The 131,388-nt window shown below is 42.9% G+C and overlaps 3 protein-coding genes and 1 long non-coding RNA gene across 7 annotated transcripts in view; all 4 read right to left on the reverse strand.

The window, feature by feature from the left end:
• The window catches only part of LOC117497581 (nucleoside diphosphate-linked moiety X motif 17-like), a 9,543-nt gene extending 5,357 nt beyond the window's left edge, over window positions 1-4,186 (reverse strand). For 2 of the 4 annotated variants that reach the window (XM_034149552.1, XM_034149549.1), the window contains exons 1-5: window positions 4,112-4,186; window positions 3,245-3,333; window positions 814-930; window positions 507-690; window positions 277-302 (exon numbers count right to left, since the gene is read on the reverse strand). In XM_034149552.1, the coding sequence (XP_034005443.1) occupies window positions 277-302; window positions 507-690; window positions 814-930; window positions 3,245-3,316 (399 nt within the window). In that variant the 5' untranslated portion in view covers window positions 3,317-3,333; window positions 4,112-4,186. The remainder of the gene's footprint in view (window positions 1-276; window positions 303-506; window positions 691-813; window positions 931-3,244; window positions 3,334-4,111) is intronic. The other 2 variants (XM_034149553.1, XM_034149551.1) reach the window with 1 other exon arrangement.
• Window positions 4,187-16,158: 11,972 nt separating this feature from the next.
• On the reverse strand, window positions 16,159-75,036 carry LOC117497557. Its single transcript, XM_034149527.1, has 22 exons — window positions 74,892-75,036; window positions 63,828-65,673; window positions 59,051-59,224; window positions 54,469-54,642; window positions 41,731-41,904; window positions 40,647-40,815; window positions 37,693-37,708; window positions 37,310-37,572; window positions 36,788-37,246; window positions 36,410-36,667; window positions 35,632-36,344; window positions 35,394-35,538; window positions 28,025-28,177; window positions 27,761-27,925; window positions 27,511-27,561; window positions 25,086-25,132; window positions 19,502-19,719; window positions 18,339-18,598; window positions 17,690-17,806; window positions 17,429-17,570; window positions 16,830-16,934; window positions 16,159-16,298 (listed from the first exon to the last, which is right to left on the reverse strand). The coding sequence occupies exons 1-22, from the start codon at window positions 75,034-75,036 to the stop codon at window positions 16,159-16,161; spliced, it is 5,934 nt and encodes a 1,977-aa protein (XP_034005418.1).
• Window positions 75,037-125,876: 50,840 nt separating this feature from the next.
• Window positions 125,877-126,541, reverse strand: LOC117497549. Its single transcript, XR_004557430.1, has 3 exons — window positions 126,477-126,541; window positions 126,280-126,357; window positions 125,877-125,931 (listed from the first exon to the last, which is right to left on the reverse strand). It is a non-coding gene; the product is annotated as an uncharacterized LOC117497549 (long non-coding RNA).
• Window positions 126,542-126,659: 118 nt separating this feature from the next.
• LOC117497558 lies at window positions 126,660-129,682 on the reverse strand. Its single transcript, XM_034149528.1, has 11 exons — window positions 129,652-129,682; window positions 129,519-129,546; window positions 129,058-129,300; window positions 128,806-128,905; window positions 128,263-128,369; window positions 127,905-128,177; window positions 127,660-127,753; window positions 127,456-127,523; window positions 127,109-127,330; window positions 126,925-126,993; window positions 126,660-126,818 (listed from the first exon to the last, which is right to left on the reverse strand). Exons 4-11 carry the CDS (start codon window positions 128,903-128,905, stop codon window positions 126,660-126,662), a joined length of 1,092 nt encoding a protein of 363 aa, XP_034005419.1. The 5' UTR covers window positions 129,058-129,300; window positions 129,519-129,546; window positions 129,652-129,682.
• Between the last annotated feature and the right edge of the window lie 1,706 nt (window positions 129,683-131,388).

The raw sequence follows: 131,388 nt of genomic DNA on the forward strand, positions 1-131,388 counted from the left end.
GAAGAAGAAGGAGAGAAGAAAGAAGAAGAAGAAGAAGATGAAGAAGAAGAAGAAGAAGAAGAAGAAGAAGAAGAAGAAGAAGAAGAAGAAGAAGAAGAAGAAGAAGAAGAAGAAGAAGAAGAAGAAGAAGAAGAAGAAGAAGAAGAAGAAGAAGAAGAAGAAGAAGAAGAAGAAGAAGAAGAAGAAGAAGAAGAAGAAGAAGAAGAAGAAGAAGAAGAAGAAGAAGAAGAAGAAGAAGAAGTCATATCAAATCATGTTCATAAAGAGATGACTCACCGTCTCATCCAGCTCGAGATGGCCTCCTATAAAAATAAAACACACGTTAAAATAAACAAAAAAACACATAAATATAAATGTGTGTGAGAAAGTGCTAACTTTGAAGTACTGCACTATAGAGCTGAAGAGAAATTAAAAGCAGAATTTAAATGTTGAGATTTTAATCCAAAAACCCTGCTTCACTACATTTCCCATGATGCACCTGGCCCTGTAACAGATGAGTGTGAGACCTGGAGGAACCCAGATGTTGGGAAATATCCGGAGCTCCTTCGCACGCCGTGTCAACAACACCTTCTGATTGGCTGTCTGCAGGATGATGGCCACGCCCACGTCCACTCCTCGCTGCTGAACGTCCAATGGGAGCGCAGCATTCTCCGTGACGGACAGGTGCTTGATGGGGCAGAAGGCGTGCCTCTGGGAGGGAAAGGACAACAGGGTGGTTAGAGATGGAGGGGGAAAAGGACAATATTAGGTCATATTAAAGATAAAGGTCAAATGAATTGTCATGATTTGTATTTAACATGTGGCGTGTCTGACCTTCAGAGTGACCCCCCGCCCTGCGTCTGCTCGGTGAAGAATGAGCCGGTTTCTCTCCAGAGAGCAGCCGACCTCCACCTCGTCCTCTCCGCCCTCACTGAAGTGACCCGTTATACTCTGCAAACACATGAAGAAGAAATCTAAAGTGTAACCCTTCGTGTAGCCTTACCTGGTGGTGGGCGGTCTATAATGCACACGCTGGGTTTAGCATCTACGGTGTCTATATCTACATTTCTAAAACAGGTATCCCTAAACCCATAATGCACAATAAAAGGTATTGGTTTGAGCAAAGTCTCTAAGCAGAGTTCAGACCTCCAGCCAGCACAATACGACACAGGACAACGAGTTAGAACAAATATGGAATAGTTGTCAGGGTTTTGTTTAAACCGGGTAACAGGAGCCTCAAACCAGAATGCAGGTTTCCCGTAGAATATAAAAGTGATGCCAGAAAACTATATTTCTGTTCTCCAGAGATATGAGTATCACACAGAGCGTCAGGCGGCAGAGACAGCTTTGTTTTTACAGAGAATAATTATGGGATGGATGTCCGGTGGGTCTCTGACACTGAAACTGAGACTTCTTTTTCCGTAGAGGAAGTAAAGAAACCTCTGGATTTGTTTGTTGTTTGAGATGCAATATATGACTCAGCAGCTTTAAGACATGAAGACACATTATTTCCAGCTTCGCTCTGATGCAGTATTTTCACAGGAAAGTGGGCGGGGCTGTAACTTTGGCCAGAAGTGACGTCAGCACCCTCATACTATATCTTTCTACAAAAACCCTGATTTTATTGATATTTGAAACATATAGATCAGAGAATATCAAATACATAAATACAAATGAAATAAGATATATCCGATAAGAGACTAAAAACGTCTTCAAAAACAAATCAGTTCTGTTAAAGTCTCAGTTTACAACATCCCAGAACAGTTGCAGTCTGATTTATGAATCTAAACTATTACACAATAATCAAACAATTAGTATTTAGTTATAAGTTTTAATAGTATAATATCCTCAGAATTACTAAATTAAGTAAGGTTTTGTTGAGGCTGAACTGGGATTTCCTACATCAAAAAGTCACTTGAACGCCTCACAGTTATTTTAGTTGGCGGGGGCACAACAGATACTGCTAGCCTTTTGTTCAAAGACAACACATCTGATTGGTAATAAGCATTAGTGACAGATTCATCAGCCAATCAGATGCTGATGTTCAATGACAGTGTCCTGAGCTAAACCTTCGTAGCATCGACTTATTTACAAGTGACGGGTGAGCACGTTACTATTCACGTCATTTTAGAGCGAAGTGAGAGTGCACGATGACACAAGTTTAATAATAGATTACTTAATTGATCAATGTTGGGACATGTCGTCTGCATTTAACCATTATCTAGCTTACTGTCGTATTGTTGAGAGACTGTTGTGATTGTTGACCAGCTGTTGTGATTGTTGACCAGCTGTTGTGATTGTTGATCAGCTGTTGTGATTGTTGACCAGCTGTTGTGATTGTTGACCAGCTGTTGTGATTGTTGATCAGCTGTTGTGATTGTTGATCAGCTGTTGTGATTGTTGACCAGCTGTTGTGATTGTTGATCAGCTGTTGTGATTGTTGATCAGCTGTTGTGATTGTTGACCAGCTGTTGTGATTGTTGACCAGCTGTTGTGATTGTTGATCAGCTGTTGTGATTGTTGACCAGCTGTTGTGATTGTTGACCAGCTGTTGTGATTGTTGATCAGCTGTTGAGATTGTTGACCAGCTGTTGTGATTGTTGACCAGCTGTTGTGATTGTTGACCAGGTGTTGTGATTGTTGATCAGCTGTTGAGATTGTTGACCAGCTGTTGTGATTGTTGACCAGCTGTTGTGATTGTTGATCAGCTGTTGTGATTGTTGATCAGCTGTTGAGATTGTTGACCAGCTGTTGTGATTGTTGACCAGCTGTTGTGATTGTTGACCAGCTGTTGTGATTGTTGATCAGCTGTTGTGATTGTTGATCAGCTGTTGTGATTGTTGATCAGCTGTTGTGATTGTTGACCAGCTGTTGTGATTGTTGATCAGCTGTTGTGATTGTTGATCAGCTGTTGTGATTGTTGACCAGCTGTAGTGATTGTTGATCAGCTGTCATATTGTTGGGAGACTGTTTGGCATAATGTGCGCATCATTAGATCATGGCTGCGTTGGCTGGAACAGAGACGTGTTAAATGTGTGTGTGCTTCTCAATTGTTTACTGGCGGCCCTGTCTAAAGCCCCACGGTGCGCCACTGATGAACACACACACACTACATCTTTGTCGTTTTGCACAATGTACATTGACATGTAACTGTATTGCATTGCCACATTGCATTGTCTTTGCTGCTACCTCTGCTTTTATGTGTGTGACTATGTTTATTACTGCAGTGATGACGGTCAAGCTGTATTCTGTGAGCGTTGCTGACCTGCACAAAGTGGGCTGGTTGAGCCGCTCCGTCCTTACAGAAGTGAACCAGGACCCTCCTCACTCGCTCCATGCTGCACCAGCTGAGACCTGCATTCATATTACATTTCATGGCGTTTCAGATTCACTCATTTCACTGACAAATATTTGTATTTGAAATACACAAGGAGAAACACAAATACAATCATTTTTTAGGGACATGGAAATTGTGTAAAAAGTTTGGAAGTTTAATTAAAGCCATTAATAAATAACTATGACAAGAAACAAGTTAATTTAGTGTGTTTAACTATTTCAGGATTATTTCATATATTAATTTACTATCGGCTTAAATGGCATTTTGACTAAAGAGTGAATCAATAATGAACATTTTTGAAACTAATATAAATATATGTGAAACTTTTTAGATCTCAAAAGGTCCACTTAGTACAAGATCTGTGTACTTCTACTTTTACTCAAGTACCAGATCTGAGTACTTCTGCTTTTACTCAAGTACAAGATCTGAGTACTTCTACTTTTACTCAAGTACAAGATCTGAGTACTTCTACTTTTACTCAAGTACAAGATCTGAGTACTTCTCCCTTCTCTAACTGAACAGTAAACATCAACTGCTAACTTTAGCTAACCCTAAACAGAGCTAACTTTAGCTAACCCTAAACAGAGCTAACTTTAGCTAACCCTAAACAGAGCTAACTTTAGCTAACCCTAAACAGAGCTAACTTTAGCTAACCCTAAACCCCGTTTTAAATCTACATTCCGCAGGGTTATAACTCCACAAAGAGCGGGTATCTTTAATAAACATTTAAAGAACACATTCCAGCTAAAAAGATAGGAATAAACTCTTCAGAAACACATGAGAAAGAGAACAAACCTGCTGACAGAGGAGACACAGCTAGCTGCTTAGCTCACAGCATGCTACATCCGGGTCACACCATGGATGTATAATAAGAACACCTACAAAATAAGAGCACTCAAGCAAACCAGGTGGAGGAAGTAGTCCGCTTTCCTTAAAGAGACAGTCAGCTCCTGACCTGAGAACGAGTCTGGAATTATAACAACACAAATATTCTACTGAGTGTTTTTAATTATATAATCACAGATATAAAAACACCTTTCTACTTCAAAGATCCTCAAACCTGCATCTTTTTTAAATAATTTGATGGTGAAATAAAGTGTACAAGAAAGAGGAGAAAAACACGTCAACGTTTAAAAACTGTAGATGTTTCAGATATCAGTAAAACACACAAAGGACGCACAGCTAGAATAACACAAGTGGCGGGACAAAGAGGAACAATGAAAACAAAACAGTGAGGGGGGGGGGGGAGTGGTTGTAAAGACAATTAACTGAAACAATAAGATCTTCTTATTAAATTATGAAAAATTATAAAAATGTTCACGTCTTTCTTCCATCCATAGCAGGGTTCATTCTGTTTAAATCTACACTCATATATTCACTGTGTTCAGAACATTAAAACATGAGAGACAGGATTTAATATTCAGCTCGACCCCTGATCCAATACACAGAACATCAACAGGTATATTAACACAAAACATCCCCAATAAAGACAGTGGAGGGATTCAAGATGCATCTAAACATCAGTATTAACATTTCTACTTGAAAACACACTAAATATATGACGTCTCTTCACCTAAAGATGTCTTCTTTCCAGATGTTCCTCTATTTATCTGGCTCATCCAGCCCCTTAACTTTCCCCTTTATTCATGCATTTAACTTAAGAAAATGAAACCTAGAACATTTAAGGTAAATATCCAGTTTTTGTTCACATTGCAAAATAAATCAAAGAGATTGCAATGTCAGTTTTTCCCACGATATTTAAAGATCAGAGTTAAAACTACGGTATTTCAAAGATATTGACATCCAGCGATTTTAAATGATGGGTTATACAGTGTTATTGAAATATTGGTTTTATAAATATTTAAATATCGGTATGACAGTGAGATATATTTGATCTGTATCACATGGATATGTACGTGTTGGTATATTTTAATAATAATATAATTACTCAGCGATATTTGTGGATATATTAGTAATATAAAATAATAAAAAGGGAGGGATATTGACTTTGTCTCCACATTATAAGAGCCATCTTTCCACCTTTAAGCTCTTTTCTGCTCTTTGGTTTTAGCGCCTGGCCGACGCGCTCACACATCACTCAGAGATATATTGTTCGTTTTTGGTACATTTATTTCCATGTTCGTTCTCTTCTTCAAACACAAATGAAGGTATCTTACCAGACGATATTGAAACAGTTTTCTTCACTTAAATAAACAAATCATATCTTCTCTGCAGTGCAATGCAGCGGTCAAAAAACCGTGTGGCTTCACAACCAAAATAGCACCCAGAGTGTAATCAGCAGGACTCTTTTAACCAGCTGAGGCAATCGCAGCACCAATCAGCCGCTCCGCTCCACCGTGGCTGCGGATCCCAATCAAATGACACCAAACAATTATACTCCATTACATACATTAAATGATTAAATAATAGAAATAATAAATCAACGTTTTTGGCTCCTACACTCCGGCCCCTAATTGTTATGGAATCACACATGACAATTACTAATAAACATAAAATGGAGAGCCAATACAAAACATTTGTTTGTTAACAACTATAATTCATATGAAGTCCACTGCAATATAGTGTCCATCTTCGGGGCTTCTGACCCTTAGTGGGGTGAATGTGTATTAACACATGAATCCGTGTGTGTGTAAATGTGCTTGTGTGGTGCAAGAGGGGAAGGGGGCTAGAGCTCGTTTTGGGACTCGACCAGCAGTACCAGCTTCGTGATGGGTCGACGGAGTGTGCTGGTTTTTGACTGTACTTCCACTTGTCGTACAAAACCTCTCGAGTCTGGCAAGACTTGCGTTATTCGTCCCATGAGCCAGGAATTTCTTGGAGCATTTTCGTCGACGATAAGGACAATGTCCCCGGTTGCAAAATTCCTCCTTTTCCTGTTCCACTTTTGCCTTATTTGGAGTTCCGGTAGGTATTCTTTGGTCCATCGCTTCCAAAATAAGTTGGCCATGTACTGAATTTGGCGCCATCTTCTCTTCCCGTGGCAGTCGCTCGGATTGAAGACACCAGGCGGAAGAAATGGTTTTGATTTGAGCAGCAAAAGGTGATTTGGAGTGAGGGGCTCTAAATCTCCAGGGTCGTTGGAAACAGTCGTTATGGGTCGATCATTTATGATCGCCTCTACTTCGCAGAAAAGTGTGGCAAGTCCTTCCTCGTCAAGCTTTTGTTCTTGCGTGAGGGCACTGAGAATGCGTCTGACGGTTCTGATTTGTCTTTCCCAGATTCCTCCGTGGTGGGAGCCTGCTGGTGGGTTAAATATCCAGTTTATTTCCTCTTTAAGAAGCTTGTTCTGAATTTGTGTGTGGTTTAACTCTTGTATTGCTTCTTTTAGTTCACGTTCAGCTCTAACCAAGTTGGTTCCGTTGTCTGACCTCATGACCTTGACAGGGCCTCTTCTTGCAATGAATCTCCTGATGGCATTAATGCAAGAGTCAGAGTTGAGACTGTGCGCAAGTTCGAGGTGAACTGCTCTGATGTTTAGACAGGTAAAAATTACACCGTATCTTTTAACTGTGGCTCTTCTCTGTTTCAACTCAAATGGGCCAAAGAAATCCACACCCACATTTGTGAAGGGCGGATCATCAGGGGTAACTCTTTCTTCCGGCAAGTCTGCCATGAATTGCTGACTTTTTACACCACTGAGTTTCCTGCAGGTTACACATTTAGAGAGGATTTTTCGGATGGCAGAATTTCCTCCAGGAATCCAATATTTCTGCCTTAAACGTGACAGAGTATGAGTCCTTCCACTGTGCCCTATGTTCTCATGGACATGTCTGATGAGGAGTTGAGTCACATGATTGTTTGCAGGTAAGATAATTGGGCTTTTGGCTTCGGCTGGCATTGCGGATTTCGCTAACCTTCCGCCAACTTTTACCAAGTTGTTCTGAAGAAAGGGTGCTAGTTTGTGAAGATGACTGCTCCTTTTTACTGCAAGTCCTTTCTTTAGCGCAGTTATCTCATCCTTAAATGAAGCGGACTGACAAAACTGAATTATGGCAGCTTCCGCTTCCTCCAAGTTTTCAACAGTGAGAGGTCCTTTTTCATGTTTTGCTCTCTTTTCCTTCAAATCCATTTTTGGCCTCGCCATCAGAGCGGATTTTATGCGTAGCATCCAGGCCACAGCTTTTTTCAGGCGATGCCAGTGGGAATAGTAAGTGAGCAACTTGTTCACTGTAACAGAGCTTTCTTCCATGGGGGTGACACTTACTGCAAAAACTTTCACTTCAGGATCGCTGGCTGTTAGAGTCAAATCTGGAGATTTAGGCCATTGATGCTCAGGGAGACTGAGGAACTCTGGTCCCCTTAACCAGGTTTCATCTCTCAGAAAGCGACTTACAGAGATTCCCCTTGAAACACAGTCAGCTGGATTCAGGCAACCATTAACATACCTCCATTGGGAAGTCTCTGAAGCAGATCGAATGACTGTGACTCTGTTGGCAACGAAGGTGTGGAATCTTGTTGTTTCATTTTGTATGTACTTCAGCACAGACGTGCTGTCAGTCCAAAACACGGATGGCTGGAGTTTAAGCTCTAACTCTTCCTGCAACATTCGGTCCATCCGGACGGCTACAGTGGCAGCGGTAAGCTCCAACCTTGGGATGGTCACAGGTTTGAGTGGAACTACTCTGGCCTTACCCATGATAAAGGAACAATGAACTGCGTTTGCTTTGTTCATTAGGCGAAGGTAAGACACCGTTCCGTAACCACTTTCACTAGCATCTCCAAAGTGGTGAAGCTGAGCTGAGACTGGATCTCCAAAGTTGAGTGGTGTGATGCATCTTTTGACTTTGAAGTCTCTCAGTAATTGCAAGTGGTGTAGCCAGCTCAACCACTGTTCCTTACATTCTTCAGGAATATTTTCATCCCATCCTAGCCTTATTCCTGTTAATTTTTGCAAGATTTGCTTTGCAGGGAGGATCACAGGGGACAACATACCCAGCGGATCAAATATAGAGCTCACGACTGACAGAATACCTCTCCTGGTAAGTGGTTTATCCTGAGGATTGAATTTGAAATGGAATGAGTCCGTTTCAGTGCACCACTGAACTCCGAGAGCTCTTTCAACAGGCAGGGTACTTTTATCCAGATCCAGATCCTTGATTTCCTTTGATCTACTTTCGTCAGGTATTGTTTGTAGTAGAGCTCTGCTGTTGCTTACCCATTTGTTTAACTTAAAACCACCCTTACTGCACAGGGTTTTAAGTTCGTGAGCGATTATCACTGCCTTCCTCTCGTCTTCCATTGATTTTAGGCAATCGTCCACATAAAAATTTCTTAGCATCGAAGAGACTGCCTCTGGGCTAAAGTCATCCACATTGTCTCTTGCACACTGTTGTAGGGCAAAGTTGGCGCAACTAGGCGAGGAGGTTGCTCCAAAGATGTGTACAACCATTTGGTACTCTTCTAGCTCACTACTGAGATCTCCATCGGGCCACCACAAGAATGTGAGAAGATCCGAGTCTTCCTCTGGCACCTTGACCTGATGGAACATGGCTTCAATATCTGCCATGAATGCAATGTTCTTCTGCCGGAATCTTGTAAGGACACCAATAAGACTGTTGGTTAAATCTGGGCCTTGGAGAAGACGTGCATTCAGAGATGTGCCCTGGTAAGTTGCACCGCAATCAAAAACCACCCTCAATTTACGCTTTTTTGGATGATACACGCCATGGTGTGGAATATACCAGCTCCTTTTGCTTTGAATTGCCTTGTCTTTTTGTTCAGGTGTCATTCTTATGGCAAAACCTTTATCAACAACATCCGCCATGAACTCTTTGTACTCCTTGTAGAATTTGTTGTTTTGTTGGAATTTTCTTTTTAGGTTCAAAGCTCTTTGTTCAGCAACACGTCTATTATTGGGAAAATCAAGTCCTTTTTCCTTTAATGGCAACCCAATACTGTAGTGTCCGTCTACCAACTTGACAGAATTAGAGACACTTTCCATGAACTTGTGATCCTCTCTTGACATTTCCAGACGCTCCTTGTGTTGATGTTCTGGAAAGTCAAGCTTCACTTGCTGCTTCAACAATTCCTCGATTTCCACAACAGAAATTCTGTTTGCTGTAACGACTGGTTTAATCCAACGAGTCGTATCTGACCTTCCTAGAGGTCCATTTATTGTCCAACCTAAAATGGTCTTAACAGCGTACGGGCCATTCCCTTGGCTGTTTATGACTTTGCATGGCTCTAGAGCCTTTGGCACGTTGCACCCGATCAGCAAGCCAACCTCTGCATCAATTTGTGGTAGATTGACCTCTTTCAGGTATTCCCATTGTTCCACGTCCTCCTGAGAAGGAATATTTGCCTTTCGTACTGGTATTTTGTTTTGGGAATAAACAGGTGGAAGTGCTACATACTGGTTACTTTCAAGACCACATATTTCAAGGTCACATGCAACAGATGTTTTAGCTGACTCCTCTCTATTCATTGTTCGTAGGAGTATCTCTGTGTTGCGTCCAGTCACTTGAAGCTGCTGTAGAATGGACTCTGTGCAAAAGGTAGCCGTACTACCTGGGTCCAGAAAGGCGTATGTTGTTATGATGGTATTACCCTTTTTTGTTTTCACCTTCACAGGAACGATAGCCAGGGTGCCTTCAGGCTCACCGGCCCCAATATCCTCCTCCCGTGAATCATCTTTATCCATATCCACTAAAGCATTTGCAACAGTCTTTACCTTTCCTTTGCTCGACTCTATATTACTGAAATGCAAAAGAGTGGGGTGTGTGAGATTGCACTCTTTGCAGGTATGTCTTTGTTTGCATCCTTTACTCATGTGGCCCTTTTCCAAACATCCAAAGCAAAGTCCTTTGCCTCTGAGGAATTCCAACTTCTCTTTGTGGGTGTTTTTGAGAATCTGATTGCAAGCAGAAAGATGATGTTCTCCTTTACAGTAGATGCATCGGTTTGATTGGGATGTGTCACTGTGTCGGTTACTGTTTTCTTTCTGAGGTATTGGGGATACACTAGTGGCGAAACCACTTTTATATAACTCTGGAGATCTCGGTTTGAACTTTGTGTTGGGAGTAGCAGGAACAAATGTGTAGCTTGTTTTAGCTGATGTATTTGGAATTTCCTTTAAGTTTCCAAACACTGGATGAGAAAGGATTCTAGCATGATGGTCGACAAACTTCACTAGATCTTTAAACTGAACTCTTCTGTTGTTTCTATCTTGTATATCGCAAGCTTTAGCCCTCCAGTTTTCTCTCAGCTTATATGGGAGTTTAGAAAGAACAGCTCGCATGTTGATTGGGTGATCCATTTCCTCCATGTATTCCACACTATCCATTGTATTGAGACATCCATTAAGAAACACGGCAAAGGTTTTTAAAGATTGTGGATCCTCAGGTTTAATAGATGGCCAATTGAGAGCCTTGTCGATGTAGGCTGTCGCGATAAGATATTCATCTCCATAATGATGCTTCAACAACCTTTTCGCTTCCATGTATCCTTTGTCAGATTGCATATATTGGCAACTGCGCACAAGCTCTCTTGGTTGGCCAATAGTGCATTGCTCCAAAAAGTAAAGCCTGTCCTTACTGATTTCTGTTTTCTCTTCAATACCATGCTCAAATGCTCTTATGAAGGACCGATAATCCAAAGGGTTTCCGTTGAAGGTAGGAATGTTGAGTGGGGGTAATGAAGAAAGTTTCTGTTGCTTTACCATTGTTTCTGTTATTATGGTCTGTTTTTCCATGATGCTTATTAAGTTATTCATATTGCCCTCTCCCGTGCTAGAAGACGTGCTGGATGAAGTTGAACTTTCGGGACGTTGTGGTATGAATTGTGTTTCACTATTAACGGCATTTGCAGTTTTATTGATGTTTGGTTTCTGCTTGTTGGCATTCAAATGAGCATTTTCTTGCTCTGAGTTATCCCAATATTCATTCATTCTGTCTCCTGCTTGGTACATGCCTGCATGAGAATCCTCCATTCCTTTGATTACACTTAATTTCGCAGTGTTTGCTGCAATATCTGTTTCAAGTTCCAGCTGTTCCTTTCTTGCCTTCAAACCAGCTTCCTCCCTTTCCAGTGCTTGCTTCTGAGTCAGCCGAGCAGCTCGTGCTAACAATTCTGCATTTCGACTTTCCAATTTTATTTTAGCAGATGTGATAGAAGACCGAGAAGATCTCCTTGAACTTTGTGAATGAACACTCGTTATGTTTGAAATACTGTCCTGAGGTGCAACACTCATATGTCCTTTTATTTTGGTCTTGACCACATTGGACACAGGAGCATCAGCGATCCAGTTTAAGACCTCCTGAGTAAACTCTTCCAAGGCAGCTGCTTTGGGGTTGTACCATTCATCCTGATCCTTTTCCACCTCTTTCTCCTCCTCTGTGGACATTAAAGCTTGAACAGAATCATTTAACTGTTCCATTTCCTTGTGTAGTTGTGTAAACTCATTTTCCATTTTCGACTTAACCAGTTCCACATTGCAGACATTTTCCATTAATTGTCTGATTTCATTTCTTTTCCTTGTCAATGCACCCAATTTTGCACTCCTTGATAATTTCAGTCGTTTGAGCCTTTCCATATACACACAGTCAATGTCACTTTCCAAGCTTTCCAAGTCTGCCATTTTTGTTCAAGACGACACATTTATTCCTTTTGAATTTTACTTCATTGTTTATGGACTTTCATTGTCTTGCCTTGATTTCCATTGCGTTTTGTACCGTTTGCCGCGAGTTGAGACGTTTCCAACAGTCCTTGAACGCTCCACAGCAGTGACGCGTTACATACGTAGTTGGAGGAGGAGTGATTGTTGCCTTCAGTCATTCACATTTCACACACCGTCGATCCAGGAAGTAGAAGCCGTAGTAAAACGAAGGCGAGTGTTTCACACACTGTTATGAGTTCTGAGTTCTTGTTTTCAAAACAAATATTTCCACGGACCAGCGCTCATCAAGCTGGGTTTTTTGACGAATATAAGAGCCATCTTTCCACCTTTAAGCTCTTTTCTGCTCTTTGGTTTTAGCGCCTGGCCGACGCGCTCACACATCACTCAGAGATATATTGTTCGTTTTTGGTACATTTATTTCCATGTTCGTTCTCTTCTTCAAACACAAATGAAGGTATCTTACCAGACGATATTGAAACAGTTTTCTTCACTTAAATAAACAAATCATATCTTCTCTGCAGTGCAATGCAGCGGTCAAAAAACCGTGTGGCTTCACAACCAAAATAGCACCCAGAGTGTAATCAGCAGGACTCTTTTAACCAGCTGAGGCAATCGCAGCACCAATCAGCCGCTCCGCTCCACCGTGGCTGCGGATCCCAATCAAATGACACCAAACAATTATACTCCATTACATACATTAAATGATTAAATAATAGAAATAATAAATCAACGTTTTTGGCTCCTACACCACGCAATATAAATACCATCATTACACACTCTCTGCTATATAACATATATGATTATTATTAATAATGTTCTATAATCACGTGCAATTACGCATCGTTTTGCTCTACTAAATACTGCTGGTCACTTACAGTATTTTACATTGTGTGCCCGTCTATGTTTCCCGTAGTTAAGGACTATAATGACCGTTGCTAAGGAGGATCAAGAGAGAGAAAAAGCCGTTTTTTTTCTTCTTAGTGGAATAAATATGATCATTTTTGAGTTAATAAAATAGCACGGCACCCAGACCCCACGCAGCATTCTCATCTGTTTGTCATTACTGGTGTCATTTTCTAGTTGCTAACAAACGCCATAACATAAACACTGATGTTCTGCTATAACGGTGGTTGACTAATCAGAGTGGGCGAGCTGACCAATCACAGTGGGCTCACAGGGAGGGGGGGGGGGGGGCAGGAGCTCCAACAAGGCGTGTAGGACAGAGAGAATACACATATACAGAGATGCTGTATGAGAAACCAATGTGAGTGTGGAACATTGAACAATGTAAATCTATTCTAGTAGACCTCAACAATGGAATTATGATCAGTAGAAATGGCCAAAACATGGGACCTTTAAAGTGAATATCTGTGGACTTTTAAAAGCACCTCGTTGGACTCGGAGAAACTGGGATGCACGTTTCAAAATGTTCTGATATTTTAAATATGAATGTAGAAAAAGATCGATGATGAAAACAGTTGTTAGAGGCAGCATTAATCTGCTTATATTCCATATTAAAGGACTGAAGGGAGGATCTAGAACACCTGATGGACTGCTGGTGGATTTCACTCTGATGATTGGAGTTAATCAAATGTGCTGCCGTCGACTGAACGTCTGTTTGATGTCTGCTTCCTGTTTCAGCCTGCAGACTTCCTGGAGGAGCTGTGAGCTTCTGACGAAGCACGGTGGGCATGATGGTGCATCACTTCCTCCGCCTCTCTTCTCACCCTGATGCCCCCATCACTCTGGAACAGGGTCAATCTGGATCCATGATGCCCCCATCACTCTGGAACAGGGTCAATCTGGATCCCTGATGCCCCCATCACTCTGGAACAGGGTCAATCTGGATCCCTGATGCCCCCATCACTCTGGAACAGGGTCAATCTGGATCCCTGATGCCCCCATCACTCTGGAACAGGGTCAATCTGGATCCCTGATGCCCCCATCACTCTGGAACAGGGTCAATCTGGATCCCTGATGCCCCCATCACTCTGGAACAGGGTCAATCTGGATCCCTGATGCCCCCATCACTCTGGAACAGGGTCAATCTGGATCCATGATGCCCCCATCACTCTGGAACAGGGTCACTCTGGAACAGGGTCAATCTGGATCCCTGATGCCCCCATCACTCTGGAACAGGGTCAATCTGGATCCCTGATGCCCCCATCACTCTGGAACAGGGTCAATCTGGATCCCTGATGCCCCCATCACTCTGGAACAGGGTCAATATGGATCCATGATGCCCCCATCACTCTGGAACAGGGTCAATCTGGATCCCTGATGCCCCCATCACTCTGGAACAGGGTCAATCTGGATCCCTGATGCCCCCATCACTCTGGAACAGGGTCAATCTGGATCCATTGATGTGGTTTGAATGCGTTGGACAGTTCTTAACCTTTAGTCGTTTCAGCAGCTTAGTGGTGTTCTTTGCTTGATGCAGGCCGATCATTTGACCCTTCTGAAACAGATCCTTTCCACGACCACAGGATATGTCTTCAGACCTGGTGGAGAAATGAGAAGCTACTCACCACATCAGCTAGGGTTAAATAACTGAGACATATCACTGCAGTAAGTATCCAATGGGAGGCTCTCACTGATTGGTTAAATCCAGGTGGATATCCAGTGTTTATCCAGGCTGTGTGTGAGAGCAGCTGCTGTCTCTATACTTCACTGTCAACTCTAAATGCTTTTCCTGCTTCAGTTATTAGCTTCAGTTCTTTACCATGTTTGATGAGTCTTAGGTTTTAATGATAAATATGAAGAGCTTAGAGGATTTAAATATACATCTTGTTCTGTGTGGGCATCCTTTGTAAGACATACACAGTAATATCTACAAGAACATGGATGTTAAATCTCTGATTCAGCAGCAGTAACTGTGGTAGGACTTGCTTGAAGTGAATATATCTGCTCCTTGTTGTTCGGAGTTTGATTCTTTATGGTGAAACAGATGAATACTCACTGGTCGGTTTAGTAAAGGATGGTTTGGTTCGTTGGATTAGCCGCCCTTCTTTCACACAGTGGATGAAACAGCTGTTGTTTAGTGTGACTTCTGTGAATCAGATCAACTGAAGCGGGGCTCGTTAACATTTCAATCATCCATCACCACCTCGCTAAAGTGGATCAATGACGCCCAGCTTTGCAGAACATCAGTGAACAGGATTACATCTCAGTGCCCGTTCTCTGTAAGGGTTTCCTTTTTAGTTTTTCAATAAAATAATACAATTACATGGAGTTTGTTGATTTATTATTATATTGGAAGAAGCAGTGCAGACTGTAGGGGACCTGGGACGTTTATAGGACAAAGATTTATTGGACCAATTCATGGATTCATGAGCTGAGAAAGATGTTTTACGTCAACGTTGGAGCAGGGAGATGCTGCCTTCAGGGACCAACACAGAAATACGACATTCCTGCACCCCTCACTGTTAGCACTAAAATATCCAATGCTGCTTCTCGAGTTAAATTTCAAGAAGATTAAATGTTAACAGAAAAGTTCACTTATATTTGTACATTTCCTTTATGCCGTCTACGTGTATGCAATACCAAGAGTAGACCAGCAGATGTCCCCATTCAGACTCAATGCAATCATTCAAGATTCAAGGGTTATATTATCATGTGCACAGCAGCTACAGTGTAGTTATGGTAATGAACATCTTAGGTCCCGAGCTCCTCCAACAGTGCAACATATTATATAAAGGACATGAGAGAAAAAATACAGTAATAACACAAAAATAAAAACAGTGCAATGAAACAGAGCACGATAGATTTGAATAGAAATAGTGCAGGTGAAAGAACAGTCAGGTTAAAAGACATCCAAAGCATGGACTTGGTTTCGTTGTACTTTGGGAAAAAAGGTTGTTCACTATTGCCACGTAGGTTTAATTCACCATCTAAGAATATTATACTTACAGTCCCCAACAGGTACAGGTCTTTGCAGTTTGATCACACAAAACAAACAGAACTCCCAATCGCACGCCGAGGTACCAAATGCCCCAAAATCCCAAATCTGACCCAGAAGTCAGTACAAATGGTAAAATAAGAACAAGCCCGGGTAGCTGCTCTCAGGAGGAAGTCCAGGAGAAAGGGGAGAAGGAAAGTAGCCTTTGCTCAGAATCTGTGTTACCTTCAAGGACAAGGGGAAATAGTTAGAGGTAACAAAACACAGGACTAGACTTCAACTGTCACACACACTCCACGAGGTTTTGCTTCAGATCGAGTGGAGCTCTTCGTAAAGATACGGGTCCAGCTCACGGAGAGCATTGATCAGAACCCTGCTGGCTGCAGCTCCTTTATTTCGCACCGCATCCACCACCTCTCGGGCTCCGTCCACTTTGAGTTTGTTTCTGGCTGAATCCATTTCAGATTCACTGATCACTTCAGACTGAAAGAGTTTATCCAGAAGGACATTCAGCACAGTTTGAGTCACTCTTTGAACGAACTCTGCCCGAACTGAGAACAGCCACTGGACTCTGCTCTCTGCTGGGACTCTGTTCTCTGCTGGGACTCTGCTCTCTGCTGGGACTCTGCTCTCTGCTGGGACTCTGCTCTCTGCTGGGACTCTGCTCTCTGCTGGGACTCTGCTCTCTGCTGGGACTCTGCTCTCTGCTGGGTCTCTGCTCTCTGCTGGGTCTCTGCTCTCTGCTGGGACTCTGCTCTCTGCTGGGACTCTGCTCTCTGCTGGGTCTCTGCTCTCTGCTGGGTCTCTGCTCTCTGCTGGGACTCTGCTCTCTGCTGGGTCTCTGCTCTCTGCTGGGTCTCTGCTCTCTGCTGGGTCTCTGCTCTCTGCTGGGACTCTGCTCTCTGCTGGGACTCTGCTCTCTGCTGGGACTCTGCTCTCTGCTGGGACTCTGCTCTCTGCTGGGACTCTGCTCTCTGCTGGGACTCTGCTCTCTGCTGGGTCTCTGCTCTCTGCTGGGTCTCTGCTCTCTGCTGCGACTCTGCTCTCTGCTGGTACATTTCTTTGGGACAATGCATGTCTTGGAACTGGTAGACAAACAGGGAAAATACTTTTGTTAACCAACAATCACATTAAACAGATCTCTTAAACATTAAAGTAACTCAGCATTCCCAGAGGTGGATTTCTGTTCACTTAAAGTTATAATATGTAACATTTCCTCATTAAAATGTATAAAAACTCCTACACCGATGTTATTCATGTTTTGTTGAGTTGTGTACAAACATTATCCCAAATGGTTCAAAGAGACGTGTAATTTTAATCAAGGTAACAGTACGTTCATCACGGTCTCCTGTAATGACGGTGTATCCACTTAACCATGAGAAGCTGAAGACTACAACTCCCATGATGCCACACTGTTTCACCACCACACTAGTTTTTACTATGGTTTTAGAATATAACAGGTTGTGTGTTTAATGTCGTAATGATGCGCTGCCATGGAGCCTTAATAGAGGATGCTATGAGATGGATCTTTAGAGTTATCCAGTCTATCACTGGGTCTGAGCTCAGGTGGAGTCTTTACCTTCCAGTGGCACGCGATATTTCCAGACTACGTTTCCATCTTGGTCCTTGACCTTCAAAAACACTCTCTCTGTGCTCGTCGTCAGGGACACTTGAAATGTCGGATGGTAATTTGGTCCAAAACTTGATTCAAATCTTTTACTCTGAAAACCAGAAGCAGAAGTTAAATGTTTATCTGTTTCTTTCCTGATTGTGGATCCACATGCAGATACATGTGTGTTAATGATCATTGTGTTTCTCTAGAGGAGTATCAGTGACTCACCTCAGGCTGAATGAAGAAGCCCTCAGGTTCACAGTGCACACTGTAACTGTGATGAATGTCCAGCTTACAGTCGGAGGCGATTGGGATGTTCACAGCACAGCTGTGTTGATCAGCAACCTTCAGTAACAGAGTAACTTTAGTTATGCTCAGATAGTCAACTTTATTTAAAGATCACATTAAACAACAACAAACGTTGACAGACCTGCTCCACAAAGTGATGAGATATACAATCAATCACAACATAATTATAAGTATATATTGCCTTTGTAAAGGAATATTCTAAATAGATTATTTTAATTCTTTGAGATGAGCTATTGAAGAAGCTATTCCAATAATAACCAAAACACAAACCGTCTGTGTCAGTTACACAACACAAAAGGCGGCTGCCCAAGCTGTAAAATGTGGCTGGTAGGGATGAGATCACGTTGTCTTGGCAGTGATTCATCTCAGCAGGTCTTTCAGTTCTGTGTGATGTGTTTACCATTCATGCCATCAGTTTCCGCAGACAGAAAGACATGCTGAGAGAGAATCATACAAAACCACAAAGAGAGATCTGAAGATTTACAGTTCAGATAGATCTTACTCTTCTCCCAGCACAAGAAGGTTTGAGAAGAGGAGCAGTTGTTTAGTCTGATGGTGAGCACATTACCTTCTCCACAAGGACGTTTTTCTGCAGCAGATGTACATCCAGTGTTTGCTCCTCTCTGCCCGGGGGTCGTAGGAACACCAGAATTTGACCCTTTATCCGCTTCTTTAAAAGCCTTTTCAATCGATCGATGGTAAGGCCAAATTTAGAGAGGTGAGGGACCTTCACCACCACGTGAGTGCGTGTGACCTCCAGCGGCTCCAAGATGCTCAGGCCTTCATCAGTGATGTGGACGACAGACAACAGGCCGTCCAGGAGCAGCGCTGTGGAGCAAAGAGCTGGTCATCTGTTGCTTTGCTGCTGAAACAGCTTCATCATATTCAATGTCTCACCACTTTAGTTCAGAGCTAATGTTCATCTAATGTCATTCACTTTGGAGCCTCACTAGGATGCTCCAGTTTATATCCTCCACCTTTTATTCTAATGTTTCATTATTGATCTGCCCCCTGTGATCTTTCTGGATGTGAGCATTTACTGTTATGCATAAACTTTATTCATTATTTTCTAATCTTCAAGACTGCTGAGATGTTTGTAATCTGCTGTCAGAACAGCTTGACTGAGTCCGCTCTCATGTCTGAGTGACTCTCTAGATGTGTGAAGAGTTCTCTAAAGCTTTCAGGGCGTAGAAAGTCTAACGTATAAATGTTGTTGTCTGTTGTTTTGTTTTGTTCATGGTTCAGCCAGACTGACAATGTAAAGAGCAGAAAGAGCAACAGATGGATAACAAAGTAAGAATGATTCAAACTGCTAGCTTAGCATCACAACAGTAACAGAGAGTTAGCGTTGAGTTAGCACTGTTAGCAGCTGAGCATGCTGTGGACTGACCAATCACAGTATACATCTCTTTAATATTACAGTGAGGAGACTGCAGAGGGCCCAAAGACAATCCAACTCAGTATTTAGAGCTGCATTGCATCGTCTGCTTCAATAATGATCAATGATGTCATGAAACACATCGACTAAATGGATGTTTTATAATCTCATTTTCTTCTTTTGGGGACACAACTATTTGAATGTAAAGAATACATTTGGTGTCTGAATTATACTGTTGTTATCTTTGTTAAACTAGTTTAATAAAGCTGCTTCATAACCTTTGAACAGTAGTGGATGGTATAAGGTGCTAATCATTATATAAGTGTGTATTTGTTAACACTAGATGTCTTTACCTTCCTCTGTCTCACTGTGTGGCAGGTGGAGCTGGACGACGGCAGCTTCAACAGAACTCTTCACGTCGAACAGCGGCCCTGCTGCCATCTTGCCAGCTGATTGGATGAGGCTCTCCTCCCAAGGGACCGTCCTGTACAGAAGCTCCGCCTCCTGAGCCATAACGAACACCAGGCCAGTCGAAGCACACTGGAACCCACCTGGACCAGGACACCTGAACCTGTAGACACACGGGGGACAAGTTACTACAACAAGCCTTCACTGGCCTGTGTTCTGACTGACAGGTGTTCATCCAGCTGGAGTCTGACCTGGAGGAGGGTTTGTTGAAAGATCTGAAACACCTGATGATTACAGGAACATCACTGAAGATGTGTCCACATGCATCAGAATGTGTGTGCATGTGTGCAAAAACAAAAACAATCCTATATACAGAGGCATTATTTTATGTATGTCTGTTAGAAAGAGATTGGATGCAATACGTCATGGTGAAAGACATGAAATTAAACACAATAAAATAAATATATATTTTGAATGTGTTTAAATAATGTTTGGTCATGTTATAGCATTACCTGTATTTAGATCCAGTTGTGTTTTCAGGTGAGAAGGATTCAGGAGCCTGGAACAAACAAAGTTATTTATTTATTATTTGAAAAATGCAAATTTGTCTGGATCATTGAGTTCATTGTCAATTTCAAATGGTCAAAACACAGTATTACCAGCCAATCACAGCACAGTATTACCAGCCAATCATAGCATAGTATTACCAGCCAATCATAGAACACAAGTATCAGCCAATCACAGAACAGAAGTACTAGCCAGTAGGAATATTTCCCATTTCGTCGGGGATCCAGATATTTTAAATTGCATCGTCATATACATTTATTGAATCAACTTGGTGATATGTAATCCTCTAAGGCACACCTCCCATTAAAAAAAAGAAACAAATCTAATTAAATAAAAATATTCTTAACTCATAATCGAATACCTGAATCATTTTGATCAATTGTGAGCGTTATAGCGTTTAACTTGACAGCCCTAACAATTATATTTTAATTCAGTGGTGAAATAAATACACTTCTCTCTGTTCGACTGCTCCTCTCTCACCTTTCTGTCTGTCTTCACTTCCTGTTCCACATCGGAGTCACCTGATGGAGAGAAGAGGTGACAGAAATATTAATTAAACTTGAACAAAGAGAAACATTAGCAGCCAAAATGATTGAATAGAGCTGTAACAAAATATATTGTTGTGTACTATAAAGACCTTTTAAGATCAGATGTAATTTACAATATCTTGATGAATGGAGGATATGGTTTCAGTACTCACAGGTCTTGGCTCTGATCGTCTCACCATTGATCCTGTAGGGATGAACACAATCCAACAGTTATAGATCCAGTTTAAAATAAGTGTTTGTTCTTTGAGTCAGCTTCAGAGTCCTGACTGATCTCATGCTTTACATCCCATCATATCTTCTCTGCAAACACTACGACTGACTGCCACAGCTCTCAGCTGCATTACAGGAAGTAACCAGTCATTAGAAACTAAAAACATCACATACAGACCTTTTCCACTCTTCTGTAAAATCCCATATGTCTGTTAGAAAGTTGATTATTAAAGTTCGGCTTTGCATTTTCAGCTGGCCTTCTATAGTTTGTGGAAGAATGAAAGAGCCTGCAGTCAGTGGGTAACATCACTGATCTGTTGTGATTCCCCAGTGAGAGAAACACCTCCTTGTGTTTAATACAATACTGCTGAACCAGCAGAGACCCCTTACTGACCAGAGAGTCTCCAGTCTGCAGTCTGGCTTCTCCAGAAGATCTCTCAGCAGCTTCACTCCTGAATCCTTCAGATCGTTGAGACTCAGGTCCAGATCTCTCAGATGGGAGGGGTTGGACTTCAGAGCTGAGGCCAGAGCAGAACAGCTGATCTCTGACAACCTGCAGCTCTCCAGTCTGAATAAAGAAAACATAATGAGGATAAAAATCAGTTTATAATCCAATCAGATGGTCAGGTCTGAAATGTGTAGCTCAACATTACTGCGTCCTAATCAATGATCTTTTCCCTGAATTACAGTGACTGTCATTCTGTTATTGTGGATCATCATTATATCAGCCTTCTGTTTATTATCTGTGAAAATACGTCTAAATGATGGGAACATAAACATTTCTATGTCAGAAAGTAAACTTTACGTAAAACTAATATTGGTTCCGAGGGCCTTTTTTATTCAGACCATTTACTAAAGAAAACATACATTTACTTTAACAAATAACAGTTGAAGAATAATAGTTTCTTTAGGAAACAATCAACTGTTACGACAACATTTACAAAAGTATGGATGAAATATATGTATGATGAAGAATTAGGTTGAATAACTAATGAAACATGAGATCTCCAGCAGTAACAGAGAGTCAGTGAACTGACCTGAGAGTCTCCAGTCTGCAGTCTGGACTCTCCAGAAGATCTCTCAGCAGCTTCACTCCTGAATCCTGCATATTGTTGTAACTTAGGTCCAGATCTCTCAGATGGGAGGGGTTGGACTTCAGAGCTGAGATCAGAGCTGAGCAGCTGATCTCTGACAACCAGCAGTACATCAGTCTGAATAAGGAAAACATGATGTAAGTTTCGAAAACAATGTTCCTGTTTTAAATAACTCCACGTTTAATAATGTGATCAGAGCTGAAGAAGTTTAGAAAGTGGAAACTACAAACAGGTTAAAAACTGTAAGACAGAATAAGTGAAATCGAGCTGATAGTCCGTGTTTTTTTGTTTCAATAGTTTTATTTGTTAAACCAGTGAACAGAGAGGAGACTGCAGGCTCTTTAGTTTCTGCTCTTAGTCTTACTAAATGATCAAATTATCTTTGGGGAGAGGGAAGGGACTCTCAGAAGATAATGAAGAACTAAAGCCCTCGCTCAATAACGTGTGGGGGAGGCTTTATAAAGAATGACATCATCAAGGCATGTATATTAATATTTCATTGAGAAATGTCAGCCTACATAACCATGAGGCGCTGTCTGTAGTGAGGTCTGTGCTGAAGCGTTCCTTTGAATCTGCTGTGGCTCGTTTGAAAGGAAATCCAACCACTGTTAATAACCTATGGCCAGTCAGATTCAGCAGGAGAGTCAGTAAACGTCCGGTCAGCAGAGCGCTGTAGTGCTGTCTCTGCTGTGTAACTACTCTATGTGACAGTGGAAGAGAGACGATGAACACTTCATATTCATAAAGTACTGCCAGTTACATATATTCAAACGTTCCCACCAAACCAACCAGACTTGAATGGACAGTAAGTTCCTGAAGTTAAATCATGCTCCATCTGTTTTATTATTTTTACTCTGAGCGCAGCCGTGTTGCATTCTGGGAGCTTGTTCATCACAGCAGTGGATTTAAGCAGCAGAAAGCCGGCACGTGTACAGCCTCTAACGCGAGCTGCAAACATCGCTCCGGTGCTCGAGCTGCACTTTGATATATACATATTGATCTCAGCACAGAAGTTAATGATGGAGAACTGACCTGAGAGTCTCCAGTCTGCAGTCTGGGCTCTCCAGAAGATCTCTCAGCAGCTCCACTCCTGAATCCTGCAGCCTGTTGTAACTCAGGTCCAGAACTCTCAGATGGGAGGGGTTGGACTTCAGAGCTGAGATCAGAGCAGAACATCTGTTCTCTGACAAACTGCAGCACTCCAGACTGAATAATGAAAACATGATGTAACTTTAGAAAACAATGTTCCCGTTTGAAATAACTCCAGGTTTAATAATCTGTTCAGAGCTGAACAGGGTTTTAATGTCAGTGATGATGTAGAAACATTCCATTGATAATCATGAACTTTAACTTTTATCAGATCTTTAACAACTCTTCATCTCCCTCACAGCTCATCAGTACTGACAGCATACTCACTGACTCATGGAGCACAGAGTGAGTCTGTGGAAGCTCAAACACTCTCCCTCACACATTCACCTTCTCTTTGATATTCTGCTGAATATTCAGTCATTAGCAAAAGTGAGAACAATTATTAAAATGTATTTGTTCTCAGGTAAATTCAGAAAATCATAAACACAAACAGATCTGTATGGACTGCAGTCAGTGAACTGACCTGAGAGTCTCCAGTCTGCAGTTTGGACTCTTTAGTCCAGAACTCAGCAGCTCCACTCCTGAATCCTGCAGAGCGTTGTAACTCAGGTCCAGATCTCTCAGATGGGAGGGGTCAGACTTCAGAGCTGAGGCCACGACTTCACATTCAGTCTCTGAGAGTCCACAGCAAACAAGTCTATAATAACACATATATTACAACATGTGTTAAAAAAGAAGAAACATATTAACCTCAAGAATTTGATGAAAAAGGATTTGACATATGTTCTCATAGACATTTTTTGTTATTCCATGTAATATTATATATAATCATTTATTATAATAGAGTGTAATGTGTTGTCAGTGTGATCTGATCACATGTCTGTGCTCCTGCTGTCACTGACTGTTACCAAAGAAACATAAATTAAATAAATCACTTGACAATATTAGAGATGTACATATTTAAATGTTAATAAATATTTGGATGTGATGGATGAAGGATGTTTTGGGTTCTCTGAGCATCTGGAAATGTATTGCAAACACAAACACAATTAACAAACCAATAAAGTTTCAATATTTTCAACTGAATACCATCAGATGTTCCCAGTATATCAAGTATTTTGCTTGAAATACCAAACAGATCATTTCAGCATTACCCATAATCCCCTCTGTTTCAGCCCTGTCTCCAAAGTGCTGATTCTCTGTCTGTTGCTTTAGATGAAAATAAGGAGCCTCTCCCCACGCCCCTCTGAGAGATATTTGGTTAAAAAGAACTCAATGGTGCTCTAGGAGGAGATTCAGGTGATAAGGTGGGGGAAGGTGGGGTTACCTTGGTTGCTGATTGGATAATGGTTACACAAGCCAAAAAAAAATCGTTATGACATCATAAAGTGCATCCAAAATCTGATCAGCTCATTTTCAGACAGGTTTTTATATAAATGGATCAGGACAAAAAGTGAGAGAATCTTTTTTCCTGAAACTTTCAGAGTCTCTTTACAAAGAGGGGACACATGTTGATGTATAAAAGACACGGAAAAGTGGATTTTGCATAATAGGTCCCCTTTAAGACATAACCCTGTTATCGGTGGGAAATTATATAGATCTTACTTTAAACTCTAATACATTGTGATAAAAACGTGTCTGTTTAATGATAAATAAACTATCAGAAAGTAATAATAACAGCTTTCTCTGATAACTGTAAGTCCTGCTGTGTGGTGTGATCACATGCCGAGTAACCTCTAAAGTCCTTCAAGTGTTTGACATGTCGCCTCCATCACTCAATATGAAGAGAGAAACAGTTCAATCTAACCATTAATACTAGTATTCAAACAGCAGAAATGTTAGTGTTTATTTGAATAATTAAACTTCTGATCCAGTTTAGTTTATAAAGTTAATCACATCTGGACTTACACAGCCTTCCTGCAGTTCCTCACAGCTGGAATCAGTCTCTGTCGTCCCTCATCTCTAAATAAATATATATTTTGAATGTGTTTAAATAATGTTGGGTCATGTTATAGCATTACCTGTATGAAGATCCAGTTGTGTGTTCAGGTGAAAAGGATTCAGGAGCCTGGAACAAACAAAGTTATTTATTTATTATTTGAAAAATGCAAATTAGTCTGGATCATCTGAGTTCATTGTCAATTTCATTGTCAAACAGTATTACCAGCCAATCACAGAACAGTATTACCAGCCAATCACAGCACAATATTACCAGCCAATCACAGAACAATATTACCAGCCAATCACAGAACAGAAGTACCAGCCAATCACAGATAAGAAGTACAAGCCAATCACGGAACAGTATTACCAGCCAATCACAGAACGGAAGTAGGAATATTTCCCATTTCGTCGGGGATCCAGATATTTTAAATGGCATCGTCATACACATTTATTGCATCAACTTGGTGATATGTAATCCTCTAAGGCACACCTCCCATTAAAAAAAAGAAACAAAAGCAAATTAAATAAAAATATTCATAACTCATAATCGAATACCTGAATCATTTTGATCAATTGCGAGCGTTATAGCGTTTAACTTGACAGCCCTAACAATTATATTTTAATTCAGTGGTGAAATAAATACACTTCTCTCTGTTCGACTGCTCCTCTCTCACCTTTCTGTCTGTCTTCACTTCCTGTTCCACATCGGAGTCACCTGATGGAGAGAAGAGGTGACAGAAATAATAATTAAACTTGAACAAAGAGAAACATTAGCAGCCAAAATGATTGAATAGAGCTGTAACAAAATATATTGTTGTGTACTATAAAGACCTTTTAAGATCAGATGTAATTTACAATATCTTGATGAATGGAGGATATGGTTTCAAACTTTCAGTACTCACAGGTCTTCTGGATCTCGGCTCTGATCGTCTCACCATCTCTGATCCTGTAGGGATGAACACAATCCAACAGTTATAGATTCAGTTTAAAATAAGTGTTTGTTCTTTGAGTCAGCTTCAGAGTCCTGACTGATCTCATGCTTTACATCCCATCATATCTTCTCTGCAAACACTACGACTGACTGCCACAGCTCTCAGCTGCATTACAGGAAGTAACCAGTCATTAGAAACTAAAAACATCCCATACAAAAAAGACTACTGTAGAAAAGGCCCCAAAGTTATAGTTACTGATATATATATATATTATTTTATTATACAGAGTTGATACCTGTTAAGTTGTGCCTTCATAGTGGGGAGGGGCTAACCCACCTGTTTTGGGTGACGTCATACATCAGAGGGTAATGTGCGTCAGTAGTTGTAGGAAAGTTATGCCGTCTTAAGTTTCGTATTGTGTGCATAAATGAACACATGAATGTGTTTGTCCACAGTGCTGCTTGTTATGTTGTTCTACACTTTATTATTATTGTGATAACTTCTGTGCCGATGTGGCTTAATGCAGAGTCTCCGTGCTCATGTGATCTGTGCATGCTGCGTGCATATTTATGATGGCTGCTCATTAAGTCACTCGTCAAGTGAGTCAGCACTCCTGTCTCAAAGTTAGGGGTATATACCGTGTTGAGTGGCACAGACCTATTATTAATGTAATAGGATGTAGTTTATGTGGATAAATGTTTATGTGCCGTTAAAGGTGAGATATTATGTGTTTACAGTTCATTTATTGCTCCGCTACTCGGCTACCGGAAGTAGCATGTCTGTAGCGTTTCACAATAAGAGCATCGGCTGCCGCTTTCCGCCAACCGGAAATGGAACGTTATTCATTAGCGGTAGCTTAACTTTGAATCTCTGCGTGTCCCTGGTAAAGAGTGTTTGACATTATATGTTAATGTGTTTATGATTATAAGAGAAGGGAGACATGTTGTATTATAGCTTGTCTAGATTATTATTTCTATAGGGTTTGGCAATATTATTTATGTATGCATAAGTTATCTTATATTGATTGTATTTTGTTTATTTCCCTTATAGGAAAAACCACACACACAAATATCTGTATGTCTGCCTAAATCAGTAAAGAAGTCAAGCCTCATCTTAGCTCCTCATTTCCTCTATTCTGGACCTTTGGCCTTAAGTGGTGTTCTGGCCGACACACCTGGGTGAACCTAGTGATAGACACAAAACTAGTGCCAACACTGAGTTATCACACACTGGTCCTTCGAGCCGGAGATCACAAGGTTTACGTCAGAGATGAAACCATTACCAGGGTATGAGGCTTATGGTGCACGCCCTAGAAGGCAAACCCGCCTTCCAACGCGATATGCAGACTATGATGTGGATCATCTAGGATACATTAGTCAGAGATACCGAGAGGAAGAAGAGACTTCTCATCTGGAGGGTAAGGCCAGGATGACCCCCCTCACCTCCCCCAATGACTCTCCCCCACCAAGGCACCTCAACAGGCGTGATGCTAATTTCCAGGAGATGGACTTTAGCTATGGGGCTGTTCCCAGAGAGAGAGCCGAGGGATCGGTTTCGAGAATACTCTACTCACCTGCCTACATCGCTGCACCACAGACCTCCGCGTGAGGATGACAGAGTAGAGCTAGAGAATATTCGTCAAGAAAGGTTTCTACTTCAGCAGACACAGCGACGTATGTCATCAGATATAGATGAGCTCAAAGCACTGCGAGCAGACATGAGACAGTTGGTGGATACTGTCCGTAACCTTCAGACCCCATCACTACATAGCAACAAGCCAGAGTTAACGGTGATGCAGCCACCGGCACCGTTTGTAGGTGAACCTGATAGTGAGGATGAGGATGATTGGCCTGCACCACCACCATGGCCTGACCCAGTAAGTGGAGAGTTACGGCCTGGCGACTATATAACGCCTCATCACCCCAACGGGAGACCAGATGAGCTTCCACCGAAGGAAGAAGTAGTTCCAGCTCCAGTGACTCAGCCGTCTGTGGGTCAGCAACATGTACAGCACTCAGCACATGGTGCCCTTCCTGCTACGCGGTCAAGGGAGAACTACGCTGATTATTCAACTCCCTGGTACCAGCCTGCTCAGCCGTCACCGCGACCACCCAGTTTGGCTCCAACTGAGCCCAAGTACCAAGTTTATGGCAGTCACAGGAGTGAGCATAGCAGTAACCCAGTTCCCTCACCGCAGCCTCATCCACATAGGTCATGGACACAGCCACTGCCCTCCAGACCTGCCCTCATATCAGAGCCAGGTTACCATGGACCACGCCCAACAATCCGCAACTTCTCAAGTCGAGACCCAAGTGAGTTTGCACGGCTCAAGATCTCCTTGGAGAACCTCCTACCGCCCAGTGCAACAGAGCTGTTCAAGTATCAGGGAGAAGTGGAGCTACAGTGTGGTTCACATGTTGTTCGTCTGCTGAGTAAGCTTGCCGCCTGAACAGAGAGCAGATTTCCGCCGCTGCATGTTCCGTCAGGGCTCAAGAACTCACAACCTTATAGATCTCGCAGAGTGGCTGAAATATGAGTCCTGGTGCCAGGACTCCGAAGGACAGCTAGCTGTGAAGGGATCGTGGGAGTCATCATCCAGACCTGAGGGACGACAGGGCAAGCACCACACCACTGTGCTCCATGGTGCCAAGGACACTTGGAAGAAACCAGACTCTCAAGTTCCAGGTAACTCCTTCAAAGGCAACAAGAGTAAGCCATACTTCAAGGTTCAAGGTTCAAGGTTCTTTATTGTCAATCTGACATAGCTACAGAGTAATTATGCAGTTGAAAATCTTATGTCACAGGCTTCTCCAACAATGCAACATAATAACATAACATAATAACAATAAGAGCATGAGCAATACAAAAATAATAATAGTTATAAAAATGAAATAAAGTTATGATGTGGAATAGTGCAGTATGAGTCTATATACAAGTTATTGGAATGATATATATATATTAGGTATTAGATACATACTACTGAGTAGCAGTTGAATGTTTGATGTTGTTTCAACAGTTCAATTTTTTAACAGTCTCACTGCCCGCGGGAAGAAACTGTCTCCGAATCTTCTTGTCCTTGCCAGGATGCTGCGGTAACGTCTGCCAGACGGCAACAGAAAGAACAGTTTGTGGCTGGGGTGATGGGGGTCTTTGATAATCCGTAGTGATTTCTTCCTGAGCCGCTGGGAGTAAAGGTCCTCCATGGATGGCAGCTCCGTCCTGGTGATGTGCTGTGCAGTTTTCACCACCCTCTGTAAAGCCTTACGATCGAGGTCGGTGCAGCTGCCGTACCAGGCCGTCATGCTGCCAGTGAGGATACTCTCTATCGTGCACCTGTAGAAGTTGCAGAGTATCCTGGAATCCATTTTGAACCTCCTCAAGCTGCGGAGGAAGAAGAGACGCTGTCGAGCTTTCTTGGTGATGGTGGTGGTGTGAAGAGACCATGTCAGGTCCTCAGTGATGTGGACCCCAAGGAACCTGAAGCTTTTGACTCTCTCCACCGTAGTCCCATTGATGGCGATGGGGGCGTGTCCCTCTCCCTGCTGCTTCCTGTAGTCCACAATCAGCTCCTTTGTTTGCTGATGTTGAGATGGAGGTTGTTCTCCTGGCACCAAGATGTCAGGTTTTCGACCTCCTCTCTGTACGCCGTCTCGTCATCGTCTGTGATCTGGCCGATGACGGTCGTGTCATCAGCAAACTTCACGATGGTGTTGGAGCTGTGTGTGGCCACGCAGTCGTGGGTGAACAGGGAGTAGAGGAGAGGGCTGAGCACGCAGCCTTGAGGGGCACCGGTGTTGAGAATCAGGGTGGAGGATGTGATATTTCCCACCCGCACTGCCTGGGGTCTGCCCGTCAGGAAGTTCAGGATCCAGTCACAGAGGGCGCTGTTGAGCCCGAGGTCTCTGAGCTTGATGGCCAGCTTGGAGGGCACAATGGTGTTGAATGCTGAACTGTAGTCAATGAACAGCATTCTCACATATGTGTTCCTGTTCTTCGGGTCCAGGTGTGAGAGGGCAGTGTGGAGGGTGAGGGCTATGGCGTCGTCTGTGGACCTGTTTGCTCTGTAGGCAAACTGCAGGGGGTCCAGAGATTCAGGGAGGGAGGAGGTGATGAATAATTTGACTAACCGCTCAAAGCACTTCATTATGATGGAGGTGAGTGCTACTGGGCGGTAGTCGTTGGGGCAGGTGATGATTTTCTTTTTGGGGACAGGAATGATGGTGGAGTGTTTAAAACATGTGGGGACTACAGACTGCAGCAGGGACCTGTTGAAGATGTCTGTGAACACCTCTGCCAGCTGAACTGCACACACCCCTGAGAACACGGCCAGGGATGCCATCAGGTCCAGGAGCCTTGTGTGGGTTAACCCTTTTAAAGGATTTACACACATCTGCCCTATTTAAAACAAAAGGGCAGTGTAGCTCCTGGTCCCTCTGTACCTCCACAGCCTGGCTGCTCTCAAAGCGTGCAAAAAAACTGTTTAGCTCATCTGGGAGAGATGCGCACGCAGACACTCCCGCAGCACCCCCCGCTGCTCCTTTGTAGTCAGTCATTGTCCTTAGTCCCGCCCACATATTCCTAGTGTTACAGCCTTTGAAGTCAGATTCCACCTTGTCTTTGTACTGTCTCTTTGCATTTTTAATTGCTCTCCGGAGATCATACCTAGACTTCCTGTACTCCTCCAAATCTCCCGCTGTGTGCGCGAGAGTGCGCGCTTTCAGTTTGCCGCGCACCTCACCGTTTACCCAGGGCTTTTGATTTGGGAATGTCCGTACAGAAACCTTCGGTACCACGTCATCGATGCATTTCCCAATGTAGCAGATGACAGTGTCCGTGTGTGTGTTGATGTTATTGTCCTCAAACACACTCCAATCCGTAGATGCAAAGCAATCCTGCAGTGCTGAATCTGACTCCTCGCTCCATCGTTGTACTGTCCTTGTTATCGGTCTGTCCCTTTTAAGTTTCTGCTTGTACGCAGGCAACAACAGTAGTGAGATATGGTCTGATTTGCCGAAGGGAGGGCGAGGGAGAGCCTTATATCCATTCCGGAAAGGGGAATAAACATGGTCCAGTATGTTTCCCCCGCGCGTCGGGAAGTTGATGTGTTGGTAATATTTTGGCAAAACCTTCTTCATGTTGGCGGTGTTGAAATCTCCGGCCACAACGAACGCCGCATCTGGCCGTGAAGTCTCGGTTTTATCAATAAACCCAAACAGCTGATCGAGTGCCGTGTTGTTGTCGGCGAGTGGCTGCGGCGGGATATACACTGCTGTTATCACAACAGATGTGAATTCCCTCGGCAGATGGAAGGCCCGACATGAGATCATGAGGTGCTCTAGCTGTGCGGAACAGTCCGATGAAATAATCTTCACATCTGAGCACCAGTTGTTGTTAGTCATTACACACACACCGCCTCCCTTACTTTTCCCCGAGTTAGCAGTCCGGTCCTGACGAAAAATAGAGAATCCGTCAGGGACAATAGCGGAGTCCGGGATAGCGGGGTTGAGCCAAGTCTCAGTGAGAATTGACACGTTACAGTTCTTAATGTCCCGTTGAAAAGCAATCCGGCTTCTGAGTTCATCTAGCTTATTTTCAATGGATTGAACATTAGCCAGAAGAATACTCGGAAGAGGGGGCCGATTCTCTCGTTTTCTCAGTCTGACCAGCAACCCGGCCCGGCATCCCCGCTTTGTCTTCTTCTTACGTCTCTCAGGTAGAACAGCAACAGGTAGCCATGGTCAATCTCCATTGTTTGTCGGAGGGTTATTATTGTCCACGAAGTTTCGCAATTGGAAAAGTTCCTCTCTGCTATATTGTATGGCAGAGTAGGTGCGGTCGGCTAGCATGTTGCGAACCATGTTAAAAGTAAAACGGCAAAAGTAAAAGAAATATGTACAAAATACGAAAATGGGCAAAGTTGGAGAGGAGCACATAGACGATGCGGCCATCTTCACCGGCGCATCACGCATTATCACCGGCGCATCACGCATTATGTAGAGTGGAAGCTTACCTAAGCTTACCTAATACTGTCCGTACTGTAAAAATGAGGACCACTATCTCAGTCAGTGTACAGCAGTAACCAAGCTGAACAAAGAACAGCTGACAGCATGGATAAGAACCAATAAGAGGTGTTGGCGCTGTGCACAGCCGCACCAGGCAGCGCAGTGCAACTTAAGGAGAAAGACTCAGCACCAACCTCGCAGAATCATGGCATGAGGGCCACGACTGAGGTACTGTACCTGGACAGACCCGCTGAAGGCAGTCAAGTCCTTCTGAAAGTCGTCAAAGTTCGCATCCATTATAAGGATCGATTCATCAACACCTATGCCATACTAGATGACGGTTCGGAGAGAACTATGCTGCTGCCAGAGGCTGTAGAGAAGTTAGGTGTGCAAGGGACCCCAGAGGACTTGCCACTACGCACAGTCAGACAGGATGTGCAGACCCTTCGCGGTGCATCAGTCTCCTTCTCCATTTCCTCTCCTGCTAAGCCGAAGACCAGGTTCAAGATTACAGGTGCTTTCACTACTGCTCACATTGGACTAGCAGATCATACCTACCCTATGGAGCAACTCCGGGAGAAGTATGTGTAGGATGCAGCATTGGTTTTTATTAATGTATAAAGCCATTTTAGGTAAGCTTCCACTCTACATATGTGCCAGATTTGCTCCAGTTTGTGACTCTTACAACCTCAGATCCAGTGCCTGGATACGGTTCCAGGTACCTGCTGTGCGGACTGAGGCTGGAAAAAGGAGTCTTTTTTATTATGGTCTTGGAATGACCTTCAATCACGCCTAAAACTGAGGGCACTTGTCTCAATAGCATGTTTTAAATTGAAGTTGTCTGAAGTCCTTACCACCAGCTGCTCTTGCAGTAATAAGTAGTGTACCTTTCTTACTGTCCTAATGTGCACAATTTAGTGACTGCTTTTTCGTCTTTTGTTTTCTTAGTTATGTTCTCTGTATTTTATATGTTTGTGTAAATGTGTTATGTGTAACGTTGCTGCCTTCTTGGCCAGGTCAGCATTGAAAATTAGATTTTATCTCAATGCTTTTATCTGGTTAAATAAAGGTTAAATAAAATAAATAAACAAATAAGCACCTCATTGGCCTTCCCATGCGGACCCTCACAAATGCGAAGCCTCTGCTTCTCCTTGGAAGTGACCACCCACATCTCGTCACCCCCATTGAACCAGTCAGGTTAGGCCCAAAAGGAGGACCGGCTGCCATTCACACGAGGCTAGGCTGGACGCTGCAAGGCCCAGCCAGTGTTGTCTATCATCTCGCACAACCACAGCAGTGCCTTTTCACATCAGTATCACCACAAGTGAGCGAGCTGATGAAGCATGTCGAGATGTTGTGGCAGGTCGACACTCTTCCTTTCAGAAGCGAAAAACTAGTCACACGTTCGAGGGAGGACCAAGAGGCCATCGGTATCCTGGAGACCAAAACCATCAGAGTACAGGTTAACGACATACTCCGTTATGCCACCCCGCTGCTACACCGGAAAGACATCCCACTCCTTCAAGCTATTAAAGAAGCCGTGATGCACCATCTACGGAGTATAGAAAGGAGATTGGCCAAGAACCCTATGCAGGCTGAAGCCGACAAAGTGGAGATGGAAAAGCTGATCAAGGCAGGCTCTGTCATCAAGTGTGACCCTGAAGTACCAGTAGAGGAAGGTCGTGAGTCGTGGTACATTCCTCACTACATGGTAAGCCATAATGGCAAGAACAGACTGGTGTTCAACTGCTCATTTCAGTATCGAGGGCAAAATCTCAATGACTATCTGTTGCCTCGGCCGACCTTAGGAGCATCTCTCCTGGGAGTCCTGCTACGCTTCCGAGAGCATGCAGTAGCAATCAGTGGAGATATCAAGGGCATGTTCCACCAGGTTCGACTCCTCCCAGAAGATCGAGACCTGCTCAGATTTGTTTGGCGAGACAGCAGTCAAGATCCTCCTGCGGTGTACGAGTGGCAAGTGTTACCTTTTGGAACGACGTGTAGCCCCTGCTGTGCTACGTTTGCCCTTCAGCGCCACGTCATTGACCATAGTCAGCCAGATGAAGAGGTGAGGAGCTCAGTCGAGAAGTGCTTTTATGTAGACAACTGCCGACAGAGCATCCCCACCATTGCTGAGGCGAGGCACCTGGTCGACAAGTTACAAGCCACCCTAGCATCTGGAGGCTACGAGCTGCGTCAATGGGCCAGCAATCAACCAGAGGTCATCAGTCACCTACCAGAAGAGAGTCGCTCTACCAGTGTCGAGCTATGGCTGGCTCAGAACAAGACAGATGTCCCAGAATCCACTCTAGGACTGAGCTGGCTCTTCCAAAAGGATATCCTGGGCTACAAGCATCGTCCCGTGGATTATGGTGAAATCACGATGCGCAACATCTACAAAGTGCTGGCAAGTCAGTACGACCCCCTAGGGTTCATCTTACCCTACACAACCAGGGCAAAAACACTCGTCAGGCACCTATGGGATAAACATCGTGGATGGGATGACCCGCTGCTACCTCAAGAGCTTCTACCGCAGTGGAAAATCTGGGAGGAAGAACTACAAGTCCTGCCTCATGTCAACCTGCCCCGGCCATACCTACCAAAGGAAGTAGACATCTCCGCTCTACAGAGAGAGGTGCACATATTCTGTGACGCCTCGGAAGTTGGCGGTTCGGGTGAGGATATTCGCTTTTCTGGTGAATGCTGGTTGAGCTCCAGATCGCTCTCGTTTGAGCTCACCAAGCATCTAATAATAATAATAATAATAGCTTGGATTTATATAGCGCCTTTCATGAGACCCAAGGTTTACAAAGAAGAACAGGGTCTTGAGGGCCCTTTTGAAGGCGTCAAGCGTGGGGATGTTGCGGATCTCCACAGGGAGAGCGTTCCAGAGGGTGGGGGCTGCCACACTGAAGGCTCTGTCTCCGAAGGTTCGCAGTTTGGTGCGGGGGGTGGTAAGCAGGCCAGAGTCTGAAGACCGCAGGTTCCGGGGTGGGGCATGTGGGTGAAGGATGTCCGATAGGTACTGGGGGGCACGGGCATGGAGGGACTTGTAGGAGGACTTTGTATGTTATGCAGGACTTGACCGGCAACCAGTGGAGGTGGATGAGGGTGGGAGTGATGTGCTGCCATGGCTTTGTATGTGTGATACCCTAGCAGCACAGTTTTGAACATACTGGAGCCTGACCAGGGTTTTGTTGGGAACCCCAAACAGGACACCATTGCAGTAGTCCAAGCGGGAGGTGACAAACGCATGGACTAGGGTTTCGGCAACCGACTCCGAGAGTGACGGTCGGAGTCTGGCAATGTTCCTTAGATGGAAAAAGGCCGATTTGGTCACAGACTTGATGTGGGAGTGGAAGGAAAGGGTGGAGTCGAGGATGACACCCAGGTTGCGGGCTTCAGGAGATGGGGAGATGGAGAAGCTCTCAACCTCGAGGATGAAGTCACCAACCTTCCGGAGCAGCGCCTTAGGTGCCACAACCATGAGCTCTTTTTTCCTGCTGTTTAGTTTGAGATATTTGGACGACATCCATGCTCTGATGTGATGCAGGCAGTTGATGAGAGACTGAGGGGGGAGCTGGGAGGATGGAGTAGTGCTGAGATATAGTTGGGTATCATCAGCGTAACAGTGGAAATTGAGTCCATGATGTCGGATGATCTGGCCGAGGGGGAGCATGTAAATGGTGAACAGGAGGGGGCCAAGCACAGAGCCCTGGGGTACACCGTGGTGGACTGGGGCCGGGGGTGAATTTGAGCCATTGATGGAGACAAACTGTTTCCTGTTATGGAGGTAGGATGTGAACCAGGACAGCGCTGTGCCAGTGACACCTAGGAGGTCTGAGAGGCGGGTGAGGAGGTTGTTGTGAGAGATGGTGTCAAACGCTGCAGAGAGGTCCAGGAGGATGAGAATGCTGAGGCGGCCAGAGTCAGCAGCAATGAGGAGATCATTGGTAATCTTGATGAGGGCGGTCTCAGTACTGTGTTGCTGTCTGAAGCCGGATTGGAAGGGCTCATAGAGCTCATGGTTGGACATGTACAGATGGAGTTGGCCAGCGACCACTCTTTCCAGAGTTTTGCTTAGGAAGGGAAGATTGGAGATCGGCCGGTGGTTCTGGAGGTCGTCGGGGTCCAGGCCAGGTTTTTTGAGTATGGGGGTGACTGAGGCCATTTTGAAGCTGGTGGGGACTATAACAGGAGCCAGAGAAGCGTTGATGATGACCACCATGTAGGGACAGAGGGTGGGTAGGCAGTCCCTGACCAGGGCTGTGGGCATGGGGTCCAGGGAGCAGGTGGAGGTCTTGGCCGAGCAGACCAGTTTGGCCACTTGGAGAGCATCCAGAGAGGAGAAGTAGGAGAGGTTGGAGTGGGAGAGGCGCGGCCCTGGGGCTGCGTTACCAGGTGGCTGAGGTGCAGGTAGGGGGGAGGGCCAGGCGCCAGGAGCTGCTGATGGATGGCCTCGACTTTTGCCTGGAAGAAGTCGAGGAATTTGGAGCACAGATCGGGAGCCCCTGAGGGCTGGGGGGCGTCAGGGGGGCGGAGAAGGCGGTTGATGGTGGAGAACAGTGTTCTGGGGTTGCTTTGCTGGGCACCGATGAGACGGGAGTAGTAGTGAGTCTTGGCGTGGGAGGGAGCTTCCTTATAAGTTTTGACATGGTCACGAAAGGCCAGGAGGTGGACCGTGAAGCCAGTTTTTTTGGAGAGCCTCTCCAGCTGGCGACCAGAGGCCTTCAAGCGGCGGAGTTAGGAGGTGAACCAGGGGGCAGGGCGGGTGAAGGAAACAGTCCGGGTTTTGATGGGGGCGAGAGAGTTAAGACTGAGGGATAGGGCAGTGTTGTAGTGGGCTACCAGGCCATCCACGGTGGAGTCGGAGGGAGCCAAGGCCATGTGGGTAGCTATCAGGTCGGATAAAGCCGGTGCACTCACAGTCTTGATGTTCCTAAACATAATGTTGCGTTTAGGATGCTGCCTGGGCAGGGAGACCGGAACAGTGAAGAGGATGGCGTAATGGTCAGATACAGTCAGGTCGGGGCGCTGTAGGTTGGGGGGCGGAGAGCCGGTAGAGCACACCAGGTCCAGCGTGTGGCCTTTGGTGTGGGTGGAGCCCTGGACATGTTGCTTGATGCCGAAGCAGTCCAGAAGTGAGAGGAATTTAGCAGCAAATGTGCAGTTACTGGAGTCCACGTGAATGTTAAAATCACCGAGCAGGAGAGTTGATGGAGACATGGAGCAGAGAGAGGTGAGTAACTCAGACAGCTTAGACAGGAAGGTAGTGGAAGCTTTAGGTGGGCGGTAAATGAGGGCAACCTGGAGTGGAGCAGACCCAGCCAGTTTGAAGACAACACACTAAAATGAGGTGGTAGTAGGTACTGGGAGTTCTTTAACCAGGATGCCAGCTCGGTGGATAATAGCCAATCCACCACCATGACCCAGGGAGCGGGGCTTCTGGATGTACAGATAGCCTGGGGGTGTGGCTTGATTGAGTGTCACAAAGTCCTGCTGATTTTGCCATGTCTCTGTTAAGCATAGGATGTCAATGCTTCTGTCAGTGATAATGTCGTGGATGAGTAGTGCTTTATTGTTGAGGGAGCGGGTATTCAGCAGCATAAACGTCACATGGTTGTTCATAGATGCTGGGGGGAACAAGGAGGGAGAAACCAGCACACTGTCAGCACCTCAGGTAGATAGAGCGAACGGAAGGTTTGGTCGGATGACGTCGTTTCTTGTGATGACGACATCGCTGTGCGACAGACCGTCTGTCGGAAACACCTGCGGGGATAGGAGTTTCGGAGTAGAACAACTTGCATCTGGATTCCCGGTGTATGTAGCGTGGACGACGCAGAAGCCCAAGGGTTTTTATAACTGCGAGGCAGTCAGGGATAGTGTGGCAGAAAAGGTTTAGAAGTTCCAGCGGGGAGTATTGGAGGAGCATCATGAGAAGAACGGCGAGCCAGCTAGCAGCTAGCACCATTAGCCTGGTAGAAACCGGACCTCGAACCTCAGCAGTGGTGATGGAAAACAGCCCAGTTGGGATGGCAGGACTGAGGGAGGGTTCGTGGATAGTCCTGTGAGTGTGGCAGAGAGGAGCCCAGTCGGAGAATTCCGGAACGGGGATTCCACGGGTAGCAGAGCACGACGGTGAGCTCGTTTTGCTAATGGCAGGACGGCAGAGGCTAGGAGCTAAACAGCAGCCAAACATAATCGGCTGAGCAACAGAGATGGCAGAAACACAAAACCAGGGCAGAACAATCTTTTCGCTTTGTCTGGGAATTAAATAGATTGACGGCAGGGAGTGGTAGACATGAGAAGTAAGCATCGGCATGAAGAGCGGCGAAAAACACGCCAGCGTCCTCTCGGTAGCGTCGGCCTCTTCTGCCAATTTGGCACTGGACTCTGGCTTCTCTTTATCACCACCCATTCTGTTCCAGTTCAACGCCTATTGCTACTAGCTTCTTCTTTGAGCTTCCTGAAGCTGTGATGGTTCTTCTTCCTTCAAGCTTCAGTTTGAGCCAGGGCTAGCCAACCACTTCATCAGTGTGTAAGCTTATTCTGGTTAGGCTTAAGGCCCTGACACACCAGGCCGAAATCGGCCATTTTCGTTAGTCGGACGACGAAGCGTGCCCTGTCGCCCAAACTCAACACGCCTTATTTGGCCTTTCATGGCCGATTCAACATCGGCCACAGGCAGTCGGACAAAGACATCACTCTGATTGGCTGTTCAGCTAGCGAAACAGTACATGAGAAGCGAAACGGTTGCTTGAGAATGTCTTCCACAAGCAACACTCCAATGGCTGATAGCTCCAGTACCGCACAAAACACGTTTTCGATGGACGAGAGTGAAATTGGAACGCACACACTATTTGTTGTTTGTTTAGATCACGCAGTCTGTTCTTCTTCTCGGTCTTCCGGTTGTTGCCTCTTTTGAATGACGAATACACACTACCGCCGCCTGCTGGTAAGGAGAGTTATTGCCACTCACGCATGCGCAGTTCGTACGTGCTCGGCTGAAGTCTTTGCGGTGTGTTCCAGTGTGACACATGGCCAAGACGCAGGAGAACACGACGACGCAACAGTCGGCGTCAGCGAGTTCTCTGGTGACTGCTTGGTGTGTCAGGGACTTTAGGCTTCAGCTCAGTTGCTTCAGTCAGATAGTCTAGCTAGCCTAGCTTCAGGAGGATAGCTCAGTTGCTTCAGTCTGGTAGCCTAGCTTAGCCTGCCCAGCTAGCCTAGCTTGCTAGCTTCAGGAAGCTAGCTTGGTAGCTTCAGGTAGCCTAGCTAGCACTTGTTAGCACTCTGCTGCTAGCTAGCATGCATCAGGCACCTGGAGCATTCCCAATATTTTTCTTGCTGGTTGTTTTGTCATTTGTTTTCTTATCCCACGCCACAGGGCTTCTTTTCTTCCAGGTGCGCAACGGTTGATAACTGTTCAGTTTTACTCCCACCGAAAGGGTTGGACAACACGGGGCATGACTACTGGCTTAGTGTAGAATTGATGTTTTATTCAATGTGCTTTTCTCCATTCAAAGTAGCACATGGTATCACAAAGTTAGGTTATCAACCTAAAAAAAAACACATGATACACAAATTACTTAAAGCATACACAACAAAAGTCTGTCACCATAAACACATATTTAAACAAAAACACTCACCGGCTGCCCGTGTGCCCTGTGGCTGATCAAAACATGAGTGACAAACATTTCGCTGGCCTTTTCAAGATGGCTGGCTGTCCCTCATCAAATGAGTCCTAAGGGAAACAAAATACTGGAAACAAGGTTCCCTCCCAACTGAGACCTATTTAACATGACAACTTGCACAACTGAACAAGTAGCATAATGCTTATTGATTAAATAAATAGAAAATAAATGAATAAACAACCAAAATAAAAAAAAATAATAAACACACAGACACACCCAATTCATAGAAGGCCATTTTCAGCTTGAAGAATGAAAGAGCCTGCAGTCAGTGGGTAACATCACTGATCTGTTGTGATTCCCCAGTGAGAGAAACACCTCCCTGTGTTTAATACAGAACTGCTGAACCAGCAGACTCCTTACTGACCTGAGGGTCTCCAGTCTGCAGTCTGAACTCTCCAGAAGATCTCTCAGCAGAACCACATCTGAATCCTGCAGATCGTTGTGACTCAGGTTCAGCTCTCTCAGATGGGAGGGGTTGGACTTCAGAGCTGAGACCAGAGCAGAACAGCTGATCTCTGACAACCTGCAGTTCCACAGACTGAATAAAGAAAACATGATGAGGATAAAAATCAGTTTATAATCCAGTCAGATGTTCAGGTTTGAAATGTGTAGCTCAACATTACTGCGTCCTAATCAATGATCTTTTCCCTGAATTAGAGTGACTGTCATTCTGTTATTGTGGATCATCATTATATCAGCCTTCTGTTTATTATCTGTGAAAACACGTCTAAATGATGGGAACATAAACATTTCTCTGTCAAAAACTAAACTTTATGTAAAACTAATATTAGTTCAGAGGACCTTCTTTATGCAGACCATTTACTAAAAAAAACATGCATTTACTTTAACAAATAACAGTTGAAGAATAATAGTTTCTTTAGGAAACAATCAACTGTTACGACAACATTTACAAACGTATGGATGTAATATATGTATGATGAAGAATTAGGTTGAATAACTAATGAAACAATGAGATCTCCAGCAGTAACAGAGAGTCAGTGAACTGACCTGAGAGTCTCCAGTCTGCAGTCTGGACTCTCCAGAAGATCTCTCAGCAGCTTCACTCCTGAATCCTTCAGATCGTTGTTACTCAGGTCAAGCTTTCTCAGATGGGAGGGGTTGGACTTCAGAGCTGAGATCAGAGCAGCACAGCTGATCTTTGACAAACTGCAGCCACTCAGTCTGAATAAAGAAAACATGATGTAACTTTAGAAAACAATGTTTCTGTTTGAAATAACTCCAGGTTTAATTATCTGTTCAGAGCTGAAGAAGTTTAGAAAGTGGAAACTCCAAACAGGTTAAAAACTGTAAGACAGAACAAGTGAAATTGAGCTGATAGTCCGTGTTTTTTTTTTTCAATAGTTTTACTTGTTGAACCAGTAAACAGAGAGGAGACTGCAGGCTCTTTAGTTTCTGCTCTTAGTCTTACTAAATGATCAAATTATCTTTAGGGAGAGGGAAGGGACTCTCAGAAGATAATGAAGAACTAAAGCCCTCGCTCAATAACGTGTGGGGGAGGCTTTATAAAGAATGACATCATCAAGGCATGTATATTAATATTTCAGTGAGAAATGTCAGCCTACATAACCATGAGGCGCTGTCTGTAGTGAAGTCTGTGCTGAAGCGTTCCTCTGAATCTGCTGTGGCTCGTTTGAAAGGAAATCCAACCACTGTTAATAACCTATGGCCAGCCAGATTCAGCAGGAGAGTCAGTAAACGTCCGGTCAGAAGAGCGCTGTAGTGCTGTCTCTGCTGTATAACTACTCTATGTGACAGTGTAAGACAGACGATAAACACTTCATATTCATAAAGTACTGCCAGTTACATATATTCAAACGTTCACACCAAACCAACCAGACTTGTATGGACAGTTAGTTCCTGAAGTTAAATCATGCTCCATCTGTTTTATTATTTTTACTCTGAGCGCAGCCGTGTTGCATTCTGGGAGCTTGTTCATCACAGCAGTGGATTTAAGCAGCAGAAAGCCGGCACGTGTACAGCCTCTAACGCGATCTGCAAACATCGCACCGGTGCTCGAGCGGCACTTTGATAAATACATATTGATCTCAGCACAGAAGTTAAAGATGTAGAACTGACCTGAGAGCCTCCAGTCTGCAGTCTGGACTCTCCAGAAGATCTCTCAGCAGCTTCATTCCTGAATCCAGCAGCTTGTTCTCACTCAGGTCCAGAACTCTCAGATGGGAGGGGTTGGACTTCAGAGCTGAGGCCAGAGCAGAGCAGCTGATCTCTGACAAACTGCAGTACCTCAGTCTGAATAATGAAAACATGATGTAACTTTAGAAAACAATGTTCCTGTTTGAAATAACTCCAGGTTTAATAATCTGTTCAGAGTTAAACAGGCTTTTAATGTCAGCGATGATGTAGAAACAATCCATTGACAATCTGGAACTTTTACTTTGATCAGATCTTTAACAACTCCTTCATCTCCCTCACAACTCATCAGTACTGACAGCATCTCCACTGACTCATGGAGCACAGTGTGAGTCTGTGGAAGCTCAAACTCTCTCCCTCACACATTCACCTTCTCTTTGATATTCTGATAAATATTCAGTCATTAGCAAAAGTGAGAAGAATTATTAAAATGTATTTGTTCTCAGGTAAATTCAGAAAATGATAAATATAAACAGATCTGTATGAACTGCAGTCAGTGAACTGACCTGAGAGTCTCCAGTCTGCAGTTTGGACTCTTTAGTCCAGAACTCAGCAGCTTCACTCGTGAATCCTTCAGCTTGTTCTCACTCAGGTTCAGATCTCTCAGATGGGAGGGGTCAGACTTCAGAGCTGAGGCCACAACTTCACATTCAGTCTCTGAGAGTCCACAGTCTGTAAGTCTATAATAACACATATATTACAACATATGTTAAAAAAAGAGGAAACATATTAACCTCAAGCATTTGATGAACAAATATTTGACATATGTTCTGATAGACATTTGCTGTTAGTCCATTTAATATTATATATAATAATATATAATAATAGAGTTGACTGTGTTGTCAGTGTGATCTGATCACATGTCTGTGCTCCTGCTGTCAGTGACTGTTACCAAAGAAACATCAATTAAATAAATCACTTGGCAATATTACAGATGTACATATTTAAATGTTCATTCATATTTGGATGTGATGGATGAAGGATGTTTTGGCTTCTCTGAGCATCTGGAAATGTATTGCAAACAGAAACACAATTAACAAACCAATAAAGTTTAAATACTTTCAACTTAAAACCATCAGATGTTCCCAGTATATCAGCATTAAGACATAACTCTGTTATTGTTGGGAAATGATATAGACCTTATTTTAAACTCTAATACATTGGTCTCCAACCTTTTTTAGGATGAGAGCTACTTTCAAAAAATAAGTCGTGAGCTACTTTTGCTCCTCTTTTTTTTTTGTTGCAGTGTATATATTTAGCACATTTTAACACAGTGGTTCTCAACTGGTTAGGCCTCGGGACTCACTTTTTACTTGGTCAATACATCGCGACCCAACATTTTGAAGCACTCAAATCTATTCAACAAAAAATCGTGCTGTAATATCTACGCTTTTGAGCATACAATATTAATTAAAGTGAAGTAGAGTGCATATATCCCTTAAATCCCTTCACAGAACTAAAGTATGCTTTTAAAAAAGGTTTAATGAGATGATGGAATCAAAGCTGAACTATATAAAAAGGCACACATGCTGAAAACCCAACCCCAGCAGGGGGGTCTGTGGGGATTCTCCCCCAGGAGATTTTTAGAAATACTAACATAAACTACGCATTCTGGTACACTCTGAGAAGAAAATAAATAAATCTATACCCGACATATTAATAATATTTTATGCCATTGTTTGTTTTTCACTTTGTTCTGACTGCGAGAAGAGTAAAGAGGAGAGAGTCTGTGTGACTTACTTTAAATTGTGGGTAAGGGTAGATAGCTCCCGTTGTTCTGTGACCTGTCAATCATCAAACCGGGGGTCATATTTCATTATGTGTTCATTTTTATCTGAAGTTGTACCCATGGATGTATAAAGAAGAGTTCTACCGCAAAGTTATTCTCCGTGGGGACTTCCGGCAACAATCTTGATTCTGATTGGCCAGAAGACTCGAAAAAACATCAGCAAAGATATTTTATTGAGAAGATGATCGTGACAGAAGTTTTCAAAACCGTTTATGGTCTCCGGTACTTCCAGTCCAACGCCGACTGCATGCACAGCGTTAGAAAATCGGGCCTTCAAAATAAAAGTTTGACTTTTTTCCCAAAAAAAAAAAAAAAAAATCCAATTTTTTTTTTTCAACTTTTTTTTCTTCACTCACACATCCGCGACCCACTCGAAACGGGTCCGCGACCCACTTTTGGGTCGCGACCCACCAGTTGAGAACCACTGTTTTAACATATATGTTATATGCTGACCTTTAACCTTTGTGTGCTGTTTGGGTCTGTGGGACCCGTTTTTAGTGTGTACTAAAATATTTTTTTTGCAATTTCATTATTTTAACGTGCTTTATTTGGGGGTGGACCTCACCTCCTCTAGGGGGGGACCTCACCTCCTCTAGGGGGGTCCGGGGGCATGCACCCCCGGGAAACTTTTTCTTTTAAAAGTCCACTGGGGACATTTCCCCCCTGTCCCCAGTGGAAATTACGCCATGCGTGTGTGTGCGTCAAGTGCAATACATATATATGCAAGTTGCAACACACACACAGTAAAACTCTGCCCCTCATGTGCTGTATAAGCTGGCATGAATAGGCTGTGCTCAATGGGGCTGATGTGTTGTAGATTCTGCCAGAAGGAAAGGTCAAACTCCTAAGCGGTGAGCTCCACATTGCTTTTCTTCCCGACTGCAAGAACGTGATTGGTCGATATTCATTGTGGGGGGTGGAGGGAGGAGGGGTGTTAGATAGATATAGAGTTGTAGTAGAGTTCGCTATGATTGAGGTTTCGTTTATGCATAGGGTAGATTCTTTTAATTATATTTCCTTTTTTTTGTGTGTATTTTTTACATTTTGGATTTGCTTGGAGAGCTACTTATTGAGGGCTTGCGAGCAACGTGTTGGAGACCCCTGCTCTAATACATTGTGATAAAAACGTGTGTGTGTGTTTAATGATAAAGAAACTACTAGAAAGTAATAATAACATATTTCTCTGATAACTGTAAGTCCTGCTGTGTGGTGTGATCACATGCTGAGAAACCTCTAAAGTCTGTCATGTGTTTGACATGTCGCCTCCATCACTCAATATGAAGAGAGAAATGGTACCATTTAACCGTTTTTATAAATAAATAGAAAACAGTGTTGGTTTTATTTTGCTCTCACAATATTTGAAAGCAGAAATGTTAAATTGTTTATTTGAATAATTAAATTTCTGATCCACATTAGTTTATAAAGTTAATCACTTCTGGACTTACACAGCCTTCCTGCAGTTCCTCACAGCTGGAATCAGTCTCCATCGTCCCTCATCCCAAAATAAATATATTTTGAATGCGTTTAACCTGTTAAGCCCGAGAGACCCCGGTACCGGGGCACTGCCGCAACATCTTGCAGGAAACAGTGTCTGAGGGCATGTTCATTTAAAAAACTATGAATGTTTTATATCCATGTAACGGGAAGAAACTCATCTAACTGATCTTTTTTTTTTTTTTTCAAAAGAAAACCCACAATGCTAACACTGAGCCTCTGAATTAGCAACGAGCGAAAGATGCTAACACCTTACTGCACCGAATATCACTCACAAAACCTTATTATGTATCTCTTCTCTACATCCATGACATCGTTTCACATTGTGAGGTGACACAGAATCGATGGACACCCACATTATCACTGAATTATACGAAATTGCGACGTTATAAGCAAAAACGGACATCAAAACAGGTGACGCTAGGTAGCTAAAAATGCTAACATTTTTACCTTGGCTCTGTAGTCTCTCCAAAGTGGTCTTCAATGGCATTAAAACAATAAAAACGCTGCTGAAGTTAATCCATAGGTTAATCCAATGTGTCTGTGTCCCTTTGAAATGATTTCTGATAATCCATAAGCATTAAAACTGCTTTTCCGTTTCCAGATGTCAAAGCTAGAGATAGGTTCACTCTGATGCTAAATTACATGCGCGAAGCCCCCACCTCTTCTCTTCACAATGAGTGTGTGTGGGGGACTCCCCCTTCGATTCTATTGGCTCTAACGGTCAGAAAGAGGTGTCAACCATCAACATCGAGCAAGGGAAGCCAGAGATATGGAAAATCCACCCAAATGACCCCAGAAGTGGTTTATTTTGGCTAAATCTCTCTAAAAAGGTCAAATGTCACTTGTTTTGCATCAATCTTGATACAGGGTACTTATTATATGTTGTACCTTGGATTCCTAAAGCGTTTAGTCTACCTTACCATCATCCAAGGGTAGTTTTCACTATAAGTAAAAAATCATTTTTGGACAGACACTATAATTTACAGTTCTTTACTATGTAAAATCTGAATTTTCTTTAAAATAAAAAACATCTATATTGATTCTGATTTTTCTACATCCAACTCACAGGTTTATCATTACTTTGAGAAAAAAGATTATTAATTTAACCCTTTTAGAAGGGAAGATATGGTCATTTGTTCTGGGAATATCATTTTCGAGCCTGAGACCTGAAAAACAGGCTAAGGGCTTAACAGGTTAAATAATGTTTGGTCATGTTATAGCATTACCTGTATGCAGATCCAATGTTGTGTTCAGGTGAGAAGGATTCAGGAGCCTGGAACAAACAAAGTTATTTATTTATTATTTGAAAAATGCAAATTAGTCTGGATCACCTGAGTTCATTGTCAATTTCAAAACGGTCAAAACACAGTATTACCAGCCAATCACAGCACAGTATTACCAGCCAATCACAGCACAGTATTTCCATCCAATCACAGCACAGTATACCAGCCAATCACAGCACAGTATTACCAGCCAATCACAGCGCAGTATTACCAGCCAATCACAGTACAGTATTACCAGCCAATCAAAGAACAGAAGTAGGAATATTTCCCATTTCGTCGGGGATCCAGATATTTTAAATGGCATCGTCATATACATTTATTGAATCAACTTGGTGATATGTAATCCTCTAAGGCACACCTCCCATTAAAAAAAAGAAACAAATTAAATAGAAATATTCATAACTCATAATCGAATACCTGAATCATTTTGATCAATTGCGAGCGTTATAGCGTTTAATTTGACAGCCCTAATAATTATATTTGAATTCAGTGGTGAAATAAATACACATCACTCTGTGCAACTGCTCCTCTCTCACCTTTCTATCTGTCTTCACTTCCTGTTCCACATCGGAGTCACCTGATGGAGGGAGGAAGTGACAGAAATAATAATTAAACTTCAACAAAGAGAAACATTAGCAGCCAAAATGATTGAATAGAGCTGTAACAAAATGGAATTACAATATATTGTTGTTGTACTATAAAGACCTTTTAAGATCAGATTTAATGTACAATATCTTGATGAATGGAGGATATGGTTTCAGTACTCACAGGTCTTCTGGATCTTGGCTCTGATTATCTTGCCTTTTATCCTGTAGGGATGAACACAACCCAACCGTTTTAGATCCAGTTTAAAATAAGTGTTTGTTCTTTGAGTCAGCTTCAGAGTCCTGACTGATCTCATGCTTTACATCCCATCATATCTTCTCTGCAAACACTACGACTGACTGCCACAGCTCTCAGCTGCATTACAGGAAGTAACCAGTCATTAGAAACTAAACACATCCCATAAAAAACACACTACCTTTCCCACTCTTCTGTAAAATCCCATATTTCTGTTAGAGAGTTGATTATTAAAGTTTGGCTTCACATTTTCAGCTGGCCTTCTATAGTTGATGGAAGAATGAAAGAGCTTGCAGTCAGTGGGTAACATCACTGATCTGTTGTGATTCCCCAGTGAGAGAAACACCTCCCTGTGTTTAATACAATACCGCTGAACCAGCAGAGACCCCTTACTGACCAGAGAGTCTCCAGTCTGCAGTCTGGACTCTCCAGAAGATATCTCAGCAGCTTTACTTCTGAATCCTGCAGATTGTTGAATCTCAGGTCCAGATCTCTCAGATGGGAGGGGTTTGACATCAGAGCTGAGGCCAGAGTAGAACAGCTGATCTCTGACAAACTGCAGTCCCTCAGTCTGAATAAAGAAAACATGATGTCACTTTAAAAAACAATGTTCCTGTTTGAAATGACTCCAGGTTTAATAATCTGATCAGAGCTGAAGAAGTTTAGAAAGTGGAAACTCCAGTTGAACATTTTTCCAAATTCAAAATGGCCGACTTCCTGTACGTCTTTTTATACACCTCCAAAGGCTTTTTGGTTCGTCTCCGCAATTTTGATATGCGCATTAAAATAATAATAATAATAATAATAATAATGGGTTCGATTTATAAAGCACTTCATATTCAAATTCAAATCCCGAAGTGCTACAGGCAGTGAGCAGGAACAGTATAAATAGACATGACACAACACGGTAGAATTAATAAAAAGCAATAAAAAATAAATAAATAAAGATAAAGATAAAAGGATGGTAAAAGGGTCTAGGCAAAGGCTCTTTTGAAAAGATGGGTTTTGAGGCCTTTTTTAAAAGCCTCCACGCTCTGTGGTGCTCTCATGTGGTCGGGGAGAGCGTTCCACAGACTGGGGGCAGCCGAGCAGAAGGCCCGGTCTCCCATGGTACGGAGCTTAGTCCTGGGGGGTTTGAGCAGGTAGGAGTTGCTGGAGCGGGTGGTCCGCAAGGAGGTATGGGTGGTGAGGAGTTCCTTGAGGTAGGGAGGGGCAGTTCCATGGACACACTGGTGGGTGAGGACGGAGACCTTGAATTCTATCCTCAGTTCTACGGGTAGCCAGTGTAGTGCTTTGAGGATGGGGGTGATGTGGTCATATTTGCGCACCCTCATCAGGATCCTAGCAGCGCTGTTCTGTATGTACTGGAGCTTCTGGATGCTTTTGTTAGGGATCCCGATGAGGGGTGCATTGCAATAGTCCAGCCTGGAGGAGACAAAGGCGTGGACCAGTTTTTCGGCGTCGGACAGATTGAGTGTGGGGCGGAGTTTGGCGATGTTCCTGAGGTGATAGAAGGAGTTCTTGCACAGCTGTTTAATGTGGGCCTCAAAGGTGAGATGGGCGTCCATTTTAACACCCAGGTTGGTGACTATTGAGGAGAGGGTAATGTCCTGGCCGGAGAAGGTGATGGTGGTGATGGTGGATGACTGAACCTGGTGTGGGGTGCCAACTATAATGGCTTCGGTCTTGGAGCTGTTGAGTTTCAGGAAGTTTTGCTTCATCCACGCCTGTATCTCCTCCAGGCAGGCAGTGAGTGTGGGTGAAGGCAGGGCTGCAGAGGAGGTGGGGTTGATCCTGAGGTACAGTTGGGTATCATCAGCGTAACAGTGGAATGATACTCCATGTCGGCTGATGATAGAGCCAAGGGGGAGCATGTAGAGTGTGAAGAGGGTGGGGCCGAGAACTGATCCTTGAGGGACACCACAGGTGACGTTGTGGGTACCCGACTCTGCCTCGCCCAAGGAGACGTACTCTGTTCTCCCGGTGAGGTAAGATCTGAACCAGTCAAGGGGAGAGTCAGAGAGTCCGATGGTGGAGTGCAGACGATGGAGGAGGATGCCGTGATCGACGGTGTCGAAAGCTGCAGTGAGATCGAGCAGGATGAGGAGAGAGGGAAGAGCCAGCATCAGCCGTCATCAGCAGGTCGTTGGTGACCCTGACCAGGGCAGTTTCGTGCTGTGGCCTGAGCGGAAACCAGACTGGAACTTCTCAAAGAGGCTTGTTGGAGTTTAGGTGGTCCTGGAGCTGAGCAGCAACTAGGTTTTCCAGCACCTTCGATAGAAAAGGAAGGTTGGAAATGGGTCTGTAGTTGGCCAGGACTCCCGGGTCAAGGGAGGGTTTTTTGAGACGAGGTTTGATGACAGCGGTCTTTTAGGGCAGAGGGGACATGGCCAGCCTGGAGAGAGAGGTTTGACGATCTTAGTGATCATGGGGCTCATGGTACAGATGTAAGATTTCACAATAGCTGACGGAAGGGGGTCCAGGACACAGGTGGAGGGCTTCATCCTCCTAACGATGCCCTCAACCTCTCGCTGAGAGACTGTACGGTGAAACAGCGAAGAGGCTGGGTTGTCCCAAGCTGTGGGTCAGCAGTTGGAACTGGAGGTGTAGAGGGGCTAGAGAGGAGGGAGCGGATGGTGTCAACTTTGTTGGTGAAGAAGGCGGCGAAGTTGCTACACTGCTTCTCAGTGGAGTCGGAGTGTAAAGGACTTTGGGGTTTGAGGAGGTGGTTAATGGTGGAGAAGAGTTGCTTGGAGTTTCCAGAACTGTTGTTGATGAGGGAGGAGTAGTACTGGGACCGTGCATCTCTGAGGGACTGTGCGTAGGCCTTCTGGTGTTTCACGATAGGCTAACTGGTAAACAGTGAGTCCTGAGGCCTTGAGCCGCCGCTCAAGGACACGCCCAGCTGTCTTCATTCTCCGCAGCTCGCCGGTGTACCAAGGGGCTGAGCGCGAGAAGGTGACCATCCTGGTTTTGAGGGGGGCGTGCAGATCAAGGAGACGGTTCAGGGAGTGGTTGTAATAAGCAACTGACTCATTCACTGATGAGAAGGTGGCAGATGAGAGATGCTGGAGATCCAGGGTCATGGTGTCCGGGTTGATGTTCCTCAGGTTCCTGAAGCGGATTTGGCGTTTGGGCATGCTGAGTGGGGACTGGAAAAAGAGCTCCATAGAGATGGTCTTGTGGTCAGTCACCCCCAGGTCATACACCAGCAGATTGCTGATGGGGGCGGAGTTTGTGATGACCAGGTCGAGCGTGTGGCCCTTGGCGTGTGTGGGGACATTAACATGCTGTGTCAGATTGAGGCAGTCCAGAAGTAGCAGAAACTCAGTGGCAAAGTGGCAGGAGGGGGAGTCGACGTGAATATTAAGATCTCCAAGTATGATGATATTGGCAGAGGTTGTGCATAGCGTAGTGAGAAGGTCTTGTATCTCTGGGATGAAAGCTGAGTTGGGTTTGGGTGGCCAGTAGATCAGAAGTATTGTCAGGGCGAAGGGGGGTTTACATTTAAATGCAAGGCATTCAAAAGAGGACAATACAGGCAGGGGCAGGAGTGACAGTTCCAAATCCTGTCGGTAGATGACAGCTAAGCCTCCACCACGACCAGTGCTGCGGGCTTTCTCCAAGTAGCTGTAGCCAGGAGGGCATGCTTCATTGAGGGCGGAATAAACCTCTGGCTGATGCCAGGTTTCCGTGAGGCACATGAAGTCCATTTTCTCATCAGTGATGTGGTCATGAATGAAGGATGCTTTATTACTGAGGGATTGTGTATTCAGAAGTTCTATTTTGGCTTTGGAAGATGTGGTGAATCTCTGTAGGGGCCGGAGTAGGCTGTAATCCACTCCACGTTTTCCAGACTCCTTCGTGTGTGGCGATCTCGCGATGCTCTCCGTGTATTCATGCAGCGGTCTCGCAATGTTTCTGGCGCGATTTGACCCCGCCATGACCGGGCTCTGATGACGCGTCAGATGTGCGACACGACGGCAAACGGAGTGGATGGATGGAATTTCTGCATCTCCGTGCTGGGAATATACAGTTTGTCTTCTTCTTTGGCTTCGGTGGATATAGCGAGGCCGACGAAGAAGTCCAAGTTGTTTAATGACTGAGGTGCAGGTTGGAGCGTTGGAGTGGTTGAAACTCAGGAGTTGGGGAATAGAAAACCTCAACATGTCAACAGGTTGGGCGCCGAAGAAGTTTGGTAGCGGTGCTTAGCAGTGAGGGCTAACAGCAACGAGACAGCCGGGAAGGCTATCCCGTTAGTAGACCTCACGTCAGGGAATGAAACAGAGGATTGGGAGTCCGCCTGCTATCACAGTAGTAGCGGGAGAGAGGCAAGCAGTCAGCCGGAGATAGTCGGCGAATTTGGGTGATACAGCAGGTGAGTCCCGACAGCCGTCGGGTCCAAAACCGTCAATAATCACGAGGTTTAAGATATAAAAGCAGTTGTTAAACAGACTCAAAGTTTAGCCATATAACTATAGCTTAAAAGCAGATAAAATAGCTTAAAAGCAGATAAAAAACCCTGAGGCGTAGGAGAAGCGGCGAACAAACAAGCGCCAGCGTCCTCTCCCTACCATTCATATTTCGTCCATTGAAATGATATGAGAGCAGCGCTACAAACTACAATTCCCATTAGATACGCGCCCAAACAAAATAAGTATAATATATATAATAATAATAATAATAATCCTATCGATATCAATAATGTAGCGAGCTATCTGCCGTCATGATTTTGGACTCTTTTTGTGTGCTTTTTGTGTGTGTTTGGCAGGGTCAATAGGGTCTTCGCCGACCTCTGCTATCAGACCCTAGTAAGTAATCTCCGGAGTTCAAAAGACGATCTTATTCTGGGTTAATAAATCATTCATTCACGATCAGAATATCCCTGAGTACAGACGCAGGTAATTAATAGGTAGGCTAAGATGAACTCTTTCTGCCAGTTTAGATGCATCCTGTGCCGCTAAGCAGGACACAGAACAAAGATGAGATGCAGGTGGTTGATGGTGAGCAGGTGTGTGTTAAATAGGTAACACCCTAGGGATGCATATCGTTGACTTTTTTACGATACCGATACCGATACCACTGAACGATACCGATACTCAACCAATACATATCGTGATACTTTCATGTTGCATAAGGGAAACATTTTATCATCCCGCAATTACTCCCATGAAGCGCTTTATTATATAGTTAACATGTCAAATGAATATTAAATTCAATTGTGGGACTTGGACCTTTTAGTACTGAACAAACAATGAAAAACACGTTATCTATGAAGAAAACTGATTCTGCAATATCATTTATAACAACCATCAGGCGGGAATAGTACATCTTGTCAATGGAAAAATAAAATAGCACCAGTATAATCAATATTCAACCTGAGATTCGACTGACCAGAGAACACATAAAGGATCATGAGATCTCGGCATTGCACATAAAACAAATAGCATCCTTAAAATCAACATTTGCCTGATGAAAGAAAACAAATCCCATCACAGTTCAGTTTTGTGCATTCATCTTCAAGAAGATGAGCATATCTGCTCTCTCTGGATCCAAACGGGCCCTTTCACAGCGTAGGATATCACCTGCTAAACTGAACACTCTCTCGCTTGGCACGCTGCTTCCCTGAACACAAAGGTACTTGGTTGCCATACGAGACAGCATTGGTTGGAGATTGGATGTGTTGCCACCTTTCCCAGAAATAAACTTCTTGCAGTGGTTACAGACCACACCATTCAGACTGGCAGTGGTTACAGACCCCACCATTCAGACTGGCAGTGGTTACAGACCCCACCATTCAGACTGGCAGTGGTTACAGACCACACCATTCAGACTGGCAGTGGTTACAGACCCCACCATTCAGAATGGCAGTGGTTACCGACCCCACCATTCAGACTGGCAGTGGTTACAGACCCCACCATTCAGACTGGCAGACATATGCAGCCACACTTTAGATTTTCAAAAGTGACTTGGTTGCGGCGAAATTGACATCGTAATTCCGACGGTTTGGGCACAAGTTTAAGGATATTATGCCTCACTTTTATAATTTTTTTTTTTTTTTTTTAAATAAAAAAAAAAAAAAAAAAAGTATCGAAAACCGGATCTGATTTCGGTACGGTATACTGTAGCCACCAGTAACCGGTATTTCGGTAATACCGGGAGCCGGTATGCACCCCTATAACACCCTGCTGCTGCTTCATGACAACTGAGAGCATTATATTAGTATGAGCAGAGTGCACATGTGAGCAAACTGTCCAAAGTGTGTAGAGCTGTTAAAGCTGACAGCTGATCAGCTGAAGCAGACAAGGCTTCAGTGACGCTTCAGAGGAAAGCCCTCATCCCTCCTCTAGTCTGATGTGCTCTGAGAGAACATTAAGGACTGTCTCAACGAGCCCTTCACTTCCTCTAGTGTGATTACAAAGATACCTGAACACATTTATCTAGCATCAAGTGTCTTTCACCAGACCAGGGCTTTTGTTTTGAAAGGACTTCTGATTGTTGCCCCCCGGCCCCTCGCTACTATGATCATTTGAGCTTTTAGTAAAATACCAAAAGAGCCTTCAGTCACTTTTCTATTGAATAATTTTAGAGAGAAAGACCATTTAAGTGCAGGTACACAGACTTCTCATTAATATTAAACACAACGTGCTTCTACTTCACATCTGAAACTCTTCTCCATCTACACAAACTCATGATGTGCAGCCGGAAAAACACAAACCCTCAGAAACTGATTCAACTCAACATCACAGCGTTTACAAAGAGGACAAATAGGATGAATTTTAAATGTGAAGAAACATCCAGAATATTTATTTTAGGAATAGTGGAGTCATCAAATCACAGCATCTTCAGTGTAAACTATTCAGTCAGTAAAGCATCATGTAGCTTCAGAAACATGTTGGAAACAGCAACAACTGAAAATACTTGTCAGTATTTCATAGTTTTAATAAACATATTTAATTATTGTATTTCAAATCCTTTGTTAAAATCATTATGGAGAAAATAAGATGTATTTCAGGTGTTTAAAGGTTTAGACTCTAAACTTTAGAGGGAATTATGCAGTGAAGGAAGTGATATTTATATTTAAAGTTCAACATGGCTCTGCCACAGTCAGTGAACTGAACCACAGAAGAAGAAAGTACACTTTAGCATTAAGATGCTCAGTGAGGATCAGAGTGATATCAGCCTGATATCTGCAGCTCAGAGTCAACACAACTCTCTTAATCTCAGCACAGAAGTTAAAGATAGAGAACTGACCTGAGAGTCTCCAGTCTGCAGTCTGGACTCTCCAGAAGATCTCTCAGCATCTCCACTCCTGAATCCTGCAGATTGTTGTGACTCAGGTCCAGCTCTCTCAGATGGGAGGGGTTGGACTTCAGAGCTGAGGCCAGAGCAGAACAGCTGATTTCTGACAAACTGCAGCTCCTCAGTCTGAATAAAGAAAACATGATGAGGATAAAAATCAGTTTATAATCAGATGAGATGTTCAGGTCTGAAATGTGTAGCTCAACATTACTGCGTCCTAATCAATGATCTTTTCCCTGAATTACAGTGACTGTCATTCTGTTATTGTGGATCATCATTATATCAGCCTTCTGTTTATTATCTGTGATAACATGTCTAAATAATGGGAACATAAACATGTCTATGTCAGAAAGTTAACTTTACGTAAAACTAATATTAGTTCAGAGGACCTTTTTTATTCAGACCATTTACTAAAGAAAATATACATTTACTGTAAAAAATAACAGTGGAACAATAATAGTTTCTTTATGAAACAATCAACTGTTACGACAACATTTACAAACGTTTGGATGTAATATATGTATGATGAAGAATTAGGTTGAATAACTAAACAAACATGAGATCTCCAGCAGTAACAGAGAGTCAGCGAACTGACCTGAGAGTCTCCAGTCTGCAGTCTGGACTCTCCAGAAGATGTCTCAGCAGCTTCACTCCTGAATCCTGCAGATCGTTCTCACTCAGGTCCAGCTCTCTCAGATGGGAGGGGTTGGACTTCAGAGCTGAGATCAGAGCAGCCCAGCTGATCTTTGACAAACTGCAGTCACTCAGACTGAATAAAGAAAACATGATGTAACTTTAGAAAACAATGTTCCTGCTTGAAATAACTCCAGGTTTAATAATGTGATCAGAGCTGAAGAAGTTTAGAAAGTGGAAACTCCAAACAGGTTAAAAACTGTAAGACAGAAAAAGTTAAATAGAGCTGATAGTCCGTGTTTTTCTTATGTCAATAGTTTTATTTCGTAAACCAGTGAACAGAGAGGACACTGCAGGCTCTTTAGTTTCTGCTCTTAGTCTTACTAAATTATCATAGATCTTTGGGGAGAGGGAAGGGACTCAAGCTCAGAGACCTCGGGCTCAACAGCGCCCTCTGTGAGTGGATCCTGAACTTCTTGACGGGCAGACCCCAGGCAGTGCGGGTGGGAAACATCACATCCTCCACCCTGATTCTCAACACCGGTGCCCCTCAAGGCTGCGTGCTCAGCTCTCTCCTCTACTCCCTGTTCACTCACTATTGTGTGGCCACACACAGCTCCAACACCATCGTGAAGTTTGCTGATGACACGACCGTCATCGGCCAGATCACAGACGACGACGAGACGGCGTACAGAGAGGAGGTCGAAAACCTGACATCTTGGTGCCAGGATAACAACCTCCATCTCAACATCAGCAAAACAAAAGAGCTGATTGTGGATTACAGGAAGCAGCAGGGAGAGGGACACGCCCCCATCGCCATCAATGGGACTACGGTGGAGAAAGTCAGCAGCTTCAGGTTCCTTGGGGTCCACATCACCGAGGACCTGACATGGTCTCTTCACACCACCACCATCACCAAGAAAGCTTGACAGCGGCTCTTCTTCCTCCGCAGGTTGAGGAGGTTCAAAATGGATTCCAGGATACTCTGCAACTTCTACAGGTGCACGATAGAGAGTATCCTCACTGGCAGCATGACGGCCTGGTACGGCAGCTGCACCGACCTCGATCGTAAGGCTTTACAGAGGGTGGTGAAAACTGCACAGCACATCACCAGGACGGAGCTGCCATCCATGGAGGACCTTTACTCCCAGCGGCTCAGGAAGAAATCACTACGGATTATCAAAGACCCCCATCACCCCAGCCACAAACTGTTCTTTCTGTTGCCGTCTGGCAGACGTTACCGCAGCATCCTGGCAAGGACAAGAAGATTCGGAGACAGTTGCTTCCCGCGGGCAGTGAGACTGTTAAAAAATTGAACTGTTGAAACAACTTCAAAACATTCTTCAGCTACTCAATAATATGTATCTAATACCTAATATATATATATCATTCCAATAACTTGTATATAGACTCGTACTGCACTATTCCACATCATCACTTTATTTTAGAACTATTTTTCTCTTTGTATTGCTCTTGCTCTTATTGTTATTATGATATTATGTTGCATTGTTGGAGAAGCCTGTGACATAAGATTTTCAACTACATAATTACTCTGTAGCTATGTCAGATTGACAATAAAGAACCTTGAACCTTGAGGAGGCTTTATAAAGAATGACATCATCAAGGCATGTATATTAATATTTCAGTGAGAAATGTCAGCCTACATAGCCACGAGGCGCTGTCTGTAGTGAGGTCTGTGCTGAAGCGTTCCTCTGACCCTGCTGTGGCTCGGAAATCCAACCACTGTTAACCTGTTAAGCCCGAGAGACCCCGGTACCGGGGCACTGCCGCAACATCTTGCAGGAAACAGTGTCTGAGGGCATGTTCATTTAATAAAACTATGAATGTTTTATATCCATGTAACGGGAAGAAACTCATCTAACTGATCATTTTTATTTATTTTTCAAAAGAAAACCCACAATGCTAACACTGAGCCTCTGAATTAGCAACGAGTGAAAAATGCTAACACCTTACTGCACCGAAAATCACTCACAAAACCTTATTATTTATCTTTTCACCACATCCAACACATCGTTTCACATCGTGAGGTGACACAGAATCGATTGACACCGACATTACCACTGAATTATACGTATTTGCGACGTTATAAGCAAAAACGGACATCAAAACAGGTGACGCTAGGTAGCTAAAAATGCTAACATTTTTACCTTGGCTCTGTAGTCTGTCCAAAGTGGTCTTCAATGGTATTAAAACGATAAAAACGCTGCTGAAGTTAATCCATAGGTTAATCCAATGTGTCTGTGTCCCTTTGAAATTATTTCTGATAATCCATAAGCATTAAAACTGCTTTTCCGTTTCCAGATGTCAAAGCTAGAGATAGGTTCACTCTGATGGAAAATTACATGCACGAAGCCCCCACCTTTTCTCTTCACAATGAGTGTGTGTGGGGGACTCCCCCTTCAATTCTATTGGCTCTAACGGTCAGAAAGAGGTGTCAACCATCAAAATCGAGCAAGGGGGGCCAGAGATATGGAACATCCACCCAAATGACCCCAGAAGTGGTTTCTTTTTGCTGAATCTCTCTAAAAAGGTCAAATGTCACTTGTTTTGCATCAATCTTGATACAGGGTACTTATTATATGTTGTACTTTGGATTCCTAAAGCTTTTAGTCTACTAACCCATCATCCAAGGGTGGTTTTCACTATAAGTAAAAAAGAATTTTTGGACGGACACTATAATTTACAGTTTTTTACTATGTAAAATCTGAATTTTCTTTAAAATAAAAAACATCTATATTGATTCTGACTTTTCTACATCCAACTCACAGGTTTATCATTACTTTGAGAAAAAGGATTATTAATTTAACCCTTTTAGAAGGGAAGATATGGTCATTTGTTCTGGGAATGTCATTTTCGAGCCTGAGACCTGAAAAACAGGCTCAGGGCTTAACAGGTTAATAAACTATGGCCAGTCAGATTCAGCAGGAGAGTCAGTAAACGTCCGGTCACCAGAGCGCTGTCGTGCTGTCTCTGCTGTATAACTACTCTGTGACACTGGAAGAGAGACGATAAACACTTCATATTCATAAAGTACCGCCAGTTACATATATTCAAACTTTCCCACCAAGCCAACCAGACTTGTATGGACAGTTAGTTCCTGAAGTTAAATCATGCTCCATCTGTTTTATTATTTTTACTTTAGCGCAGCCATGTTGCATTCTGTGAGGCATTTAAGCAGCAGAAATCGTGTACACGTGTACAGCCTCTAACGCGAGCTGCAAACATAGCCCCGGTGCTCGAGCGGCACTTTGATTAATACATATTGATCTCTGCACAGAAGTTAAAGATGGAGAACTGACCTGAGAGCCTCCAGTCTGCAGTCTGGACTCTCCAGAAGATCTCTCAGACGCTTCACTCCTGAATCCTTCAGATCGTTCTGACTCAGGTCCAGATCTCTCAGATGGGAGGGGTTGGACTTCAGAGCTGCGATCAGAGCAGAACAGCTGATCTCTGACAACCTGCTGTCTCTCAGTCTGAATAAAGAAAACATGATGTTACTTTAGAAAACAATGTTCCTGTTTGAAATAACTCCAAGTTTAATAATCTGTTCAGAGTTGAACAGGGTTTTAATGTCAGCGATGATGTAGAAACAATCCATTGATAACCTGGAACTTTTACTTTTATCAGATCTTTAACAACTCCTTCGTCTCCCTCACAGCTCATCAGTACTAACAGCATCTCCACTGACTCATGGAGCACAGTGTGAGTCTGTGGAAGCTCAAACACTCTCCCTAAAACATTCATCTTCTCTCTGTTATTCTGACAAATATTCAGTCATTAGCAAAAGTGAGAAAATGTATTAAAATGTATTTGTTCTCAGGCAAATTCAGAAAGTGATAAATACAAACAGATCTGTATGAACTGCAGTCAGTGAACTGACCTGAGAGTCTCCAGTCTGCAGTTTGGACTCTTTAGTCCAGAACTCAGCAGCTCCACTCCTGAATCCTTCAGCTTGTTCTCACTCAGGTCCAGATCTCTCAGATGGGAGGGGTCAGACTTCAGAGCTGAGGCCACAACTTCACATTCAGTCTCTGAGAGTCCACAGTCAGTAAGTCTATAATAACACATATATTACAACATATGTTAAAAAAGAGGAAATATATTAACCTCAAGCATTTGATGAAAACATATTTGACTTATTCTGATAGACATTTTCTGTTATTCCATGTGATATTATATATAATAATTTAGTATAATAGAGTTGAATGTGTTGTCAGTGTGATCACATGTCTGTGCTCCTGCTGTCAGTGACTGTTACCAAAGAAACAGAAATTAAACAAATCACTTGACAATATTACAGATGTACATATTTAAATGTTCATTCATATTTGGATGTGATGGATGAAGGATGTTTTGGCTTCTCTGAGCATCTGAAAATATACTGCGCACACAAACACAATTAACAAACCAATAAAGTTTCAATATTTTCAGCTGAATACCATCAAATGTTCCCCGTATATCAGCATTAGGACATAACTGTTATTGTTGGGATATGATATAGACCTTACTTTAAACTCTAATACATTGTGAAAAAACATGTGTGTCTGTTTAATGATAAAGAAACTACTAGAAAGTAATAATAACATCTTTCTTGTCACGATCTGTCTGTGTTGTGTTTTGTCTTGTCTTTTTCTGTCTTTGGTTTCCTGTTTTGTTTTGAAAAGTGTTCACCCCCGTCTTGCCTGTTGCTTCCTGTCTCTGTGTTCCCTCCTGCCTGATTGCCCGATTGTGTTCACCTGGTGCCCCTGTGTTTTCTCCTCCCTCCTCACCTGTGTCTTGTTTGTGTGATTGGTCTTGTGTGTATTTTAGTTCTGTTTTTTCTGTCTGTCATTGTTGGTTCCTTGTGTGTCTTTGACTGTGTCACAGGGTAGTGTTCTGTCTTCTACTTTGTTACCTTGGATTAAAGGAATTATCTTGGAAATCTGCATTTGGGTCCTGCCTGCTTCACTCAACCCTGACAGAAGGAACCAACCAGAAATGGGCCCAGCAGATCCATTTGAGGTGGATTTACAAAATGTTACCTTTTCTTTGGCTTGCTGCTATGGTAGGTGGAGGGGAGCGTCCAGTGTTCAGCAGAAAGAGGCTGCTCTGGCAGAGGCTCACCAGGTGGCAACAGTGGATCCATGTTTAGTTAAGTTCTTACCTGACTGGATTTTGGATTTCCTTTCGACGTGTGATTCCCGGCCTGCTAGCCCCAGGCATGCTAGCCCCCTGCCTCCCAACTCCCAACCTGACACCATACATCTCGGTGTGTTCCATCTGGAGTCAACCCCTGCTTCTTCCCCATTTCCTGCTCCTGTCCAGGAGCCGTTCTCGGGCACTCGTCTGGCTTTTGGAGGTCCACGGAGCCTCCAAAAGGCTCCTAAGAGAAGGAGTCGCAAGTCCAGGCTAGCAGCCCGAGCCCCAGAAGCCATGCTTTGGGCTCCAGTACAGGCCCCAGCAGCCATGGTTCCGGCTCCAGAACCGGCCCACACAGACATGGTTCCGGCTCCAGAACCGGCCCACACAGCCATGGTTCCAGCCCCAGTTCTGGCCCCAGCAGCCATGGTTCCGGCCCCAGTGCTGGCCCCAGCAGCCATGGTTCCGGCCCCAGTTCTGGCCCCAGCAGCCATGGTTCCAGCCCCAGTTCTGGTCCCAACAGCCATGGTTCCGGCTCCAGAACCGACCCATACAGCCATGGTCCAGGTCTCTGTTCCGGTCCTAGCAGTCATGGTTCCGACTCCAGTTCCGGCTCCAGAACCGGCCCACACAGCCATGGTTCCGGCTCCAGAACCGGCCCATACAGCCATGGTTCCAGCCCTAGTTCTGGCCCCAGCAGCCATGGTTCCGGCCTCTGTTCTGGTCCAGCACGCCATTTCTCATCAGGGAAATCTTCTGGGCCAACATGAGCAGATGATGCGAGCCTTAGTTGAAAGCAATCAGTCCATGGCTCTACACATCTCAAACCTTGCTGCTCAGGTCTCAACTTGGACGTCTGCTGCATTTCCTGCCTCCTCCAATCCACCTGTGGATTCCACTCCAGCCCCTCGTGTCCTGTCGGTGGTCCGGCCGACTCCAGCATCTCGTCACCTGTTGGCTCTCCGGCCGACGCCAGCCCCCCGTATCCTGTTGGCTCTACGGCCGACGCCTACCCCATGTCCTGTCCCGTTGGAGGTCCCGCCGACTACTCTTCTGCCGGGGGTCCTGCCAACCCTATGTCCTGTCCCGTTGGAGGTCCCGCCGACTACTCTTCTGCCGGGGGTCCTGCCAACCCTATGTCCTGTGCCGTTGGAGGTCCCGCCGACTACTCTCCTGCCGGGGGTCTTGCCAACTCCATGTCCTGTCCCATTGGGGGTCCCGCCGACTACTCTTCTGCCGGGGGTCCTGCCAACCCTATGTCCTGTGCCGTTGGAGGTCCCGCCGACTACTCTTCTGCCGGGGGTCTTGCCAATCCTATGTCCTGTTCCGTTGGGGGTCCCGCCGACTACTCTCCTGCCGGGGGTCTTGCCAACTCCATGTCCTGTCCCATTGGGGGTCCCGCCGACTACTCTTCTGCCGGGGGTCTTGCCAATCCTATGTCCTGTTCTGTTGGGGGTCCCGCCGACTACTCTCCTGCCGGGGGTCTTGCCAACTCCATGTCCTGTCCCATTGGGGGTCCCGCCGACTACTCTTCTGCCGGGGGTCCTGCCAACCCTATGTCCTGTGCCGTTGGAGGTCCCGCCGACTACTCTTCTGCCGGGGGTCTTGCCAATCCTATGTCCTGTTCCGTTGGGGGTCCCGCTGACTACTCTTCTGCCGGGGGTCCTGCCAACCCTATGTCCTGTGCCGTTGGGGGTTCCGCTGAGGGTCCTGCCAACTCCACGTCCAGTATCGTTGGAGATCCTGCCAACACCTGTTCCGCTGTGGGCCCTGCCAACCCCAGATTCTGTCCTGTTGGGGGTTCCGCCGACACCTGCTCCGCCGGATTTCCTGCCAACATCAGATCCTGTCCTGTTGGGGGTTCCGCCGACACCTGCTCCGCCGGGTTTCCTGCCTACACCATATCCTGTCCTGTTGGGGGTCCCGCCGACTGCTGCTCCGCCGGGTTTCCTGCCAACACCTGTTCCGCTGTGGGTCCTGCCAGCCCCATGTCCTGTCCTGTTGGGGGTCCCGCCGACACCTGTCCCGCCGGGGGTCCTGCCAGCTCTGTGTCCTGTTCCGTTGGGGGTCCAGTCGACACCAGCCCTTGCTACATCCGGGGTCCCATTGACACCAGCCCATGCCATGTTCGGGGTCCCGTCTGCGCCTGTCCGGTCGGCTCCGGTTCTTGTCCGGCCGATACTGGGTCCTGCCCGTCCTCCGGTGTTGTCCCGTCAGCACCTTCCTGCCCGGTCTCCAGAGCTGTCCCGTCAGCGCCTTCCTGCCCGTCCTCCGGAGCTGTTCCGTCGGCGCCTTCCTGCCCGTCCTCCGGAGCTGTCCGGTCGGCGCCTTCCTGCCCGTCCTGCGGAGCTGTTCCGTCGGCGCCTTCCTGCCCGGCCTCCGGAGCTGTCCCGTCGGCGCCTTCCTGCCCGGCCTCCGGAGCTGTCCCGTCGGCGCCTTCCTGCCCGGCCTCCGGAGCTGTCCCGTCGCCGCCTTCCTGCCCGGCCTCCGGAGCTGTCCCGTCGCCGCCTTCCTGCCCGGCCTCCGGAGCTGTCCCGTCGCCGCCTTCTTGTTCGCCCTCGAGCCCGGCCCCCTGATTTCCCCAGCCGTGGCCTTCGCCCTTGAGCCCGGCCTTCTGACTCTTTCAGCCGCTGCCTTTGCTCTCATGCCCGGCCCACTGAGTTCGCCCGCTGTGATCTTCGCCCTTTTTTTAACTCCCCTGCCTTGCCCCCGGGCCATCCGCCCGAGACCCCGTCCTTGATCTCTGCCTTGCCCCCGGGCCGTCTGCCCGAGACCCCTTCCGGGTCCTCCGCTGTGCCCCTGGGCTGTCAGCCCAAACCCGTCCTCCAGACCCCCTCCACCCACCCTGCTGGAATTTTTTGGACTTTTGGGGACTTTTTGGGACGTCTGGGATCCGTCCCTTGAGGGGGGGGTACTGTCACGATCTGTCTGTGTTGTGTTTTGTCTTGTCTTTTTCTGTCTTTGGTTTCCTGTTTTGTTTTGAAAAGTGTTCACCCCCGTCTTGCCTGTTGCTTCCTGTGTCTGTGTTCCCTCCTGCCTGATTGCCCGAATGTGTTCACCTGGTGCCCCTGTGTTTTCTCCTCCCTCCTCACCTGTGTCTTGTTTGTGTGATTGGTCTTGTGTGTATTTTAGTTCTGGTTTTTCTGTCTGTCATTGTTGGTTCCTTATGTGTCTTTGACTGTGTCACAGGGTAGTGTTCTGTCTTCTACTTTGTTACCTTGGATTAAAGGAATTATCTTGGAAATCTGCATTTGGGTCCTGCCTGCTTCACTCAACCCTGACATTTCTCTGATAACTGTAAGTCCTGCAGTGTGGTTTGATCACATGCTGAGAAACCTCTAAGGTCCTTCATGTGTTTGACATGTCGCCTCCATCACCCAATATGAAGAGAGAAACGGTTCAATTTAACTATTATTATTATTATAAATAAATAGAAGAACAGTGTTGGTTTTATTTTGCTCTCAGTATTTATCTGTTTATTTGAATAATTAAACTCCTGATCCACATTAGTTTATAAAGTTAATCACATATGGACTTACTTGGCCTTCCTGCAGTTCCTCACAGCTGGAAGCAGTCTCCGTCGTCCCTCATCTGATGTTTTGTACTTCTTCAGGTCAAACTCATCCAGGACCTCCTCTGACATCTGCAGCATGTAGGCCAGAGCAGAGCAGTGAATCTCAGATAGTTCCTTCCCTGATCTATTCTCTGACTTCAGGAACTCTGTGATCTCCTGATGTACCGAGTGGTCCTTCATCTCTGTCAGACAGTGGAAGATGTTGATGCTCCTGTCAGGAGAGATATCATCACTGCTCATCTTCTTCAGGTTCTTGATGGCTCTCTGGATGTCTGTGCGACCCAGCAGGCCTTTGAAGAGTCTCTTGATGATTTTTGGACGCTTGTCTGTGCGACCCAGCAGGCCTCCTAAGAGTCTCTGGTTGGACTCCAGAGAGAGGCCGTGGAGAAAGCGGACAAACAGGTCCAGGTGGCCATTTTCACTTCTGAGGGATTTCTCCATGGCTCCCTTTAGGAAGACATCCAGTGATGGGTAATCCTGATCACTGCTATACCTGTAGCTATAGTCTCCCTGCAGGAAGTCCTTCAGTACCTCTGTGTCTCTGTTGGTGTAACAGTGCAACATGTAGACTGCAGCCAGAAACTCTTGAATGCTCAGATGAACAAAGCAGTAGACTGTTTTCTGGAAGATCAAACTCTCTCTTTTGAAGATCTCTGTACAAACTCCTGAGTGCACCAAGGCCTCTGTGACATCAAGACCACAGCGCTGCAGGTCTTCTTGGTAGAACATGATGTCTCCGTTCTCCAGATGTTCAAACGCCAGCCTCCCCAGCTTCAGAAGAACCTCCCTGTCAGCCTCCGTCAGCTGCTGTGGACTCGTCTCATGTCCCTCATCATACTTCCGCTTCTTCCTCTTTGTCTGGACCAGCAGGAAGTGTGAGTACATGTTAGTGAGGGTCTTGGGCAGCTCTCCTCTCTGGTCTGTAGTCAACATGTGGTCCAGAACTGCAGCAGTGATCCAGCAGAAGATTGGGATCAGACACATGATGTGGAGGCTCCTGGAGCTCTTGATGTGAGAGATGATTCTGCTGGACAGGTCTTCATCACTCGATCTCCTCCTGAAGTACTCCTCCTTCTGGGCGTCAGTGAAGCCTCGTACTTCTGTTACCCTGTCCACACACTCAGGAGGGATCTGATTGGCCGCTGCAGGTCTGGAAGTTATCCAGACGAGAGCTGAGGGAAGCAGCTTCCCCCTGATGAGGTTTGTCAGCAGCACGTTGACTGAGGACTGCTGTGAGACATCAGACACAACCTCATTGTTTCTGAAATCCAGAGAAAGTCTGCTTTCATCCAGGCCGTCAAAGATGAGCAGCACTTTGCAGACAGCCAGCTGCTCTGCTGTGACCTTCTGTAAGGTTGGATGGAAAACATGGAGCAGCCTGAGAAGACTGTACTGCTCACCTTTAATCAGGTTCAGCTCCCTGAAGGAGAGCGGGATCACCAGACTGACATCTTGGTTTTCCAAACCCTCGGTCCAGTCCAGAGTGAACTTCTGCACTGAGAAGGTTTTTCCAACTCCAGCCACCCCGTTGGTCAGGACCGCTCTGATGTGAGTCTGTTGGTCAGGTAAGGCTTTAAAGATGTCCTGGCACTTGATTGGAGTGTCATGGAGGGTCTCTTTCTTGGAAGCTGTCTCCAGCTGCCTCACCTCATGTTGGGTATTAACCTCTTCACTCTGGCCTTGTGTGATGTAGAGCTCAGTGAAGATCCTGTTGAGGAGGGTTTCACTTTCATCAGTTCCTTCAGTCACATGTTCACATCTCCTCCTCAGACTGAGCCTATGTTCATCTAAAACCTCCTGCAGACCACTACCTGCTGAAAGAGCGGGAAACATGAGAATAAGAAAATGCTTTTAAGAATCTAACAATAAAAACAGACAAAGTTTAACATATTTATAAAACAGCTTACTGTCTATGCTCTAAAACAGTATACCTTGTTGAGGTTTCCATATTAAGTTGAATAATTAAAACAAAAGTTCATATAATCAATTATATTCAAATATAATCAAATATATTCTTGGATAACCCACAATGAAAATGCATTTTATTTCATGTTCTATAATCACAGTACATACAAACATAAGTGGTTTGGTAAATTGAGTTTAAGGCCTATTACAGTTTATCACTATGGGTGTCACTGTTTAAAGAGGGGAGACAGTTGTCTTCATTTGTTGAATGTTTGAATGAGTTATGTAACCAGCCACCTAAGTAGTAGTACTGATCCTGTTTCAATCACATTAGTATGCATAAAAAGTGACAGGTGGTGTGACAGGTCACACCTACTACTACTTGTGCTAATGACCTCCTTTGATATGCGAATGAGCCCCTTTGTTCGAGGTGTTATCACGTGTAGGTGTGATATCAGACAGGTGTGATATCCTTTGATGTGAGGGGGGTGAGGTGCTGTAACATGTAGGTGTGATATCACACCGGCATGTTATAAGCCTTTGATCTCAATCTAATTAGCCCTTTGATGTATGTCCTTTGATGTAAGGGGGGTGAGGTGTTATAACATGCCGGGGTGATATCACACCGGCATGTTATAAGCCTTTGATGTCAATCTAATTAGCCTCTGAAGTCTGTCCTTTGATCAGTGTTTGTAACTAGTGTTAATTAAGGCAGTCTCTTTGAAGTTGTGTGAGACTGTCTCGCACCCCGTCCCCCTCTCACCCTCCCTGTCACCCCCCTTCCTTTTGCTGTGATGCCAGAAGATAGTGAGGGGTGGTGCTAGGTAAAAAAGAAATCCGTGCAAACTAGATAAAAAGCCAGTCATTTCCACTCACCAAGTCACCTAAACTTTAAAAAAAGACCTAATGTTTAATTACTTTATTAACTACAAGGGACTCTCTTTTTGAAAGAGGGTAATAATAATTAAAAAAGAGGTTAATCACCCCCTGATATTGTATTTGTAATGTTTAGTTACTTCACACAACTTTTAAACCCCCTATGAAGTTGATGTTAACTAAGGATGTTCTTTTGAAATTGTAGGGCTTGTGAACTGGATGCTCTCTTAAGCTGTATGGCTTGTGAACTAATGTTTAATTACTTTATTAACTACAACGAAGTCTCTCTGAAGAGGGTAATAATAATTTAAAGATCTTAATGACCCCATGGTATTGTCTTTTTATTGTTTAATTACTTTATTAACTATAAGGAAGATTTACTGGTGTGCTTCCCTAGATGATGTAAATAGTCTAAGTGTCATGTTAGGGGGACATTACGGAACTCAGGAGTCCGCCCTTGGAGGCTTGGAGAGCGGATAAAGAGAGGTGTATTTACTGGTGTTGAGCCCTGGATGATGTAAATAGTCCAAGTGCCATGGTAGGGGGACATTACGGAACTCAGGAGTCCGCCCTTTGAGGCGTTGTTCACATTAATGCTTTTTGCTTTTGTTTTTGTTACTAAGATACTTTTTAGATACACTTTTGAAGTGAGCAACACTTTACAACTGGTAGAAAGTTAAGTACTTTGTATGGAATTGGGTTTTCTTTAGAGCTGTTTTCAGTGAGACAATGCAGTTTCTGATCATTTTAAGTTTCAAGTTTCAAGGCTTTATGGCATATGCCCATTAGCTACAGTGTAGATATGTCAATGAAAAACATAGGTCACAGGCTCCTCCAACAGTGCAACAAATATATATATATATATATAAAGCACATAAAACAGATAAAATACTGCAATAGAATGTTTTGATATGACAGATTTGTGCGTAATTCTCTCACAAAGGAACTGTAAGATACACGTTTATGTATGCAAAACTTTATAACTTGGTAAAATATTAATGAATTTGTAATGAATTGAGTTTCTTAAAGAATCAAACTCTAAATGGAGAGTTTGTGATTTTAACACTGTTTCGATGAAACAATGCAGTTTTGATAACTTGACTTTTAAATATATGTTTTTAGATGCTTTACTTTGATTTCTTTCATGTTATTTTAACACAACATTACTTTTTTCATATTTTTCAACATACTGTGATATTTGTTTTTCTCTCCTTTTTCCATTATATTTTTGAATATACAGTGATTTTTATCAAAATACAACATGCAACTAATACATTATACAATATTACGACTTTTTGCGATATTTTCAACACAATATACTTCAGGATATTTGGCATGTCATGCATAAAACCGGTGTCATCTTTCCTGAAACTGACGTGCTGTCCGTTTTACAAACAAGTTATTTTTCTGCTTCTTCACCCTCTGAATTTTCCTCCCCGTCCCTCTTCCTTCAGCCATCACAACAACAATCAAGTCAGATCTGTCAAATTAAACACCTCTTCCCAAAGCGTGACTTCCCTATTGAGGGGGTAGGGCAGTAGGGCCTAACCCGATTGGCCAAATATACTAACATGCAGAACGTATGGTATGTTTGAAAAAGACTAACCATCCATCCAGTTCAAGCTGTCTTTAAGATGTGACATCGCGCTCTGACTTTTTCCCGTAAAATCGTGACAAACTATTACTTATTATTAAATTTGACCTCTTGCTGCTTGGTTGAAAATGATAGATGAAAAATAACTTTTTAAAAAGAGTCAAACAGCGAGGGACATTATACGGGTGAAAGAAACTCTCATTTCTACAGATAACTCCCCCCCACTCAACGCAATAAGTCCCACCCCACTCAGCAAATCATCCAAAACTAAGGACCCCACTAAGACGAACAGATTTTCATTAAGACTGTGACTCTTAAAGGCACTTTGGGATTTTAGTAAGACAATCCAGTTTTCTGGAAATAACTTAAATGATTTTTGTTTTTTCTCCTACAAAGATACTTATAGTTACACTTTAATGGATGCAAAACTTTATAACTTGGTAAAATATTCATTAATTTGTAATGAATTGAGTTTCTTTTGTCAATCACCTAGTTTCAAGGCTTTATGGCATATGCCCATTAGCTATAGTGTAGATATGTCAATGAAAAACATAGGTCACAGGCTCCTCCAACAATGCAACAAATATATATATATATATATATATATATATATATATATATAGAGCACATAAAACAGATAAAATACTGCAATAGAATGTTTTGATATGACAGATTTGTGCGTAATTCTCTCACAAAGGAACTGTAAGATACACGTTTATGTATGCAAAAAGTTAAAACTAGAAAAAATGAAATACTTTGTCTAAATAGATGTTATTTAAGAATGTGACTCTAAAAGGCAAGTTTGTGATTTTAACACTTTTCTACTGACACTAGGCAGATTTAGCTTTTAGGTCAGAGGGTGAATACAGGCATACTTGGTCATAGTATTTGGGGTGAGGTGAGGTGTTATCACGTGCAGGTGTGATATTCCCCCCTGTAGTCGATCCTTTGTTGTCTAATCTAACAAGCCTTTTGATGTAACACATTTATTTTCTTAAAGACTGTGACTCTAAAAGGCAAGTTTTGTGATTTTAACACTTTTCTACTGACACTCGGCATATTTAGGCTTTTTTCTCTTGCCAAGACACTTTTAGATACACTTTGAGGTATGCAAAAAGTTAAAACTAGAAAAATCAAATACTTTGTCTAAATAGATGTTATTTAAGAATGTGATTCTTAATGGCAGCTTTTTGATTTAAGTAAGACAATCCAGTTAAACAATGTCGTTTTTTGATGACTTTACTGATTTTTGCTTTTTTCTGCTACCAAGATACTTTTAGATACAGTTTGTTGTCTGAAAACTTTACAACTGGTAGAATGTCAATCACTTTGTAACACATTTATGTTCTTAAAGACTGTGACTCTAAAAGGCAAGTTTGTGATTTTAACACTTATTTACTGACACTAGGCAGATTTTGGCTTTTTTCTCTTGCCAAGATACTTTTAGACACACTTTGAGGTATGCAAAACCTTAAAACTAGAAAATGAAGTACATTGTCTGATTAGATTCTTTCTTAAAGACTGTTTCTCTAAAAGGCAAGTTTGTGATTTTTAACACTTATTTACTGACACAAGGCAGATTTTGACTTTTTTCTCTTTTCTTGTGTTACCAAGATACTTTTAGATACACTTTGATGTATGCAACACTTAACAAAAGGGTATAATATGAAGTACTTTGTAAGGAATGGGGGTTTCTTTAATACCCCGTTTTTTTTTTAAAACACTTGTTCAGTTAAACAATGTAGGTTTTCTCTGATATTTTAGTTATTTTCAGCTACCAAGATACTTTTTTGATACACTTTTATGTAGGAACATTTGACAACTGGTAGAATGTCAATTATTTTGTAACAAATGTATTTTCTTAAAGACTGTGACTCTAAAAGGGAAGTTGGTGATTTTAACACTTTTATTTTTTCTCCCGTTGTCTTTCACTTACTTTTTGGATACAGTTTTATGTATGACAACTTTACAACTGGTAGAAAGTTAAGTACTTTTTCTGAACAGATTTTCTTTAAGACTATGACTCTTAAAGGCACTCTGGGATTTTAGTAAGACAATCCAGTTTTATGGAAGTAAATTAAATTATTTTTGTTTTTTCTCCTACAAAGATACTTATAGTTACACTTTAATGGATGCAAAACTTTATAACTTGGTAAAATATTCATTAATTTGTAATGAATTGAGTTTCTTTTTTGTTTTTGTTTTTCAACATACTATTGTACACAATGACTTTTCCATATATATTTTTTTTCTGACAAACTATACTTTGACTTTTTCCGTAAAATCGTGACAAACTATTACTTATTCTTAAATTTGACCTCTTGCTGCTTGGTTGGAAATGATAGATGAAAAAGCTACAAAGCTTAAAGAACTTTCTAAAAACTCTCAATTCTACAGATGACTCCCCCCACTCAACGCAATAAGTCCACCCCCCACTCAGCAAATCATCTAAAACGAAGGACCCCACTAAGACGACCGTTGAAAACTAGCCAGGGATCTGAGAAAAACCAAGTCTCCCCCCGCGAGTTGCAGCCAGGAACAAACTCCTGGACTACTATCATCAGCACCATTGTGGACACCCAAATCTTGCAGTACTACTGCTGCTGATGTTACTCCTTGGGCCAAGACGTCTCTGTTTTTGAACATAGTGAAATCGGAGTTGGTTGATATTCTGGAGAGGGTGCTGCATCGGTACAGAGAAGAAATCTGCAATGGATGCCGAGTCAGTCACCCCGGCCAGAGGCAACACGATTGTCTGAATGACATTCCAGAATATTTCTTCAGAAACAATTACAACGTGTTAATGAAAAGACTTTGGCTCGCCGACTTCATTACTGTGATTGACCAGAGGCTTAATGATAAAAACATTTACACGGCTGAATGGAGGATCCAAGGCGCTTCGGAGGCTTTTCTGCACAATCTCAAAAACTGCAGACGCCTCAAGGAGAGACTTGAAAAGATCCATGCCGAGCTGGATGGAGAAGAAGAAAACTAATAACCAGCGGTTGATTGAAGCCAGGGATTTTTTTTTTTTTTTCCGATACTTTGACTTTTCTTTAAAGTAAAATAAAAAATGGGTCACTACTATGGAAAACAATCTGTATATATGTATCAGAATGCAGTCAATACCTGTTTAATAAGTGTGTTGTTGATGACGATTGAAAACAGAATGAGTAGTGATCCCCGTGTAAACAGAATGGCTAAAGTTTGTAAACTAGAAGACATTTTGGATATCGTTCATTCTGGCAGTACTATTCCGGGTCATTGGGAAACATTTAAAGTGGTACTGGAATCTTCATTTTCCGAAACATTCTGTAACATTACCGAAGAAATGAAACAAACACCAAAAGTGTATCATGTGCTCGCATTGTATGCTCTGTTTGCAGATGTAATGCATCTTTGTGTCAAAAACAGCATACACATGAATACTTTGGCCGAAGTGCAAAAACTCCATTATAATATTTCCCTTCATCTGGGGGATTCTGTGCTGGAGAAGATCCTGGGGATGTTGCAATAAGTATAAATGTATTATTGATTCCTATGGGGTGAAAACAATAAATTGTAAATATGAAATTCTGCAAATAAAAAAAGTGTTTTTACATTTTAAAAAACTGTTGTCTTCAAATCATAGTATAGTATTTCCTACATATCATTTAAAAAAAGAGTCACAGTGTAGAATGTATGAACATTTATTTTAAAAGTACTAGTATAGTATGTTAAAAATATCTTGAAAAAAGTCCAAGTATAGTATGTAGTTAAGAATTATATTATATAGTTTGTCTGCAATGTCAGTATAGGATCTCTAAAAAAAAAATGAGAGAAAGTCATAGTATAGTTTGACAAAAAAATCTTGAAAAGTCATGACATTGTGTGTTGAAATGGTTTTGAATAAACACATCAGTATTTTATAAAGTAAAATTGTATCAAGTGCATCAGACAACTCAAATTATTCAATTTGAACCATATTATAAATAAGTAAAGAATGGTCATAGTATATAGCAGGGCTGTTTAATAGTTTTCCGTGTTTCTGTGTTTTTGTGTTTCTGTGTTTCCGTGTTTCAGTGTTTTGTGTTTCCGTGTTTCCGTGTTTCTGTGTTTCTGTGTTTCCGTGTTTCTGTGTTTCTGTGTTTCTGTGTTTCTGTGTTTTGTGTTTCAGTGTTTCCGTGTTTCCGTGTTTTGTGTTTCCGTGTTTCTGTGTTTTTGTGTGTTTCTGTGTTTCCGTGTTTCAGTGTTTTGTGTTTCTGTGTTTCTGTGTTTCTGTGTTGTTTGTGTGTCAGTGTTTCAGTGTTTCTGTGTTTTGTGTTTCAGTGTTTTATGTTTTGTGTTTCAGTGTTTTGTGTTTCGGTGTTTCTGTGTTTTTTTTTTGTGTTTCTGTGCTTCTGTGTTTCTGTGTTTCTGTGTTTTGTGTTTCAGTGTTTCAGTGTTTTGTGTTTCAGTGTTTTGTGTTTTTCTGTGCTTCTGTGTTTTCTGTGTTTCAGTGTTTCTGTAAGGCTACAGAAGTGGCTATAGCATTTGATGCAATTCTAAAAGATAGTCAGATTCCTAAAAAGTTACAAACGGATGCTAGAAAATAATTATTTGTTTCTTCAGCAAGGCTTCAAAAATCTTGTTAAATAATTCTTTAACAAGACATCAAAGGCTAATTAGATTAGACAACAAAGGATCGACTACAGGGGGGAATATCACACCTGCACGTGATAACACCTCACCTTACCCCAAATACTATGACCAAGTATGCCTGTATTCACCCTCTGACCTAAAAGCTAAGGCGCCGTTTACACGAGGAGAAAACGGCTTGTATCTGCATAGTTTCGCGTGCGTATAGCCCTATTATTTACACGAGGCCGATAGAAACTGACCCCACAAACGATAACGGGTCCCAAGGTGGATAGATTTGCAAACGATACGCTCTGGAGGGTCAACCGAGTCCGTGTAATCACCTCTATACAAATATTTCCTGAAAAAATAGCGATAGCCCCGCCTCTCCTGCTCACTGCTGTAGCAACTATCAAAAATAGCTGTGTTAATTAAACGCACAAGGGGTTCTTGAATGAAATAATATTATAAAAGGCAAACCAGAATTGTTAACGCCCAATATACTCCTTAAACAAAATAAACAGAGTCAGATTTCATGCATTGATCCATTATATTGACAAAGGAGGATCTCACCCGGTGTTTGTAGAGAATATCTCTCTTTCTGAGCGGGTCCTCTCCACGGAGACGTGCTTCTTGGTCGGTCGATGCAATATCCACAGATTCGGTTTCTTTCAGTTAACTTCCCCGTTGCATTTATCCATATGCTGAGGAAATTACTATATCCCGCTGATTACCAGCAATCGCCACACACACTTCCTCCTGTCAGTAGCTACTGCTAGTGCTACTGCTACTGACCATGCTACAGATATTAGTGCAAAAATCTACAGCTCCTCTACCACAACCATCAGCAACAAGTGGACATGGAGAATTACATGAACTACATGTTGCTAAATACACCGCGGGGCATGAACAGAAGGGTAGCCATGGCAACATTGCGGCGGGGCTGCTGGGCTGCTCTTCTTCGCTGCTTTTGGTGTATTTTGGCGGAAGTTACAGCGCCACTTACAGTCCCGGCATATGTACTACAGCGTTTCCAGCGGCCTCGTTTGAACAGACACGTTAAATGAAACGAATGCATGTGAACGGAAGACTTTTTTGAATATGCATACTGTGCATAAACGTAAACGTTCCCGTGTGAGCGGGGCCTAAATCTGCCTAGTGTCAGTAGAAAAGTGTTAAAATCACAAACTTGCCTTTTAGAGTCACATTCTTAAATAACATCTATTTAGACAAAGTATTTCATTTTTTCTAGTTTTAAGTTTTTGCATACATAAACGTGTATCTTACAGTTCCTTTGTGAGAGAATTACGCACAAATCTGTCATATCAAAACATTCTATTGCAGTATTTTATCTGTTTTATGTGCTCTCTCTCTATATATATATATATATATATATATATATATATATATATATATATATATATATATTTGTTGCACTGTTGGAGGAGCCTGTGACCTATGTTTTTCATTGACATATCTACACTATAGCTAATGGGCATATGCCATAAAGCCTTGAAACTTGGTGATTGACAAAAGAAACTCAATTCATTACAAATTAATGAATATTTTACCAAGTTATAAAGTTTAGCATCCATTAAAGTGTAACTATAAGTATCTTTGTAGGAGAAAAAACTAAAATCATTTAAGTCACTTCCGGTTACGCACCCGGAAGATTCGGATGCAAGTTTTCAGCGCTTGTCCGTGCATCCATATGCTCGTTACTTTAAAACGTTTTTGATGTGATTTAGGTGCCTTTTTCTATACAGTAGTATTTGCCACAACGTTGTCCTTAGACTTTCTCGACGATGTTCGTCGCATGAATAAGCGGCAGAATTAGGGCAATATCTGTGAATTACTCTCACACCCTACACACTACTGAAACCACAATCAGGTCATCTACGATCTACGGAGACCTGCTCCCGCCTGTAGAGTGGCTCCACGCTTCGGGCTGGGGCCTGCTTTCACCGGGCGTGTGCTGCTGTGCGGAGGAGGATCTGCCGCGGCTGGGGCCTGCTCTCCACCTGTCCTGGTTCTGCTGTTACGGAGGCCTGCTCCCACCTGTCGTGTGTTCCAGTGTCGTGTGCTGCTTGCTGAGGAGACCTCTTATCCCGGGGATACCACGGAGGGACCGGTGCGCTTCCTCGCTGCTGCTTTCGCCTGTCCTTTGCTGCTGTGAGGAGGAGGATTTTTGCCCCGGGTACATCGCGGATATTGTGTGCTGGTCTGGGAGGATGGCCCATATCGTGATTCTGCTGTGCCTGTTAACTGTTCTGGACTATGAGAAGATCTCTAGTCATCCTGAGAAGCCTACTGGATTCAGGTCTGTTCTGCCACCCGCAGTAGGCATCCCCTGCAAAGGGTCGGATGTGTTACACAAACAGTTACCGGTCACCTTGTCACAGACAATCTGCTCGACAAAATATGTTTGTCTTTTTTGTTTGCCTGCGATGATGGTACTTCAAGACTGCTTCTTAAGCTCAAATCACACTCTCGCAGACTTTTCCGGTGATTCTAAAATAGATGACAATGTGTGTGTGTCGATTAAGAGGAAAAGATGCCTGTTTTTTTTGTTATTATTACTGTCAGGAAATGTTCAACCTAACCCTGGTCCGCCCAGTAGTAGTAGTCAGATCGCTACTCCTGCTGATTTTAAAGCTAGGTCTGGGTTGGGTTTCATCCACTTGAATGTGCGCAGTCTGTTAGGTAAACTAGATTTTGTCCGCATTTGGGCAAGCTCGACTGACGCTGACGTCATTGTGTTATCAGAAACATGGCTAAATAAAACTATTTTGGCCTCTGACATATCCTTAAATGGCTATAATGTGTATCGTACCGACCGGCCTAATAAAGGTGGTGGAGTTGCCATTTATGTTAAGAATAAGTTCAGTGTAACCACATTGATCTCCAAATCTGTCAGTAAGCAATTCGAATTTTTAGCCTTAAATATAGAAGTGGCAAAGGGGCAACAAGTCATGGTGGTAGGGTGTTACAGACCCCCCTCAGCTGTCAAGGACTCCTTGTCTTCACTAGCAACACTTTTATCACAACTAGACTACAAGGAAATAGTGCTACTTGGAGATTTTAACTGGGACTGGTTAACTGCAGTATCAGAGGATTTTAAAAACCTTTGTATCTCTCTGAATGTTACTCAGATTGTAGATAGTCCTACTCGCCCTAACGTTAAGTCCCCTAATAAATCATCCCTAATTGATCTCATTCTAACTAATGTTCCCTATAAATACCCATCTGTGGGAGTATTTGCAAATGATGTGAGTGACCACTGTGTTGTAGCCACAATTAGGGACACTAAGGTCCAAAAGGTTAAACCCCGTATTATTATTAAGAGACACATAAAACATTTTGTGGAGCAGGGTTTTGTTCATGATCTGTTTGGGTTTGATTGGGGAAAAATCGATCTGTGTGCTGATTTTGAAACTGCATGGTCTTATTTTTATCTTGGTTTTATGGAAATTATAGATAGACATGCACCCCTACGTACTTTTAGAGTAAAGGGACGAGACAATCCTTGGTTTTCTGCTGAACTGTCCAGTCTCCTACATGAGAGAAACAAGGCCTGGGCAAAGGCTAGGAAATCAGGCTCAGAGGTTGAATGGCTGCGTTTTAGGCAACTAAGAAATAGCTTCACTTCACAGGTCAAAAATGCTAAGTCGAAGTACTATTTGTCAGTTACTACAGAAAACCTAAATAATCCTAGGAAATTTTGGAAAGCCATAAAATCGCTATCCACCGGTGAGATCCGAAATGAGCTACCTCCGTGCATTACCACAGCATCTGGCTCTATATCGGACAGGGCTACTATGTTAAATTGTTTTAATGAGCATTTTGTGTCCTGCGGTTCTATGTTTGATTCTGTGACTAACTCTGCTTTTGTGAACTCCACAGTCGGTGACTCTGAACAATGTGGTCTGGAAAACCCTTTCAGTTTTACTCCTTTTACTGTTGATGTTGTTCGTGAAGCTTTAACCAAGTTAGATCCTAAGAAACCGGCCGGCCCGGACAACGTAGAACCTTTCTTTTTAAAGATAGCTGCAGATTTTATTGCTCCACCTCTCACTACTCTTTTTAACCTCTCCCTCAGCACAAACACAATTCCAAAACTGTGGAAGTCAGCGTATGTCCTGCCTTTGCTGAAAGGAGGGGAGGCAACTGTTTTAAATAACTATAGACCCATCTCTAAATTGTCAGTTCTGGCTAAGGTTCTTGAACGCCTAGTGAGTGAACAGGTAAAGGTGTTTTTATGTACAAATGACATCCTGTCAAAACATCAGTCAGGCTTCAGAAAGCAACATAGCACCATCACTGCCACAATGAAAGTGGTGAATGACATTACAAGTATTTTAGATAATAAGCAGAGCTGTGCAGCTCTATTTATTGACCTTTCCAAAGCGTTTGATACCGTCGATCATCACATCTTAAAGCAAAGGCTACTCAGTATTGGCTTATCCAGCCATGCAGTGGGGTGGTTTGTGAACTACCTCTCTGAAAGGTCCCAATGTGTTCACTTTGATGGGCTGTCTTCTGAGTGGTTGAACATTGCTAATGGTGTTCCTCAAGGTTCTGTTTTAGGTCCACTTTTATTCTCCATCTACATCAATAGTTTAGGTGAAAATGTGGATGAAGCTACTTTGCATTTTTATGCGGATGACACCGTGATGTACTGTGCAGGTCCCTCCATCAAGGAGGCTGTTGTTAAATTACAGGCTGTTTTTAACATTATTCAGACTCAGCTCTCTGAACTAAAGCTTCTTTTAAATGTTGAGAAAACCAAAGTAATGCTCTTTTCTAAAGCTAAAAAGACTCCAGAGACTGCTTTGGATATTGTGACTATGCAAGGACAAGTACTCCAAGTGGTTAGCTATTATAAATACCTTGGTATCTGGCTTGATGATTGTCTTACTTTTAAACTTCACGTCACTAATCTGCTTAAAAAGCTGAGGGTTAGATTAGGTTTCTTTTTCAGAAACAAGTCCTGTTTCTCTTTTGAAGCCAGGAAAAGGCTCTGTGACCTTTTTACCTGTGCTAGACTATGGTGATTTGATCTACATGAATGCACCTGCCCATTGCCTGGAAAGGTTAGATGCCGCCTATCACAGTGCTCTGAGATTTGTTACTAACTGTAAAGCACTTACTCATCACTGTACCCTGTATGCCAAGGCAGGTCTGCCTTCACTAACTGTTCGGAGGCTCAGTCATTGGTACATGTTCATCTACAAAGCCATGCTGGGTAAACTACCTTCTTATATCTGCTCCTTGATCTCACGGAGAGTGGCAAGTAGCTATTGCCTGAGATCACAGGATGTGTTTTTATTACATGTGCAAAGTGCTAGGACTGTTTTAGGTGCTAAAGCTTTTATGTGCGCTGCTCCTCTAGCTTGGAACACTATGCAAAAAATATTGAAACTCAACTTCCCTTGCATCATTTTAAAGCACGACTGGATGAAATATTATTGGATACCTGTAAATGTAAATAGATGCTAATGTATACCCCTGTAATTATGTTGTGATGTCCTTTTTGTTTTCTGTTTGTTTTCATATGTGTAACTCAATGTACCGCAGGTCTCCCTTGTAAAAGAGATCGTTGATCTCAATGGGATTTTTAACCTGGATAAATAAAGGCTACAAACAAACAAACAAGTTATTTCCAGAAAACTGGATTGTCTTACTAAAATCCCAAAGTGCCTTTAAGAGTCACAGTCTTAAAGAAAATCTGTTCGTCTTAGTGGGGTCCTTAGTTTTGGATGATTTGCTGAGTGGGGTGGGACTTATTGCGTTGAGTGGGGGGGAGTTATCTGTAGAAATGAGAGTTTCTTTCACCCGTATAATGTCCCTCGCTGTTTGACTCTTTTTAAAAAGTTATTTTTCATCTATCATTTTCAACCAAGCAGCAAGAGGTCAAATTTAATAATAAGCAATAGTTTGTCACGATTTTACGGGAAAAAGTCAGAGCGCGATGTCACATCTTAAAGACAGCTTGAACTGGATGGATGCTTAGTCTTTTTCAAACATACCATACGTTCTGCATGTTAGTATATTTGGCCAATCGGGTTAGGCCCTACTGCCCTACCCCCTCAATAGGGAAGTCACGCTTTGGGAAGAGGTGTTTAATTTGACAGATCTGACTTGATTGTTGTTGTGATGGCTGAAGGAAGAGGGATGGGGAGGAAAATTCAGAGGGTGAAGAAGCAGAAAAATAACTTGTTTGTAAAACGGACAGCACGTCAGTTTCAGGAAAGATGACACCGGTTTTATGCATGACATGCCAAATATCCTGAAGCCCTACAGAAAAAAAAGCATGTTCATTTAATAAACTATGAATGTTTTATATCCATGTAACGGGAAGAGACTCATCTAACTGATCTTTTTAATTTTTTTTTCAAAAGAAAACCCACAATGCTAACACTGAGCCTCTGAATTAGCAACGAGCGAAAAATGCTAACACCTTACTGCACCGAAAATCACTCACAAAACCTTATTATTTATCTCTTCTCTACATCCATGACATCGTTTCACATCGTGAGGTGACACAGAATCGATGGGTACCCACATTACCACTGAATTATACGAATTTGCGACGTTATAAGCAAAAACGGACATCAAAACAGGTGACGCTAGGTAGCTAAAAATGCTAACATTTTTACCTTGGCTCTGTAGTCTCTCCAAAGTGGTCTTCAATGGCATTAAAACGATAAAAACGCTGCTGAAGTTAATCCATAGGTTAATCCAATGTGTCTGTGTCCCTTTGAAATTATTTCTGATAATCCATAAGCAAACAGACGGATAATCCATGCTTTTACGTTTCTAGATGTCACAGCTAGACTGTAGCTTCACTCTAATGCAAAACTGCATGTGCGAAGCCCCCACCTTTTTGTTTCACAATGAGTGTGTGTGGGGGACTCCCCCTTCAAATTTTTGGACGGACACTATAATTTACAGTTTTTTATGTAAAATCTGAATTTTCTTTAAAATAAAAAACATCTATATTGATTCTGACTTTTCTACATCCAACTCACAGGTTTATCATTACTTTGAGAAAAACGATTATTAATTTAACCCTTTTAGAAGGGAAGATATGGTCATTTGTTCTGGGAATGTCATTTTCGAGCCTGAGGCCTGAAAAACAGGCTCAGGGCTTAACAGGTTAAAAAGCAAAGATAATGAAATAAACATTAAAAGAAAAAATACATGGATAAAAGTTACAGTGCAGTTTAAGATATGAATAGTTCAATTAAAAGCAGCAGCAAAAATAAAAGTCTTCAGCCTGGATTTAAAAGTAGTCAGAGTTGCAGCGGACCTGCAGGTTTCTGGGAGTTTGTTCCAGATATTTGGAGCATAATAAGAAATGTATTTTGGGCCTAAACCATTCAATGCTTTATAAACCAGCAGCAGTATTTTTAAATTAATTCTTTGACACACAGGAAGCCAGTGTATAGATTTCAGAACAGGAGTGATGTGATCCTCTATCTTAGTGTTAGTGAGGACTCGAGCAGCAGCGTTCTGAATTAGCTGCAGCTTTCTAATAGATTTGTTAATGAGACCTGTAAAGACACCATTACAGTAGTCGAGTCTACTGAAGATAAAAGCATGGACAAGTTTTTCCCACACATCCAGTCATTGATTTGTTCAATGCACTTACTCAGTGTTTGAATTGGAGCATAATCTCCTGGTGAAATGGTTATGTACATTTGAGTGTCATCCGCATAGCTATGGTAACTTATTTTGTTGTTTTTCATTATCTGAGCCAGTGGTAGCATGTAGATGTTAAAGAGAAGAGGCCCCAAGATGGAGTTTTGAGGTACCCCACATGTCATATTTGTCAACTCAGAAGTGTCTTTACCTATAGAAACAAAGTTGTTTCTGTCCTTTAAGTAGGACTCAAACCAATTTAGAACTGTTGATGAAAGTCCCACCCAGTTTTCTAGTCGGTCTAGTAATATGTTGTGGTCAACAGTGTCAAACGCAGCACTGAGATCTAATAATACTAACACTGAAGTTCTGCCACTGTCTGTGTTTAAGTGGATGTCATTGAAGACCTTTACAAGAGCAGTCTCAGTGCTGTGGTTTGGTCGAAAGCCTGATTGGAACACATCGAAACAGTTATTTAAACTAAAGAGGGACAGTTGAAGAATCACTAAATAAAACAAGAAATGTAAAGCTGTGAATTAAGGTTTCATATTAGTAATTTACCACAGCATGAAATATTTAGTTTTTTTAGAGAAGGTAAAAACCTGTAAAACTGTGGACCATTTTCTTCAAATAAAGTCATCCCACCCTTTTGGATTGGGGTAACTTAAAATAAAACTGCGCTCTCCTCTCCTGCTTTAAGGTAAGATTGCACAACTGCCACACTTGCCCCTTTCACACCAACGCGGTTCCCGTTCTAGCTCCGTGCTAGTGCTCTTCTGGTTCGGAACCGGTTTTCTTGTCCAGCCCCCATTTTGTTCACACCGCCCAGAGCCCGACTGGTGCTGCCGCTGCTGCGTCATGACGTCACCGTTTACGTCGCTGATTTTCTCCCCAACGGCACTCACAACAACAACAATAGGGGCGTTCACACCAAGTTCTTTTCCCACAATAGTTCATGAGAACTCTTTTAGTTCTGATGAACTAAAGCAGATCGCGTTCACACCGCAATGAGTTCCTGGGGGTGGATTAGGCAAATGAAGCCGCTGACGTCACTTCGTCTTCTTCTGCTTTGGGTTTACTGGCAGGCCGCAAACCATTTCACGGCGTATACTGCCACCCGGAGTCCCCGGCCGGAACTGGGGACTGGCTTCAGTAGAAGCTGCTGGGACTCCCAGCAGCTTCTACTGAAGCCTTCCGAGTAAATCGACAGAACGCCGACACCTCCTCATCTCCACCGCTCCCATGTTTTCTTTTGTGTTGCCATAAGTTAGTCTCTCTGCGTTTGTGCGCTGGGCTAATGCTAATAATGCTAATGCGAGGATAATAAAATGGCGGCTTCACAAAACATTTTGGGAGTTTTACGGGGCGTGGTTTGCATTCCGCCCAGCCAATCAGACATGGGAACCTTTTTCTCCCACGAAAGTCCCTGCTCTCTAGCAGGGACTGAAAAGGGGGTAAAAATGGTTTTGATGAACTAATTTAGTTCAGGGGGCTTTTTTTGTGTAAACGCAAATATATCTGAGTTCTGATGAACTATTGTGGGAAAAGTACTCCGGTGTGAACGCGCCTAATGGGGGACTGCGTTGGGTCGATGATCGTGTTACTTTTAATCATACGGAGCCAGATTAAATTAAATAACGACTTCTCCAACCTTATACTTTTCTTCAGAGTGCCGTGGTTCGTTGTTTATTAATGTGTTTCAGCGGCATTTACCGACCGCTGCAGTGCTGGCTGCTCTTCCACTGGAGTTTATTCTCCCGTTAACTCACACGGCAGTGGCTGCTGTAAAGTATTCACTGTCTGACCAAGCAGCTGGTACATATCCCCAATTCCCCATAAGTGAATGTGTGTCAGTCTGAATTGACGCTGTTTGGCATCACAACCCTGTTATGAAAGTTTCTCTGGTATAAAATGGGTGATGTTAGCATAGCAACCTAAGATAAACTGACTATATTGACTACTTGTTGCTATCCTATTGTGGCATAAGCCGTTTTCGACATGCACATTTTACCGGTATATGTTTCATTATGATTCTACTTGTGATAGTCGGACATGACAACCTGTGCAGCCCATGTATTGATTCCATCCGATAGCTGCTATAATACAAAATAATACGTCTGCCTGCTCTCCACAATGATCAATAACAGCGAACGGATGGTCAAAGTAAGGTACAAATAAAAAGAATCAAACGAAGCCTGGTTAGTGTTGCCTGACTTTATAAAGTGTGTTTTTTAAGAGTGTGGTTGCCTTCTAGTCACTTTGCTCAGCGCTACAGCTTGTTACAACTTGTATTTGCCGTACTCACCACAAACTGTTAGCTCAGGTTAATCTCGCCCCCCTCCGACGTAAGCGTGACATATGCGGTTCTTGCTTCTAGACCGACCATTTTTTGGTGCTTGGTAAGCACCGGTTTTCGGTGCTTAGAGCCTGCGTCGCTGCGGTGTGAACAGGAAAAAACGGTGCTTATCAGGCTCTAGCTCCGAACCGGCCCTGGAACCGCGTTGGTGTGAAAGGGAAAACTCACACTTACCCCTAGATTCCACCGGGTCCGTCTGCGGCGCGTTACGGGCGCGTTACGGGCGCGTTACGGGCGCGTTACGGGTGCGTTACGGGCGCGCCGCGGTGCTCCCGGCGATCGCGGTGCTCCCGGCGATCGCGGCCACTCTAGTCAATGGGTGCTATTCCACCACACGCGGCGCGTTACGGCTCAGAAGCCTCCCAGAAGCGTCCCAGAAGCGTCCCAGAAGCATCCCAGAAGCGTCCCAGAAGCGGCTCGGCGCAGGGCTCCTCTAAAATTAGGATGAATCCTATTTTTGACGCGGCGCAGCCGTAACGTAAAGTCGGGCAGGCAGGAAGTGGAACGTTCAGAGCATATATAGCATATATATATATATATATATATATATATATACACACACAAACTAATTTTGCAGACCCTATCCCTCTGTAGTCTTTCAAGTAGGAGGAGAAATGCCAGCATTGTGTAAATTATATAGAATAATTATGATGATGAATGCATTTTTTTACCACTAAAATACAGCAACACATCTTTGATTCATGTCGTGTATAACTGGAATATTACAGTTATTATTAACTTTGTCTGTACAAAGTAGCCTGTCCAGGAAATATGCCCAAATCAACAAAAACTGCGAGCCGGCAGGCAAGACGTTCCGCTTCTGAATTGCTTCTGAAACGCGCCTGGTAGGGTATGACGCCGGAGGAGGCCGGACCAAGACCGCGGCGCAGCCGTAACGCGGCGCAGCCGTAACGCGGCGCAGACGGACCCGGTGGAATCGAGGGGTTAGGCTGGGCCACACCTCATTACTGATACCAGAATCCTTCGGGATCGCTTTAACGGATTTAGCGTGTCGTCTGAATTGAAACAGCAGTTCATTGAACCTGGTTCTTCAGGAGTTAGTAGAGGTGAGACCTTGCTGATCCAGGTGGATCCGAGCCTGGCAGTAAACTTATATAGACTCAATAGCTCTTGTTAGGTCAATTAGTAGGTCTGAGTAATAGCCAGAATAATGAATTCAGTCCTGCCGACTCCAACAACCTCCATAACAAACAAACCAGGAAGAGTCCGGCTTTACTATCTTCTGTAAAAGTTCTTTGCTAACGTTCCCCTTTAAGCTGCTTTTACACGGGAACGTTTGCGTTTATGCACAGTATGCGCTTTCAAAAAAGTATTCCGTTCACATGCATTCGTTTCATTTAACGTGTCTGTTCAAACGAGACTGCTGGAAACGCTGTAGTCCATATGCCGGGACTGTAAGTGGCGCTGTACTTCCACACGAGACCGCTCGAAAGCGCTGGACACGCTGTAGTACATATGCCGGGACTGTAAGTGGCGCTGTAACTTCCGCCACAAAATACACCAAAAGCAGTGAAGAAGACCCCGGAGCAGCCCCGCAGCAATGTTGCCATGGCTACCCTTCTGTTTATGCCCCGCGGTGGATTTAGCAACATGTAGTAGTTCATGTAATTCTCCATGTCCACTTGTTGCTGATGGTTGTGGTAAAGGAGCTGTAGATTTTGCACTAACATCTGTAGCATGGTCGAGCTGTAGATGTTGTACTAACATCTGTAGCATGGTCAGTAGCAGTAGCACTAGCAGTAGCTACTGACAGTAGCTACTGGCCATGCTACAGCAGTGAGCAGCAGAGGTGGGGAGAGGTGGGGCTATCGTTATTTTTTCAGGAAATATTCGTATAGAGGTGATTACACGGACTCGTTTGACGCCCCAGAGCGTTTCATTTGCAAATCTATCCACCTTGGGACCCGTTATCGTTTGTGGGGTCCGTTTGTTACGGCCTCGTGTAAATAATAGGGCTATACGTAAGAGAAACTATGCAGATACAAGCCGTTTCGTTCTCCTGTAAATGTGGCCTTAGATCTGTCCAGTGTTTCTACTCAGGAAAACACTGCTGTCTTTTTTTAATACACACTTCAGAAAACAATGCTTGGAAGAAGACCAGATGACACTCTGAGCCAATGAGAGTTCATACAAGAGTAGAGACCCAGTGCCCCGACGGATCTAAAGACGCTGCATGTGTTCGGCCTCCAGGGTTGGGTTGTAACGGAATATATGAATCAGAATACAAAAATGAAGTAACTGTATTCAGCTGGCGTTACATTTGAAAAAGGAGTAATCAGATTACAGTTACTTTCGTAAACCTGACGTGAATACATTTTGGAATACTTATTGGAATTATTGGTGGAAAAGTTTCCTCACAAAATGTAATATTCATTACCGGCAGAACTGTGTGCACGGCGCTGCAGCATGTCTGTGAGCGAGAGAGAGAGAATGCAGCGTGTCTGTGAGGCCCCGCCCCCGCACGCAGATGAGAGAGAGATCTCTTTTAAAATGTATTTAGAAACGGAGATGGTTTGATAAAATGTGCAAGATAACGTTTATGTAGCATTTCTTTATTGTCGAAATGATGACATTTCATAACGGGATCAAATCAAAGTGAATGGCCTGCTGCTGCTGAATGCATGGGGCAAGTGACTGGAAAAAGATAAAAAAGTTATGACATCGTTTCAGATAATAATAATAATAAATAATAATGATAATTCATTCTATTTAGGGGCGCCTTTCAAAGCACCCAAGGACACCTTACAATTCAAACATATTCTAAGAAAAGGTTTAAGACAGTACAAAGAATGCAGTCCGGGTGATGTGTTTTATGTGGGGTGCAGATGAGAGGGAGTTGTCCAGAATGACACCAAGATGTTGTGTTTGAGTTTTGCTCTTGATAAGCCATTAAAACAGTAACATACGTGTCTCCTGTTCACCAACACATACCCATCTGTTATGGAAAAAGAAAGTATTCCAAAAGTATACTAAAAGTCATCTGAATTACTCTTTTAAGACACGTAACTGTAACTGTATTCAGATTACTTTCAGAGCCATGTATTCAGTATTCAGGAACTGATTACATTTACAAAGTAACCCTCCCAACCCTGTCGGCCTCTTACCTCGCACAGAGCTGGTCTGACTGGCTGTCTGCAGGCCAGCTCTGGTTCTGGATCTTTCTCCACACTGAGGACAGGAGGGGTCTCCTGATGGAGGTCTCTGCTCCCAGTATGAGGTGATGCACTGTCTGCAGAACCAGTGTCCACAGCTGGTAGAGACTGGATCCTTCAGGACGTCCTGACACAGAGCACAGCTGGACAGCTGCTCCTCCACAGGAACACCACTCTTCCTCTTCCCTCTGTGGAGATGAACACATCCTTTATAGCACTTTACATTAGAGGAGCTGATTCTCACCAAAGGTACAACAAGGTGGCAAATTCTAGTTCAACATTTAAAAAGGTCTTTATCTCTATATAATATATCTTAGTGATCAGGTAGATGCTTAGATTGTGCGCAATGCTTTTGTGTTTTTCCCCTTCGATTCGGAGAAACAAATATTTTTTCGGAGTTTAGGATGGCCGAAGACACTACACTACCCAGAATCCTCAGCTATCGTTTAGGACTACACCATGTGCTCTGTTTGACAAACCCTGTGATTAGTTCTCAAGCTCTGTGATTGGTTGACCTCCAACTGCATTCCATATGAAAAAAAAACGTTTCGTAAAAGATAAAATCATACTTTATTCAGCAGTGCTTGCTTTACTCTTTGAAAGTCATCACATGAATGCATTGTAATAAATGGTTCGTGGATGGAAGTGATCTGATTGATAGGTAAGAGACACATTACTAATCAAATCAAATCAAATCAAAGTTTATTTATAAAGCACATTTAAAAGCGATTTTTGGTCGGGCCAAAGTGCTGTACATGTAATAAATACTACAATCATAAAAACACATTTCTACAATCACAATAAAAGAAAATAAATTACAACAGATATATATAAAAAAAAAAACACAGGGAAAAGTCAGGAGTCGTGCTCCGCTCTGACTAAAAGGCCAGAGAGAAGAAGTGTGTTTTAAGAGTAGATTTAAAAACCCCTAGGGTCTGGGCCGACCTCACATGGAGGGGCAGAGTGTTCCAGAGCCTAGGGCCAGCTGCTGCGAAGGCTGGGTGCCCTCGGGTTTTGAGCCTGGTCTTGGGCACTACCAGCAGCAGCTGGTCAGCAGACCTTAAAGCTCTGGCTGGGGTGTAGCGCTGGAGGAGTTCAGCTATATAGGCCGGAGCCAGCCCATTTAGTGCTTTAAAAACAAATAAAAGGAGTTTAAAATCAATTCGGAACCGAATTGGAAGCCAGTGTAGTGAGGCCAGAATTGGGGTGATGTGGTCACGCTTTTTGTGGCCAGTCAGAAGACGTGCAGCTGCGTTCTGCACTAGCTGCAGGCGTTTAATTGACGCCTGGTCCATACCCACGTACAGAGCGTTGCAGTGGTCCAACCTCGAGGTAACAAAGGCATTAATAACCCTTTCCAGGTCTTTAAATGATAAAAACGACTTGGTCTTGGCCAATAGTCGTATTTTAAAAATGCAGGTTTTGACTACGCTGCTGACCTGCTTATCGAATTTAAAAGCGCTATTGAAGGTCACTCCAAGGTTCGTGACAGAGGGGAGGATATTATTTTTGAGGGATCCCAGAATATCAACCTGAGAGGCTGGAGGTTGGGGTCCAAAAAAGATGACCTCAGACTTGCTCTCATTGAGGTTGAGGACATTTTGGCTCAGCCAGGATTTGATCTCTGCTAAGCAGTCCATCAATAGCTGTAATGAGTTTACATTTGAATTGAGTGGCAGATAGATCTGTACATCGTCGGCGTAGCAGTGGAAGGGGATGTTGTGTTTTGTGAGAATTGAACCTAGGGGCAGTATGTACAGTAGAAAAAGGATGGGGCCCAAAATCGAGCCTTGGGGAACCCCACAGGTAAGAGGGGCTTTGGCAGAGGAGAAGGCACCTAGCTGCACTGAGAAGCTACGGTCTGTCAGGTAGGACCTGAACCATGCAAGGGCAGAGCCTATGATGCCAGCGGACTGTTCAAGCCGTGAGTCGGCGGCTAGGAGCAGATCATTAAAAACTCTTAAAAGGGCTGTTTCAGTGCTGTGCATGGGTTTGAAGCCAGACTGAAACTTTTCATGGATGCCATGCATGGTTAAAAAAGACTGCAGCTGGGCGTAGACTACTCGCTCCAGGGCTTTAGATAAAAAAGGTAGCTTTCTCCAACTGATTCTAAAACATCTCTGAGAAGGCGAGAGGGAATGCTGTCTGAGGTGCAGTTTGTCGGCCGCAGGTGCATGACTACATCCGAGAGAGAAGAGAGGGATACAGGCTCAAAGTGGTCGAGGACAGCAGGGCACAGAAAAGGAGCAGGATCTGGGGTAGCACTAGTGTGGGCTAGCCTAAGAGCAGATACTTTTTCAATAAAAAATGTAAGAAACTTATCACAGAGAGTAGTCAATGGCACAATTGGAGGAACATCACAGGGATTAATGATAGAGTTGAGGACATTAAAAAGAACTTGAGGTTTATGGCTGTTTTTGGAGATTAATAGAGAAATGTGCTCTGTTTTGGCTGCTTTGACTGCCGTCTGGTAGTCAGAAAGGCAAGCACGAAGGATTTCTAAGGAGACATGGAGTTTATCCTTTTTCCATTTTCTCTCTGCACACCTGCAAGCGCGTCTGAGAGCACGAGTACAGTCATTGAGCCACGGCTCTGAGAGAACTTTGGTGCGTCTAAGCGTAAAAGGAGCAACAGAATCCAGTATTAGGGTACATGTCGAGTCAAACATGGAGATAAGCTCATCAGCACTAAAAACACAGTTCACCTCTAATTTACAGATAGGAGAAGCATTAAAAACATCAGAAAACTGTGAGGCAGTCAAGGGGTTAATCGAACGCAGACGACGCGCAGGGGCACGTGATTCGACTCCTGCGGAAGGGATGGAGGTTGTAAACAGAACCGGTAAATGGTCTGAGATACGCGTTGCTGCACATATTTCATCCACAGATACAGACAGTCCAAACGATAATACTAAGTCCAAAGTGTGTCCTTTTTCGTGTGTTGGGCCAGCCACGGACTGAACGAGACCAAAGGAATCAAGGAGATTTAAAAAGTCCCTAACCAGAGGTTTGGACTCGCAACACACATGGACATTGAAGTCTCCGGAGATCAAAACACGATCATATTTCACCATGATCCTGGACAGAAAGTCAGAAAAGTCATTTATGAAATCCTTATTGCACTTTGGCGGACGATACACGACTGCGCAGAGTATAGGCGAGGCCGGGTTCAGTTCAAAAAGCTGCAACTCAAAGCTAGCATAGCTAGTTACAGGGTGAAGCAATCGGCATTGGATGCTAGCTCTAAACACTGATGCTATGCCCCCACCATGGCCGGTGGCACGGGGGGAGCTGAAGAATGTACAGTCAGGAGGAAGAAGTTCAGAGAACGGTGTATACTCGCCAGCGTGGACCCAGGTCTCCGTCAGGAACATCAAATCCAGTTCACGAGAGGTGAAGAAGTCGTTTAGCAGGAACGTTTTGTTTGCTGTCGACCTAGCATTTAGCAAAGCCATGCAAAGTTTTCGATCCGGGCTTGCCGAAGGTGTAGTGTGTCTCAGCTGACGAAGATGTGCGTGTTGAACGCCGCGCGGGCCGGGAGCAGTCAGTCGGGCAGGAGGAGCTGCCAGCGGGCACAGCAGAGTCCGCAGCTCCGGAAAAACAGGGCAAATCCACCGATCCCTCACATGGCGTGCAGCGGGAGGGCCATGACATCCGAGGCGTGGATAAGTCCCAGAAGAAGCCGTCAGGTATGCCTTAAGATGGACCAGTGCACCACCACACTTTCCCCGTCGTCTAAAGCGCTTTCGGCGAGGCAGGATGCAGGGCAACCTGCGCAGGTAGGTGGGAATATCCGACAGTAGAGGGGGGGGGAGGATTTATGGTTGCCAGATGTAGGTTTGGGCAGCAATATCAACTCCAGTGAGGGTCTGAGGTGGAGGAGAGCTTGGCGATCGTAGACGAGCAGAGCAGAGACATTCTGACAAACATAAAACAAAAACAGGATAGCTAAAGGTAGAGAGCTGAGGGAGCGGCGAGCCGACACAGGCGCCATCTTCCCACACACTGGTCACAGCTGTTAAGACCATCTTTTCTGTGTTGCTGTGGGTTTTTTACATCGCTTTTGTGTTACAAATATCAAAACAATAACAGAATATATCCGTCGTAAACTAAACCAGAAACAGCAGTATATTTTATTTTGTTAACACTGTAAACTTGACAGCTTTTTAACCCGCACCTCCTACTGGTTAAAGCACGTTATTACATGTTTAGAGTAATTGCAATGCAGGTAGATTGTGTTGCTTTTTAATGACTGTTTAAAATGCCTTTTTCTTAATGTCTTTCATTTTTGTAAAGCACTTTTGAATGTGTTATATTTTATGAAAACATTTAAATATTAAGAGTATATACAAAATAGGAGGAAAGTAGAAGGTCAATGATAGAAATATAGAATAGAAAATATCAAGAAGATACTGTAAATGGTATCTAGAATAAAACAGTTTAGTGCCGGATGTACAAAGATATTAATAGGAGGCTGTGCAAAACAGACAAACTAATTAGGCTTTATTTAAACATTAAATAATACTTTAGGTTAAGGTCTTCTTTTAAATACATGTAAGCAAAAAGCTTTGGGGGTATCTATATTAAGCCTGACAAAGTACTTAACGTTTAATATATTGCATGGTTTGTTTTGGGATTTGACAATCAACTTTCCTGCAAAGTTAAAGTGGACCTATCATGCTATATTTAAATGATATATTGTAGGGCCATACCTATATAAGGTATATTTATACGTTTCTGTTTTCAAAGTACCAAACAGATCATGCATTTTAGCCATGCCTCATTTCGCTCTATGTGCTGTTTGCTGTCTACGGGTCTGATTCTGCTGACCACGCCCCCCTGCAGGAGAGGGGAGACGTGCTCTGATCAGCTGCTGGGCTGTCAGAAGAGGGGGAGAAAAAGAGATCTCCGTCCTCCGTGTTTTATTATATAGAGTCGTTATTCATTTGTTTTAAAGCTCAATAAATAACAAAGAAGACCTTTGACCGGCACTTTTCAAATTTTGTCCGGAAGATTTAAACTTTAACGGACACCTTGACCGGTGAAAGAAACTGAAACTGAAACTCTGCCGCACGGTCCCCTCGTTCCTTGGAAGAGGTGGAGAGGTGGGTGTTTGTCATCTGCTGGTGGACTAACCGGAGAGAATTACAGTGCTTGCCTCGATGGGGAGGGATTGCATTGAATTAAAGCAGCGGGAGCAAACGCTTGCCTCGGGGAGGGAGAAAGAAAGCCACAGCGGAGAATAAACAGAAGGGTAACCATGGTAACTATGAGCGGGAAGTCGTCTTCGCTGCTTTTGTGGCAGACTACAGCGCCACTTACAGGCCTGGCATATGTACTACAGCGTCTCCAGCGCTTTCGAGCGGCAATGGCCGGCCGTGGCCCAACCCCACATTCCCCTGATAGGTGGAGAGTTGGCCCAATAGCCGTAGCGCCACCGTCCTGACGTCAGGACAGTGTTCAAATCTGGATCAGTTTTTATCAGATCCGTTGCAGCCCCTTTTTTAGAGATTTGGGTATGGAGGAAAATAGAGAGGGTTGTGTTTTCTGACACTTGGTGAGTTCCCTGGAACACCGGGGACACATATTCATGTAGAAAAGACGTACACAAGTGCATTTTGCATGATAGGTCCCCTTTAACTATGTTGAAGCACTTATTTTAACCGATATTATACATATTTATTATACTCTTATAAGATGCATGTAGATAGAATAAGAAATGTGCAGAATATGACAGTTTAATGGTGGAGGTACACACATATTGATAGATCTCTTGTTGAGGAACCTATGACCCAAGTTTGTCATCATTGCATAACTACACCGTAGTTGTGTATATGATATTTCAATAAACCTTTGAAAATCTTGAAATCTTGAAAGGGATGTGCAAAATAGCCATTATATACAGTTTTTGATGAACAATTAGAGAATAACAAGTAATGAATATGCTTTATAGGGATCTGCAGATAACATTTTTGTCTTCTCAAGCACCAACTATCAAATATCTCGCCTGATTGTTTGCACTTGACAATCACCTTCACTGAATTTTACTCAGGTGTAACTAAAGTCTGATTCAAGGGTTGTTTATATTTCACATCATTAATCCAAATCTGTAAAGTAACTAAAATAAATGTAGTAAAAATACCAGGTTAACCTTAAAGAAAGCCCTCAGGATTATAAAAGACCCCCATCACCCCGGCCACAAACTGTTCTGTCCGGTACCGCAGCATCCGGACTAAAACCACCAGACTGAGGGTCAGCTTCATCCCACAGGCCAGAAGACTATCAAACACCTGAACTTTGAAACAACATCCATAACATTCATCTGGCTGCTACTTAGAAATTATTTATCTAATATATCATATTCCAATCACTTGTATATAGACTCTTATTGCACTATTTTACTTTTTACTATTTTTCTTTTTGTATTTACTTGCACCATTTTTTTCTGTGTATCTGTTTTATTGTGTTGCACTGTTGGAGGAGCCTGTGAACTAAAGGGGGGAGGGGGGGGGGGTAGGACACGTTCAAGTCTTGATTTGGATAGTGTGCCGTCAATGGGTTTCATTCCATTTCAAAGTGCTGTTTGATGCGGTGTAAACTTCGCGCACTGCCACTCCAACATCCAATCACAGAGCTTGAGAACTAATCACAGGGTTTGTCAAACAAAGCACATGGTGTAGTCCTAAACGATAGCTGGGGATTCTGGGTAGTGTAGTGTCTTCTGCCATCCTAAACTCCGAAAAAATATTTGTTTCTCCGAATCAAAGGGGAAAAACACAAAAGCATTGCACACAATTTAAACCAATCAATGTTGTGTAATTAACAAGGATAATCTGGTGTTTTTGAGTTGATGAGTAGTGGAGATATCACTGTCAAATCAATCGACAGTAAGGAGAATAGTCAAATACCGCCGCCGATGGGAATACATTGCAATCAGTTGAAAGCTCTTTGCGTCCGTTTATGAAGCTGAAGGAGCCTCGGCGCTTCCCAACTGCACGCCACTGGACCCTGACCAAGCGTCGCTCCTGGACGTTTAGGGAGCGAGAGTGTGTTGATGAGACCGTTTTGATTAAAGCTAGGCTAACATTGTAGCTGCTCCATCAACACTCAGAATGACTTCATGAAGTCATAAGTACAGCAGTGACTATATTGTACATAGGGCTGCCCTCGACTTAAGATTTTTCTAGTCGACCAATAGTCGCCAATAAAGGCGTTTAGTCGAATAATCGTCGCACGTTTATGATCAGAGTTGGGTGTAACGCGTTACAAAGTTACAAAGTTACTAAGTTACTAAGTTACAAAGTTACTAAGTTACTAAGTTACAAAGTTACAAAGTTACTAAGTTACAAAGTTACTAAGTTACAAAGTTACTAAGTTACAAAGTAACGCGTTACTGTAATAATATTACTTTTGTCGGTAACGGAGTAGTGTAACGCGTTACTTTTATAATTCAGTAATCACACTACAGTTACTAACATTGCCCGACACGCGTTACTTCATTACTTTTATCAAATCAGTAATCACACTACAGTTAGCCTACTAACATAAATAATTAGGCTACTAGATTCTCCCTTTGACAGACAAGAGGGATTTCCGCCGCAGGTTTATATTTACGTAACATTTGCGCGACTTGCGCGTCCACATGCAGTGCATAAACATGGCTGAGACAGCGATAACTTTCGAGTGGAGGAGGAGGTATGCCCATTATTTTGAGTTCGTCTGAAGAAAGGACAGGAATGTGACGGTGAGGTGCAAACTGTGTCCAGGCCAGAGGCTTTTATCCACTGCTGCAAACACAACGTCAAACCTCAACAAGCACCTGCAAAGACAACATGCTAACGTGAAGCTAATAGCTAAGGAGGACCCCCGAACCCAGAGTGAGGATGTTGAGTGTGCGCCGCCGCAGACTCCGAAGCAGCACAAATTTGAATTTGGACCGGTATCCAAAGCAGAGATGGACAGGCTTGTAGCATCCTTTATAGTAGAGGAAATGTTTACAGGCAGATCATGCAAACATCGCTGCAACAACCCGCTGCTGCAGATACACAACATCAGGACGATACGTCCCCTCCTGACCCAGAAAGCGACGCAACTTCTGGTCCAGGCTCTCGTCATCTCACGCCTAGACTACTGCAACTCCCTCCTGGCTGGTCTACCTGCATGTGCCATCCGACCTCTGCAGCTCATCCAGAATGCAGCGGCTCGTCTGGTCTTCAACCTTCCTAAATTCTCCCACACCACACCGCTCCTCCGCTCCCTTCACTGGCTTCCAGTACATTACATTACATTACATGTCATTTGTTAGACGCTTTTATCCAAAGCGACTTACATACATTCAGTACTGTGGACAATCCCCACAGGAGCAATTTGGGGTGAAGTGTCTCAGGGACACAACGACATGCTGTGGGACTCGAACTTCCTATCCCCTGATTCCAAGTTCAGCGCACTATCCCACTGAGCCACAGCCAGTAACGGCTAGAATCCACTTCAAGACACTGGTACACTGGTACTTGCGTACCATGCTGTGAATGGATCTGGCCCTTCCTACATCCAGGACATGGTTAAACTGTACACCCCAGCACGTGCACTCCGCTCTGCATCGGCCAAACGGCTCGCTGCACCAGCACTGCGAGGGGGACCCAAGTTCCCATCTGCAAAAACACGTGGGTTTGCTATCCTGGCTCCAAAATGGTGGAATGAGCTCCCCATTGACATCAGGACAGCAGAAAGCTTACACATCTTCCGGAGCAGACTGAAAACTCAACTCTTTCGACTCCACTTCGAGCGATAGAAGCACTAACAAAGAATTGCTAACAGAGCACTTATATACTAATAAAGGACTGGCTTATCTAAAGCTAGTTGAGTAGCACTTGAAATGTTTTGGCTCTATGAAACCTGATGTACTTATATGATTCTGTTTTCTTCAAGTTTGTATCTTGTTGGTCGAATGCACTTGTTGTAAGTCTCTTTGCATAAAAGCGTCAGCTAAATGCAACGTAATGTAATGTAATGCAGTCTGCGTGATCTGCCTGTAGGGAGGGGCGGCCCTGCGAGTAACGAGTAAAGTAACGAGTAAAGTAACGCGTTTATGTAGAGAGTAACGAATTAAAGTAATATATTACTTATTTTTTAAGTAATAAGTAATATATATATATATATATTACTTTTTTTGAGTAACGACCCCATCTCTGTTTATGATATATTATGATATATTATATAAATATTTTCTTTTTTTTTAAATGTTTAATGGTTTCAGTTTCAAAGGCTGATAAAGAGCGTTATTATAACAGCATGGCACGTTGTGCTTCACATAACATGTAAAATAAAACTGTAATAATGAACCTTGAAATATAAATGTAATAGAAAGCGCATGAGAGTCAAAGCTCACGGACGCAGCGGTTCGAACAGCAGAAGCTCCAGTAAGGATTATGTGTGTGTGTGTGTGTGTGTGTGTGTGTGTGTGTGTGTGTGTGTGTGTGTCCGAACATTTAGCTATTATTCATATCTGAATATAACAACCCAATAAATACTACAGAGGAAACGGAAACACTGAAAATATGAGCGTCGGCAAAAAGCCCTCATCTTGAAATTAAAGCTTTATAGTTTTCTGAGGTCAGAATGATTATATATTATAGGTCTATATATGTTGATACTTGCTGCCTGACTTGCTGTTTTCCTCCGAGTCTGAGAAAGTAACTCACGTTGCGGGATAATGAAGCTCTGTGTTGTTAAGAAGCCGGCATTCAGGAAGCTGCGCTCTGATGGCGTGGAAATAGAGGAGACTTGTTGTCGTCGTAGTCTGCATGTCACCTTGTGGGACTCGTCCTTTACTCGCTCAGAAAGATCCACACTTTAGATGTCCTGCCCGACCAAATTAACTTAATGACCAGGCTCCACTCTGAATGAAGTCTGAGGGTTTCCGGCTGACGCATATGGAGCTATAATTCTTTCTTTTTTTTTTAACTAATCGACTAACGAAAAATGGCTCGATTAAGACTTAATTAGTCGACTAGTGATTAATCGACTATTTGGGGGCAGCCTTAATTGTTAGTACCATAGACAGTCTCTGGTTTAAACAGGTATCTGCGAAGATTAGTCAACTAATCGCCTGAAATTACAACTATTGGAGCGACTACAATAATCTTTAGTCGTGGGCAGCCCTACACATGATAATAAAGAACAGTTTAGATCAGGGGTGTCAAACTCAAGGCCCGGGGGCCAAATCCGGCCCGCGACTTCATTTTATGTGGCCCCACAAGAGCTTGCAAAGAATATAATATGTTTATTATACGGTTACATGCTACTTTACAGAAGCACGTTGCCCATAAACGACATGTCCCACAATGCATCTCAAATTTGACTTTTTCTCAGAATTTGACTTTTTTTGTCCAAATATGCCTTTTTTCTTAGAATTAGCCTTTTTCTCATAAATAGATTTTTTTTTCAAAATGTCACTTCTCTTTTTCAAAATGTCACAATCAATGTTTTTCCAGAATGTGGCTTTTCTTATAAAATCATATTGTGACATTCTTACTGAAGAGACTTGCAATTATTTGCTCTAGACTTCTGCTTTCAGACGTAGTTAATTATGAAGTTATATTAATTAATGATATAGTCTTAAAGTTACAACCGGCCCTTTGAGTGCAACCATAATGCTGATGTGGCCCGTGGTGAAATTGAGTTTGACACCCCTGGTTTAGATGATCAGGTTATATAAAAACTGAATCCTCTTCAGGTCAGGTTACTGTAGAAACTCTTACTTTGTGTCTGAGGGTCCAGGTTCATCTCTGAAGTCTGGAGGGTCCTCTTTAGACCGCTCACTCTTTAGAGACAGGCAGCTGGAGACTGGAGATGTGTCCTCTTTCTCTTCTTTAAAATCACTCATCTTCTCCAGTCTGAGAGGTAACACACACACACACACACACACACACACACACACACACACACACACACACACACACACACACACACACACACACACACACACACACACACACACACACACACACACACACACACACACACACACACACACACACACACACTTGTTTCAATCATAAAATGATAAACTTGGTTAAAAGTTCAAACACATTAAATGAGTCAGACTTCAGACAGGCCGCTCTCCTGTCACATGTTATGAAACTCTGAAGGCTCAAAAACCAGGAAATAAAAAAAGTTCACAACATTTGAAGAGTTCTCATTGGACTCTAGGAAATATATATATTTATGACACATTATGTTCTGACATCCAGTATAACAGAGTAAATAGTGTGTTAAAAAGCAGATCCTGGTGTTAACACTCACCCTGTTGTTCTCCTGCTCTGTCGAAGTGTAAAATGGCATCTGGCAGTCTGACTTCCTATTTCCTTATCTGCAGCTCCTCCCTTTGTTTCATAACCAGCTGAACAGATTTAACCCTTTAAGGAACCTTCCCTGGTGGTAGTTGATCTATTATGTCAATAATGAGTTTAGTATCTAAAGTATCTAAATCTCTGAGGTACCCCGAACTTAAAATGAACAATAAAGGTTAACTCTAATTCTAGGTTTGTTTAGGATATTGGTTTAGCAAACTCTATAAACAAGTTAAGACCTGCAGCCAACACAATGACACACAGGACCACAACTTAGGAACATGGAAAATAATTGTGTATTCTTATATCAAAACATATAGATCAGAGAAAATACAATTACTCACAGAATGTATGAAATAAAAATAAAATGTATTGAAATGTTTCTGATAAAGGAAGAATAAAATGCTTTCAAAATGAATCACAGATCTGTTTACAATGTTCAAAATAAAACTAACCCGTCCCTACCTTCCTGTGGATCAACATCCACATATCATCCATAGGAGACACAACATCCACATATCATCCATAGGAGACATATCATCCACATATCATCCATAGGAGACACAACATCCACATATCATCCATAGGAGACACAACATCCACATATCATCCATAGGAGACACAACATCCACATATCATCCATAAGAGACACAACATCCACATATCATCCATAGGAGACACAACATCCACATATCATCCATAGGAGACACAACATCCACATATCATCCATAGGAGACACAACATCCACATATCATCCATAGGAGACACAACATCCACATATCATCCATAGGAGACACAACATCCACATATCATCCATAGGAGACACATCATCCACATATCATCCATAGGAGACACAACATCCACATATCATCCATAGGAGACACAACATCCACATATCATCCATAGGAGACACATCATCCACATATCATCCATAGGAGACATATCATCCACATATCATCCATAGGAGACGACACAACATCCACATATCATCCATAGGAGACACAACATCCACATATCATCCATAGGAGACACAACATCCACATATCATCCATAGGAGACACAACATCCACATATCATCCATAGGAGACACAACATCCACATATCATCCATAGGAGACACAACATCCACATATCATCCATAGGAGACACAACATCCACATATCATCCATAGGAGACACAACATCCACATATCATCCATAGGAGACACATCATCCACATATCATCCATAGGAGACACAACATCCACATATCATCCATAGGAGACACAACATCCACATATCATCCATAGGAGACACATCATCCACATATCATCCATAGGAGACATATCATCCACATATCATCCATAGGAGACGACACAACATCCACATATCATCCATAGGAGACCACACAACATCCACATATCATCCATAGGAGACCACACAACATCCACATATCATCCATAGGAGACACAACATCCACATATCATCCATAGGAGACAACACAACATCCACATATCATCCATAGGAGACACAACATCCACATATCATCCATAGGAGACACAACATCCACATATCATCCATAGGAGACACAACATCCACATATCATCCATAGGAGACACAACATCCACATATCATCCATAGGAGACGACACAACATCCACATATCATCCATAGGAGACGACACAACATCCAAATATCATCCATAGGAGACACAACATCCACATATCATCCATAGGAGACACAACATCCACATATCATCCATAGGAGACACATCATCCACATATCATCCATAGGAGACATATCATCCACATATCATCCATAGGAGACGACACAACATCCACATATCATCCATAGGAGACACAACATCCACATATCATCCATAGGAGACATATCATCCACATATCATCCATAGGAGACGACACAACATCCACATATCATCCATAGGAGACACAACATCCACATATCATCCATAGGAGACACAACATCCACATATCATCCATAGGAGACACAACATTCACATATCATCCATAGGAGACACAACATCCACATATCATCCATAGGAGACACAACATCCACATATCATCCATAGGAGACGACACAACATCCACATATCATCCATAAGAGACACAACATCCACATATCATCCATAGGAGACACAACATCCACATATCATCCATAGGAGACACAACATCCACATATCATCCATAGGAGACACAACATCCACATATCCTCCATAGGAGACGACACAACATCCACATATCATCCATAGGAGACACATCATCCACATATCATCCATAGGAGACGACACATCATCCACATATCATCCATAGGAGACACAACATCCACATATCATCCATAGGAGACACAACATCCACATATCATCCATAGGAGACGACACATCATCCACATATCATCCATAGGAGACACAACATCCACATATCATCCATAGGAGACGTCAATTCCAGGTTTTTAGAAAATAAGGAATCTGGTTTTGAGGAGTTGTTACCTGACGCTGCGCTGCAGGTCGTGATTCTCTCCGTCCGGGTCGCACATCACGGCGCTGACCAGCTGGCGGTCGGCCCACAGACAGGCGCTGACCTCCGCCAGAGACGCCTGCAGGGTGACTTTCACATTTCAGATGTCACACCAACAACCACCTCACGGGGCGCCATATAGCTCACCTGGTAGGTAAAGGGACTCAGTTCCCATGCGGAGGACCCAGGTCGAATCCGGCCTGGGACCATGTAGTCCCCTCTATCTCCCCCTTTCAACACTGTCCTCTCCAATAAAGACTAATCTGGCCCAAAAAAAACATCTCACATATTTATCTATAAATACAATGAGCATTGTTTTATTTCAGAGCATTTCATTTTACATCTTGAGCCAATCTAATTATATTTGACTTGTATTTAGTTAACTCCTGCATATACTTATATTACAATATATCCTTTCTACTCTGTTTCTTCTTGCACTATTTGTATTGTTCTTTAAAATGAGTTTTATTGTCTTATGTCTCATTACGTACCTGCAGCTCCAGGTGAGAGAGGGGCGAGCGCAGCAGCAGGTAGACCACGATGTGATGTCTCTGAGGAAGACCTCTGGAGAGAAGGGCGGGAAACACCGACTGACACACAGAGAGGCAAACAGGTGTATATCAGTATGTAGTGTCTCTACTTTAAAGAGTCCTCTCCTGCTGATGTTCAGGTGTATATCAGTATGTAGTGTCTCTACTTTAAAGAGTCCTCTCCTGCTGATGTTCAGGTGTATATCAGTGTGTAGAGTCTCTACTTTAAAGAGTCCTCTCCTGCTGATGTTCAGGTATATATCAGTATGTAGTGTCTCTACTTTAAAGAGTCCTCTCCTGCTGATGTTCAGGTGTATATCAGTATGTGGTGTCTCTACTTTAAAGAGTCCTCTCCTGCTGGTGTTCAGGTGTATATCAGTATGTAGTGTCTCTACTTTAAAGAGTCCTCTCCTGCTGATGTTCAGGTGTATATCAGTATGTAGTGTCTCTACTTTAAAGAGTCCTCTCCTGCTGATGTTCAGGTGTATATCAGTATGTAGTGTCTCTACTTTAAAGAGTCCTCTCCTGCTGATGTTCAGGTGTATATCAGTATGTAGTGTCTCTACTTTAAAGAGTCCTCTCCTGCTGATGTTCAGGTGTATATCAGTATGTAGAGTCTCTACTTTAAAGAGTCCTCTCCTGCTGATGTTCAGGTATATCAGTATGTAGTGTCTCTACTTTAAAGAGTCCTCTCCTGCTGATGTTCAGGTGTATATCAGTATGTGGTGTCTCTACTTTAAAGAGTCCTCTCCTGCTTGTGTTCAGGTGTATATCAGTATGTAGTGTCTCTACTTTAAAGAGTCCTCTCCTGCTGATGTTCAGGTGTATATCAGTATGTAGTGTCTCTACTTTAAAGAGTCCTCTCCTGCTGATGTTCAGGTGTATATCAGTATGTAGTGTCTCTACTTTAAAGAGTCCTCTCCTGCTGATGTTCAGGTGTATATCAGTGTGTAGTGTCTCTACTTTAAAGAGTCCTCTCCTGCTGATGTTCAGGTGTATATCAGTATGTAGTGTCTCTACTTTAAAGAGTCCTCTCCTGCTGATGTTCAGGTGTATATCAGTATGTAGTGTCTCTACTTTAAAGAGTCCTCTCCTGCTGATGTTCAGGTGTATATCAGTATGTAGTGTCTCTACTTTAAAGAGTCCTCTCCTGCTGATGTTCAGGTGTATATCAGTATGTAGTGTCTCTACTTTAAAGAGTCCTCTCCTGCTGATGTTCAGGTGTATATCAGTATGTAGTGCCTCTACTTTAAAGAGTCCTCTCCTGCTGATGTTCAGGTGTATATCAGTATGTAGTGCCTCTACTTTAAAGAGTCCTCTCCTGCTGATGTTCAGGTGTATATCAGTATGTAGTGTCTCTACTTTAAAGAGTCCTCTCCTGCTGATGTTCAGGTCAGTGGCGGAGCCAGGACATTTTCAGTGGGGTGGCCAGGATGGAACCAGTGATCCTTTTGGGGTGGCATTGAAATCACTATTATATGAACATAAAAATACATCCCACTATAAAATAAGGGGTTATTTAAGGCACCTACAACACACCTCTACATTATTTGGGATTAAGTGGTGGAATAGATCAAATAATATTCAGTATATCTAACTATTTTTTTTGTATTCCCGCAGGCAAAGTATCAACGAAGCTTACATTATACAAATGTAATGCAATATACAGACTGTTTAGCTTCTGGTGATCAGCAGCCCTATGAGCTCATTCTCTCAGTGTATCATCAGGAATACAGAGACACACACACATCATTTAAATAAGAGTTTTAAAATTAAATTATTGGTTAAGAATAAACATCTTAAAGTAAATAACAATAAACAATAGCCCTTAACCCTGTAAGGCCCCCGGTTGTAATTTTACAACATTACTTTAAGCTATCCTAAAAAAGTCAGTAAATGTTTTGGTTTTTTAAAAGACTACATTTACAAAGTCAAACAGTCCTTTTGTTCCGCCTCACAATGCTATTGGGTAGTAAATGTGTTTATAGGTCCGGCCCTCTGGCCATACACGCCAGGGATTTTGGGCCCCATGAAAAGATATCACATTGGGCCCCACCACCAGGCCCAGGCCACGCCAACCAAGCACAATCACTGTAACCACACCTCCTGAACCCAACCCACTCATTCATGCTTTAAATAACTCTACCTGTACAGGCTTGCATCTATCTTGTAGTCCAATACTAACCGCACAATATTTACTGACACTGAGCGGTGAAAATATAACACTGTGCAGACGTGCAACATTCTGCTGCAGTAGAATTCACTATTTGATATAAGACTAACATTCCTGACAATAGATCTCAATAGTAATCTTTTATGGTGTAAACGCATTTTTGAAAATTACATTTTTGAATGGAACATTCTCAACATGAATGCATAAATCCAAATAAATATAACTTAAATATGTGGAAAAATACTGTGTTTGAAATGAGATGTTAGCTTTTTGTTTTGATATATATATATATATATATATATATATATATATTGTATTCCAGTCTCCCTTCAGATATGTTAAGTGGCATGGCATTCAACACAATGCTGCTCACCTCCTTCAGTTGGGAGAAAAGCTGGTTCAGGTTCAGCCTTATGGGGGGACAGGGCTGCTGAGCCTACACTGTAAAAAAAGATCGTAATTTTACAGGAAATAACTGTAAATTTTTATAGTAATTATCATGTTTTTTTAAATAACTTGCAAAATCCTGTAAAATGACAGATATTAACTATAAATTAACAACCCAAAACATTATTTTAAGTATTTTGACAATAACAACAAATAACGATTATTTCATTTTTTTTTACAGTAAATTTACTATATAATATTTACAGTATTTTTGCACTTTCAGAAAATACATGCAGATGTACGTAAAATAAAAAGTATTATCTGTAATTAAATATGTAACTCGTAATATAAAAGTGTATTACTATTATAAGACTTTAAGATATTTCTTTGTAATTTTAAGGTAAACATAAAACTGTAAAAAAAAGCGTCAAACAAAAAAAATGTAAAGTAAAACATTTTTACATAAATCATTTTCTCAATATTCGATTGAATCCACCACAAACACAAAATATCCAATGTTGAAACAAAAGTAAATAAATATGTTTTCATTAAATTCCTAACTTACTATATTGTAAACATCTACAGTTGACAATATCATTAAAAAAAATAAAAATCTTAGAAAGTGGAGAAATCTCTGCAGGGAGGACCCAGGTTTAAAACACACACTGTTATTTACTCAACAATAAGTCACAGTTATCCTTGTTTTATTTATGTGTTCTGTTGCTGTGTTTTTTTTCCCATTGGTCAATATACAGTAATAAGCCTTAGTCTTTCATGCAGTATAATGTGCATGGTTTTCGGATTCTGGCCGACAGCCAGAGCTACGGCACTTGAATTGGAATTCAGCCATAACACGGCAGACAAGTCAGGCATGTTTGGAATGAGTCCACAACACTCCTGATTGGTTAATATAAACGTCATCGAAGAAACCTGCCAATGAGAACTGCCCGCGCCTGTTGTTCACATTTGAAACATTCACGTCAGTTAGAGCGGGTCTCCTCCTGCGGACGGAGCTACAGCTGTCTGCCCCTTTCACACCGGCGCTTTTCCAGCTCCGGCTCGGAGCTGCAGGAGTTTATGGATTAATGGATTAATATCGGGATCGTTTTACATCTACACGTTAAATATGAGCATCGGGACGTCAACAAAGAACAGAAGACTTGAGATCTGGTGAGTCCTGCAACTGTAATGGAGTTAAACATGTATTTAGATAATCCTTAGTTTGTGAATGTTTTATTTTTTATTTAAGGTTACGTTTCTTCTTCTAGTTAGCTGAGTTTGCATCATTAATAGGTTGTTAAATGTTAAGAAGCCCTGAGATGCTGTTTCTTGCAAGATGTTGCGCCCAAACCTGGTTTAACAAGGTGGCTGCTAACGTTAGCTTACAGCTTACAGGGTTCCCGCGGGGTCTTAAAAAGTCTTAAAAAGTCTTAAATTTGATCATCTGAATTGAAGGCCTTAAAAAGGTCTTAAATATGACCAAAAAAATAAGAAAGGTCTTAAATATGATTTAGAAGGTCTTAAAAATGATGGGATTTGAAAGGTACTTCTGTGTTGCGATCGCGTCTAAAATGTGTTTTGGGGGAAATGTCCGGGCTGCGAAGTAACGGTAATAGCCTTTCAGTTCCCCCCAACAATTTGTATTGAAATAAATCAACATGGAACCAGTAATCACTAACTTTGTTTCCCCCGGCCCCTTAACGGAGAACACCCAGCTAGTAACCTAGCAACCAAGCTTCAGCTAGCGGCAGTCAGAAACTCATGTCTCTTCGAATCTACTTACAAATAAATATGGGGAAGTGTAAGTTCAACCGTATTTGGTTGGAAAACATCGAATTTAGTGCTTGGTTGAAACCAGTGGAGGGGAACGTGTTTGAAGCCTGCTGCACCCTTTGCAAAAGAAATTAGCGTTTGTTTGGCTAATGTAGCGTTAGCTAGTGCAGCGTTAGCTAGTCCAGCAGCTCCCGCAACAACACCGTTGGACCTCCGGGCGACGTTTGGGTCTACGTCAACCCTAAAAGCGGAGGTGCTGTAGTGTATACGCTAAATACCGTAGTTAAACACCAATCATACAACAGCAACGATGAAAGATTGTAGCCAAGGCAGCAGAGCTCTGAATATAGCTCTTGTTACTCACTCTCTCTCTCTCTCTCTCTCTCTCTCTCTCTCTCTCTCTCACACACACACACACACACACACACACACACACACACACACACACACACACACACACACACACACACACACACACACACACACACACACACACACACACACACACACACACACACACACACACACACACACACACTGCTCGATTATGGCAAAAATCATAATCACGATTATTTTGGTCAATAATTGATATCACGATTATTAAATAAGATTATTCATTGACTTTGAAAACATCCATTTATTGAACTTTAAAACAAATAATAATTTGAACAGTATCTTTTTAACTGTTGATTACCCTGAACGTATAATTCAACTGAAAAACCAATACAAAAATTAATTAAATGATATATTTAAATAAATAATATCAAAATAATAAATACCAATAAACAAGATCAACAAATATTTTGGAGCGCACTTCCACAAGCTACTAAACATATATAAATATGATAAATAAAAATAAATTAGACTAAAATTAATTAGATCAAATATGTCGTAGTGCACTGTCACAACCTAGCAAAGCTAAATAATAGTTTTTTTCGATTATGTTGTTTTTGTAATTGTGGCAGGCCAAAATCGTAATTGCGATTAAAATACGATTAATTGCACAGCCCTAACACACACACAAGCACACACAGAGACACATACACACTTTTTGGCTAACACAGTTCTGTACTGTTATGCTGTTATGTTCAGTCATTGTTCTTATGTTGAACATGAATACATTTGATTTGTAAGTAATTATGGGACGTATTTCTTCTTTCATAGCAATTTTCCTTCATACTTTCTTGCCGTGAAATAGGTCTTAAATTCTATTCGAAGTGGTCTTAAAAAGGTCTTAAAAAGTCTTAAATTTGAGTTGGCGAAACCTGCAGGAACCCTGGCTTATTGCAGTGCTGCCGCTCGTCTCCAACACGGGAGAATTACACATAAACATGCAGCGGGGTGTCACAGTGTTGTCGCCAAGTTTAATGTAAAGTTTCACAGCTTTCTTACAGCGGAATCCAGTTTGTTAATGTGCAGTAGCCAACAGCTAGCATAGCATAAACAGCTAACCGCTAACGTTCGGCTAACTTGCTAGTTAGCTCTGCTCTATATATTACAAGCTAACATGACTAGCTAATGTCACACTGTGTGAACTAAAATACTTGTTGTATTACTACATCATACATGCTTGGTCCAAATCACTGCTAAAATTAATTATTTTTGAAAATGTATAGTAAATAAACACTCAGCCATGCATGAAATAACATAGCAAAAGAATACGGGAAGTGTAGTGATACAAACATGATTTGTATTCAAAAAGTAAGAAAGTAAAAATTAGAATCAACCAAGCATATCTTCCCCCTCGAAATCCCAGTTGTACTTCGCTAACATGGACTAGGTCATGTTAGACAAGCAATCCAGTGGTTAGTTTTAGGGTAAGCTCCATTGTTTTTTTTGTTTTTTATTCACTTTAAGAGAAAGGGATTTCAGAAACAAGTATCACAAGTTTGGCTCGAGGTAAAATTAACAAAAGCTAACTGTTGTTAGACTATGTTCCCCCCTTCTAAACTTATGAAATAATCAATGCCCTTGGGATGCTCTCAATTGTGTGTGTGTGTGTGTGTGTGTGTGTGTGTGTGTGTGTGTGTGTGTGTGTGTGTGTGTGTGTGTGTGTGTGTGTGTGTGTGTGTGTGTGTGTGTGTGTGTGTGTGTGTGGGGGGGGTCCATCATACAAGATTTAGGGGATCTATTGGCAGCTGCTGATAATAACATCCATCATTATGGTTTACTAATAGTTATCACTTCACTTCCTCCTCCAGCACCTGGACACAGCAGGAACCTACGCCAGGATCCTGTTTGTGGACTTCAGCTCTGCCTTCAACACCATCATCCCAGCTCTGCTGCAGGACAAGCTCTCCCAGCTGCAGGTGGATCACAGACAGGAAGCAGCACGTGAGGCTGGGGAAACACGTCTCTGACCATCAGCACCGGTTCCCCTCAAGGCTGCGTTCTTTCCCCTCTGCTCTTCTCCCTGTACACCAACAGCTGCACCTCCAGTCACCAGTCTGTCAAGCTCCTGAAGTTCAGACGACACCACGCTCATCGGACTCATCTCTGGTGGGGACGAGTCTGCCTACAGGTGGGAGATGGACCATCTGGTGACCTGGTGTGGGGAAAACCACCTGGAGCTCAACGCTCTCAAGACAGTGGAGATGGTTGTGGACTTTAGGAAGAACGCAGCCCCGCCCGCCCCCATCACTCTGTGTGGCTCACCATCACTCTGTGACTCCCCATCACTCTGTGTGACTCCCCATCACTCTGTATGACTCCCCATCACTCTGTGTGACTCCCCAGTCACTGCTGTGGAGTCTTTCCGCTTCCTGGGCACCATCATCGCCCAGGACCTCAAATGGGAGCAGAACAGCAGCTCCCTCATCAAAAAAGCCCAGCCCATGTCTTCCATTTTTGTAAAGCACTTTGAATTACCTTGTGTTGAAAGGTGCTATATAAATAAACTTGCCTTGCCTTGCCTTGCCTAGCAGAAGATGTTCTTCCTGAGGCAGCTGAAGAAATTCAACCTGCCAAAGACGATGATGGTGAACTTCTACACCTCCATCATGGAGTCCATCCTCACCTCCTCCATCACCATCTGGTACGCTGCAGCCACAGCCAAGGATAAGGGCAGGCTGCAGCGTGTCATCCGCTCTGCAGAGAAGGTGATAGGCTGCAATCTGCCATCCCTCCACGACCTGCATGCCTCCAGGACCCTGAGGCGGGCAGGAAAGATAGTGGCCGATCCCTCCCACCCTGGACACAAACTGTTCACCCCCCTCCCCTCTGGCAGGAGGCTGCGCTCCATCAGGACCGAAACCTCTCTCCATCAGGACCAAAACCTCTCTCCATCAGGACCAGAACCTCTCTCCATCAGGACCAAAACCTCTCTCCATCAGGACCAGAACCTCTCTCCATCAGGACCAGAACCTCTCTCCATCAGGACCAAAACCTCTCTCCATCAGGACCAGAACCTCTCTCCATCAGGACCAAAACCTCTCTCCATCAGGACCAAAACCTCTCTCCATCAGGACCAGAACCTCTCTCCATCAGGACCAGAACCTCTCTCCATCAGGACCAGAACCTCTCTCCATCAGGACCAGAACCTCTCTCCATCAGGACCAAAACCTCTCTCCATCAGGACCAAAACCTCTCGCCACCAGGACCAAAACCTCTCGCCACCTCAACAAGGCCCCCCCACTGACACTTTACCTCATCCACAACGCAGACTCTATGCATTACATAATGGAGATCACAGGATGGTAAATAATGCAATGTTTAAATATTGCTTAGTGCACATATTTTATATTCTATAATTTATTGCATTCTATTTCGATGTATATTACTGCTTTATTTTATTGCTATCTTACTATATTTTTATTACAGTGTTCTTAATATAGTTCGCTATCTGTGTACTTTTTTTTATTTAATTTTTTTAATTTATATGTGTATGTACGACACCTAGTCAAATTCCTCATACGTGTGAAAAACCTGTTTCTGATTCTGATCTTTTTGTCCTCTAGGCTGCACTGCCACGTCTACAGTAGCGCAGAATGGACAGAGGAAACATGATTGGGCCTCAAGGTTTTTGCAGCCAATATACATTCTCCTACAAACTTGGGATAGGAGGGTGAGTGAACAAGTTATCCATTGGTTGGAACCTACATCCCCATTGTTAGACGTACTAAATCCTGCACACTGCTCCTTCAAATTGACAATGTGAACATATGTTGCCATTTTGTAATTAGGGTCTGAGACCATAGGTCGGCGAAGACCCTATTGAAATCGGTCGCGCAGCGACCGATAAACCTGCTAAAAACACCCAAAAACAGGGAAAACGACCGGCAAAAGCACAGAAAAAGTTCGGAAATAGTAACGGCAGATAGTCCGCGCGAGGCCAGTCACGTGGGCGAAGCCCACGTGAGTGCAACTCGCATAATTAATATCGTTACGATCAATTTAGTCGCTCGCGAAGCGAGCGATAACCATGCAAAACCCACTAAAAACAGGGAAAAAGACGGGTAAAAGCCCATTAAAAGTGGCCTAAATCATGACAGTAGGTAGCCCAACGGCCTACAGTAACGTGGGCGTAGCCCACGTCACTGTAAACGAGCACATTATTGATATTGGTCCGATTATTTATTATTAGGGTCTGAGACCTAGGTCGGCGAAGACCCTATTGAAATCGGTCGCGCAGCGACCGATAAACCTTTGACCCCCGCAACATATGTGAAAACTCACCAAATTTTGCACGCGCGTCAGAAGTGGTGCAACTTCAGATGTGTAATTGGTTCCGGAACTTTGCGTCAAAAATTGCGTAGGCCACGCCCACTTCCGTTTTTAACCTAAACTCCCCCCACTTTAACTTTCACGTAAACGAACGAAACTCGCTACGCATATCTAGGGTGCGGAGACAAACCAAAAAGCCTCTTGGAGGGGTGTAAAATAACATACAGGAAGCCGGCCATTTTGAATTTGGAGTCGGAAAAACGCGATTTATCGCGTTTTTCGTCCTCCGCACGAAATCTATCTTCTCCCAGGGACTTTATCCGTACGACTCGAAATTCGTCGGGTAGCATCTCGAGACATGGGCAATTAAAAGTTATCACGGAAGTTTTTTTCTTTCGCACGGCACAGCCGTTATTTGGCGCCAAAGTTCGCGTTCGCTCGATGCTAGGCCCATCAAACGCCATGGAATACGATGATGTCATAACTGAAACTGACATGCTCACAACGCCACCAAACTTCACATGATGGTTAACACTGCGGCCCTGAACAGCTCTACGTCAAAGTTTATGTTACTTAATATGGCGTTACCATGGCAACGCATCCCTCGCCGTAAAACACGATGTTGTCTTAATTCAATGGAAAAGGTTCAAAACGGCACCAGACTTCAGATGACAGTTAATGGTCCGGCCCTCAACAGCTCTACGTGAAATCTGAGATCTCACCGTATGCCGTTTCCATGGCAACGCATCCCTAGCCGTAAAACACAATGTTGTCTTAAGTCAATGGAAAATGTTCCAAACTGCACCAGACTTCAGATGACAGTTAATGGTCCGGCCCTCAACAGCTCTACGCCAATTCTGGGATGTCATCATATGCCGTTTCCATGGCAACGAATCACTCGCCGTAAAACACGATGTTGTCTTAAGTCAATGGAAAATGTTCCAAACTGCACCAGACTTCAGATGACAGTTAATGGTCCGGCCCTCAACAGCTCTACGCCAATTCTGGGATGTCATCATATGCCGTTTCCATGGCAACGAATCACTCGCCGTAAAACACGGTGTCGCTGTAAATCCAATGGACACGGTCCCATCGTCCCCCAATCTTCACTTTTATATCACTGGTCCATGACTCAACAGCTCTACGTGAAATCTGAGATCTCACCGTATGCCGTTTCCATGGCAACGCATCCCACGCCGTAAAACACGATGTTGTCTTAATTCAATGGAAAACGTTCCAAACTGCACCACACTTCAGATGACAGTTAATGGTCCGGCCCTCAACAGCTCTACGTGAAATCTGAGATCTCACCGTATGCCGTTTCCATGGCAACGCATTCCTCGCCATAAAACACGGTGTCGCTGTAAATCCAATCGACACGGTCCCATCGTCCCCCAATCTTCACTTTCATATCACTGGTCCATGACTCAACAGCTCTACGCGAAATCTGAGATCTCACCGTATGCCGTTTCCATGGCAACGCATCCCACGCCATAAAACACGATGTTGTCTTAATTCAATGGAAAATTGTCCAAACTGCACAACACTTCAGATCATGGCTACTAGTCCGGCCCTCAACAGCACTATGTCAATTATGGGATGTCATCATATGCCGTTTCCATGGCAACGAATCACTCGCCGTTAAACACGAAGTTCTCTTAAGTCAATGGAAAAGCTTCCAAACTGCACCAGACTTCAGATGACAGTTAATGGTCCGGCCCTCAACAGCACTATGCCAATTATGGGATGTCATCATATGCCGTTTCCATGGCAACGAATCACTCGCCATAAAACACGATGTTTATGATACTGCTGTAACTCCCATTTACGTTGTCCGATCGGCCTGAAACTTCCCACGTTTGCCAACGGCCGAGTCCGGAAAACTCCTGCATGATACCTCGACGTGCGGACAACAGCCTGCGGAGCGTCGAAGACCCGCTCAACGCTGCTTGCAGCTTTAATTAGGGTCTGAGACCATAGGTCGGCGAAGACCCTATTGAAATCGGTCGCGCAGCGACCGATAAACCTGCTAAAAACACCCAAAAACAGGGAAAACGACCGGCAAAAGCACAGAAAAGGTTCGGAAATAGTGACGGCAGATAGTCCGCGCGAGCCCAGTCACGTGGGCGAAGCCCACGTGAATGCAACTCGCATAATTAATATCGTTACGATCAATTTAGTCGCTCGCGAAGCGAGCGATAACCATGCAAAACCCACTAAAAACAGGGGAAAATAGGGGTAAAAGCCCATTAAAAGTGGCCTAAATCATGACAGTAGGTAGGCCAACGGCCTACAGTGACGTGGGCGTAGCCCACGTCACTGTAAACGAGCACATTATTGATATTGGTCCGATTATTATTATTAGGGTCTGAGACCATAGGTCGGCGAAGACCCTATTGAAATCGGTCGCGCAGCGACCGATAAACCTGCTAAAAACACCCAAAAACAGGGAAAACGACCGGCAAAAGCACAGAAAAGGTTCGGAAATAGGAACGGCAGATAGTCCGCGCGAGCCCAGTCACGTGGGCGAAGCCCACGTGATTGCAACTCGCATAATTAATATCGTTACGATCAATTTAGTCGCTCGCGAAGCGAGCGATAACCATGCAAAACCCACTAAAAACAGGGAAAAAGACGGGTAAAAGCCCATTAAAAGTGGCCTAAATCATGACAGTAGGTAGCCCAACGGCCTACAGTGACGTGGGCGTAGCCCACGTCACTGTAAACGAGCACATTATTGATATTGGTCCGATTATTATTATTCTTCTGATTATTATTTTAGAACATCGCGCGCACTTTTGAGCCCCGCCACATATGTGAAAACTCACCAAATTTCGCACGCGCGTCAGAAGTGCGCAAAATTTTGATATTTAATTGGTTCCGGAATATTACGTAAAAAATTGCGTAAGCCACGCCCACTTCCGTTTTTAACGTTAACTCCCCCTACTTTAACTTTCACGTAACCGAACGAAACTCGCTAAGCATATCTAAGGTGCGGAGACAAACAAAAAAGCCTCTTGGAGGGGTATAAAATAACGTACAGGAAGTCGGCCATTTTGAATTTGGCGTCGAAAAAGGCGTCAAAAAACGCCTTTTATCGCGTTTTTCGTCCTCCGCGCAAAATCTATCTTCTCCCAGGGACTTTATCCGTACGACTCGAAATTCGTCGGGTAGCATCTCGAGACATGGGCAATTAAAAGTTATCACGGAAGTTTTTTTCTTTCGCACGGCGCAGCCGTTATTTGGCGCCAAAGTTCGCGTTCGCTCGATGCTAGGCCCATCAAACGCCATGGCCATGGAATACGATGATGTCATAACACCAACTGACATGCTCACAATGCCACCAAACTTCACAATGTTGTCTTAAGTCAATGGAAAATGGTCCAAACTGCACCAGACTTCAGATGACAGTTAATGGTCCGGCCCTCAACACATTAATATGACAAAAGTCAGTTTTCCTCAAAAGCTGTTGCCATGGCAACGCATTCCTCGCCATAAAACACGGTGTCGCTGTAAATCCAATGGACACGGTCCCATCGTCCCCCAATCTTCACTTTTATATTACTGATCCATGACTGAACAGCTCTACGCGAAATCTGAGATCTCACCGTATGCCGTTTCCATGGCAACGCATTCCTCGCCGTAAAACACGGTGTCGCTGTAAATCCAATCGACACGGTCCCATCGTCCCACAATCTTCACTTTTATATCACTGGTCCATGACTCAACAGCTGTACGCGAAATTTGAGATCTCACCGTATGCCGTTTCCATGGCAACGCATTCCTCGCCATAAAACACGGTGTCGCTGTAAATCCAATCGACACGGTCCCATCGTCCCCCAATCTTCACTTTTATATTACTGATCCATGACTGAACAGCTCTACGCGAAATCTGAGATCTCACCGCATGCCGTTTCCATGGCAACGCATTCCTCGCCGTAAAACACGGTGTCGCTGTAAATCCAATCGACACGGTCCCATCGTCCCACAATCTTCACTTTTATATCACTGGTCCATGACTCAACAGCTCTACGTGAAATCTGAGATCTCACTGTATGCCGTTTCCATGGCAACTAATCACTCGCCGTAAAACACGATGTTGTCTTAAGTCAATGGAAAATGATCCAAACTGCACCAGACTTCAGATGACAGTTAATGGTCCGGCCCTCAACAGCTCTACGCCAATTATGGGATGTCATCATATGCCGTTTCCATGCCAACGCATCCTTTGCCATAAAACACAATGTTGTCTTAAGTCAATGGAAAAGCTTCCAAACGGCACCAGACTTCACATGACAGTTAATGGTCCGGCCCTCAACAGCACTATGCCAATTATGGGATGTCATCGTATGCCGTTTCCATGGCAACGCATCCCACGCCGTAAAACACGAAGTTGTCTTAAGTCAATGGAAAATGATCCAAACTGCACCACACTTCAGATGACAGTTAATGGTCCGCCCCTCAACAGCACTATGCCAATTATGGGATGTCATCATATGCCGTTTCCATGGCAACGCATCACTCGCCATAAAACACGATGTTGTCTTAATTCAATGGAAAAGCTTCCAAACGGCACCAGACTTCAGATGACAGTTAATGGTCCGGCCCTCAACAGCTCTACGTCAAATCTTAGATCTCACCGTATGCCGTTTCCATGGCAACGCATCCCACGCCGTAAAACACGATGTTGTCTTAATTCAATGGAAAAGGTTCAAAACGGCACCAGACTTCAGATGACAGTTAATGGTCCGGCCCTCAACACATTAATATGACAAAAGTGAGTTTTCCTCAAAAGCTGTTTCCATGGCAACGCATCACTCGCCATAAAACACGGTGTCGCTGTAAATCCAATGGACACGGTCCCATTGTCCCCCAATCTTCACTTTTATATCACCGGTCCATGCCTCAACAGCTCTACGTGAAATCTGAGATCTCATCATATGCCGTTTCCATGGCAACGAATCACTCGCCGTAAAACACGAAGTTGTCTTAAGTCAATGGAAAAGCTTCCAAACTGCACCAGACTTCAGATGACAGTTAATGGTCCGGCCCTCAACAGCTCTACGTGAAATCTGAGATCTCATCGTATGCCGTTTCCATGCCAACTAATCACTCGCCGTAAAACACGATGTTGTCTTACGTCAATGGAAAATTGTCCAAACTGCACCAGACTTCAGATCATGGCTACTAGTCCGGCCCTCAACAGCTCTACGCCAATTCTGGGATGTCATCACATGCCGTTTCCATGGCAACGCATCCTTCGCCATAAAACACAATGTTGTCTTAAATCATTGGAAAACGTTCCAAACGGCACCACATTTCAGAAGACAGTTAATGGTCCGGCCCTCAACAGCTCTAGGCCAATTATGGGATGTCATCATATGCCGTTTCCATGGCAACACAATACTCGCCAAGAAACACGGTTTTCTCATATCTCAAACGAAAACTATCCCAATGGCCACATACTTCACATTATGGTAAATACTACCACTACAACTTCCCAACATTTATTTCCCTATAAGTCCATAACTATTTCATTAGTGCAGTATGGATTAGCTGCTAAATATGCCCTCATGTTTGCCAATAAAACATTTTTCAATTAGAAATGCTGTTGTAATGCAGGAAATACAAACCTTCTTTTTGTATTAACAACATATTGAACACAATAAAAATGAACTTCGCCCTCCCCAATGTGCCCTCCCAACTATACCAGCACAAAGTTTCATACTTTTAAGAGCAGACCCAAGACCCAACTTTGTAATATAGCTTATAACTGAATTGCATGTTATTCCTATTTTATACTTATTTTATTGATATTTCTTGACAGTTTTGAGTTTTTGGAAGCTTGTGTCAGTTGTATGAGATACTAATTAGTAATACTTTCATAATTATTATTATTATAGTAGTAAATAATATGATCTTTAATGTACATGCCAAAGAAACCAGCAGGACACCGCAGGGAATCGAACCCCATCCCAGTAAACTGGGAGTACCAATTACCAGTGCCTTTTGCTTTTCTAGGCTACATTGAAGGCAAAGCAAAACCTGCATTAGCAACAGCATATGAGTGACATCATTTAATATTGATGCATAATTTTACAAAATGTGTTTCCCTATGTGTGGATAAATGTTATTAGTGCAGTATGGAATATCTGCTAAATATGCCCTAATGTTTGCCAATAATTTTGTTATTAAAGATGCTGTTGTAATGCAGGAAAAAGAAACCTTATTTTGAACATATTGAACACAATAATTATGAACATATTGAACACAATAAAAATGAACTTCGCCCTCCCCAATGTGCCCTCCCAACTAGACCAGCAGAGAGCGTTCATACTTTTAACAACTGAAGACCTACCTTTTTAATATGACTTTTAACTTAATTGCCTTTTTATTCCTATTTTATAATTATTTTATGAATATTTATTGTTTGTATTAGTTTTATTGTGTAGTGTGTGTGTGTTTGTGAGAGAGAGATAAAGCCGCTAAAAATGAACTAATAATAAAGAACAATTTCAATGACAGCTGGGTGACTCAATAGTCATGTTAAAGTCGAAAATTAGGGAGGATGAAGCTAGTTTGGGGAGTTAAGTGAGAAGATTTTAAGAACTGAAGACCGACAGAATAACTATATAAATTAATAAATAATTCCTAACTATGAGACTGTTGTAATTTCAGGGAGAGGGTCAGATCTTTGCAGAGCTGGTAAAATTTGGTTTTGATTACTTGGCAGATGATAGGATCGAGGGAAAGGGTGGGGCCAAACATTACGCCAAGGTACTGGGAGGTTTTTATAGAAGACAAAGTCGAGGATGTGTCTTTTGGCATGGGTCGGGAAGGTGAAGTTTTGGTTGACAGTAAATTGTCTATTAGAGTTGAGAATTTCAATGACAGCTCGCAGGTGGGTGACTCAATAGTCATGTTAAGGTCGAAAAGTAGGGAGGATGAAGCTAGTTTTGAGGAGTTAAGTGAGAGGAAGGAGGGATGTGGTTTAGGGGGCCGATAGATGAGGATAATTTTGAATGAGGAAGGGGCTTTGAAGATGATGAACTTGAGGGATGATACCAAAACAAATACCAAATTAAACCAGGGGGGGATGATACCTAAAAACATACCAAATTAAACCAGGGGGGGATGTTTTGATCTGATAAACTATCTCGACAGACTGTAGAAGCGCATAATTTGGCACGATGAAACACAAGGTGAAGAAAAAACACAGAATTTCTACCTACATTTGCTTGACGTCTGAAGTTACTCTACCTCAGCAGTTGTGCAAAAGAACACAGAATCCCCTCATGGTCACTGAAATAGGTGGGCAACACCGTTGATTCTACATCATACTGTGTTGTTTTCACATATACATGGTCAATTAATGTGCCCTTTTCGGTAGTGGGTTGTGTGACTTGCTGCACATACCCTTTGTCTGTTACAAATTTGCAAATTGTTGATGTTTTTAAAATGTCATCATTGAAATCACCCATCACAGCAATTGTGTCACCTAATAGATCTAACAAATCTAGTAATTTGCCTAAATGTTCTTTAAACAAAGACATGGGATATGATGGTGGTCTATAAATTACCGCAATTAATATGTCGTGAGACAAACAGTTGTACACTATACATTCTAAATTTACATCTGGCACTTGAAGAATACTAAATTCAATACTGTTTGCACTATATATGCCAACACCACCATGTTGTTGGTCTTGCAGAGCAACTAATGCTGGGTTCTCGCTGGTGTAAGATGCACTTCGAGAACAACTAGCAAATGTATAACCACTGATGTTAATGTCGTCAAATGATGAGACGGCAGGCAGCCATGTCTCTGTAACAGCAATACAGTTAGGCTGCAAATGCTGTGTACAAAGGGTCAAATCTTCAACATGACGTGTCAAACTTTGCACATTTGTCAAAAACACAGTAAAATTGTCTGTGTGCAATTTGGGGTGGATCCTTTCTTCACGTAGAAACTGAGGCATGCACTGAATTGCTTGCGTAACATTTGTTTTACAATAGATGGCATTAGCTTTAAAATCTTGAATGATTAAGCCTGATACATTTGTAACACGACTTAATGCAACATATGCCTGTCCAGCAGCAAATATTTTTTTAAGTGACACCACAGCTCTATCAACAGTTATCCCTTGCACCTTATGTACTGTACAAGCCCAAGCCAGTTTAAGAGGAAATTGGCGACGCAACCCACCTTTAACGGTGACTCTATCCTCTTCTGGAAAAATTGGTGTACAGTTCACTAATTGCCTTGATGCATTTGCAGACTCTTTCCTGCGCTGTGCCCCAACTCTGTCATCGTCAAAATGGACGTACACAGTTTGAGGAAATCTTTCACCTTGTGAAATCACTATGTGTCTCACCGTGCCGCATACCCCATTCACAAGCCCATCCGTCACATCTATATTTTTGGTCAACATTACACGAGCATTTTCCCCGAGAACCAAACGTTCCGCTAAACATGTCTGATAGATGTTGGTGTGATGTCCATGTTTTAACTCAAGTTTTCCAGTTTTTCTGTTATGGCCAGTATCCTGAGCTTCTATTTCGACATGTTCCGGGCATGTTTTCAACAGTTGCACAAGATTATGATCATTAACCTGAGCGTTTGTGGGGAAAATGTGTAATGCTGAACTTTCTTCCCCTGTTTCACAGCTCTTCAACAAATCAATGTCACTAGCTGACAATGCTGTTTCTTTTGAGCGTGTTCTCAACCTATTTAGCAGTTCCGCAAAAACAATATCTTTCTGCCTGACTATTGTTTTAAGCTCTACAATGCTAAATAGGTTGTGCCACAGGTTAAATCCTACTTTCTCGACATACAAGGCATTTCCTTTCACTGGTGGCAGCTGGAAAAAATCTCCAACAACTACCACACTAACTCTACCAAATGGGGAATAATCACTACATTGTTTAATTTGACGTAATCTGCCATGAATATATGCCATGAGTTTGTGATCGACCATGGATATTTCATCGACAATTAAAATTTGCACGTCTCTATATTTGGCCCGCAGACTATTTATTTTTTCCTCGCCTAAAGGTGTGTAGGGTAATTTTGAATTAACGCCAATGCTAAATGTGTTATGGATAGTTGCTGCGTCTAAATTGTATGCAGCAATTCCAGTTGGGGCAGTCAACAACACACACACAGAATCAGGGTTTTCACAGAGTGTTGAGAGCAACCTGGCTGTCTCATACTGCAGAGCCTTGATCAAATGGCTCTTTCCCGTCCCAGCACCGCCTGTTATAAATACGTGAAACGGGTCTGGATTTTTACCCGAGATTTTGTCTAAACACCATTGTCGTATTTGATAGAAAATAGACATTTGGGTTTCGTTTAGAGACCGAACTAATTTCAGCCCTTCGCTTCTGCTCAAAATATTCTTTGTCTTTTCCAAATGGCCGATTTGCCGATTATTAACGGCAAGATCAGGAATAGCGTCTATTTGCTCCCCGTCTACGGTTTCAATTTGTTCCCGCTCTTCTTTGCATTGAAGATTTTCCAATTCCTGTTCGGGGCACAGGTCACACCAAGCGTCTTCAAAATCTACATTACCGTCTAAAGAGTCTTGGATTTTTTGTAATTCATCCGAATCAAGTTCAAACAAAGCTCTATTCGCGTCGACCACTGATTTCACCAGCTGTCTGGATCCATCGGCAAATCTAACTCGACCGCTCGTGTAAAACTCTTCACACGTTTCCCAATTGTGTGGCTTTAACTGCTCGTCGATGCGATACGGCAGAAACAATTGGAAATTGCTGTAGAAAAACAATTCCGGAGACTTTGTTTTGGAAAATTTTGCATAACGCACAACTGCTGCTTTTGTTCGCGTTCTTTTAATAATAAACCCGAAATTATTTTGGAGTTCGATGGCATTTTTGAGACTTTCACTCTGTGACATAACCCTGTATTCGGATGCGAATGTTGCCAAACACATATTATTAAAAACTGTGTCATTTGGCCGATTTTTGTAACGGTCAACAAAACCGGTCATCCACATGTTGTCTGTGGTTAGACTATTTGAATCTGCCATCTGTTTTAACACACTTAATGGCCTACTTATTTTAATTGTATTTTTCCCTGTTGGCACAAATTGGACCAAGCGAGAGCATGTCTTCAGGGACATGTGTGTCAATCTGTAGACTGCCTCTTGGGCACACACATCTCGGTTGTGTAAATACACACTCCCTAACTTTTTAAATGCATCCTTGGCATCTAGATTGCCCTGCTGTGATGCTTCTTTATGTGCATTACCCAATAATAATCCCATTTCCTTTTCTGCCTTGGAGATGTAGGAAATTATATAGACAACACATGCATAGGCATTGACCACATACTGAATGTCCATATTGGCATTCCAGCATTTTAACAGTGGTTTGTTGTATTGATTAATCCAGACTTCGCCAATTTGTCTTTTCAATACAACGTGTGTCTTTCTACCAACTAATTTGTAAGCAGCCTCGAAGATCGCTTGATTAATCCCCAGACTTTCAAATAATTGTTCCAGGCTTTCAAATATTACATTTTCGTCTGAAAGAGCCTTTTTGACGGAGTTCAGAATTTTAACTGCAAACTCCTTCTTCTCCTTTTTTTCGGCCAAAGACTCTAATTTTACACACTCGCATGGTGTCAAGTTACAGCTACATTCTGCTAAGCATTGATCTTCACTGCTGCGACATATAAATGTACTAGCAGTAGCTGGCCTGGGGAAATTAAATCGACAAACAGTGTTATTTTTCTTACACGTTTTAGAGTGTCTCTTGGAATGCTGTTGCACAGATGTCACAATGTCCTTTAACGGCTCATCTTGTGATGGTAATTCACATGTCACATATGTGTCGATGAATTGAATCACCTCTTCATCTGTATTCTTATCAATTTTGGGTGCATTCTCAATCCAAAACAAGCAATGCACATGAGGTGAGCCACGCTGCTGAAATTCCACGCGATAGAAATAATCTACAATCTTGCCAATTGGGTGTGAAGGGGACATAAGTACTTCTTTCAAAAAACAATTCCATCTATAGTCAAACATCCTGGCCGCTGTCACAGGATTACGACGCAAGAGTTCACATCTGTCTGCCCAATCTAAATCTTCAGCGGTCTGTGTTCTACCTTCCTGTTTTAAAATAGCGTTGAGTAAATTTGCCCACCTAAGATCAGCCGAAGAGAATGAACAAAACCAGGTAGGCACACCAAGTTGACGCACACAAGCGAGGAGGTCACTCTGTGCGCGCTGCCAAAATGCTGGAGTACCTCTAATAGGTGAGAGAAAACGAAAGCCATCATCAAATTGCAACAGTTTTCTTATGGTTTCCTGATTCAACAAATTATCTTCTATCGGTTTGGATGGAAAGCCTGCTTTGCCTTTTCGCAATGCAATAGACACACTGGACAATACCTGTTGCACCTCAGACAAATACTGAGCATAAAAAAGGTATTCTATATTTTGTGCAAACCTAACATCAGCATTTAAAACACGCATATTCAAATAGCGTGCTAATGTTATCTTGCGGGGCCTCGAATCACGGTAGGTGTTAATGCCCAGTGGGAACAATACAGGAAAGCATTTTGCTTCGTTGGAAATGTCTGCTAACAGCCTCACAGGACTATTACCCTCTGCTGGAGCGACATTTAATGTACTATCAAAATATTGATCCAACACTTCCTGTCCAATATCAACAGGCATCAGACATGTGTCCTGAAACATGCAATGCTGTTGCCTGTCGTGTAAAAGCTCATCATCAGCATTAGCATCAGACGTTTCATTAGTTGGCAAATCCATCAAGGTCGGATTGTCTACAAAGTCATCATCCCGTTCCCTCCAAAACTCATTAAGCAGAGCGTCATCAAGTTCCTCAAACTCGGGAACCCTTACAGGAATGAATGAACTTTCTTTTGCAGGACTATTGCCTTCTGCTGGGGCCATGTTCAGTTCTCTATCTGAAAACTGATCTGCAATTTCCAGATCAGTATCCACAGCCATCAAATCCATGTCCTGAAACAAACATGGCTGTTCTTCAGCAGCCTCTGATGATGTTTCCTTGGTGTGGGTTTGTTCATTCTCTTCCTCCTCCCTACAAAACTCGTTATACCAACTTTTATTAAATTCAATATCCCTATAGTGCTTATTGTTTCTTTTTAAATATTGTAATGCACGCTTTATGCGCATTGGGTCTGCAAATTGATATTTATAATGACCTTTGAAGGTCAATCTACGCTTTAACTTTATTCGCAAGATGGAACCTTCCATCCTTGAGCGGGGGAGCAAATTTGTAGTTTGGACTATATTGGCTGGAACACACGTCACCGGTCCGTGAACTCCATTTTGCCCACCTTTGGGCAATGCCACCATCTTCATAAATGGTATATTTCTGGCAATTAAATGCTGCTCTATGCTGTTCAAACAAGCCAATGCTGGGGGAATGGGGTCTACTGCCAAATTATTGAGAACACATTCAGGTGGCATCACACCTCTCTTAAGTTTGTTATCACAGTTGCTGCAGATCCAAGACTGCCCTCTCCCAATATCAATCCAAACACAGGGTACTTCACAGTCATCAGTACATGTGTGTAAATATGTGTCTCTGATGCATTTATTGGCGAGTTCTTGATTCTTATATTTGTCTTTTTTACAGTGCAAGGCCTGCGATTCAAATAACAACCTCTCGCAGCAGCTACACACAAAAACGGGTCCATTCTTAACTTTGGCCAAAAACTGCTGCATCACAAAATCTAGTCTATTTTGTTGCATTTGTTGCCTCTTCAATTTGTTGCTAGCCGTTACTCGCTTCTTATAATTTGGATTACCATGATACCTTTTTGAACTCATGGATTTGACCTTCTTTTTATGCAATTTATTTTGACTATATTTACGTTTGCTAAATGCTATAGCTTTTTCTCTATGTAAAACTTTTAGTCTATAGTTCTGTTTGCTTAATGCTTGAACCCTTTCTCTATGCAGGTCATCGTCATGATATTTTTTTACACTATATTCTTTTTTTTCCAACAGATTACATCTATATATTCTTTTACTTGAATCCTTTCTCATCTGATTATGCAATGGGTCTTCATGGTATCTAACCTGAGTATGTCCAATTGCTCTGTGTTTGTAATCTTCATCCTCGAAATACCTTTTTCTACGACCGACTCTTACTCTCTCTTGATAATCTGCATCACTATACTTTTTCATGGACGCATCCCTAATCCTTTGCTGGTACCCTGTGTTACTTTTATAATGCAGTTTAATTTGTGACCTGTATATCTTTTTTAAATATGTTGAATGCCTACGACTACAGCTGGCAACACTCTCTGCATTGTCTTTAACCCCACCCTTCCCAGTACAGATATCAACACTGCTACGCATAGACCGTGTCTCTGACAAACCCCCCACTTTACACAATTCAAAGCACCTTTGTTCATCGTAAGGTTTGATACAAACCACTGGCTCAAAATGATTTTTATCACAATGTTTCAAGTATATTTTTTCTTTTGAAAGCATTGCACAATTACAAGTGTATTTGAGCCATTTTTCCCCACTGCAGATAAAAATGTCCACTCCAAGAGCATTTGCTGTCCCTTGGATTTCTACATCTGTGGCACAATGTCCTACATACTTCATCCGAGACTTCTCAATGTAGTCTGAAATTGAAGCAGATCCCCCAACTACTTTCGTTTGTTCTGCGTGATTCATCATATGCTTCACAACAGTCTTTCTAATCTTTCGATGGCTCTTCTGAGAACCACTGAGAACATGAGCTACCGCTCCGAAGAAACTATTGGCGTCCTCTTTAATTTTTTCGGTCTTACAGACCACACCTAGGGACCCAGTTACTGTAGGTCCCTGTACATCCTGCTTTTCAAAGTCTATATTACACTTTGTGCAAAGTGTTTTTGCCACTTCATTGCACAAAGGATTAAATTCAAGAGTGATTTTACTTACATCACTCTTTTCCACACAATCTGTGTCCCCAGCAGACGATGTACCATGCGTTTGTTCGGTAACCCTCCTTTTGCCCCTAGTTGTCCGTCTGACATTGTACAGTCTTGGACAAGAAGTGTCAAATTTGCAATACCCATAACAACTCTGCAAATTAGGTTGTTTTACACACACAACAGTCTCATAATGATTACCATTGCGGTTTTCCAAATAAACCCCCTGATTAGACAACTGCCCATTCTCGCAACTATATTTTAGCCAGCGTGGATCACAATATGTGAATATATTAACTCCAAACGCATCTGCTGCTGCTTGAATTTCTAATTCTGTTGCCCAACTGCCAACCTCCCGCATTTTGGATGTGCTGAGGTATTCTGACATGGAGGAGGTCAAAATACGCTCATAAGGCACAGCATTGCTCTGCATTTGATGAACCACTGCACGCCTAATTATTGTGTGATGCCTTTGTGTACCACACACAGCTTGACTCACTGCTCTAAAGAAACAGTTTCCGTCACCCTCTATTTTTTCATTGAGACATGGAGCCCCTATTAAACCAATTTGTGTAGACACAACATCTACTTTTTCTGAATGCACATGTAACTGCTCACAAAGAGCTTGTGCAAGTTGATGACTAAGAGGATTAAACTGCAGTCGTCCACTTCTTACTTCTTTGACAAAAGCAACGTCTGAATTATCTGCGGTAACATCACTCTTTTTTAATTTTTTGCAAGCAGAAGATCCCTTACGAATCTTACGCTTTGCACCCATCTGAATGTTGGTGCAGCCAAGTGTGGACTGAATAGTTGAACTACAACCCAAATCAGTCTCTGTCGTTTTGGGAGTCACTCTTGGACCCAAAGACAGATTACTGCTTTCAATTGGGCCTATTTGAGTGACTCGGACACCAGCGACCTCAAACTGTTTTTGAGACTCAGAAGATCCCTTTGGAATGTTATGCTTTGCACCCATCTGAATGTTGGTGGACTGAATAGCTGAACTACAACCCAAATCAGTCTCTGTCGTTTTGGGAGTCACTCTTGGACCCAAAGACAGATTACTGCTTTCAATTGGGCCTATGTGAGTGACTCGGACACCAGCGATCTCAAACTGTTTTTGAGACTTCTTGAGGAACGCTGCAAATGTCCATATGTATTCAAACACGTGTTCAAGGCCTCTGAAATACAGAACAACACTACGCCCCTCGCCATCGCTCATCCCAGACGCACTGCGTGCATGGGAGTCGACCACTGCGTAGTGTCCACCTTGACCAATGATGGCACATGTAGCGCCATTCATTGTCAGAAAGCATGTGTCATATTTACTACACATGCTTTCCAGTGCGTATTTTAAAGTGGTGTGCACACCCTCATCAATGTTATCACCCTCAACCACATCCACATCTCCAGACACAAAGTCACTGTATTGAAACAGAAATCTTTGTCCGTCGATAATGGTCTCCTTGGGCAGATCTGGAACCGAAAGTAGACTGTATCCTCCACTGATACCTTGTTGGTCACGCAGGGAGGTGTACAGATTGTCACCAAGTACAACAACTTTATCCAGGTTGTCGGTCTGCCATGTAAACACACTGTCAATGTTGTGTTTGGCTATGCCTACCAAACTGACAGCCATGCACTGAAGTCCTGCATATTTAAAGCGTTGATCACCCTGACTGAATGTTCCCCTGACACACCCCATATCCCCATCAATGACTCTAGCCGTCTCCGAATTAACTTCAGCTGCTTTCACAGAAAGTCTTGTAATGCTAAACTTCTGTGCATTCAATGAATTATTGAGATTCCTGATGTAAAACATCAGGTCATTAAGGCATGTGTTGAACACGGCTACAGATGTGCCATAACTGGATGCTAACCCAGACGCAGCACGTGTGCCACAATCAACGACCACAATACAGTCATTGTGTTGAATAATGACACTGGCTGCGGAATTTAGGCTAAACAGACACATGCCATCCCTGGATAAGTGTTCAAGCAGCTTCTCCGACAATACCCGTTCCCCTTCAGACAAATTAAATTCGCCGTACACTGGCAGACCCATATTGACGTTCCACTTACGTCCAAACACACTGGTCTGCTCAACCAACCTGCACAAGTTCTTTGGCTTTACATTCATTTTATGGGCTTCCCCTAATACAAACGAGTTAAGCTTTGACCCTGCAACACGTATGGCATCGATATCTGTACTGCTCCACGAACACACAGGCGCAATCAAATGTTTGATCGCAGCCGCTATAGAACATGCAACAGATATTTTATCGTCAGAAACGGATGCATACCTCACAACAGTCCCTGCGACAACAGCCAGCTGCACTTTTTCTGAACACATGCAAGCATAGCCCTTACCTGTTCTGCATCCGTTGTCCTCATCAACATCCACTATCACGCTGGGTGATGGCTCCTTGCTGGATGATGGCTCCTTGCTGGATGATGGCTCCTTGCTGGATGATGGCTCCACCCCTGGAAATGGCTCCACCCCTGGAAATGGCTCCACCCCTGGAAATGGCTCCACTCCTGGAAATGCCTCCACTCCTGGAAATGGCTCCAACCCCGGCAATGGCTCCTCCTAGAAGAAAATTCATATATAAAAAAACTGCTAAAAACACTATGTGTCTTAAATTGTTTCACAAACGTTTAACTAAATAATAGAAAGATATACAATTACTAATACAAAATGATTATTGTTATATATTAACTTTTGTTTTTCTACTTACCCACACACATACTGAATGGAACTCAAAAGAGAGGTTTCTTGTCATTGATTGTGTACACTTGAAACAACGTTGACTGCATGCAGGCTAACAACTGAAACTATTTTATTTTAACAATGAGCAAAAGTAACTATGTCAATAAATTAGCATGATTCATTCAAATGTCACTCTGAAAGCACATCGTTCACACAAAGAGCACAGACCTGCTGCTCCACAGCAACTGTCCCTCTACTGGTAGGTGGCCGTAAAATCACCTCCACAACAATGGGAGCTGCCTCCCCCTAAAAAAACAAAACAATTTAGTAAACTTGAGAATAAATAACACCACCGATATTCGTGTAACTTCTTAGTTTTAAACAAGTCCTATATTGCCTTTAAAAAAGAAGAAAACAAGAACAACCTGTCGCTTTGCCAGGGTTTTCTTGGAGGCAGGAGCCCTCTGCTTCAGCTCCAACTTTGCTTTCTAACGTAAGGAAAACAAAATGATTAATCCTCCACTAATAACTCCTTATGGACAGTATAAGTTGTCCTCACTGTAATACATTTAAAGTTTGTCAGGAAGGATACATTTTATAATAGGGCATCAACCAACATACAAACAAATTACCTTTTGTGGTGTTGGAACCGGTGATGTGCACTCATCAGGGCCAGGAAGATGGGATGGACTAATCTTGTCCATCTCAACCAACATTGCACTGCTAAACCACACAGGTGTCAGTGGAAGATAACTCTCCTCCACTTCCTGTGAAATAAAAATGAAGAAACACTGTTTTAGAAAAAGAAATGCACATATAAACTGCAATAAACATACCCCAATGATTTCAAAGCATACTACAAAGTTGACCTACCTCCTGCTGAACAGTCCCTGCTTCTTTAAGTGCATCAATGGACTGCTCAGGTTCATCGTGTTGGCTCCTCTGTAAAGATAAATAGCATAGCTTGTGTTAATCAAATGGGTACTCTTCCATCATTATCAAGGCAAACTGCTCAGGGAATATCACTCTTATTGAAAGATGTCTGCCACACAATTACCTTCCTGCCCTGGCCGAAAACGGTCCACTTGGAAGGATCCAGTTGCGGTGATTTGGCAACCTCTCCTTTGACAATCACCCTTGGAGTGACTCTCCTCGCAGGCGGTGATCTTCTGTGGACAACAGGAGATGGCTTCGGCTCGGCTGGAACAAGTTGCATGTATGTTGCGTTCCAGATAGAACCGACCAGGATTGGCATTCCCGCACTGTCACTCAAGTGCACCTGCAAAAACAAATACATTTACAAATAGCACATAACCTTCAATATGTTTTTTCAAGAACGGAACTTGGAATTTCAGCTACAAACAAGTATACAGAGAAAACGTTTCCATTTGCCATGTCACTCACGCCATCTCTGCTCCACAGGTCAAGTTCTTTGAAAGGGAAGTACTCAGCAAGCGGTGTGTACTTCACGCCTAAAAAAAAACCAACAAGATCAATTACTAACATATCCACACAGATATTATATTTTGCTCTTTTAAAACAAAGAATAATGAAAAATAGGAAAATGATTTACGGTAGTACTTGAACCTAAATATTTGTTAAACATACCCATACGTGCCGCAACACGACGAAATTCCTGACGCATCATGTCTTGGTAGTCAGGGTCAACGGTAAGGCGCGGGGGGAAGTCCATGGCAAAAACCTAATCAAAGTTACAAAGGTACGCTATTTTTCACAATTTGTTGATAAAAATGTCAATTTTTCAGAAATTCATAAACATACAACCACATCAATAAGAATACAAAATGTAATATTATAAGAACTATAATAAATACAATAAAAAATAAGCTTACGTTGGGCCAGCGACTGCGGGCAGTGGCGAGGAGCTCCGCAAAGTCCTCTCCTGCTTCGGTGATGGTCCTACTGGATGTTAGGTTGTTGCTCGGAGCCATCACACAGACTGCATCTGGTGTCCTAGGCAGCACAGCATTGGCTGCCTCGGTTCGCAGCTGGGTTGCGCATGCCCCCGGTGTGGACATGGCACCAAAGGAAAACCTTCCCTCTGGCATCTTCACAATTCCATCGACGATGGAACGGAGATGTGAAGCTCCAACAAGGAGGACAAACTGTAACAACAGAAGACATTATTTCAAATGAAAATCACTAATGATTACCCAGACTTTGTTAACAAAATCTGAAAACAATTCATACTTCCTTGTCTGGAGACTCCGCTGGTATGACCATCTTGTGTTGTCGTCCTGTCAGGGACGAAATTGGCCATTTCTGCACTCTATGGCGGTTACCCGTACCGCCAGCGGCTATTTAAAAACAGAGAAAATGACACCGACATTAAACTTAATGAACCTTTACAATTCTTAAATTATGTAAGCAATAATAACACACCTTCCTACAATAACACCTGTAAACGGGCACGTGCAGAGGATTTTAGAAGGGAAAGGGCTCAAATGCATAAAGGGTCCTACCGGTGATTGAATTTTAAAATGTATATATTTCAAACAAATCCATGTTTCAAACACTGCTTCATGATAGTTATCTAAAAATGAATGCAAAGAAATCAAGTGTATTTCAGTCAATTCTCCTCATCATAACTAGCTCGCTTGCCCACAGAGGGGTGTATCTGTGCACGAGCCTGCCTGTAAAAAATGCACATGCAAAAACATTTTACAATGATACAACCAAAATGGACACCCTAAACATATACAAAATTGAATGACAAAATCCTCGACTACTTACGTGCGAAACTGGCATTGCCAGGCTGCTGATGTCCCACACGTGTCCCAGCCACGCGTAGCTTTGCAGCCTGGGAACGGCGGGACGATTTACCACGTGGCATCTGAAAGTATGTAGGCATTGTTAGAATTAATAAAGACATTAGCAGACCCCTTAAATAGTACAAATAATTACGCAATTACTTATTTCAACTGCAACAAAAGCGTACAAGTCCATTAATAGTTGATGCATCCTGTTCAACAAAAATGTACTTACTGTAACTGCTCACGAGATAAAGCTGGGTGTTGAAGGTAGATGAGTAGCCGGTGAAGTTAAATGGGTAGCTGGTGAAGAAGCTAGATGGGTAGCTAGTGAAGAAGGTAGATGAGAAGGTGGTGAAGGTAGATGGGTAGCTAGTGAAGAAGGTAGATGAGAAGGTGGTGAAGGTAGATAGGTAGCTAGTGAAGAAGGTAGATGAGTAGGTAGATGGGTAGCTGGTCAAGCCGGTAGGTTGTTTAACTAGAACAGAGAAGAAACTAATCAGCATCACAGACATGGAAATATAATTACTTAACACAATGTACAATACAATCGCATAGCTTAGCATACAATAGTTATAAACAAAAAAATTATCAATTGTATTAGAAGCTGCTAATCACTTAGATTTACACTAATAAAGGGCCTATCTGTTTTCATTATACTTTATGCTACTGAGAGTGTCTTGGACCACAACTCACCGGTAGAGAACTGCTCAAAGCTGTCAATCTGTGGGGAAAACACAGCATTAAACCCTGCAAAGAAAAGACTGGAAAGTTCCACATATTGTCATGGTATATGTTACTACAAACACTGTCTTTGACCAACACTCACCAGTAATGAACTGCTCAATAGTCGTCACTCTGTGAAAATAAAATAAAAATTAAACCTTGCAAACACAATGCTTGCACACATGGTGATTAAACATTTGGTCCATGTTGTAAATGCTTAAATGCTCTTGCATTTATAAAAACAGGATAATACAATTACCATAATATCATTCTGTGAAAATATGAATTCTGCATAAAGAGTACTTTTACTTTTGATATTTGGAGTACATTTAGCTAACAATTGTGCTAATGAGTACTTGTACTAAAGTAGAGGATCTGATTACTTCTTCCAACGTTGAATATAGTATACCTTGAAATATATTTAATTGTTCATAGTTGAATGACTCAAAAAATTACTTTATTTAAGCTATGGAATCATTTAACCAGCTTTCCTTTGTTCATAAATGACAAAAATAAGCTCTTTATTTTAGACATTCTGCTTTAACCAGCTTCACAATTAATTCACAAGAGGAATGATCACTCACCCCAGACAAGATAAGATGAACGAGAGGACAGTCTCTGGTTTAACCAAACTATATATCGAATTTAAAAAATGAGCGACCAACCACAGCTCTCCTTCTTTAAAATATTTTTGTAATTTCCCTCCAATCGAAATATATAATATTAACATTTGAATGTCAACTGCTTGCTATGCAGACATGTTATGAAAATATCACACATCAAAGGGTCAGGTGCAGAGGTCCCTGAAACAAAGAATGGATTATGGCTGTTGTAGTCTTTACCACCATTGCCATATTTGTAGTCAATTCAATCATAGTTACTTCAGTGTTCAATAGTTTTTTGATTAAAAATATAACTGAGCTATAGTGTGTCTGTGTGTGTCTTAACTGTCATCCATGTCAGCCAGGGGCGCACATAACTGGTACGCATGCGCGGCAACAATCTGAAATGCTTACCGTAACTTGTGTCACAAAGCAGAGTCGGTCTCTAAAACAGCTGATCACAACGTTCACACGCTCCGCGGTCACGAAGCACTGCACCCCCCCCCCCCCCCCCACTACTCAAGTACAATATCTGAGTACTTTTAATCAAGTACAAGATCTGAGTGCTTCTACTTTTACTCAAGTACAAGATCTGAGTACTTCTACTTTTACTCAAGTACAAGATCTATAGCCTACTTATACCACCTCCGTTTATAGCCTATGAAAAAAACTATTAGAAAACGAAGGCTAAAGCTAACGTTAGCAGATAGTGACAATGTATGCTAGTTAGCTAGCTCGACAACGATAATATTGCGACAGAAACACTTTTCAGTGCACATCACGGCAGCAGAGCCTTATTATACATCGATCAGCAGAGCCGACAGGCAGGGAGCACACAGATTGTGCTGCATTATAATATATATATACACCATACGTGTCATGATGGGACATAACAGCTCCCGCCCGCCGGGATTACTCCGGGTCCCAGACCCCCCCCATACCCCAAAAATATTTTTATTGCAGATCTACATGAAACTTTTGATACTTTAGCAAAATATATTTAGCAAAGAAATGTGCTAATGAGTATTTGTTCTAAAGTAAAGGATCAGATTACTTCTTCCAACCTTGAATAAATAAAGTATGCCTTGAAATATATTTAATTGTTCATAGTTGAATGACTTCAAACATTACTTTATTTAACCTGCTTGTTAATAAATGACATAAATGTGCCCTTATTTTAGAAACAAATCTTAACCAGCTTCACAATGAATTTATAAGAACAGTCACACACTCACCTC

Source organism: Trematomus bernacchii, unplaced genomic scaffold, assembly GCF_902827165.1.
Source record: "Trematomus bernacchii unplaced genomic scaffold, fTreBer1.1, whole genome shotgun sequence".
Taxonomy (NCBI): domain Eukaryota; kingdom Metazoa; phylum Chordata; class Actinopteri; order Perciformes; family Nototheniidae; genus Trematomus; species Trematomus bernacchii.

Coding starts and splice junctions, on each gene's coding strand:
- LOC117497557 (XM_034149527.1), bottom strand. CDS start 75,036: ATGTACCCGGGGCAAAAATCCTCCTCCTCACAGCAGCAAAGGACAGGC. Junction 59,225..63,827: donor AGGAACTGCAGGAAGGCCAA/GTAAGTCCATAT, acceptor GTGTTATTATAG/ACTTACTGACTGTGGACTCT. Junction 17,571..17,689: donor GCTTCTTCATTCAGCCTGAG/GTGAGTCACTGA, acceptor TCTGGTTTTCAG/AGTAAAAGATTTGAATCAAG.
- LOC117497558 (XM_034149528.1), bottom strand. CDS start 128,905: ATGCCACGTGGTAAATCGTCCCGCCGTTCCCAGGCTGCAAAGCTACGC. Junction 128,178..128,262: donor CGGAGTCTCCAGACAAGGAA/GTATGAATTGTT, acceptor CTGTTGTTACAG/TTTGTCCTCCTTGTTGGAGC. Junction 127,524..127,659: donor TCGTGTTGCGGCACGTATGG/GTATGTTTAACA, acceptor GTTTTTTTTTAG/GCGTGAAGTACACACCGCTT.